Source organism: Oncorhynchus kisutch, linkage group LG16 (genome assembly GCF_002021735.2).
Source record: "Oncorhynchus kisutch isolate 150728-3 linkage group LG16, Okis_V2, whole genome shotgun sequence".
Lineage (NCBI taxonomy): Eukaryota > Metazoa > Chordata > Actinopteri > Salmoniformes > Salmonidae > Oncorhynchus > Oncorhynchus kisutch.
The window spans coordinates 14,371,131-14,515,309 of record NC_034189.2 but is presented as its reverse complement, the minus strand read 5'-3'; the positions used below and the strand labels follow the sequence as shown (position 1 = coordinate 14,515,309).

At 43.0% G+C, this 144,179-nt stretch overlaps 7 protein-coding genes and 1 pseudogene across 10 annotated transcripts; 4 read left to right on the top strand and 4 right to left on the bottom strand.

Annotated features, from left to right (window-relative positions):
• Positions 1-11,632: 11,632 nt before the first annotated feature.
• LOC109906351 (macrophage mannose receptor 1) lies at positions 11,633-16,776 on the bottom strand. 2 transcript variants are annotated; one of them, XM_020504015.2, is made up of 6 exons: positions 16,593-16,776; positions 16,389-16,446; positions 15,532-15,900; positions 13,080-13,421; positions 12,259-12,359; positions 11,633-11,955 (listed from the first exon to the last, which is right to left on the bottom strand). In XM_020504015.2, the coding sequence occupies exons 2-6, from the start codon at positions 16,420-16,422 to the stop codon at positions 11,851-11,853; spliced, it is 951 nt and encodes a 316-aa protein (XP_020359604.1). In that variant the 5' UTR covers positions 16,423-16,446; positions 16,593-16,776; the 3' UTR covers positions 11,633-11,850. The 2 variants fall into 2 exon arrangements, with proteins under 2 accessions (XP_020359604.1, XP_020359606.1); XM_020504017.2 differs by having other exon boundaries at positions 11,633-11,943; positions 16,593-16,761.
• A 20,516-nt stretch (positions 16,777-37,292) lies between these two features.
• LOC109906360 (fucolectin) lies at positions 37,293-44,675 on the top strand. Its single transcript, XM_031793032.1, has 8 exons — positions 37,293-37,914; positions 38,210-38,247; positions 38,659-38,697; positions 39,834-40,104; positions 41,913-42,079; positions 42,549-42,640; positions 42,959-43,079; positions 43,608-44,675. Exons 2-8 carry the CDS (start codon positions 38,214-38,216, stop codon positions 43,631-43,633), a joined length of 750 nt encoding a protein of 249 aa, XP_031648892.1. The 5' UTR covers positions 37,293-37,914; positions 38,210-38,213; the 3' UTR covers positions 43,634-44,675.
• A 12,414-nt stretch (positions 44,676-57,089) lies between these two features.
• Positions 57,090-62,990, top strand: LOC109906192 (pentraxin fusion protein-like; annotated as a pseudogene).
• Position 62,991: 1 nt separating this feature from the next.
• Positions 62,992-65,167, top strand: LOC116354040 (proteoglycan 3-like). Its single transcript, XM_031793041.1, has 2 exons — positions 62,992-63,719; positions 64,814-65,167. The coding sequence occupies exons 1-2, from the start codon at positions 63,362-63,364 to the stop codon at positions 64,870-64,872; spliced, it is 417 nt and encodes a 138-aa protein (XP_031648901.1). The 5' UTR covers positions 62,992-63,361; the 3' UTR covers positions 64,873-65,167.
• A 3,429-nt stretch (positions 65,168-68,596) lies between these two features.
• Positions 68,597-93,928, bottom strand: khnyn (KH and NYN domain containing). Its single transcript, XM_020503978.2, has 9 exons — positions 93,816-93,928; positions 80,980-81,271; positions 80,575-80,709; positions 77,921-80,097; positions 76,704-76,834; positions 76,366-76,462; positions 75,818-75,925; positions 75,420-75,521; positions 68,597-72,475 (listed from the first exon to the last, which is right to left on the bottom strand). Exons 2-9 carry the CDS (start codon positions 81,244-81,246, stop codon positions 72,106-72,108), a joined length of 3,387 nt encoding a protein of 1,128 aa, XP_020359567.1. The 5' UTR covers positions 81,247-81,271; positions 93,816-93,928; the 3' UTR covers positions 68,597-72,105.
• Positions 93,890-110,736, top strand: ripk3 (receptor-interacting serine-threonine kinase 3). 2 transcript variants are annotated; one of them, XM_020504007.2, is made up of 14 exons: positions 93,890-93,966; positions 95,973-96,163; positions 96,582-96,717; positions 96,832-97,020; positions 102,910-103,058; positions 105,143-105,192; positions 105,302-105,457; positions 105,603-105,685; positions 105,850-105,913; positions 106,057-106,118; positions 106,988-107,027; positions 107,228-107,397; positions 107,925-107,967; positions 110,162-110,736. In XM_020504007.2, the coding sequence occupies exons 2-14, from the start codon at positions 96,006-96,008 to the stop codon at positions 110,332-110,334; spliced, it is 1,473 nt and encodes a 490-aa protein (XP_020359596.1). In that variant the 5' UTR covers positions 93,890-93,966; positions 95,973-96,005; the 3' UTR covers positions 110,335-110,736. The 2 variants fall into 2 exon arrangements, with proteins under 2 accessions (XP_020359596.1, XP_020359595.1); XM_020504006.2 differs by lacking the exon at positions 93,890-93,966 and adding an exon at positions 95,052-95,260.
• A 3,018-nt stretch (positions 110,737-113,754) lies between these two features.
• Positions 113,755-122,843, bottom strand: LOC109906368 (cerebellin-1-like). Its single transcript, XM_020504047.2, has 4 exons — positions 122,700-122,843; positions 116,544-117,343; positions 115,545-115,664; positions 113,755-115,331 (listed from the first exon to the last, which is right to left on the bottom strand). Exons 2-4 carry the CDS (start codon positions 116,859-116,861, stop codon positions 115,134-115,136), a joined length of 636 nt encoding a protein of 211 aa, XP_020359636.1. The 5' UTR covers positions 116,862-117,343; positions 122,700-122,843; the 3' UTR covers positions 113,755-115,133.
• Positions 122,485-132,291, bottom strand: LOC109906191 (zinc finger protein RFP). 2 transcript variants are annotated; one of them, XM_031792982.1, is made up of 9 exons: positions 132,195-132,291; positions 130,663-130,901; positions 130,190-130,576; positions 126,001-126,096; positions 124,797-125,030; positions 124,502-124,649; positions 124,357-124,383; positions 123,969-124,153; positions 122,485-123,794 (listed from the first exon to the last, which is right to left on the bottom strand). In XM_031792982.1, the coding sequence occupies exons 2-9, from the start codon at positions 130,897-130,899 to the stop codon at positions 123,327-123,329; spliced, it is 1,782 nt and encodes a 593-aa protein (XP_031648842.1). In that variant the 5' UTR covers positions 130,900-130,901; positions 132,195-132,291; the 3' UTR covers positions 122,485-123,326. The 2 variants fall into 2 exon arrangements, with proteins under 2 accessions (XP_031648842.1, XP_031648843.1); XM_031792983.1 differs by having other exon boundaries at positions 122,485-123,850; positions 132,195-132,287.
• Positions 132,292-144,179: the final 11,888 nt, after the last annotated feature.

The following is a 144,179-nucleotide window of genomic DNA, read 5'->3' as shown; positions in this document are numbered from 1 at the left end:
ATGGTGGCGATAGATGGAGGCGATACATGGTGGCGATACATGGTGGCGATACACGGTGACGATAGATGGAGGCGATACATGGTGGCCATACATGGAGGTGATACATGGAGGTGATACATGGTTGCGATACATGGTGGCGATACATGGTGGCGATAGATGGAGGCGATAGATGGAGGCGAAACATGGAGGCGATACATGGAGGCGATAGATGGAGGCGATAGATGGAGGCGATACATGGAGGCGATACATGAGGCGATAGATGGAGGCGATAGATGGAGGCGATACATGGAGGCGATACATGGAGGCGATACATGGAGGCGATACATGGAGGCGATAGATGGAGGCGATAAATGGAGGCGATACATGGAGGCGATACATGGAGGCGATACATGGTGGCGATACATGGAGGCGATACATGGAGGCGATACATGGTGGCGATACATGGTGGCGATAGATGGAGGCGATAGATGGAGGCGATACATGGAGGCGATACATGGAGGCGATACATGGAGGCGATACATGGTGGCGATAGATGGAGGCGATACATGAGGCGATAGATGGAGGCGATACATGGAGGCGATACATGGAGGCGATACATGGAGGCGATAGATGGAGGCGATACATGGAGGCGATAGATGGAGGCGATACACGGTGGCGATACATTGAGGCGATACATGGAGGCGATACATGGAGGCGATACATGGTGGCGATAGATGGAGGCGATACATGGAGGCGATAGATGGAGGCGATACATGGTGGCGATACATTGAGGCGATACATGGTGGCGATACATGGAGGCGATACATGGAGGCGATACATGGTGGCGATAGATGGAGGCGATACATGGTGGCGATACATGGTGGCGATACATGGTGGCGATACATGGTGGCGATACATGGTGGCGATACATGGTGACGATAGATGGAGGCGATAGATGGAGGCGATACATGGAGGCGATAGATGGAGGCGATACATGGAGGCGATACATGGAGGCGATACATGGAGGCGATACATGGAGGCGATACATGGTGGCGATACATGGTGGCGATAGATGGAGGCGATACATGGTGGCGATACATGGTGGCGATACATGGTGGCGATACATGGAAGCGATACATGAGGCGATAGATGGAGGCGATACATGGAGGTGATACATGGAGGCGATACATGGTGGCGATACATGGTGGCGATAGATGGAGGCGATACATGGTGGCGATACATGGTGGCGATACATGGTGACGATAGATGGAGGCGATAGATGGAGGCGATACATGGAGGCGATACATGGAGGCGATACATGGAGGCGATAGATGGAGGCGATACATGGTGGCGATACATGGAGGCGATACATGGAGGCGATACATGGAGGCGATAGATAGAGGCGATACATGGTGGCGATACATGGTGGCGATACATGGAAGCGATACATGAGGCGATAGATGGAGGCGATACATGGAGGCGATACATGGAGGCGATACACGGTGGCGATACATGGTGGCGATAAATGGCGGCGATAGATGGAGGCGATAGATGGAGGCGATACATGGAGACGATACATGGAGGCGATAGATGGAGGCGATACATGGTGGCGATACATGGAGGCGATACATGGAGGCGATACATGGAGGCGATAGATGGAGGCGATACATGGAGGCGATAGATGGAGGCGATACATGGAGGCGATAGATGGAGGCGATACATGGAGGCGATACATGGTGGCGATACATGGTGGCGATACATGGTGGCGATAGATGGAGGCGATAGATGGAGGCGATACATGGAGACGATACATGGAGGCGATAGATGGAGGCGATACATGGTGGCGATACATGGAGGCGATACATGGAGGCGATACATGGAGGCGATAGATGGAGACTATACATGGAGGCGATAGATGGAGGCGATACATGGAGGCGATAGATGGAGGCGATACATGGAGGCGATACATGGAGGCGATAGATGGAGGCGATAGATGGAGGCGATAGATGGAGGCGATAGATGGAGGCGATACATGGAGGCGATACATGGTGGCGATACATGGAGGCGATACATGGAGGCGATAGATGGAGGCGATACATGGAGGCGATACATGGTGGCGATACATGGAGGCGATACATGGTGGCGATACATGGAGGCGATACATGGAGCCGATACATGGTGGCGATACATGGAGGCGATACATGGTGGCGATACATGGAGGCGATACATGGAGGCGATAGCCCTTGAATTGAATTGAGAGAGATAAGGTGGGTGTGAGGTTGGGAGGGAAATAGAGGGCAGGAGGTAAGGAGGACGTGAGGGAGGGAGATAAATAAAGAAAGGGAAGTAGAGAGAGAGAAGAAGGGAGAGGGGGCGGAGAGCGAGAGAGGGAGGGGTGAGAGTGATCCAGAGATTTAGGTAGGGAGGGAGTGAGGGGGAGAAGAGGACGGAAGAGAGAGGGGGACAGAGACTAGGGGAGAGGGGAGAAGGAGGGAAGGTAGAGGGGAGAGAGAGAGAGATAAAGAAAGAGTTAGAGAGTCAGTGATGGAGAGTTTTTACACGGTACCCTCTGAGTAGTATGTGATGATATTTGAGTGAGCGTACGCATCGGGATCTATTCAGCTGTTGTTGAAATGACATGTCACCTTGGCAATGTCATCCAACCTGCTGAAGAGTTTGTTGAGGACTCCCACCAGCTCCTCTGGAGAACAGGTGGCCAGCTTAGTAAACCCCACGATGTCAGAATACAGAATACTACACCGAGCCAAGAAGATACAGTAGGGGAATCAATGCGACTCTGCTCGGTCCTCTGATAGTATGTAGTGCTGGCCAAAGTAACAGATCATTAGGAAGATGAGAGCAACTTCCCCAAAAAAGCAGGTTGAAGTTTATTGGGATGAATCTTTCCGCTAAATCTCCAAGCTGCGAAGTCAGAATTGGCTATATCGTAAATAGTTTTTAAAAAATCGATTTTTGGTCTTAATTTAAGGTTAGGATTAGGTATAAGGTTAGCAGTGTGGTTGAGGTTAGGGTTAATGCTAGGGTTACTGTAGGTTTAAAATCAGATTTTATGACTTTGTGGCTAAACAAGATAGTGACCACTCTGCAGAGCTGCCTCCAGGACAAGACTGACCTGACGTCTTTATGTTGATGATGTACAGACACATTTCCTGACCTGACGTCTTTGTGTTGACGGATATACAGACACATTTCCTGACCTGACGTCTTTGTGTTGACGGTTGTACAGACACATTTCCTGACCTGACGTCTTTGTGTTGACGGATATACAGACACATTTCCTGACCTGACGTCTTTGTGTTGACGGATATACAGACACATTTCCTGACCTGACGTCTTTGTGTTGACGGATATACAGACACATTTCCTGAGCTGACGTCTTTGTGTTGACGGATATACAGACACATTTCCTGACCTGACGTCTTTGTGTTGACGGATATACAGACACATTTCCTGACCTGACGGCTCTGTGTTGACGGATGTACAGACATATTTCCTGACCTGACGTCTTTGTGTTGACGGATATACAGACACATTTCCTGACCTGACGGCTTTGTGTTGACGGATGTACAGACATATTTCCTGACCTGACGTCTTTGTGTTGGCGGATATACTAACACATTTCCTGACCTTTAGCTCAGTGCGGATGCTGCCTGTAATCCAAGGCTTCTGGTTGGGGTATATACGTACGGTCACTGTGGGGACGATGTCATCGATGTGGTGTACTCCTCAATGTCATTGGAGGAATCCCGGAACATATTCCAGTCTGTGATAGCAAAACAGTCCTGTAGCTTAGCATCTTCTTCATCTGACCACTTCCGTATTGAGCGAGTCACTGGTACCTCCTGCTTTAATTTTTGCTTGTAAACAGGAATCAGGATGTTGGAATTATGGTCAGATTTGCCAAATGGAGGGCGAGGTAGAGCTTTGTATGCGTCTCTGTGTGTGGAGTTTAGGTGGTCCAGAGTTCTTTCCCTCTGGTTGCACATTTAACATGCTGATAGAAATTTGGTAAAACTGATTTAAGTCTCCCTTAATTAAAGTCCCCGGCTACTAGGAGTGCTGCCTCTGGGTGAGCATTTTCTTGTTTGCTTATGGCGGGAATACATCTCAATCAATGCTATCTTAGTGCCAGCCTTGGACTGTGGTGGTATGCAAACACCTACAAAGAATATAGATAAAAACTCTCTCGGTACGTAGTGTGGCCTGCAGTTTATCATGAGAAACTCTACCTCAGGCGAGCAATAGCTCGAGACTTCCTTAGATATCATGCACCAGCTGTTGTTTACAAAAATGCATAGACCGCCGCCCCTTGTCTTACCAGACACCGCTGTTCTATCCTGCCGGTACATTGTATAGCCAGCCAGCTGTATGTTGATATTGTCGTCGTTCAGCCACGACTCTGTGAAGCACAAGATGTTACAGTTTCTAATGTCCCGTTGGTAGTTTATTCTTCCCAATAACTTGTCCATTTTATTGTCCAAAGATTTAATGTTTGCTAGCAGAATTGAGGGGAGTGGGGTTTATTCGATCTCTTTCGACTTGTTCGGAAGGCAGCCCACTAATGGTGGTCATCTATGATGATAATGTGTGACACGCTGGTCTCTATGCCCACCATGAAGGCCCAGGCTAGGGACAGGGGCTGCACCATGTACACACACAGAGACATAAACTGGAAGAATGCTACCTGTAGAGGGAGAGAGAAAGGGACAGAGGGGGAGGGGGAGTGAGGGAAAGAGAGAGAAAGATTTAGATAAAACCATATGAACTGAAATATAATTCATATAAAGATACATTTAATACACAACCCTTCAAGCAAGAGAGCTCCTCCATGTTGTAGATCAATTTAAAATTGTCCTAAATATGACAAATAAACACACACTAGCTCCTCCATGTTGTAGATCAATTTAAAATTGTCCTAAATATGACAAATAAACACACACTAGCTCCTCCACATTGTAGATCAATTTAAAATTGTCATAAATATGAAAAATAAACACACACTAGCGTAATCCAACGACACTATACACACTATACACATTTGAAATAGATATTTAGTGCAGAGTTTATTTTTCATATTTATGACCATTTTAAATTGCTGCAAATAATTGTATCAAACCACCTAAACACCTAATATGTCCTTTATTGAAATAAAGTAAGAAAATCAAGTGGGGAGACTGGCTAGTGGGAGAAACAGTGGGAAGGGTGGACACACTGATTGAACCCTAGTCTCCATTGGGAAGATTTAAATGGTAATTGTTGGACATTTCTATTGTTTGTTTATTCTTCCTATTTATGGAAATCGTCAATTGTATCAAATTAACTCAGCCTTCGCTGTTATTGACACCAAGGTAATGTTTCCATTATTTTCTCTCATGAGATGTCTGGAGGAGACACCAGCTTGGACTGATGCTGACCATAGGCTTCTGTGTGGCTATAATCATCCTCCTCCCACCTACAGAGAGCTGTGGTTGAGGGCTAACAGGCTACTGCTTCCCCCCACCGGAGACCAGGGTTTCATCCCTGGATTTAAAATGTCCAAATCATACACACCTTATGAATGCCTTGTGTACGCCTCTGTAGCAGCAGCACACCCCCTCTGCTACACTCTTCTGTGAGGACCGTCCACCCTCTCTGAGGTGCGGAGTGTTGTCTCATGTGATGTCGGGTGCAGGGTCTGATTGGTTCACAGGGATGGAATTATCTGATCTGGAAGTGTCGTCAGGGGTTGTGTTGTTATGGTTATGTGGTTATGGCTGCAGAGGGTTGTTGTGGAGTCCATCATGGCCAGATTAAAGTTGTGATTGTAGGGATTTGTTTTTCATTTCAAGGCGCCATTGTTAAAGTCTGTGATGAATTCATCATCGTCAGGACTGGCAGTGCATTTACAGTGCCTTGCAAAAGTATTCATCCCCCTTGGCATTTATCCTATTTTGTTGCATTACAACCTGTAATTTAAATTGATTTTTATTTGGATTTCATGTAATGGACAGACACCTGAAAAAAATAACATGTTTCAAAAAATGTCAAAAAATTCAAAACAGAAAAGTGGTGTGTGCATATGTATTCACCCCCTTTGCTATGAAGCCTCTAAATAAGATCAGGTGCAACCAATTACCTTCAGAAGTCACACAATTTGTTAAATAAAGTTCACCTGTGTGCAATCTAAGTGTCACATGATCTGTCACATGATCTCAGGATATATACACCTGTTCTGAAAGGCAACACCACTAAGCAAGGGGCACCACGAAGACCAAGGAGCTCTCCAAAGTTGTGGAGAAGTACAGATCAGGGTTGGGTTACAAAAAAATATCCCAAACTTTGAACATCACTTGGAGCACCATTCAATCAATTTTTTTTAAAATTGAAAGAATATGACACCCCAACAAACCTGCCAAGAGAGGGCCGCCCTCCAAAACTCATGGACCAGGCAAGGAGGGCATGAATCAGAGAGGCAACAAAGAGACCAAAGATAGCCCTGGTGGAGATGCAAAGCTCCATTGCAGAGATTGGAGTGTCTTTCCATAGGACCACTTTAAGCCGTACACTCCACAGAGTTGGGATTTATGGAAGTGTGGCCAGAAAAATGCCAAATGCTTAAATAAAAAAATAAGAAAAACACGTTTGGTGTTCACCAAAAGCCATGTGGGAGACTCCCAAAACATATGGAAGAAGGTACTCTGGTCAGATGAGACTAAAATTGAGCTTTTTGGCAGTCAAGGAAAACGCGATGTCTGGCGCAAACCCAGCACCTCTCATCACCACGAGAACATCATCCCCACAGTGAAATATAGTGGTGGTAGCATCATGCTGTGGGGATTTTTTTTAATCAGCAGGGAATGGGAAACTAGTCAGAATTGAAAGAGTGATGGATGGCCATAAATACAGGGAAATTCATGGGGGAAACCTGTTTCAGTCTTCCAGAGATATGAGACTGGGACGGAGGTTCTGCTAAAGCAACACTCAAGTGGTTTAAGGGGAAATATTTAAATGTCTTGGAATGGCCTAGTCAAAGCCCAGACCTCAATCCAATTGAGAATATGTGGTATGACTTAAAGATTGCAGTACACCAGCGGAACCCATCCAACTTGATGGAGCTGGAGCAGTTTTGCCTTGAAGAATTGGCAAAAATCCCAGTGGCTAGATGTGCCAAGCTTATAGAGACATAACCCAAGATACTTTTTGCTGTAATTGCTGCAAAAGGTGGCTCTACAAAGTATTGACTTTGGGGGGAGGGGGGTGAATAGTAATGCACGCTCAAGTTTGTTTCACAATAAAAAGTATTTTGCATCTTCAAAGTGGTAGGCATGTTGTGTAAATCAAATGATACAAACTCCCAAAAAATGAATTTTAATTCCAGGTTGTAAGGCAACAAAATAGGAAAAAATGCCAAGGGGGGTGAATACGTTCACAAGCAACTGCATCCACATTGAATTTTCACAGTGTCTGGTTTGAATTCAGTGCCATAGTTATCACCAGGAGGTGGGGCTCCAGAGATTCTTTGAAAGGCAATTGGGCCTTGAGTGGTTCTGGGGCTAGCTCCACCCTAGCCACGCCCAACTCTATAGACACGAGGCTCACCGTGTACTGATTGGCTCTTGGAATCTCCACTCACCTCATCTCTGATGTCCTTACTGTGAGTCCTGATACCAAATGTTTTCACTGTGATGTCCTTCCTTTTCTTGCTGTCACCATCCTCTTCTTCCTCTGTAATCAGACATTCTCTAGAGTCAGCATTGTCTGTTGTGCTACTGGACAAATCTGTCAGCTCCAGGCTTGTCTCTCTCGTCTCTTCCCTTGTCTCCGTCTTCCCTGTCTCCACCACAAGCGAACCCACTACCAGTCCTGTTCATGTCTCCAGTCCTGTTTCCCCCAACCACCAAGTATCCTTAATGGTTGTCTTGCATAGTGGTTCAATCCTGCATCCCTGTCCTTGTTTCCAGGGATACTGAAGGACAAAGGAGGGACAGAGTCAGGGCATAGTCCATTCAGGTTCTCTGAGTAACTTTGATATTTTACAATGATGATGTTGTCTTCCTTGGATGACTGACTGTAAATCCATGCAATCCATGTAATCCTCAGTGCTAAATCATGCTAACCATAACTACTAATGCTAACCGGGCCCAAATGCTATAACCACGTCTAATATGCCAACCAGTGCTAACCAGACCATAATGCTATAACATTAACCACTTCTGCTATGCTATATGTAACGACATTCAGAGGTAGTGACACTATAACTGATTTAAGTATTTTTAGCCAGATCCTAAATCTAATTGTATGTTCCTTTTGATGGCATAGAAGGCCCTTCTTGCCTTGCCTCTCAGATTGTTCACAGCTTTGTGGAAGTTACCTGTGGTGCTGATGTTTAGGCCGAGGTCTCTCTCTCTCTCTCTCTCTCTCTCTCTCTCTCTCTCTCTCTCTCTCTCTCTCTCTCTCTCTCTCTCTCTCTCACTCTCTCTTATTCTCTTTCTCTCTCTCTGTCAAAGACCAATATGTGGATGAGGAGAATTGTAAACAAATGAACAAAAACTACAGTTCAAATAATATGTTACACAAATGACAAAAAAACGAATGACACGAAAAGCCGTTTCCACATTTCAAATAATATTTTAGGCCTAAATAAACGTTTACATCTGGGTATCTTACCTTGTCTATGTTCCCGCAGTGACACCAGGCTACACTGGGAAGAGAGCATGAACAGATGACTTCCTTTGATACAAAGATCACGGCTATCAGTTATAAAATATCAACAACTGTTAAAACTGTAAAGTTTTTTTTTTAAAGTAGCTTACCTGTCTTTCAAGTTGTTTTATGTTAGTCTGGCTGACTGCGTCTCTCCCTCCCCCTCTTTCTCTCTCTTTGGCCCTTCTTCTTCCACTTTGCTGCTCTATATGTCGCTCACACATCCATCCCTCATTTGCCTGTCCTCCTTTTTATGACATTTATCTATTTTCCTCCTCTATCTCCTCTACCCTATTGTTCTTTTCCTTTTAAACATCTTTCTTTCTTTCTGTTCAATTGAAACCCAACAAATCTGAACGGAAACCATGAACCCTTAAATTCAATCATAATCTAAAAATCTATTTATTCCATAGCTGTGCGTTTGATATCGCATTCATGATTTAAATCCCCACTCTGTAATTCAAACAGCAACAAAATGGCAGCCCTGCCTCTTGGTTTCCTAAAAAGCTGAGGGATGACACTAGGGAAATGTAACCACCCTCAAATTGAATTGAACTGTAATTTATAATTAATTCAATTAGTATTTATCATTCATTTAAATGGCTTAAAAATCGCTGTGAAAATCTAGAGTGCGCCTTTAAGCAAATAATTGCGAGTGTGTATGGCTGCCTCTCAAATGGCATCTTAATCCCTGTTTTAGTGCACTACTTTTGACCAGAGCCCATAGGGTTCCGTTTGAATGTAGTGCACTATACAGGGAATATGGTGTTATTGGGACACAGACAGACTCACCTGGCTGGAACTGAAAGATGATCACACCGCTCGCTGAAGAATTCAAGGACATATCCGACGACATATACATTTTCCCCATTTCAGTCATAAAGATAATATCAATGGGTTTATACATTGAATATCAGGTCCATTAGTGTTTTTTTTGTTGCTTTGTAATAGCTATAATGATGAACAATTTATGAACGATTTACAAACTATTCATAAATATGGCAGTTATAAAGTGTTACTTCTATATCTTAATCTCACCATTCATCTGGTCCAGCAGACAATCCTTATCTGACCTCTTCTTGAACACAGAAATAATAGTAAGTATAACTCAAGTTTTAAAGTAAGTTTAACTCTTCAAATAATCCAGTGTTATAAATATTTCTACAGTTTGTCAACCTCGGTATTAAAAGCAGAAACCATGATCTCCTCACCTCTTTCTTCCTCTCTCTATATCTCTCTCTTTCTCTGTCTCTCTATCGAGAGTCTCTCTCTCTCTCTCTGTGTGTGTGTTGCCTATTCTTCAGGAAGGTTCCTGAAATAGTTCTCTTTTTCCTTACCCAAACTTGACTAACCGGTCCTAGATCATCACAATGAATAGAATGCCTACCAGATCATGGGTGCCAAACTCAATCCATGGAGGGCCGAATGTCTGCTGGTTTTTTGTTTTTTTCCTTTCAATGTGTGTCCAATTACAACCTAGACAACCAGGTGAGGGGAGATCCTAATTAATCAGTGACATTAATTGATGAATCAATTACAAGGGAAGAGTGAAAACTCTCCATGGAATGAATTTCACAACAGTGTCCTACATCATCAGGAGCTAGGTAATGAAATGTCTTGAATAGAATATAATTTATTCTGTTTTCTTGCATGTCAGAATCAATTGTATTATCAGGTCAATTATCCTTAAATGTTACATTTTCTAAATATAGCCAGTCATTGAATGTGTAACAAGGGCAACAGATGCACAAGGTAAACTGTAGATTATATGACTTCACATGTGTATCCTAGGAAGAAAAGCATACACAGTAAAACCTTATCAATTAAATAATCTTTAATGCTGTAAAACATATTAAAATCCCATAATTATTCAATACACAATCAATCACATAATAAAGCAATCAATCAATCAACTGATCAACAAATTAGATTTAAAATCAACCATTTATATATTCTCCCTGTGGGGACTGTTATGTTAAACCTACCTGAAAAAAAACGACAGAATAAACACAGAGATGCAACTATTTCCCCTTTAACTGACAATGTAAATTCAAACTCACTCTTTCATGTTAAGGTACAGTAGTTGTTTACAGTTAGAAACAACAAGAAAAAGAAATAGATTGAATCAATAACAAGAAAGCTGAAACTTTTAGATATTTCTTGGAATTATAGTTTGAACAATAAGTGTGAAAACAATCCAGATGCAATTTGACATTATAATGTATCAGTAATATTTAACTGTTGTTGGCTACTGAGTATAAAGAACAGGATTCGAAGAATATACGTTTTTATTTGAATATATAAAAGTTGGGAGAAATGAGGTTAAGGTTAGGGTTAAGGGATTGGTTAAGGTTAGGGTTAAGGAGTTGGATAAGGTTAGGGTTAGGGGTTTGGTTAAGGTCAGGGTTAGAGGGTTGGTTAGGGTTAAGGTCAGGGTTAGGGGGTTAGTTAAGGTTAGGGTTAGGGGGTTGGTTAAGGTTAGGGGTTTGGTTAAGGTCAGGGTTAGAGGGTTGGTTAGGGTTAAGGTCAGGGTTAGGGGGTTACTTAAGGTTAGGGTTAGGGGGTTGGTTAAGGTCAGGGTTAGAGGGTTGGTTAGGGTTAAGGTCAGGGTTAGGGGGTTACTTAAGGTTAGGGTTAGGGGGTTGGTTAAGGTTAGGGTTAGGGGTTTGGTTAAGGTCAGGGTTAGAGGGTTGGTTAGGGTTAAGGTCAGGGTTAGGGGGTTACTTAAGGTTAGGGTTAGGGGGTTGGTTAGGATTAAGGTCAGGGTTAGGGGGTTGGTTAGGGTTAAGGTCAGGGTTAGAGGGTTAGTTAAGGTTAGGGTTAGGGGGTTGGTTAAGGTCAGGGTTAGAGGGTTGGTTAGGGTTAAGGTCAGGGTTAGGGGGTTACTTAAGGTTAGGGTTAGGGGGTTGGTTAAGGTTAGGGTTAGGGGTTTGGTTAAGGTCAGGGTTAGGGGGTTGGTTAAGGTTAGGGTTAGAGGGTTGGTTAGGGTTAGGGGTTACTTAAGGTTAGGGTTAGGGGGTTGGTTAACGTTAGGGACACGGTAAGGGTTAGTTTTCAGGGTTTTGATTAGTCGGGCTGTCAGTGGGACGTTGGTCAGAAAAGTCCCCATAGTCTCTACTGTAATGGTATTTACAGTTCCAGCTTAATACTCGGTTGAGTTTCTCCTCTTTAATTCTTCTTTTCTTCCTTGTGGAAGGTCTGCTCCTTCCATCTCAGTTTGACGTCATCAGAAATCCCCTTCTCCCTCAGCTCTTTCCTTATCTGGAACACAAACTAGTCTGACTAGTCTACCAACTATGCAGCCAGTACTGGCTAACACTTTACTGTATTCCTCATTCATAAAGCCTTTATAACAGCTACATAAGAAATTATAGCATCAGTCATAGGCGGTAATAAACATTATGAACAATAGCATAATACGTTTTAAATGTACTGTACTTGTAATGGTCGTTATAAATGACAGGTACCACATCTGTAGTCAATGGTATATATTATGGCCAGATACTGCAGTAACCCTTTATCACTTGTACTAAACTGGCTCTAATTTTTCAACGAGGAAGAGAAGGTGAAATTCACCTGCTGCAAGATGGCCTCCTGAATGGCAGGATTAGTCAGGTCCATGTTCTGGTCCTTTTGGGTCAGCTTCACTCTCACCACCTGCTGTGTCTTCACTGGAGCTAACAGAGACAGACGGAGACAAAGAGACAGCCACATGTACCTATACAAGACGCAGGCCTCCTCATTGTCCCTAGAATTTCAAAGCAAAGAGCAGAAGGCAGGGCTTTCTCTTATAAAGCAACATTTTTATGGAATGGCCTGCCGATCCATGTGAGAGACGCAGACTCGGTCTAAACCTTTAAGTCTATACTTGACTTGAGTGGGTTGAGTCACTGACATGACCGTCCTGTCAGACCACCAACCTACTACCCTGAGACAAGGCCGAGTATAGCCAACAAAGATCTCCCCACCGCACAAGACCGAGGGGGAGATCTTTGTGGGCTATACTCGGCCTTGTCTCAGGGTAGTAGGTTGGTGGTCTGTTGATATCCCTCTGGTGGTGGTGGTGGGGGGGGGCTGTGCTTTGGTAAAGTAGGTGGGGTTATATCCTGCCTAGTTGGTCCTATCTCAGTAACCAGTATCTATCCTGCAATAATCTATGTGCTGGGGGGGCTAGGGTCAGTCTGTCCTATCTGGCGAAATTCTCCTGTCTTATCTGGTGTCCTGGATGAATTTAAGTATGCTCCCACTGATTTCCTCCCCCTTTCTCTCCATTTCCCTCTCATCTCCCAGAGGATCTGAGCCCTAGGACCACACATGGACAGAGACACAGACACAGATCCTTCTCAGCAGTGTTTGTGTACTGAGGATGAATGTGATAAAAAAGGAGCATAACTCACCACCGTAGCAAATGAAGGGACTGTTTATGTAACACTGCATATCCTCCCATCTTCCCAAGTTATTCAACCTTGTCGAGGCACAGTCCTGATTTCCTTTGGAATTGTTGGGCTTTTCCTTTATCCAGTATGTGAATGAGGAGTTACTTCCGGCCGACCACTTCCAGGAGTCTCTGAACAGGCCGATCCACCCTTCATTGGCAGCAGCCACTGTCACTACCTCATGGTTCTGAGTCTGGTTCCTCACACTGGCCAGGTCTGTGTAGTACTTCCTGCAGTAACTCTGCGCCTCGTGCCACGTTTTAGCCTCATTAATGAAATGGAAAGACTCCTTAGAATTTTTCACTGTAATGTAAGTATGACAGTAAGTCAGATTGTGTGTTATTCTGATGGAACTACTACAGTATCGTATTTCCCTGATCAACAGATATTTGCTGAATATTTTGATATACATGTATTACACACTGCTCCAAAAAATAAAGGGAACACTAAAATAACACATCCTAGATCTGAATGAATGAAATATTCTTATTAAATACTTTTTTCTTTACATAGTTGAATGTGCTGACAACAAAATCACACAAAAATGATCAATGGAAATCAAATTTATCAACCCATGGAGGTCTGGATTTGGAGTCGCACTCAAAATTAAAGTGGAAAACCACACTACTGATCCAACTTTGATGTAATGTCCTTAAAAACAAGTCAAAATGAGGCTCAGTAGTGTGTGTGGCCTCCACGTGCCTGTATGACCTCCCTACAAAGCCTGGGCATGCTCCTGAAGAGGTGGCGGATGGTCTCCTGAGGGATCTCCTCCCAGACCTGGACTAGGCATCCGCCAAGTCCTGGACAGTCTGTGGTGCAACGTGGCGTTGGTGGATGGAGCGAGATATGATGTCCCAGATGTGCTCAATTGGATTCAGGTCTGGGGAACGGGCGGGCCAGTCCATAGCATCAATGCCTTCCTCTTGCAGGAACTGCTGACACACTCCAGCCACATGAGGTCTAGCATTGTCTTGCATTAGGAGGAACCCAGGGCCAACTGCACCAGCATATGGTCTCACAAGGGGTCTGAGGATCTCATCTCGGTACCTAATGGCAGTCAGGCTACCTCTGGCGAGCACATGGAGGGCTGTGCGGCCCCCCAAAGAAATGCCACCCCACACCATCACTGACCCACTGCCAAACTGGTCATGCTGGAGGATGTTGCAGGCAGCAGAACGTTCTCCACGGCGTCTAAAGACTGTCACGTCTGTCACATGTGCTCAGTGTGAACCTGCTTTCATCTGTGAAGAGCACAGGGCGCCAGTGGCGAATTTGCCAATCTTGGTGTTCTCTGGCAAATGCCAAACGTCCTGCACGGTGTTGGGCTGTAAGCACAACCCCCACCTGTGGATGTCGGGCCCTCATACCACCCTCATGGAGTCTGTTTCTGACCGTTTGAGCAGACACATGCACATTTGTGGCCTGCTGGAGGTCATTTTGCAGGGCTTTGGCAGTGCTCCTCCTGCTCCTCCTTGCACAAAGGCAGAGGTAGCGGTCCTGCTGCTGGGTTGTTGCCCTCCTACGGCCTCCTCCATGTCTCCTGATGTACTGGCCTGTCTCCTGGTAGCGCCTCCATGCTCTGGACACTACGCTGACAGACACAGCAAACCTTCTTGCCACAGCTCGCATTGACGTGCCATCCTGGATGAGCTGCACTACCTGAGCCACTTGTGTGGGTTGTAGACTCCGTCTCATGCTACCACTAGAGTGAAAGCACCGCCAGCATTCAAAAGTGACCAAAACCACAGCCAGGAAGCATAGGAACTGAGAAGTGGTCTGGTCACCACCTGCAGAACCACTCCTTTATTGGGGGTGTCTTGTTAATTGCCTATAGTTTCCACCTGTTGTCTATTCCATTCGCACAATAGGATGTGATATTTATTGTCAATCAGTGTTGCTTCCTAAGTGGACAGTTTGATTTCACTGAAGTGTGATTGACTTGGAGTTACATTGTGTTGTTTAAGTGTTCCCTTTATTTTTTGAGCAGTGTACATTGATTCAGGTGTCGAAAGCATTCAACAGGGATTCCAATGCATCCCACAGTTGTGTCAAGTTGGCTGGATGTCCTTTGGGCGGTGGACCATTCTTGATACACATGGGAAACGGTTGAGCAATAATAACCCAGCAGCGTCACAGTTCTTGACACCTGGTACCTACTACCATACCCCGTTCAAAGGCACTTAAATGTTTTGTCTTTCCCGTTCACCCTGTGAATGGCACACATACACAATCCCTGCCTCAACTGTCTCAAGGCTTTAAACATCCTTCTTTATCCTGTCTCCTCCCCTTCAGCTACAACGATTGATGTGGATTTTTACCATTGACATCAATAAGGGATCATAGCTTTCACCTGGATTCACCTGGTCAGTCTGTCATGGAAAGAGCCAGTGTTCCTAATAGGGTTACTTACTGCCTTTGCATATGAAGAAATGTTGAAAGTTACACGGGGCATCATTCCATTGACCACTGCGTCTCATAAATACACAGTCCTCCTTCCCTCCGGCATTATTGGGTTCGGTCTCTTCCCAGTTGACATATCCCTGACTGTAATCTCTGTCTGCCAGAGACCACTGCCACTCTCCCTTCTGCAGCCCTATCCAGGCTGATCCATTATAACCACTGTCTACAGTGTTGATCAGCCTCTTCATATCCTCCATGTTTTCTATGGTGGCCAGGTCAGTGTACTTCTCTCTGCAGTATCTCTGTGCTTCAGTCCAGGTCTTATTCATGTTCACAAAGTGATACTCATGAGCAAGGCATGAGGAGAGAGTGTAGAGCCCTGTGGAGAAGTCCATTATCTCATTCATATTTTCACTGTAGTGTCTATGTGAGAAACATTATCTACATGTTGGAAGTACTGGTTCAATAACGACCTTTACGAGAGGAGTGGGCTGTTTTTTCTATCGGACCCAAAGCCCCGATGCAAATTCAATACATTTAATAAATACATTCTACGTGACATCTTGAGACTTTGGTATCAAACTTGACTGTCTTGCAATGTTAGAAGAATAAACAGGCTTGCAATTGAGCTTTGTGCCACGGTGTGCTCTCCATGCAGTGTGACGCTGACAAAAAACAGCTCACTTTTCAACCAGCATACCTCTCCATATAAATGTTTCTACCAAACAAATGATATTTTCTAAAACTACTGTAGCCTATAGATATCCATTCCAGCTCAATATGTGAAAATACTTGTAAATGGAAAATTCTTCCAGATAAATGTTGTAAATCTGGATTTAAAAACAAAACCTTATTAAAGACACTGACCAGAGAGAAACAGGACCAGCACCTTCTTGTCCATGACATAATAACAGACCTATTGTACCTACAGACCAAAGGTGAATACATTTAAAACATGATTGTTGTCATCCTCATCACCCTTAAAATATGATACATTTTATGAATTATGTGGTTATCACTTTTGTAAAGAAAACCTGCTAGCTTTCCTCTGTACTGGTGAAATGTCCTTACCTGATGTAGTTCTGTGGAGTCTCTGTTCATCCAAATCTCTCTCTGAATGGAGCACTGTCTAGAATCCCTGTCAGAATAAAGTTGTTGACAGTACACCTATTCATCTCTGTGTTCATCACGTTTTAGTGTGTTAAAGAACACGTCACCATTCTCTGTACCACCAGTTCACAACAGAGATAGTGAAAGGAGTAGTGTTAGCCTTTTGCATGTTAGCCTTTTGCATGTTAGCCTTTTGCATGTTAGCCTTTTGCATGTTAGCCTTTTGCATTTTTTTGACTGTTCATGTCCCTTCTGAAAAACAGCTTCTATCTCAAGGCCAGACTGTTTAACAGCCATCACTAACATTTAGTGGCTGCTGCCAACATACTGAATCATCTCTAGCCACTTTAATAATGAAAAATGGATGTAATAAATGTATCACCAGCCACTTTAAACAATGCCCCTTTATATAATGTTTACATACCCTACATTACTCATCTCATATGTAAATGCTGTACTCTGTACCATCTACTGCATCTTGCCATCTTGTGGTAATAAATGTATCACTAGCCACTTTAAACAATGCCACTTTATATAATGTTTACATGCCCTACATTACTCATCTCATATGTATATGCTGTACTCTATACCTTCTACTGCATCTTGCCTATGCCGTTCGGCCATTGCTCATTCATATATTTTTATGTACATATTCTTATTCATTCCTGGCTCTCGACCGTCGCCTCTCCCAAGTCCGTACAGGAGTTCCAGCGATGGGACAAGACTGTAACTACCAATTGGGAGGAAAGGGGTAAAAATGTTTTTAAAAAGGCAGGATGTCAATTGTGGCTTACGATTAAGGTTTCCAGTCTAATCCAACCCAAACTCTAAACTTAACCTAACCCTGACCTTAAACTTATTGCCTAAACTTAACCCATAAAATTAGTTGAAGTTGGGTTTTGCCCTAGGCACTGATCGTGAGTAATGGTTAAGGTCACGATTGAGGGAGAGGAAGCTGATCCAAGATCTTTATTGCACCTGGGGGAAACTTCACCCCAGAGTGTCTTTTAGTCCTATGTAAAACATGGCAGCCACAGTCAAATGAGCGGACTGGCGTCAAACATTCCAACAGCCATTTGCATCAGAGGCTAATTTAACAGTTCCATGGTATTGTCTGTCAATATTTAGAGAAACTATTCTTGCATTAAAAAAAAACAAATCTATCTGACATTTTCTTCTTAACTGTGGTGTCACCAGGCTCTACAGTTCTCCATTACGACGGCAAACTACACCTTTTATCTGTTACGCAGTTTAGTTGTGCAAAATAAGCTCACCCCTTTTCTGTGTAGGTCCGGGTGACGTTTCCCCTAGGTACAGATCTAAAGGTTCTACAGCTGCAAAATCCAGAGCATCCGATCTGGTTGCATTACTGCCTGGTACGGCAATTGCTTGGCCTCTGACCGCAAGGCACTACAGAGGGTAGGTAGTGCATACGGCCCAGTACATCACTGGGGTTAAGCTGCCTGCCATCCAGGACCTCTACACCAGGCGGTGTCAGAGGAAGGCCCTAAAAATGTTCAAAGACCCCATCCACCCCAGTCATTAAATCAAATGTATTTATATAGCCCTTCTTACATCAGCTGATATATCAAAGTGCTGTACAGAAACCCAGCCTAAAAACCCCAAACAGCAAGCAATGCAGTCATAGACTGTTCTCTCTACAGTGGCACCAGAGTGCCAAGTCTAGGACAAAAAGGCTTCTCAACAGTTTTTACCCCCAAGCAATAAGACTACCGAACAGGTAATCAAATGGCTACCCGGACTATTTGCATTATGTGCCCCCCAACCCCTCTTTTTCACACTGCTGCTACTCTCCGTGTATCCAGACAGTTTTGCATGGATAGCATGAACATCATAAACAGAACTGGGTTCAAGAGGAGAAGAGAGAGATGAGGTGTTGAGAGAAGTGAGAAGAGAGAGATGAGGTGTTGGGAGAAGAGAGAGAGATGAGGTGTTGGGAGAAGAGAGGAAGAGAGAGATGAGGTGTTGGGAGAAGAGAGAAGAGAGAGATGAGGTGTTGGGAGAAGAGAGAAGAGAGAGATGAGGTGTTGGGAGAAGAGAGAGAGATGAGGTGTTGAGAGAATAGAGAGATGAGGTGTTGGGAGAAGAGAGTAGAGAGAGATGAGGTGATGAGAGAAGAGAGAGATGAGGTGTTGAGAGATGAGGTGTTGGGAAAAGAGAGAAGAGAGAGATGAGGTGTTGGGAAAAAAGAGAAGAGAGAGATGAGGTGTTGGGAGAAGAGAGAGGTGAGGTGTTGAGAGAATAGAGAGATGAGGTGTTGGGAGAAGAGAGAGAGATGAGGTGTTGGTAGAAGAGAGAAGAGAGAGATGAGGTGTTGAGAGAAGAGAGAGAGATGAGGTGTTGAGAGAAGAGAAGAGAGAGATGAGGTGTTGGGAGAAGAGAGAAGAGAGAGATGAGGTGTTGGGAGAAGAGAGATGAGGTGTTGAGAGACTAGAGATGAGGTGTTGAGAGAAGAGAGAGATGAGGTGTTGGGAGAAGAGAGAAGAGAGAGATGAGGTGTTGGGAGAAGAGAGAAGAGAGAGATGAGGTGTTGGGAGAAGAGAGAGATGAGGTGTTGAGAGAATATAGAGATGAGGTGTTGGGAGAAGAGAGAAGAGAGAGATGAGTTGTTGGGAGAAGAGAGAAGAGAGAATGAGGTGTTGGGAGAAGAGAGAGAGATGAGGTGTTGAGAGAAGAGAGAGATGAGATGGTGGGAGAAGAGAGAGATGAGGTTTTGAGAGAATAGAGAGATTAGGTGTTGGGAGAAGAGAGAAGAGAGAAGAGAGAGATGAGGTGTTGGGAGAAGAGAGGAAGAGACAACAACACAGTAATACAATAAGAACACAAGTCTGAACTACAATAATTGTTTGTCCTCTTTGTACACAGGTAAGATTAGCTGTTTCAGGAAAATAAGATACACATTGACATAGTGCATAGAACTATGCTGCCCTACCAAGCAAAAAGGCAGTAACTGCTCATTACGTGGAACTGAGAAAAATTGCTTGTATTTACCCTGGTTTCACAGTAACTTTATGCAGTTACTGCTAACATGACCCCCGTTTTCTCCAAAACACAATACAATAGAGGCAGGATACTTGTAGAGGCAGGATACTTGCCCCCCATTCCCTATATAGTGCACTACTTTTGGACAGAGCCCTATGGGCCCCATGTAATTGTTCAATTTTGTTGATGATGATGATGATTCTACTGCTGGTAGTGATGGTGATGATTCCACTGCTGGTGATGATGATTCTACTGTTGGTGGTGATGATGATGATTCTACTGCTGGTGGTGATGATGATGATGATTCCACTGCTGGTGATGATGGTGATGATTCCACTGCTGGTGATGATGATTCTACTGTTGGTGGTGATGATGATGATTCTACTGCTGGTGGTGATGCTGATGATGATTCTACTGCTGGTGATGTTGATGATTCTACTGCTGGTGATGTTGATGATTCCACTGCTGGTGGTGATGATTCTACTGTTGGTGGTGGTGATGATGATTCCACTGCTGGTGGTGATGGTGATGACGATTCCACTGCTGGTGGTGATGGGGATGATTCCACTGCTGGTGGTGATGGTGATGATGATTCCACTGCTGGTGGTGATGGTGTTGATTCCACTGCTGGTGGTGATGGTGATGATTCCACTGCTGGTGGTGATGGTGATGATTCCACTGCTGGTGGTGATGGTGATGATTCCACTGCTGGTGGTGATGATTCTACTGTTGGTGGTGATGGTGATGATTCTACTGATGGTGGTGATGATTCTACTGCTGGTGGTGATGATTCTCCTGCTGGTGGTGATGATTCTACTGCTGGTGGTGATGATGATGATGATGATGATTCTACTGCTGGTGATGATGATTCCACTGCTGGTGGTGATGGTGATGACGATTCCACTGCTGGTGGTGATGGGGATGATTCCACTGCTGGTGGTGATGGTGATGATGATTCCACTGCTGGTGGTGATGGTGTTGATTCCACTGCTGGTGATGATGGTGATGATTCCACTGCTGGTGATGATGGTGATGATTCCACTGCTGGTGATGATGGTGATGATTCCACTGCTGGTGATGATGATTCTACTGTTGGTGGTGATGATGATGATTCTACTGCTGGTGGTGGTGATGATGATGATTCCACTGCTGGTGATGATGGTGATGATTCCACTGCTGGTGATGATGATTCTACTGTTGGTGGTGATGATGATGATTCTACTGCTGGTGGTGATGCTGATGATGATTCTACTGCTGGTGATGTTGATGATTCCACTGCTGGTGGTGATGATTCTACTGTTGGTGGTGGTGATGATGATTCCACTGCTGGTGGTGATGGTGATGACGATTCCACTGCTGGTGGTGATGGGGATGATTCCACTGCTGGTGGTGATGGTGATGATGATTCCACTGCTGGTGGTGATGGTGTTGATTCCACTGCTGGTGGTGATTGTGATGATTCCACTGCTGGTGGTGATGGTGATGATTCCACTGCTGGTGGTGATGGTGATGATTCCACTGCTGGTGGTGATGATTCTACTGTTGGTGGTGATGGTGATGATTCTACTGATGGTGGTGATGATTCTACTGCTGGTGGTGATGATTCTCCTGCTGGTGGTGATGATTCTACTGCTGGTGGTGATGATGATGATGATGATGATGATTCTACTGCTGGTGGTGATGATTCTACTGTAGGTGGTGATGGTGATGATTCTACTGCTGGTGGTGATGATTCTACTGCTGGTGGTGATGATTCTACTGCTGGTGGTGATGGCTCTACTGCTGGTGGTGATGATGATTCTACTACTGGTGGTGATGGCTCTACTGCTGGTGGTGATGGCTCTACTGCTGGTGGTGATGATGATAATGATTCCACTGCTGGTAATGATGATGATTACACTTCTGGTGGTGATGATGATTACACTTCTGGTGGTAATGATGATTCTACTGCTGGTGGTGATGTTGATGAATCTACTGCTGGTGGTGATGATTCTACTGCTGGTGGTGATGATGATTCTACTGATGGTGGTGATGATTCTACTGCTGGTGGTGATGATTCTACTACTGGTGATGTTGATGATTCTACTGCTGGTGGCGATGTTGATGATTCTACTGCTGATGTTGATGGTGATGATTCTGTTGGTGGTGATGGTTCTACTGCTGGTGGGGATGGTGATGATTCCACTGCTGATGGTGAGGATTCCACTGCTGGTGGTGATTCTACTGCTGGTGGTGATGATTCTACTGCTGGTGGGGGTGGTGATGATTCTTTTGCTGGTGTTGATGGTGATGATTCTGTTGGTGGTGATTGTTCTACTGCTGGTGGAGATGGTGATGATTCTACTGCTGGTGGTGATGTTGATGATTCTACTGCTGGTGGTGATGGTGTCGATTCCACTGCTGTTGATGATTCTACTGCTGCTGGTGATGGTGATGATTCTACTGCTGTTGATGATTCTACTGCTGGTGGTGATGATTCTACTGCTGATGGTGATGATTCTACTGTTGGTGGTGATGATTCTACTGTTGGTGGTGATGGTGATGATTCTACTGTTGATGGTGATGATTCTACTGTTGGTGGTGATGGTGATGATTTTACTGTTGATGGTGATGATTCTACTGCTGGTGGTGATGATGATGATTCTACTGCTCTTGGTGATGGTGATGATTCTACTGTTGGTGGTGATGGTGATGATTCTACTGCTGGTGGTGATGATGATGATTCTACTGTTGGTGGTGATAGTGATGATAGTACTGATGGTGGTGATGATGATGATGATTCTACTGTTGGTGGTGATGGTGATGATGATTCTACTGCTGGTGGTGATGATTCTACTGCTGGTGGTGATGATGATGATTCTACTGTTGGCGGTGATGGTGATGATGATTCTACTGCTGGTGGTGATGAACACCTCCAAAGTACATCCAAACACCAAAGTACATCAAAAGTACATCCCAAACATGAAGCACGGGGGTGGTAGCATCATGCTGTGGGGGTGCTTTGCTGCAGGAGGGATTGGTGCACTTCACAAAATAGATGGCATAATGAGAAGTATGTGGAAACATTGAAGCAACATCTCAAGACATCAGTCAAGAAGTTAAAGCTTGGTTGTAATTGGGACTTCCAAATGGACAATGACTCCAAGCATACTTCCAAAGTTGTGGCAAAATGGCTTAAGAACAACAAAGTCAAGGTATTGGAGTGGCCATCACAAAGCCCTGACATCAATCCCATTGTAAATTTGTTGGCAGAACTGAAAACGTGTGTGCGATCAAGGAGGCCTACAAACCTGACTCAGTTACACCAGCTCTGTCAGGAGGAATGGGCCAAAAGGCTACCCGAAACATTTGCCCCAAGTTAAACAATTTAAAGGCAATGCTACCAAATACTAATTGAGTTCATGTACACTTTTGACCCACTGGGAATGTGATAAAAGAAATAAAAGCTGAAATAAATAATTATCTCTACTATTATTCTGACATTTCACATTCTTAACATAAAGTGGTGATCCTAACTGAACTAAAACAGGGAATTTTTACTCAGATTAAATGTCAGGAATTGTGAAAAACTGAGTTCAAATGTATTTGGCTAAGGTGTATGTAAACTTCCCACTTCCACTGTAAATAGAAGCATGTATTTAATATGTGGCTGTTGTGTTCAGTGATATAAGCAAATAAATGCCGGGGCGATAAATGGAAGTTTTCATGTATTTAAATGTTTGTATCAACAACATTATTCCTTTCAACATGTATAAGTTAATATGCAGTTTTATTCCTTTCAACATGTATTTGTTTCAAATAATGAACATGGTTTAGTCAAGTATATTATTTCAAGCCTGCATTCTATTGACTTACAAAAGAAGCACCAATGAGTTAGCCAGCCAACTTTGATAAACAACCAAAATAAAGACTGATTTTCAGGTACATTATGTTTTTGGTTTAGACCATGCCCATTTCAAGCTTATCTGTCTACAATATATAGTTATTTTTAGAATATTTAGGCATGTTTGTTGCTAACGCATTGATTCTGCTTGGCAGTATACCCAATCTGGTCTTTTCTAAATAGAAGTTTAGCTTTAGGTGTTTTAATTTAATTGTGCAGAAACCATACAAATGTGTGACAGAAATGCTCTACAAATTGATGTACTCCCCTGTTAAAACATTGAGACCGAGTTGGGAAATAATGTAATTAATGTATGAACATTATATAGAATATGAATAAATGAAATAACCTGAGAAATATCAGTATTCATAAGACCATGATAGACCATAACTACTGTGATTCTGCAGTGTTCTTTCTCACACGGTGTCCAAGAAAACTAAAATGTACATCTGCCCCCAAATGATAACTTGAACTAGATAATCTCACCCCTAGCGTGGTAACCTGACTCAGTTAGTCAGCTAACATTGACAAAACACCAGATATAACTATTGATTTTCTGGTTCATTAAGAAATCTCAACTTAGATCTGTGTTTAAGGTTGTTGAGTTAATTACACCATGCCATATTTTGAAAATATTTCAGCAAGTTCTCCATCTCTTACTATTGTTGTCAACATGGCAGAGGAATTTGTTTATTTGAATCTATTTTAGTCCCCAATGGGGCATAATCTTCCAAGAGTCCATGAAAAACAGAAATTGATTAGAGGACCATATTTTGTCCCCTTGACATGGCTGGGGAGGAGGCATAACCTCTTTGTAATGGCTAGCCTAAATAAGTTCACAAGTAAAATTGTGCTTAACAGATTCAACCACCAAGACCAGGGAGTTTTTCTAATGCCAAGCAAAAATGGGTTAACATTGTTTTAAATGCAGACTGTCGTGGTAATTTCCTGTATTACTAAGTGAAAGGAGAGTTTACAAACCACACACAAGTCAGAGTTATACTTTAAACGTAATCTTTTAATAATATGAGCTTCACCATAGCCCTTTGACTCTCAGATCAATTCAGTGTCTATAAATGAATTCTGAGAGTGTCAACATAATGGCAACTGAGATCTTTTATAGCAAAGATCCACCCCCTAGTCGACATGACAAACCACAGATCTCAGGAACTGTTCACAAAGAAAGACTTTTACATGAGAGAGAGGAGTATCCCATAGCCAGACAGCATTAGCTATAAATTATTGTTCAGTTTGCTCTCTAAGACGAGGTTCTACTACTCGTTCTTGGTACTTCATATTACCAAACAATTATCTCATCCAATGGCATATATCAATTGTAAATTCTAGATATTCCCATCTTAAATACAACTCCTCCTGGACAAACTCAAGGAGAGTAGTGAGCCTCTAGGTCATATACTATATCAAGATAAGTTTCGACATCAGAGGGGACATACAATGGTTCCAGACACTGCCATACTCCTCCCCCCAATGGGAAAAGTAGGGAGTGACTGGTGTACAGACATTGTGGAGCCAACTAACTGGTTCCCCATTAATCACGCCATTCCTTCACATGGTTTAACAGATACCCTCACATATGAAGACAATCCTGAACTCTTCCCTCTCTGGGCCCCAAGTGACTCCTCCCACATAAGCATATTTATGAAAGTAGATAAAACATCTTATTTATCAATGGTACCTAACTAATTCTGATTCTGCTACGACAAGACATTGAATATCCCTTTGAGTATGGTTATTAATTACACTTTGAATGGTGTATCAATACACCCAATCACTACAAAGATGCAGGCATCCTTGCTAACTAACTCAGATGCCGGAGAGGAAGGAAACCACTCAGGGATTTTATCATGAGGCCAATGGCGACTTTAAAACAGTTACAGAGTTTAATGGCTGTGATAGGAGAAATTTGAGGACGGCTCAACAACATTGTAGTTACTCCACAATATTAACCTAAATGCAGAGTGAAAAGAAGGAAGCCAGTACAGAACATTAATATTCCAGAACATACATCACATTTGCAGGATGGCACTAAAGTAAAACAGCAAAAAATGTGGCAAAGAAATTCACTTTATGTCCTGAATACAAGAGTTATGTTTGGGGCAAATCGAACACAACACATGACTGAGTACCATATTATCAAGCATAGTGGTGGCTAAATCATGTTATGGGTATGCTTGTCATTGGCAAAGGGGGGGGGGGGGGTAGTGCTAAGCACAGGCAAAATCCTAGAGGAAAACCTGGTTCAGTCTTCTTTCCAACAGATACTAGGAGACAAATTCACCTTTCGGCAGGACGATAACCTTAAACACAAGGCCAAAAATTAACTGGAGTTGCTTACTAATTCAACATTGAATGTTCCTAATTGGCCTAGTTACACTTTTGACTTTAAGGGAAATTTCAATCTGGGGGAATTGAAGAAGAGGATTCGAAACAAAGAGTTGGCTTTAGCTAACGTTAGATGCTCAGCTACAGCCGATGCCAGCACCAAGAGGGCAGACAAAAACGGTGCCTAGCTAAGTAAGTTATTTTCCCTGCAAGCCACCTAGCTAACTCTAGTTTATCTACTGAAACCCATACTGTGGATTGCTGGCTAACATGTTACAGTGGTGGGAAATCAAAATATGTTTCTGTTTGTTATCTTAGCTAGCTAGCTAAACAACTAATGTAAACTCAAATTTGAATCAGGTTTTTAGTGCGGTGCTAAAGTGATCTTCAGAAGTTAACAGCGGCATTGATAGTCATGATGCTTGCAGTGATAATGCAAAAAATTACTAGGTATCCCCCCTTACCCCATCACTGTCCATTTCTTGATTTTAAACGATGAGAGAAGTGCTACACCTGGTGGAGAGAGATTGTAAGACAGAAATAGTTGCTTTATGCGTGCTGCACGTTACAGCATGACACGTCACGATGTAACGAAGGGTCCGTTTTTTCACCTTTTCTCCAATATTATAGAGCTATTACCATGTCGATCAACTCTTGAATAGAAACATAGTTCACACCCCAGATTTTGAAGTAAACACAGTCGCTACAGTCCCATTAGTTTTCTTTGCAGCCTTGTTTGAATGTCGCGGTTGCGCACATTTGTACGGAATGGAGTGAGTTTACGTTGCCGGTAGCCATATCTATGACTAAAAATAGAAGATATTTTGTGTTTTGATTGTAAAACCTCTATTTTTAATTTTCGATATGGATAGCTACTAAACAGCAAGCTACAACGTTACAACCAGCCACCTAAAGCTAGGTTTATTGCCTGCTAACTTGTTATGTGCCACGTCTAGCATTTTAACTTGTTAGCAAAGCGTTTTACTAGCTACCTATGTAACATAATTGACGAGGGTTGACATTGGATATGTTTATGACTTTGGATGCATTTCAATCACAAAATTATAGGCATGTGTCAGGCATATGTGTATAGGTGGCAGGGAAGTCAGGCGCAGGAGAGTCAAATGGAGTGTAAAATGGAGTCTTTTAATAATGTCATAGTAACATGCTCCATAACACTAAACAGGAAAAAGAACATAAACAAATATGGGTACGAAGACCTGTCGTGCACCTATACAACAAAAACACTACACTGACAATAAACAATCTCTGACAAAGACATGAGGGGAAACAGAGGGTTAAATACACAACAGGTAATGAATGGGATTGAAAACAGGTGTGTGGGAAGACAAGACAAAACCAATGGAAAATGAAAAATGGATCAATGATGGCTAGAAGACCGGTGACGTCGAACGCCGAGCACCGCCCGAACAAGGAGAGGCAACGACTTCGGTAGAAGTCGTGACAGTACCCCCCCCCCCCCTGACGCGCGGCACCAGCCGCGCGTCGACACCGGCCTCGGGGACGACCCGGAGGGCGAGGTGCAGGGCGATCCGGATGGAGACGGTGGAATTCTGATAACATGGAAGGATCTAACACGTCCTCCACCGGAACCCAGCATCTCTCCTCCGGCCCGTACCCCTCCCAGTCCACGAGGTACTGAAGGCCCCTCGCCCGACGTCTCGAATCCAAAATGGATCAAACAGAGTACGCCGGAACCCCCTCGATGTCTAGAGGAGGCGGAGGAACATCACGCACTTCAGCCTCCTGATGGGAGCTGCCACCATCGGCCTGAGGAGAGACACATGGAACGAGGGGTTAATACGGTAATTAGTGGGCAGTTGTAACCTATAACATACCTCGTTCACTCTCCTCAGGACTTTAAACGGCCCCACAAACCGCGGACACAGCTTCCGGCAGAGCAGGCGGAGGGGCAGGTTTCGGGTCGAGAGCCAGACCCTGTCCCCTGGTGCGAACACTGGGGCCTCACTGCGGCGACAGTCTGCGCCAATTTTCTGGCGCCTTATGGCACGCTGAAGGTGGACATTGGCTGCCTCTCAGGTTTCCTCAGCGTGCCGAAACCAATTGTCCACCGCAGGGGCCTCGGTCTGGCTCTGATGCCAAGGAGCCAGAACCGGCTGATACCCTAATACACATTGAAAAGGAGTAAGGTTAGTGGAGGAGTGACGTAGCGAGTTCTGAGCCATCTCTGCCCAGGGCACAAACTTCGCCCACTCCCCCGGCCGATCCTGGCAATAAGACCGCAGAAACCTACCCACATCCTGGTTAACTCTCTCCACCTGCCCATTACTCTCGGGGTGAAAACCTGAGGTAAGACTAACCGAGATCCCCAGACGCTCCACGAACGCCTTCCAGACCCTTGATGTGAACTGGGGACCCCGATCAGACACTATATCCTCAGGCACCCCATAGTGCCGGAAAACGTGTGTAAATAGGGCCTCTGCAGTTTGTAAGGCCGTAGGGAGACCGGGCAAAGGGAGGAGACGACAGGACTTTGAAAACCGAACCACAACGACCAGGATCGTGGTGTAACCCTGTGAAGGTGGAAGATCAGTCAAAAAATCCACCGACAGGTGCGACCACGGCCGTTGAGGAACGGGTAGAGGTTATAGCTTACCTCTCGGCAGGTGTCTAGGAGCCTTGCACTGGGCGCACACCGAGCAGGAAGAAACATAAATCCTCACGTCCTTAGCTAAAGTGGGCCACCAGTAGCTCCCTTCAAGACAGCGCATCGTCCGACCTATCCCAGGATGACCAGAGGAGGGTGACGTGTGAGCCCAATAGATCAATCGGTCGCGGACAGCAGACGGAACGTACAGACGACCAGCTGGACACTCAGGGGGAGAGGGCTCTGCACGTGACGCCCGCTCAATGTCCGCGTCCAGCTCCCACACTACAGGCGCCACCAGACACGAAGCTGGGAGTATGGGAGTGGGATCCATGGATCGCTCCTCTGTGTCATACAGCCGAGACAATGCGTCTGCCTTAACGTTCTGGGAGCCTGGTCTGTAAGAAAGAGTAAACACAAAACGAGTGAAAAAGCCGGGCTGAGCTTCATCGAAAAGAAAGCACAGGGGCGAAGCTTCAGTGGCGTACCCGAACGCTGAGAGAGCACTGCTCCTATCCCAGCTTCGGATGCATCCACCTCCACTATGAATGGCAAAGAGGGATCCGGATGAGCCAGCACAGGCACCGAGGTAAACAGAGTCTTCAGGTGCTCAAAAGCCCTGTTCGCCTCAGTCGACCACCGCAAGCGCACCGGGCCCCCCTTTAGCAGTGAGGTAATGGGAGCTGCCACCTGACCAAAACCCCGGATAAACCTCCGGTAGTAATTGGCAAACCCCAAAAAACGCTGCAACTCCTTTACCGTGGTTGGAGTCGGCCAATTACGCACGGCTGTAATGCGGTCGCTCTCCATCTCCACTCCTGAAGTGGAAATCCGATGCCCTAGGAAGGAGATGGATTGTTGGAAGAACAAGCATTTCTCAGCCTTGACATATAGATCATGCTCCAACAGGCGACCAAGCACCCTGCGCACCAGGGACACATGCTCGGCACGTGCAGCAGAGTATATCAGAATATCATCTATATACACCACTATACCCTGCCCGTGCAGGTCCCTGAAGATCTCATCTACAAATTATTGGAAAACTGATGGAGCATTCATCAACCCATATGGCATGACAAGGTACTCATAATGACCTGAGGTGGTGCTAAATGCCGTCTTCCACTCATCACCCTTCCGAATACGCACCAGATTGTACGCACTCCTGCGATCCAATTTTGTGAAAAAACGTGCCCCGTGCATTAACTCAATAACCGTATTAATCAGAGGTAGCGGGTAACTGTATTTCACTGTGATTTTATTCAGACCTCGATAATCAATGCACGGGCGTAAACCGCCATCCTTTTTTTTTCACAAAAAAGAAACTCGAAGAGACGGGTGAAATGGATGGCTGAATGAACCCCTGATGCAGGGATTCAGAGATATATGTCTCCATAGCCTCCGTCTCCGCTTGCGACAGGGGATACGCGTGACTCTTGGGATATGCAGCGTCTACCAGGAGATCTATCGCACAATCCCCCCGTCGATGGGGTGGTAATTGAGTCGCCTTCTTTTTACAGAAGGCGAGAGCCAAATCGGCATATTCGGGGGGAATGCGCACGGTGGAGACCTGGTCTGGACTTTCCACCGTAGTAGCACCAACGGAAACCCCTAAACACCTACCTGAGCATTCTCGCGACCACCCCGTGAGAGCCCTCTGTGGCCAAGAAACAGTGGGGTTATGGCAAGCTAACCAGGGTAGGCCTAGCACCACAGAATACGCAGGAGAATCAATAAGGAAAAGACTAATCTTCTCCTTGTGACCCTCCTGCGTTATCATACACAAAGGTGCGGTTACCTCCCTGATAAACCCTGACCCTAATGGTCGACTATCTAAGGCATGAATAGGGAAAGGCATATCCACAGGAACAATAGGGATCCCTAAACTATGAGCTAGACTTTTATTAATGAAATTCCCAGCCGCACCTGAATCTACTAGCGCCTTATACTGGGAATGCAGTGAAAAATCAGGAAAAGAGACCGAGACAAACATTAGTGCAGCAGAGGGCTCTGGATGAGAATGGTGCCTACTCACCTGGGGTGATGCCAGAATGCCCTGACTGCCTTCTCTATTTCCAGAGGAACCAACCCGGCACCGACCAGCAGTGTGCCCTCTGTGACCATGAATGGTGCTCGAGCGGGAACGCCCTCCGGTCTCCCTGCGCACCATCCCTCCCAATTCCATAGGTTCGGGAGAGAGGGTGCGAGAGGATGGAACAACCAGACCCCGATCTAGACGTCCACGAGTAGCCAGCATGTTGTCCAGCTTGATGGACATGTCCACCAGCTGGTCGAAGATGAGGGTGGTGTCTCTACAGGCCAGCTCCCGACGGACGTCCTCGCGTAGACTACAACGGTAATGGTCGATCAGGGCCCAGTCGCTCCATCCAGCGCCGGCAGCCAAGGTCCTAAACTCCAAAGCAAACTCCTGTGCACTCCTCGTCTCCTGCCTCAGATGATAGAGGAGCTCCCCCGCTGCTTTGCCTTCAGGTGGATGATCGAATACTATCCGGAATTGGCGGGTGAACTCCTCAAAATGGTCCAACGCCGCATCCTCCCTTCTACACACAGCGCTGGCCCATTCCAGGGCTTTCCCGGTGAGGCATGAGACGAGGGCGTAACTCTTCTCACGGTCAGATGGTACTGGGGAGGCCGTGGCTAGATATAAGTTCAGCTTAAGGAGAAAACCCTGGCAGCCGGCAGTATCTCCGTTGTATCCCGTGGGTAGGGATAAATGGATCTTCGATTCCGGAGAGGAAAAAACGTTCAAGGGAGATTCCGGTTGTGGTGGTGGTGGCGCTGGAGAAACTCCCTGTCTCTCCCAGCGATCCATATTCTGGACAATTTGATCCATGACGGAGCTTATACAGTCAAGCTCCCTCGCTTGTTCCTGAACGCGTCCCTCCTCTCCTGCTGACTTCATATTGTTGGTCAGAGATTCTGTCAGGCATATGTGTATAGGTGGCAGGGAAGTCAGGCGCAGGAGAGTCAAACGGAGTGTAAAATGGAGTCTTTTAATAATGTCATAGTAACATGCTCCATAACACTAAACAGGAAAAAGAACATAAACAAATATGGGTACGAAGACCCGTCGCGCACCTATACAACAAAAACACTACACTGACAATAAACTATCTCTGACAAAGACACGAGGGGAAACAGAGGGTTAAATACACAACAGGTAATGAATGGGATTGAAAACAGGTGTGTGGGAAGACAATAGAAAACCAATGGAAAATGAAAAATGGATCAATGATGGCTAGAAGACCGGTGACGTCGAACGCCGAGCACCGCACCGAACAAGGAGAGGCAACGACTTCCGAAGTCGTGACAGCATGACGCAAGACAGGATTCCAAACAGATCCAAACAGATGTAAATCTGTATTGTATTGGATATCCAGCAAGCAGGCTAGCTAAGTTTACTAGCAAATAGTGAGGAGAATCAATAGTACAACAATTTACTGTTGTAAATCTATAAAACTGAAGCTAATGGTACTATAAAACATATTTGCCTAGGCATGCTTGATAGACATGGATATACGTACAGTAGATACTGTCTGCCTACCTATCTAGGCTCATTTGTATTGTCTGGTCACTGCAAAGGGTGAGGGTTATGCCCCATTTCTTTCTATTAGGCTACATATTGTTCTAAATGTATTCTCTGTGCCTATGCACATGCATGTATGTTCAACTAGTCTACCCTAATGTTGAAGTTATGCTGGCACGGTTCAACTGTTGTTCAAACTGCACAATAGAGTATAATTTTGTTTGTTTTTTGTCTTCCAGACGATATCGTGTGGTTCCTGGGCATCATCCTGAATTGTATTCTAGATACAGAAACAGAAGGCCTTTACATGCGTCATTGTAGCAGAACTGTATCCCGTGAACTGTATCCCTCTCGAGGGATTAGACATTATGCTCGATTTCAAGCAGATGACTCATCAGGAACTGAATGGCAGTTTGAGCATTACACTCCTCCCACAACATTACAAGTATTCCCTGAACTTACTGCATGTTCCTTTGGAATTACAATTTCATAATGACCACCTCTCCCATCATCTGCTGATCACCAGTTCTTTTAGCTACAGATTGTTACACCAGGTTACTGGAAGATACAGTATAGGTACTGTTTGGTGTAGCACAGAATGTTCTACCAACCTTAGCGATGCGGTCTTCATCCTTGATTTGGAGAAACAGGAGTCTCATAAAAGGTCTGTGTCCAGTTGCAAGGGGTCAGTTTGATTTTAGAAAATGCTCCTTTATGAAATTAAACACTTTTTTTGCTCCATAAAGTAATCCAACAATACGTGCGCCACCACCGTGATCGAGACAGGTCTCAGTCATCATGACATGCAGCACTTTGGGGTGGACACCCACCTGTCTCGATCAATGAGAGAAGACTTGAAAAAGACAAGATGTCAGCAAAAACCTTTGGGTAAATCACATTAGATACAGTTCTCTGCACTTGTCTGTCTCGGACACACTCGGACAGGAATGTACTACACTGTACATAAATGTTTTTTGTATGTTACTTTTACCATATAACATTGTTGTTCATTTCCCAGTTCTCCTGAGCATTAAATAATGTACATTCTCCTGTATTTTAGTTTGTTTATTTGTCAATCTGAATGTTTAGTATCTGTTTGATTCTACAGAGCTCTGTACTGCTTACATACATATATTATGTGAATCCATAAGGGCTGACACATTTCTAAGAGTGATAGAACATATCCAAACATATTTCATATTGGTTCTACATCAAGGCTCTCCAACACTGTTCCTGGAGCTCTACCATCCTGAATGTTTTCACTTCAACCCTAATCTAGCACATTTGATTCTAATAATTATCTGGTTGATAAACTGAACCTGGTTAGTTACAACTGGGGTTGGAGCGAAAACCTACAGGAGGGTAGCTCTCCAGGAACAGGGTTGGAGACCCCTGTCCTACATGTTCTTATGCCAGGATTTCCCAAACTCGGCCCTGGGGACCCCAAGGGGTGCAGGTTTAGGTTTTTGCCAAAAACCAAAACCTGCAGCCCTTGGGGTCCCCAGGGTCAAGTTTGTGAAACACTGTCTTATGCTGTGCCACACTGGCTGCAATTACACAGGCATCCCAATTCTGATATTTTTTCCACTAAGTGGTCTTAATCACATCAGATCTTTATCGGAACTAATTGGTCAAAAGACCAATTAGTGAAAGCATGATCATAATTGAGCTAAATATGTAAACGTTACAATAGTCCTTTGTCCGGCTTCGGTACACTGGCAATGGTTAGCTAGGGAAGCTGAGACTGTAAAACACTGATCTGTTTCATCTGTCTTTGTGCTTGTCTCCAACCCCCTCCAGGTGTCGCCCATCTTCCCCATTATCCCTGGTATATTTATACCTGTGTTCTCTGTTTGTCTGTTGCCAGTGTGTTTTGTTTCGTGAAACCTACCAGCGTTTGTTCCCCTGATCCTGTCTGTTCTTGCTCCTATTTTCTAGTTCTTCTCCGGTTTTGACCGTTCTGCCTGCCATGACCTTGAGCCTGCCTGCCGTTCTATACCTTGTCCCACATCAATGTATTATTGACCCCTGCCTGCCCTGACCATGAGACCGCCTGCCATTCTGGACCTTTTGCACCCTCTCGTTTGCCTGCTCCTGTACTAGAAATAAACGTTTGTTTCTTCGACACTGTCTGCATTTGGGCCATATCTGAAACCTGATAGTGCGAACTGGCCATGACTGACCCAGCAGACTCAGACCAGCTCCACAATGCTGTCTCCCTGCAAGGAGCCACCCTTGGAAGACACAAGGAGTTACTTCAAGGTCTTATGGAGGGACTTCATACCCTGACAAAACAAGGCGTTCGATACCTTGTTGGAGCAATTCTGCGGATTCCCCACTGGGCATCGAGTCACACCTATAATCTCCCAGCCTACCCCAGTGTCCCAAGAACCCTACTTACCACCTCCGGAGCGCTACGCTGCAGATTCCATAACCTGCCGGGCTTTTCTATCTCAGGGCTCCCCCATTTTCGAGTAAAGGATGAGATTGCAGCCCGGGAACTACCGACGGATATCGACTCACTCATCGCCTTGACCATTTGGATCAATGGATAACTATGGGAACGAAGGAAGGAGAGGAGAGGAGATTTCACTCGCCAGTCCAAGGATTCCACCTCGCCTCCGAGGTATCCCGGAAGTCTCCGAAGGCTCCTTTGCCGAGAGAACACAAGGCTACCGGAGTTCCCCCGAGGGCCTCCGAAGACTGACGATTCACCTCTTCCCGAGCCCATGCAACTAGGCAGAGCGAGGCTGTCTCCAGCTGAACGGTTTTACAGGCTGTCCACTAAAAGACCAGGCTCACCGGTAGGAGCGAGTACTCTCGTGGGCAATATGGATAACTTTCCTCTCCCCTTACTCGCATCCATTTTCATGCCATGTTGCTGTGGGGAACCAGTCGAAATCTCTCGTGTACTCATCGACTCTGGGGCCGGTGAGAGCTTTATGGATGCAAACCTTGCCACTCAGCCGCTATTCATTCCCATGGACGTTAGAGTACTAGACGGGTGCTCTATAGGCCGGGTCACCCACAATACTATCCATATCAACCTACGTGTGTCAGGGAACCACAGCGAGACGATCCAGTTCCTGCTCATTAAGTCTCCTCAGGTTCCTGTGGTATTGGGGTCCCCCCAGCTCCTCCGACACAATCCCCTCATTGACTGGTCTGTCGGTGCCATCATGGGCTGGAGCCCGTTCTACCACACCCATTGCCTGTAGTCAGTGCAGCCTGCCCCGAGACATCTTCCTGGAGGCTCGGAAGTTGTCCAGGATCCTCGTCTTCTCCCGCTCCACCTAAGAACACGTGCTCCATGTTCGACAGGTTCTCCAATGCCTCGTGGAGAACCATCTTTTGTAAAAGCAAAGAAATGCAAATTCCATCTATCCACCATCCACTTTTCTGGGTTACATCATCTCTGCAGGGGGTGTACAGATGGATCCCGGGAAGGTGAGAGCGGTGGTGAATTGGCCCCATCCTATGTCCAGAGTACAGCTCCAATGTTTCCTGGGAATCGCCAAATTTTATCGCCGCTATATCCTGGGCTACAGAACCCTGGCTTCCCCCCACCTCTCCCAAGGTTCCGTTCAAATGGTCCCCAGCTGCTAACCAGGTGTTCCGGGATCTCAAACACCGCTTCACCACAGCTCCCATCTTGATTAATCCTGACCTATCCCACCAGTTCATGGTGGAGGCTGATGATTCGGATGTCGGAGTGGGGGCTGTCCTGATCCAGCTGTCTGCCCTGGACCTCAAGTTACATCCCTACGCATTCTTTTCCAACTGCCTCAATGCCACAGAGAGGAATTACGATGTGGAGAATCTTGAGCTTCTCGCGGTGAAGATGGCATTGGAGGAGTAGAGGCACTGGCTGGAGGGGGTGGAACATCCTTTCAATGTGTGGACTGACCACAAGAACCTGGAATATCTCTGCACCGCCAAGCACCTTGATTCCAGGCAAGCTAGGTGTGCCCTACTGTTCACCCGGTTCAACTTCTCCATCTCATACCAGCCTGGATCCAAGAATGTCAAACTGGATGCGCTGTCACGCCGCTACAGCCCCATGGATACTACCCCAGAACCTGAGACCATCTTTCTCACTTCGTGCCTGGCGACGGGAATCAGATGGGGAATAGGGAATCATGTTCGTGAGGTGCAGCATTCACAGCCAAACCCCAGGTGGGACCTAGATATCCAAATGTTCATTCCTGGCATGGTCCACTCCTAGGTCCTGGAGTGGGTCCACGCCTCCAGGCTTGCCTGCCACCCAGGCTCCTGTCGGACCCGGGTTTTTGTTGCCTACTATGGTTCAGAACAAGACTCCGTGACAAACTCTGGTCTCCTCCAACCTCTGCCTGTCCCTCACCGTCCCTGTTCTCACATCTCCCTGGACTTTGTCACAGGTCTCCCCCTGTCTGATGGCAACACCGCCATCCTGACCGTGGCATATCAGATTTCCAAAGCCTCCCACTTCATTCCTCTCCCCAAGCTACCCTCTGCCAAAGAGACATGCTGTACCAGCTCATGGTCCAGCACGTGTTCCGGATCCATGGACTAACAGTAGACATACACACACACACGCACGCACACACACACACACACACATACAAACACACACAGGATGGTGTGCTATGGACCACTGCTAACCAAATAAACCTCACCTTACCTTCCCATTGATTGACTAATACAGGGTTGTATTCATAAGGCAACAATGGAAAGAAAACAGATTGAAACTGTGAGTGAAGGACTACCTGATCTTATGCCTTTTCCAGCATGATGGAGCACCTTGCCATAAGGCAAAAGTGATAACTAAGTGGCTAGGGAAACATAAAAATCCATATTTTGGGTCCATTGCCAGGAAACTCCCCAGACCTTAACCCCATTGAGAATTTGTGGTCAATACTCAAGAGGCAGGTGGACAAACAAAAACCCACATATTCTGACAAACTCCAAGCATTGATTATGCAAGAATGGCCTGCCAACAGTCAGGATGTGGCCGAGAAGTTAATTGACAGCATGCCAGGGCGGATTGCAGAGGTCTTGAAAAAGAATGGTCAACACTGCAAATATTGACTCATTGCATCAATTTCATGTAATTGTCAATAAAAGCCTTTGACACTTATGAAATGCTTGTAATTATACTTCGGTATTCCATAGTAACATCTAACAAAAATATCTAAAAACACTGAAGCAGCAAACTTTGTGAAAATTAATATTTGTTTCATTTTCAAAACTTTTGGCCACCACTGTAGACCTTCTTCGAAAACTAGTGTGTTTTAATCAACTGTTTGGTGACGTGATTATATTTAATATAGTTGTATCTAAAAAATATAACTTTTAAAATGTTTAACCATTTACATTTGTATGAAATTCACCGAGGAGGATGGTCCTCCCCTTCCTCCTCTGAGGAGCATTCACTGTTTCCATCATATTCAAACTGTTTCCACCAGGGATGGAAAAGGCTGAAGTTGTGTAACTATTGACACCACAGGGAGAGGATGAGATTATATGGATGACAGCTAAACAAATCCCCCGGGCAACAACACCACACAGACACACACACACACATGCAAATACACCCCGCAACACGGGGTGATGGGCTACAGCTCACCTTAACCTCTCCATCTTTGGCTAAATGAGGGTTGTGTTCATAAGGCACCAAATGGAAGAAAACAGATTGAAACAGGAAGTGATCGACTAGCTGTTCTTATCCAATCACAAACACACATTTTTGTTTTCAGTTGCAAAAAGTCGCAATTTTTTTCTGTTGTGTTCCCTAATGAACATGACCCAGGTTTGCATGTTTGCCAGACACAGAGAGAGAGAGAAAAGAGAGTAAGGAGCAAGGGATTCAGCAAAGGACAAGATAGCCCTGTCAATACAGGTATGTTAATCTTATATTTGGATATACTGTTTTATTATTGAAAACCTTGGCGAATACTATAAAAAGAATGATGATATAAGTAAAGAAATGGGTTATTGTCACATTATTTAAAGGTTATTGTTGTTGTGGTATGTGTGACATGGAAATTCTGAATGGACAAGAATAGTACATCCACATCCTATACATGGCAGGTGTTGGATGTCCAGAAATAGATCATATTAAATGATAATTAAAAGGGGGAAATGTTTAATGTTATTAATTCATATTGACTGATGAATATGTTGCTACATCCCAGATCCATGGAGTGGAGTAGGAGAGCTATCCCTGTCTCTGGTGAGAACTAAATCCCTACAAGGGTTAGGGTCAATTCTATTTCAGTTCCTGTCAAATCAGAACATAAACCACATTCCAATTAACCTCTGAGAGATTCTTATGACATTGTCAGCAGTAAGATTTTAGTTCCATTTCCAAAAAGACAATGCCTGTAGCTTTCAAACGATTTTTCACTTTCTATTTTAATGTACAGAGCCCAAAACAACCACTCAGAGTTTAACAATTAATTTGAATTTCAGTGTACTTCCTGAATTTACAGAAATTGAATCGACCCCAACCCTTCCATCTAAAAGTCAAAGATCTTTAATGATCAGCATTACCCTATAGCACGTTATAGCATGTCATATAGTGCATTCACATTAATATGATGAATTATTACTAATCATTCATATGCTTATTGTGGCTTTACAGGGATTTTCCTACTCTTTCTGAGGGTCACGGTGCAAATAGGTAAATGCATTTTTAATAAAGCAGACAGACAGACAGAGAGACAAAACAAACAATCTAAATCAATGAATCAATGAACGAAGTATCAGTATTGGCCACTGTGACAGAAGCAATACATTAAAAAAAGAATAAATAAAAACATGAATGAATAAGTAAAAAAATCAACTAATCAATGCATGAAGTACAAGCATTGGCCGCTGTGACAGAAGCTAGGCCTAGTAATAACTTTCATTCAGTTAATGTCACTAAACCCTAAAACCTCAACTAAGTATTGTAATAAATATTGTGGAAATTGAGCAAGTTGAGCAAGCTGCTTGGAGTAACACTAGATTGTAAACTGTCATGGTCAAAACAAGTTGATGCAGTAGTAGCTAAGATGCGGAGAAGTCTGTCTATAATAAAGCGATGCTCTGCCTTCTTAACAACACTATCAACAAGGCAGGTCCTACAGGCCCTAGTTTAGTCACACCTGGACTACTGTTCAGTCGTGTGGTCAGGTGCCACAAAATGACTTAGGGAAATTGCAATTGGCTCAGAACAGGGCACCACGGCTGGCCCTTGGATGTACACAGAGAGCTAACATTAATAATATGTATGTCAAAAAAACAGATTAAAAAAACACCTTATGGAACAGCGGGGACTGTGAAGCAACACAAACATTGGCACAGACATGCATCCACACACACATACAAACGATAACATATGCACAAAACATACATGGATTTAGTACTGTAGATATGTGGTAGTGGTGGAGTAGGGGCCTGAGGGCACACAGTGTGTTGAGAAATCTGTGAATGTATTGTAAGGTTTTAAAATGGTATAAACTGCCTTAATTTTGCTGGACCCCAGGAAGAGTAGCTGCTGTTTTGGCAGCAGCTAATGGGGATCCATAATAAATTACAAATACAAAGTGCCCAATTAAAGGTAACTATCTACATTTAATACAAGTTGGTGCAGGTGTGTGTGTACAGGGGGATGTGGATGTGTATATCTGAGGTGTATTCACTAAGAACCAAACTGGACAAAATGGAGACTGACTAAACTGAACTAACCTGCAAAACGTTTTCAGTTGCAAAACGTATTGCTACGGTGTGCACTAAGGAATAAACCTGTGTATTATATCTGTCTCTGTCACTCAGACAACGTGGCATTGAGAGGAGTGGCTGCTCAGTCATCACAGTTTTCGGATCGCAATGCTCACTATGCAATTGATGGGAACAGCAACACAAACTATGGATCCTGCACCCACACTGCACAGGACACCAACCCCTGGTGGAGAGTGGACCTGCTGGATGTGTACAAAGTGACAGCTGTCAACATCACCAACAGAGATGACGTTCCTGAGAGACTTGATGGTGCTGAGATCCGTATCGGTAACTCACTGGAGAACAATGGCATCAACAACCCCAGGTGAGTAGTGAAATAGAATAAATAACATTGTACTCAAATCAAATCGTATTTGTCACATACGATGAACACAACATGTGTAGACCAGACAGAGAAATGCTTACTTACAAGCCCTTAACCAACAGTGCGGATCAAGAAATAGTTATGAAAATACTTACTAAATATAATAAAGTCAAAAACAAAAAGCAACACAGTAGAAATACACAACAATAACGATGCTACATACAGGGGGCCCAGGTTACTCAAGGGGCACAGGTTAGTCGAGGTAATTTATACATGTAAGTAAGGGTAAAGTGACTATGCATAGATGATAAGATGATAAACAGAGTGTAGCAGCGGGGGGTCAATGTAAATAGTCAGGGTGTCCATTTGATTAATTGTTCAGCTGTCTTATAGCTTGGGGTAGAAGCTGTTAAGGAGCCTTTTGGACCTAGACTTGGCTCTCCAGTACTGCTTGTCGTGCGGTAGCAGAGAGAACAGTCTATGACTTGGGTGACTGGAGTCTGACAATTCTTTGGGGCCTTCCTTCCCCTGACACCTGACACCTGATATATAGGTCTTGGATGGCAGGAAGCTTGGCTCCAGTGATGTATTGGGCTGTATACCTTTGGGCCCCCAGATCATAACAATCTAAATAGTTGCAGTCTCCTGAGGGGGGAAAGGTGTTGTCGTAGCCCCTTCACAACTGTCTTGGCGTGTTTCGACCATGATAGTTTATTGGGGATGTGGACACCAAGGAACTTGAAACTCTTGACCCGCTCCAATTCAGCCCTGTCGATTTAAATGGAGTCCTGTTTGGCCCTACTTCTCCTGTGGTCCACGATCATCTCCTTTGTCTTGCTTACATTGAGGGAGAGGGTGTTGGCCTGGCTACCCTTACTACCTGAGGGCGGCCTGTCAGGAAGTCCAGGATCCAGTTGCAGAGGGAGGTGTTTGGTCCCAGGGTCCTTAGCTTAGTGATGAGCTTTGCGGGCACTACGGTGCTGTAGTCAATGACTAGCATTCTCACATAGGTGTTCCTTTTGTCCAGATAGGAAAGGGCAGTATAATGTTCGATTGAGATTGCGTCATCTGTGGATCTGTTGGGGCGGTATACGAATTGCAGTGGGTCTAGGGTTTCCGGGATGATGGTGTTGATGTGAGACTTGACCAGTCTTTAAAATCACTTCATGGCTACCAACGTGAGTGCTACGGGGCGGTAGTCATTTAGGCAGGTTACCTTCGCATTCTTGGGCACAGGGACTATGGTGGTCTACTTGAAACATGTGGGTGTTACAGACTCGGTCAGGGAGAGGTTGAAAATGTTAGTGAAGACACTTGCCAATTTGTCCTCGCATGCTCTGAGTACACACCCTGGTAATCTGTCTGGTCCAGGGGCCTTGTGAAAGTTGACCTTTTTAAAGTTATTGCTTACATCGGCTATGGAGAGCGTGATCACACAGTCGTCCAGAACAGCTGCTGCTCTCATGAATGCTTCAGTGTTGCTTGCCTCGAAGCGAGCATGAAAGGCATTTAGCTCGAGCATGAAAGGCATTTAGATCGTCTGGTAGGCTCCCGTCAATGGCAGCTCGCAGCTGCGTTTCACTTTGTAGTCCGTAACAGTTTGCAAGCACCGCCACATCTGAAGAACATCAGAGCCGGTAGTTCTGATTGATTGTAAAGTTTATGGGATTCATTAAAAAGAACAGTTATTCATTAAATGTGTATATATTTTCAGTAATACTTTTGTGAAGAAGCATTTGAACTACAGCACCGCACTGTACAATAATCATGTATCTCTCTCTCTCCCCAACCCTCTGTCTATCTTTCAGATGTGATGTCATCTCCAACATCCCAGCAGGAAAGACCTACACCTTCCAGTGTAATGCGATGGAGGGTCGCTATGTTGTTGTGGTCATCCCTGACAGGTCGGAATGGCTCACACTTTGTGAGGTGGAAGTATTTGCCACTGTCAAAACTCCAGAGTCTTCCACAGAAGGTACTTCTTTCCTGGTACATTTATTTATTCTGTCAGAGAAGGTACGTCGAATAATAACTTTAATGAACATACTTATTTTCGTATCGGACTTCGGTTTAGTGGAGATGATACTTTTTCACCCCACAATTCATGTCTTGTTATATTGAATGTTATTTTGTGACAATGTGGGAGACAGTTTTACAATGCAAATTAGTACAAATCGGTGTAAAAAATACCATAAAACCCATTATAATCTGGCAGTATGACATTTTCTTTCTTCAACAATGTGCTTTAAAAAAATAACACTATTTACGCATTGCTCAGCTTACTAAACTTTAGTAAAACAATCACCTTTTTGTACAGCGCATTGTTAAAGAAATATATTAAATAAAATCATACTGTGAAGCCCTAATAAATTGTGGTATTCCTGGTATTTTGCACAGATTTGAACTATTCTGCACCATAAAAAATATCAGCAAATGTATTTCAGCCCCCAAGTCAAAGAGAACGGTGGTGAGGATGAAGATCCAATCAGATGCTGATCTGAAGAACCAGGCAGTCAGTGACCAGCTCCTACAGCAGGTAAGAGAGTTGGGAGAGGGAAAGGGGGAAGAAGAGGGAAGGGGCAGGAAGAGGGAAAGGGGGAGGAAGAGGGAAAGGGAAAGGGGGAGGGAGGGAGACAGAGAGACAGACAGAGCAAGAGACAGAGCGAGAGAGAGCGAGAGACAGAGCGAGACAGAGCGAGACAGAGAGCGAAAGACAGAGAGCAAGAGACAGAGAGCCAGACAGAGCGACAGACACAGAGACACAGACAGAGAGTGACAGAGAGACAGAAAGAGAGAGTGAGCGAGAGAGAAAATAATCTAACAATTTAACCTAAAAGCTTGATCTTTCATCTAGCTGCATGTAGAGCTCGTGAAGCAGGGGGTGTCTGACTTTCAACTGCGCTGGAGGACTCAGCCAGATGGACAGATTTTCCACCGTGAGGAAGAAGCGAAGGAGGGTGGACCCACACAGACAGGTAACAACAAGGAGCATATTACAGACTGTTTTCCTTATTGCAACAGACATGCAATAAAGACATTGTGCTTTTATCAGAGTTGGGGTTTATTCCATTTCAGGAAATAAACTTTTATTTATTTATTGTAATTTCAGTTTTCCTTAATGAGTTTCAATTATGAAAATGCAGAAGTGGAATTTCAGTTTACTTCCTGAATTGAAATGTAATCAAGCCTAACTCTGGGTTTAATTATCTTATTGGCAAGTTGTTATTGTAAGTAGAGAACGTGTTTGTGAGTCATAACATAATTTTTTTTTAACCTTTATTTAACTAGGCAAGTCAGCTAAGAACAAATTCTTATTTTCAATGATGGCCTAGGAACAGTGGTTTAACTGCCTGTTCAGGGGCAGAACAACAGATTTGTACCTTTTCAGCTCTGGGATTTGAACTTGCAACCTTCTGGTTACTAGTCCAATGCTTTAACCACTAGGCTACCCTGCTGCCCCAATTAGTACATGAAAGAGTTTCTGTATGTCATTTCTCTACCAGGTGTCTGTGGAACTGAAGGGGGCTAGCCTGGTGAGAGACTCTAAGGAGACGTAAAACTTTAATTAAACCCAGTCTCAAATAGCCGCCTGTCCTATTTAATAGCTAGGCAACAACACATTTCAGCAACCAAATGCCTGTTTCAAATAAACTCAGGGTCTAAATCAAATCAAATCTAATGTTATTTGTCACATACACATGGTTAGCAGATGTTAATGCGAGTATAGCGAAAGGCTTGTGCTTCTAGTTCTGACAGTGCAGTAATATCTAACAAGAAATCTAACAATTCCCCAACAACTACCGAATACACACAAATCTAAAGGAGTGAATGAGAATATGTACAGTACATGTAAGTATATGGATGAGCGATGGCCGAGCGCCATAGGCAAGATGTAATACATTATATAAAATACAGTATATACATGTGATATGAGTAATGTAAGACATGTAAACATTATTAAAGTGGCATTATTTAGAGTGCATTGTATAAAGTGACTAGTGATAAATGAATTGTTTACCAGGTTACCATTAATTGTTTACCAGGTTTAATGTTTGATTTGTCACATTTAAATAATTCAGTAATGACTAAAAAAATATGTCAATCTTCAGCCATTGGCTGCTAACAATTGAGAACTGCTATGTATAAACTGGCAAGCCCAAAAACACTCAACAACTTCGGGAGTACAAACCCCAAGAAATGGGAAAGAACTGACAAACACATGTACTCACTGTTTGTTTGTTACCTATTCATAGTCACTTTGGGCTTGCCAGTTTATACCTAGCAGCCCCACCTACATGTACAGATTACCTCAACTAGCCTATACCCCTGCACACTGACTCGGTACCGGTTCCCTGACACCTAAAAGTACTCGTTACATTTTGAATGCTTAGCAGGACAGGAAAATGGTACAATTCACGCACTTATCAAGAGAACATCCCTGGTCATCTACTGCCTCTAATCTGGCAGACTCACTAAACACAAATGCTTTGTTTGTAAATTATGTCTGAGTGTTGGAGTGTGCCCCAGGCTATCTGTACATAAAAAAAAACGGTGCTATCTGGTTTGCTTAATATAAGGAATTTGAAATTATTTATACTTTTACTTTTGATACTAAAGTACATTTTATCAATTACATTTACTTTTGATACGTAAGTATAATTAAAACCAAATACTTTTAGACTTTTACTCAAGTAGTATTTTACTGGGCGACTTTCACTTTTACATGAGTAATTTTCTACGTATGTTTACATTTACTCAAGTATGACAACTGGGTACTTTTTCCACCACTGCAATTGAGTGCAGGAAATGCAGAAATCATAAAAGTGCTGAAATTTGTTTTGGTTGAAGTTGACTTGAACAGTATAAAACAATCAGAGTGGAGAAAGACAAATTGAAATCACTTAGAATATATGTGTTGCCACCCTGGGATCACTCACTACTTATAAAGCACCCTGGGATCACTCACTACTCATAAAGCACGCTGGGATCACTCACTACTCATAAAGCACGCTGGGATCACTCACTACTCATAAAGCACCCTGGGATCACTCACTACTCATAAAGCACGCTGGGATCACTCACTACTCATAAAGCACGCTGGGATCACTCACTACTCATAAAGCACCCTGGGATCACTCACTACTCATAAAGCACCCTGGGATCACTCACTACTCATAAAGCACGCTGGGATCACTCACTACTCATAAAGCACCCTGGGATCACTCACTACTCATAAAGCACCCTGGGATCACTCACTACTCATAAAGCACCCTGGGATCACTCCCTACTCATAAAGCACCCTGGGATCACTCCCTACTCATAAAGCACCCTGGGATCACTCACTACTCATAAAGCACCCTGGGATCACTCACTACTCATAAAGCACCCTGGGATCACTCACTACTCATAAAGCACCCTGGGATCACTCACTACTCATAAAGCACCCTGGGATCACTCACTACTCATAAAGCACCCTGGGATCGCTCACTACTCATAAAGCACCCTGGGATCACTCACTACTCATAAAGCACCCTGGGATCGCTCACTACTCATAAAGCACCCTGGGATCACTCACTACTCATAAAGCACCCTGGGATCACTCACTACTCATAAAGCACCCTGGGATCACTCACTACTCATAAAGCACCCTGGGATCGCTCACTACTCATAAAGCACCCTGGGATCACTCACTACTCATAAAGCACCCTGGGATCGCTCACTACTCATAAAGCAAATGTAGAACTTGTATTATTCAAAAACTAAAAATACCGTCATACTGTCCTGTGATATAATATTTTGTCCATATCGCCCATCTAATTTAAATGTCTGTATAAACATAATTCCTTTCAACATGAGTTAATATGCAGTTTGGTTCCTATTTGTTTAAAGTAATGAACATGGTTTAGTCAAGTATATTATTGCAAGCCTGCAATCTTTTGACTGATCAAAAGTCACATAAGGGGTATACTATAAAGCATCACCAATGAGTTAGCCTGCCAACTTTGATAAACGAAATAAAGACTGATTTTCAGGTGCACTAAGAAAGCTAAACATCAATATGTTTTGAGTTGTTGAGTCAATTAGACCATACCCGTTCCATTTTTACCTTTCAAAAAATAAAAAGTGATTTCTGAATATTTAGGCTTGTCAGTGGCTAACTCTGCTTGGCAGTATACCCAATCTGGCTGTTTCTAAATAGAAGCTCAGCTTTAGGTGTTTTCATTTAATTTTGTAGTAACCATACAAATGTGACATAAATTCTCTAGAACTGGATGTACTCCCCTGTTAAAACATTGAGAAAGAGTTGGCAAAGAACGTAAGTTAATGTATTAACAGTTTATAGAATATGAATAAACGCAATAACCTTAGAAACATCAGTGTTTTGACTGCTCTTTGAATGCACCTCCGACTACAATGGATATTCTCTCACTCATAAGGGCCCGGGTAGACCATAACTACTGTATTACAACGGATATTCTCTCACTCATAAGGGCCCGGGTAGACCATAACTACTGTATTACAACGGATATTCTCTCACTCATAAGGGCCCGGGTAGACCATAACTACTGTATTACAACGGATATTCTCTCACTCATAAGGGCCCGGGTAGACCATAACTACTGTATTACAACGGATATTAACTCACTCATAAGGGCCCTGGTAGACCATAACTACTGTATTACAACGGATATTAACTCACTCATAAGGGCCCGGGTAGACCATAACTACTGTATTACAACGGATATTAACTCACTCATAAGGGCCCGGGTAGACCATAACTACTGTATTACAACGGATATTCTCTCACTCATAAGGGCCCGGGTAGACCATAACTACTGTATTACAACGGATATTCTCTCACTCATAAGGGCCCGGGTAGACCATAACTACTGTATTACAACGGATATTAACTCACTCATAAGGGCCCGGGTAGACCATAACTACTGTATTACAACGGATATTAACTCACTCATAAGGGCCCGGGTAGACCATAACTACTGTATTACAACGGATATTAACTCACTCATAAGGGCCCGGGTAGACCATAACTACTGTATTACAACGGATATTAACTCACTCATAAGGGCCCGGGTAGACCATAACTACTGTATTACAACGGATATTAACTCACTCATAAGGGCCCGGGTAGACCATAACTACTGTATTACAACGGATATTAACTCACTCATAAGGGCCCGGGTAGACCATAACTACTGTATTACAACGGATATTAACTCACTCATAAGGGCCCGGGTAGACCATAACTACTGTATTACAACGGATATTAACTCACTCATAAGGGCCCGGGTAGACCATAACTACTGTATTACAACGGATATTAACTCACTCATAAGGGCCCGGGTAGACCATAACTACTGTATTACAACGGATATTAACTCACTCATAAGGGCCCGGGTAGACCATAACTACTGTATTACAACGGATATTAACTCACTCATAAGGGCCCGGGTAGACCATAACTACTGTATTACAACGGATATTAACTCACTCATAAGGGCCCGGGTAGACCATAACTACTGTATTACAACGGATATTAACTCACTCATAAGGGCCCGGGTAGACCATAACTACTGTATTACAACGGATATTAACTCACTCATAAGGGCCCGGGTAGACCATAACTACTGTATTACAACGGATATTAACTCACTCATAAGGGCCCGGGTAGACCATAACTACTGTATTACAACGGATATTAACTCACTCATAAGGGCCCGGGTAGACCATAACTACTGTATTACACTGGATATTAACTCACTCATAAGGGCCCGGGTAGACCATAACTACTGTATTACAACGGATATTAACTCACTCATAAGGACCGGGTAGACCATAACTACTGTATTACAACGGATATTAACTCACTCATAAGGGCCCGGGTAGACCATAACTACTGTATTACAATGGATATTAACTCACTCATAAGGGCCCGGGTAGACCATAACTACTGTATTACAACGGATATTAACTCACTCATAAGGACCGGGTAGACCATAACTACTGTATTACAACGGATATTAACTCACTCATAAGGGCCCGGGTAGACCATAACTACCTTATTACAACGGATATTAACTCACTCATAAGGGCCCGGGTAGACCATAACTACTGTATTACAATGGATATTAACTCACTCATAAGGGCCCGGGTAGACCATAACTACTGTATTACAATGGATATTAACTCACTCATAAGGGCCCGGGTAGACCATAACTACTGTATTACAATGGATATTAACTCACTCATAAGGGCCCGGGTAGACCATAACTACTGTATTACAACGGATATTAACTCACTCATAAGGGCCCGGGTAGACCATAACTACTGTATTACAATGGATATTAACTCACTCATAAGGACCCGGGTAGACTATAACTACTGTATTACAACGGATATTAACTCACTCATAAGGGCCCGGGTAGACCATAACTACTGTATTACAACGGATATTAACTCACTCATAAGGGCCCGGGTAGACCATAACTACTGTATTACAACGGATATTAACTCACTCATAAGGACCCGGGTAGACCATAACTACTGTATTACAACGGATATTAACTCACTCATAAGGGCCCGGGTAGACTATAACTACTGTATTACAACGGATATTAACTCACTCATAAGGGCCCGGGTAGACCATAACTACTGTATTACAATGGATATTAACTCACTCATAAGGGCCCGGGTAGACCATAACTACTGTATTACAATGGATATTAACTCACTCATAAGGGCCCGGGTAGACCATAACTACTGTATTACAACGGATATTAACTCACTCATAAGGGCCCGGGTAGACCATAACTACTGTATTACAACTGATATTCATTCATTCATTCATTCATTCATAAGGGCCAGGGGAGACCTTCTGTTTTACGATGGATATTCACTCATTGATAAGGGCCAGGTTAGGCAATAACTTTTTTAATACTGCAGTGTTCTTTCTGTCACACCATTTCCTGGAAAACTAAAATGTACAACTGCCACTAAATAATGAGTGTAACTAAATAATCTCACCACTACTGTTTTTATCCTGACGCAATCAGTTAGCAAGCTAACTTTGATAAAACACCAGAAATAACTATTGATTTTCTGCTTCATTAGATCTGGCTATGTCATTTTAGGTGAACATTGAAAAAAGGGGCAGATTCTTAATTAAGAAATCGAAAAATTAAATTCACTTTTTTTGCTTTTTTGTGCGTTAATTACAACATGCCTATTGCAAGCTTAACTTACAAACAAAATATATAGGCAAGTTATCCAACATTGCAGAGGAGTTAGTTTGTTTGTATATTTCTCTTTTAGTCCCCAAGAATAATCTTCCAAGAGTCCATGACATAGAAAATATAGTATTATGAGAAATTGATCAGGGTACCATCTTTTGTCCACTTGATATGGCTGGGGAGGAGGCGGGTAAGCTAGACAGTCAGGAACTATCATCTTTTCGTTAGACATACACTACCGTTCAAAAGTTTGGGGTCACTTAGAAATGTCATTGTTTTTGTAAGAAAAGCAACAACAAAAAATTCATTAAAATAACATCAAATTGATCAGAAATACAGTGTAGACATTGTTAATGTTGTAAATGACTATTGTAGCTGGAATTATCAGATTTTTATGGAATATCTACATAGGCGTACAGAGGCCCATTATCTGCAACCATCACTCCTGTGTTCCAATGGCACGTTGTGTTAGCTAATCCAAGTTGATAATTTTAAAAGGCTAATTGATCATTTAGAAAAGCCTTTTGCAATTATGTTAGCACAGCTGAAAACTGTTGTTCTGGTTAAAGAAGCAATAAAAATGGCCTTCTTTAGACTAGTTGAGTATCTGGAGCGTCAGCATTTGTGGGTTCGATTACAGGCTCAAAATGGCCAGAAACAAAGAACTTTCTTCTGAAACTCATCAGCCTATTCTTGTTCTGAGAAATTAAGGCTATTCCATGGGAGAAATTACCAAGAAACTGAAGATCTGGTTCAACACTGTGTACTACTCCCTTCACAGAACAGCGCAAACTGTCTCTAACCAGAATAGAAAGAGGGGTGGGAGACCCCGGTGCACAACTGAGCAGGAGGACAAGTACATTAGTGTCTAGTTGGAGAAACAGATGTCTCACAAGTCCTCAACGGGCAGCTCCATTTAATAGCACCCGCAAAACACCAGTCTCAACATCAACAGTGAAGAGGTGACTCCGGGATGCTGGCCTTCTAGGAAGAGTTCCTCTGTCCAGTGTCTGTGTTCTTTTGCCCATCTTAATCTTTCATTTTATTGTCCAGTGAGATATGGTTTTTTCTTTTCAACTCTGCCTAGAAGGCCAGCATCCCGGAGTCGCCTCTTCACTGTTGATGATGAGACTCGTGTTTTTGTTAAACACTTTTGAAATGTACAGCGACAGAATTCAGAACATGGGCCGTTCATACAGTATTCTCCCTGTATACCAAGTTAGAACAGTAAGATAAGTAAAGGGGAAATATAAGCAGACAATGAAAGCTCTAAAATAGGCTAGAGGCTACATGTGCACCACCAAGTCAGAACAGTAGGCGAACTTATGAGGGGAAAAGGGACCAAATTATTAGGGTAGGGCATATTAGTAGCCCATACAAAAGGGACCAAATTATTAGGGTAGGGCACATTAGTAGCCCTTACAAAAGGGACCAAATTATTAGGGTAGGGCACATTAGTAGCCCATACAAAAGGGACCAAATTATTAGGGTAGGGAACATTAGTAGCCCTTACAAAAGGGAACAAATTATTAGGGTAGGGCACATTAGTAGCCCTTACAAAAGGGACCAAATTATTAGGGTAGGGCACATTAGTAGCCCTTACAAAAGGGACCAAATTATTAAGGTAGGGCACATTAGTAGCCCTTACAAAAGGGACCAAATTATTAGGGTAGGGCACATTAGTAGCCCTTACAAAAGGGACCAAATTATTAGGGTAGGGCACATTAGTAGCCCTTACAAAAGGGACCAAATTATTAGGGTAGGGCACATTAGTAGCCCTTACAAAAGGGACCAAATTATTAAGGTAGGGCACATTAGTAGCCCTTACAAAAGGGACCAAATTATTAGGGTAGGGCACATTAGTAGCCCTTACAAAAGGGACCAAATTATCAGGGTAGGGCACATTAGTAGCCCTTACCCTTAATAGGGTAATGGCTACTAACAGCTTACGATACCCTGGGTTTATATGCACGGATATCGACTATGCCGCTTGAAGCATGCTTTTGCGGCACAGTTGATACCGCGCTGGACTTTGGGCTAAAAGGTTGAGGGTTCGAGACCTGCTCCCTGCTGTTTCATTACATTGGTGTCAGAAGTGGGAAGTCTACTTAATTCATGATGATGACTACAAGCTAAGATTTTGAAAGTAAGATGTTGACATAATCAGTCCAATCGAAGCTACTGTAGATATGTGATTTGACGTAATGTTTTCTGTGGCAAATGACCTTGAGTCTTCTTGGAAGGGCACTTCTAACCTAAGTCTATGGCAGGAACCAAAGGGCTCGCATTCTTATTATCTACCCTTACTAAAGGCAGAACACAGAGCCAATCACAGTGCATTTTGGTGCTGCCTGTTCATATGTGGCTTTATTAACTCAATTACATATATATACATATGTTTAACATTGTTTGCAAGCTGATAAGTGACACATATTAATGCCAAAATAAAATGCAAAACAGGCAAGCCCCCCCCCCCCCCCCAATATAAAAAACAAGAAAACATTCAGGGCACAAGACAGGTGTCCTGAATGACGAGTCACCACTGCTCTCCCATCGTCTCCTGATCTCTAGTTCTCTTAGCTACAGAATGTTACACCAGATATCCATTACTGGGAGTTACTGGAGCGGTGTTGTTATGTGTAGAACAGAATGTTCTACCAACCTTAGCGATGCGGTCTTCATCCTCGATTTGGAGAAACAGTAGTCTCATAAAAGGTCTGTGTCTAGTTGCAGGGGGTCCGTTTGAATTTAGAAAATGTTCCATTATGAAAATTAATACTTATTTTGCTCAATGAGGTAATCCAACAATATGTGCGCCGTTATCGTGTCTCTTTCAAGTCTTCACTCATTGATGGAGACAGGTCTCTGTCATCATGACATTCATCACTTTGGAGTGGACATCAATGAGAGAAGTCTTGAAATTGACAAGATGTCGGCAAAAATCTTTGGGTAAATCACATTATCTGGTGTAACAATCTTTAGCTACAGTTCTCTGCACTAGTCTGTTTCTACATCTGAGATACACTTGGACACACTGAAATAGTACTACTGTTTTTTGTATGTGTAACGGCTGTCGTGGGTTGAAGAAGGTGAGGACCAAGGTGCAGAGTGGTACGTGTTCATCTTTTATTATCAATTGAACACTGAATGGAAAAAACAACAAAAGAGAATGAACGAAACAGTTCTGTCTGGTACAGAATACAGAATACAAAAACAGAAAACAACTACCCACACACACAGGTGGGAACAGGCTACCTAAGTATGGTTCTCAATCAGAGACAACGATTGACAGCTGCCTCTGATTAGGAACCATACCAGGCCAAACACATAGAAATACAACACATAGAACAAAACACAGAATGAAAAACCTAGAATGCCCACCCCAACTCACGCCCTGACCAAACCGAAATAGAGACAAAGAAAAGGAAAAGGAACCCAAAGGTGCGGACTCCAGCCGCAAAACCTGAAACTATAGGGGAGGGTCTGTGTGGGCATTTCACCGCGGTGGCGGCTCTGGTGCGGGACGTAGACCCCACTCCACCTTCGTCTTGGCACACTTATGTGGTGCCTCTGGAGTGGCGACCCTCGCCGCCAACCTTGGACTGGGGGACCCTCACCGCGGGCCCCGAATAAGAGGGAGACTCTGGCAGCATTGGACAGGCGGGAGACTCTGGACAGGAGTGGAACTTGGTTCTAGGAGCAGGCACGGCACTCACCAGGCTGGGGAGACATACAGGCGGCCTCCTCCTTGGCCGAGGCACCGGATGCACTGGGCCGTAGAGGCACACTGGAGGTCTCGAGCAACGAGCCTGCACAACCTGTCCTGGCTGGATACCCCCTGTAGCCCGGCAAGTGTGGAGAGTTGGAACAGGCCGCACTGGGCTGTGCTGGCGAACCGGGGACACCGTCCGTAGGGCCGGTGCCATATAACCCTGGACGAGGAGATGCACTGGAGATCAGATGCGCTGAGCCTGCTTCATCCCTCCTGGCTCGATGCCCACTCTAGCCAGGCCGATTCGAGGAGCTGCGATGTAGCGCACCGGGTTATGCGTGTGCACTGGGGACACCTTGCGCTTCACAGCATAACACGGTGCCTGCCCGGTCAACCTCTCGCCACAGTAAGCAGTGGGAGTTGGCTCAGGTCTCCTACCGGACTCCGCCAATCTCCCCGTGTGCCTCCCCCAATAAATGTTTGGGGCTGCCTCTCGGGCTTTCTTGCCAGCAGTATTCCCTTGTATTGCTGGTTCCCTTTTCCTCCTGCCACCGTTGGTGGTGGGTAGTTCTGTAACGGCTGTCGTGAGTTGACGAAGGTGAGGACCAAGGTGCAGCGTGGTACGTGGGAACCATACCAGGCCAAACACATAGAAATACAACACACAGAACAAAACAGAATGAAAAACCTAGAATGCCCACCCCAACTCACGCCCTGACCAAACCAAAATAGAGACATAAAAAAGGAACTAAGGTCAGAACGTGACAGTATGTTACTTTAAGCATGTAGCATTGTTGTTGAATACCCAGTTCTCTTGAGTTAGCATTAAATAGTGTACATTCTCCTGTATTTATATCTCCAAATAATGTTTGTTTATTTGTCACTCTGAATGTCGAGCATCTATTTGATGCTACAAAGCCCTGTACAGATAATATACATATATTCTTTGAATCCAAGTGTCACTAATTTCAAAGAGTGATAGAAAATATCCAAATGTATTTTATGGTTGTTCTACATCAGGGCTCTCCAACCCTGTTTCTGGAGAACTACAGTCTTGTAGGTTTTCACTTCCACCCTAATCTAGCACACCTGACTCTAATAATTATCTGGTTGAAAAGCTGAAACAGGTGAGTTACAACTGGGGTTGTAGTTAAAACCTTCAAGAGGGTAGCTCTCTAGGTACATGTTCTACATGGTCTAATGCAAGGCTTTCCCAAACTCGATCCTGGGGACTACACAGCTGATTAAAAAACAAACATTAAATCATCCAGCTCGTGGTGCGAGGGCAAAAACCCAAACCTGCACCCCTTGGGGTCCCCAGGACCAAGTTTGGAAAATGCTGCCTTGTGCTGTGCCACACTGGCTGTGATTACACAGGCATCCCAATTCTGATATTTTTTTTCAGCTAAGTGGTCTTAATCAAATCAGATCTTTTTCGGAAGTGATTGGCCAAAAGAACTAGTGAAAAATAGCTAAGAATTTATCTGCCTGTGTAAACACAGCCATAGTCCTTTGTCCAGCTTCAGTACACTGGCAAACGTGGGCTGGGGAAGCTGAGACTCTGCGCTTATAGCGATGGTCTTGTACTTTCCGCGGTGAACGGCCAGCTGGATAGGACTCTGCCGAAAGGGTTGTAGGGCTTCTTAACCACCAAATGTTTGGTCCTCTTGCAGAAGATTTGCTGGTACTGTCTCCTGGAAAGACATGGTTGGGGTCTTATCATTTTACACTTTTTGTGGAAGGGACGTAGGGCAACACACACTTGTTGGTCAAGGTGTCAACCGAATGGGACTGGGTACCGTATTGTTTAGTGTAGGGTTAAAGTTGATTTTGGGGGTCTTCTAAAGAAGGTGTGAAACGTCTTATTGAATGCAGTTCTTACACAGTATGAGTTGTTGTGTTGAAATGGCACCTCAATCATTCCCATACACAACAATAGATCTACTGTCTGATCACATCCCTCATCTCTAAGTACTGTCTAAACCTGCCCCAGCTCATTGACTTCAGCAGATAATTCTTGTCAATAGTAGGCCTTTGCAAGGGGATTTTGTATTGTGTTTTGAGAATCTGCAGAGAGAAGAATGAGTTGGCTGTGTCATTATTGTTGTAGTCTTGACTTTATACCTTTTTTTTACCTTTATTTTACTAGGCAAGTCAGTTAAGAACAAATTCTTATTTTCAATGACGGCCTAGGAACAGTGGGTTAATGAACTACCTTGTTCAGGGGCAGAACGATGGATTTTTACCTCGTGAGCTCAGGTATTCAATCTTGCAACCTTTCGGTTACTAGTCCAACGCTCTAACCACTAGGCTACCTGCCACCCCTTGCTGGTTTCTGTCCTGCTATCTTATTGTCCTCCATAACCGGAAGGAGCCTCTTCCCCCAAAATTCTCTTCTGACTTCTAAAACTCAGGTTATCTGGAGTCATTCCACTGTGCCCTGCTGAAAAATACCCCAAAGCAGGGCACAGTGGAATGACTCCAGATAACCTGAGTTTTAGAAGTCAGAAGAGAATAGATTAAGTTGATTACATGGTCTGGAAGGTACTCACTCTGTGGTCCTCAGGCTACTTTTAACCACCTGTAACCTCATAACACAAACCATACCCTATTCATGTTTATACTATGCTTACTGTAAATGTATCTATGCTTACTGTAAATTTAACTACCTCAGCCGTCAGCTTGTAAATATTTCAGCCGACTTACCTTCACTTTGTGCATGTTGGGTTGGAAGTGCATGTTGGTGGAATCAGATTCTGTACCACCTACAACAATACACAGTTTAACCATCAGTGTATATATACTTTTCTTTGTTCTGCTGTATTATTGACTGTATGTTTGTTTACTCCATGTGTAACTCTGTTGTATGTGTTGAACTGCTGTGCTTTATCTTGGTCAGGTCGCAGTTGTAAATGAGAACTTGTTCTCAACTAGCCTACCTGGTTCAATGACATATTGATTTATATTACATTGGCTAGCTAAGCATTCCATAAATCAGATATGATTGGCTGAGCCGTTTTACTGTGTTCGTCCAGCAGAATGTTGTCAGGTTTGATGTCTCTGGAAAAGGACACTCTCTCACACACACACTCTTGAGGTGGTGGGTTATGGACATGTGAGACCCCAGCACTAAAACACTCCAGGGAGACAAAATAGTTTTAGATTGAACTGAATTTATAATAAATGTAGTTCATTATATCTATTTTGAATTTCTGTTTATATAAATGTTTTTCTTTCTTGCTGGGAGAAAGCATATATAACTTCATAAATTATTATGGATGTTTCTGTTTATCTGTCTGGTTCTGTCTTCAAGTGTATATCACCTCTAAGGTACAGTGCATGTTTGAAAGTAGAAGCTTTAATACAAATAAATACACTTAAAAGTTTAATATGCATTATACATTTGAATAATAGATTAATTGATTGTAATGATTTAAAGTGAGATGTATTTTGAGTAAAAGCACTGTTGTTAAATAAACCACAGTTGACATATTTCACCTCAGGTAGTAGATGAGGTTCTATGGATGACTACTAACCAAATCCCCCCGGGAAACTACACACACACACATACAAACACACATACACACGGGATGGTGTGCTACAGACCACTGCTAACCAAATCCCCCCAGGAAACACCACACATGCACACACACACATAAGCACGCACGCACACACACACACACACACATACAAACACACACTGGATGGTGGGCTATGGACCACTGCTAACCAAATAAACCTTACCTTACCTTCCCATTGATTGGCTAATACAGGGTTGTATTCATAAGGCACCAACTGAAAGAAACCAGATTGAAACAGTGAGTGAGTTACTACCTGATCTTATCCAATAACAAACACTTTTTTTGAATCACCTTTGCATAAAGTTGCTACATTTTTTCAGCTGTTTTTCCTAATGAACATGACCCAGGTTTGAATGTTGTCCGGACATAGGGAATAATAAGAGAACGAGAAGAAGATCCATCACACACACTGTGTCACGACTTCCGCTGAAGTCGGCTCCTCTCCTTGTTCGGGCGGCGTTCGGAGATCGACGTCACCGGCTTTCTAGCCATCCCCGCTCCATTTTTCATATATCCATTTGTGTGTAATTGTTTCATGTTCTGCGCTTTACTTTTATGTAAAATTTTATGAGCATGTTTGATTTATGGAGTGCTCTCGTTTTTGGAACTATAATAAAAGTGCGCCTGTTCATTGTACTTTGCTCTCCTGCACCTGACTTCGCCTCCAATACACCATTGACACACTGAGAGGAGCGAAGAATTCACTGGAGGACAAGATAGCCCTGTCAATACAGGTATGTTAATCTTATATTTGGATATACTGTTTTATTATTGAAAACCTTGGCTAATACTATAAAAAGAATGATGATATAAGTAAATAAATAGATTATTATCACATTATTTAAAGGTTATTGTTGTTGTGGTATGTGTGACATGGAAATGCTGAAAGGACAAGAATAGTACATCCACACCCTATACATGGCAGGTGTTGGATGTCCAGAAATAGATCATATTAAAAGATAATTAAAAGGGGGAAATGTTTAATGTTATTAATTCATATTGACTGATGAATATGTTGCTACATCCCAGATCCATGGAGTGGAGTAGGAGAGCTATCCCTGTCTCTGGTGAGAACTAAATCCCTACAAGGGTTAGGGTCAATTCTATTTCAGTTCCTGTCAAATCAGAGCATAAACCACATTCCAATTAACCTGTTAAACTCTAAGAGATTCTTATGACATTGTCAGCAGGAAGATTTTAGTTCCATTTGCAAAAAGACAAGTCCTGTAGCTTTCAAATGAACCAATCAGAATTGAAAAGATCATTCAAATTTAAGTGTACTTCCTGAATTGACTGAAATGGAAATTGAGTTGACCCCAACCCTTCCATCTAAAAGTCAGAGATCTCTAATGATCAGCATTACCCTATAGCATGTTACACAATTTGTCATGTAATGTTAAAGTATATTCACAATATTATTCTCTATGACAAATTCCTAATATTATTCATTCATAATATTGTTGTTTTACAGGGATCTTCCTACTCTTTTGGAGGGTCACCATGCAGATAGGTAAATGCATTTTTAATAAAGCAGACAAACAGACAAAAACAAACAAACCAAATCAACTAATCAATTAATTAACTGGCCACTGACAGAACCTAGGCCTAATAATACATTTTGTTCAGTTACTAATTACATTTGATAATGTTGGAGCAGGTGTGTGTGCAGGGGGTATTTCTATATATTTGAGGTGTATTCACTAGGAACCAAACGGAACAAAATGGCCGAAACAGGGAGGGACAAATCTGAACTGACCTGTCAAACGTTTTCAGTTGCAAAATGTATGGCTACGGTTTGCATGAATAAACCTGTGTATTATATCTGTCTCTGTCACTCAAACAGACAACGTGGCATTGAGAGGAGTAGCTGCTCAGTCTTCCCTTTTTAATTGGGAAAATAGTCCAAGTAAACTCATCGATGGAAACCACAACTTTAACTATAACTATGGTGGATCCTGCAGCAGCACTGCATTTAACACCAACCCTTGGTGGAGAGTGGACCTGCTGGATGTGTACAGAGTGACAGCTGTCAACATCACCAACAGAGGAGATGTTGTTCCTGAGAGGCTTGATGGTGCTGAGATCCATATCGGTAACTCACTGGAGAACAACAGCATCAACAACCCCAGGTGACACATACTGTAGACATTTGTACATATTTATTTATTCTCTTGTCGGTGTTCAGATATGATCTTCATTCTTCATTCTTCTGGAGCTGTTCTGTGTCTGTATTACAACGGCATCAACAACTCCAGGTGACAAATAGACATCAGTACATTTTTATGTCCAGTCTTGAAGGAGATTGGATACATTGGTCTTGATCCATGCTTCTGTAGCTATTCAGCGGTTATATATTTAACAGAATGACTGTATTCTCTATGGTACATTGTACAGTCCTCATTCCCCCTCTCTCCCTCTCTCTCTCTTTCAGATGTGATGTCATCTCCAACATCCCAGCAGGAGAGACCTACACCTTCCAGTGTAATGAGATGGACGGTCACTATGTTGTTGTGGTCATCCCTGGAACAGAACAAGATTCTCACTCTGTGTGAGGTGGAAGTATATGGCACTCCTGCAGGTAATCATCTGTAACTGTCATCACTCTTCACATTCATCCTCAAGTAACATTTACGTTACGCTTATATATCAGAACATCAATGTTCTGGAAGTATAAGTAATGTGCTTGCTAACAGGAACATCACTCTAGATTTCTGTCATATTCTTATTAGTGTGACTTGCTTCTGCAGTCACACTTTTAATGTTGTATTTATACCTTGTATAGAGATTGTAATAATAACTGAATTCTTGAACTCTTATTTCAGACCCTACTCCCCCATCTTCTAAACATGTCAAATGTAATTTCTGTATTAAAACATTTTTCTCTGTCCCTGTAGTTAATGTCGCTTTGAAAGGAGTGGCCAGCCGGTCATCACTGAATTGGGATGGCCAGGCTCACAATGCCATTGATGAGAACAGAATCAAACTATCACCTAGGATCCTGCACCCACACTGAACAGGAGACCAACCCCTGGTGGAGAGTGGACCTGCTGGATCTGTACAGAGTGACAGCTGTCAACATCACCAACAGAGGAGATGTTGTTCCTGAGAGGCTTGATGGTGCTGAGATTCGTATCGGTAACTCACTGGAGAACAACAGCATCAGCAACCCCAGGTGAGTAGTGAAATAGAATAAATAACATTGTACTGTAATACAATAGTCATGTATGTTGCTCTCTGTAAAATAGTAATGTCTCTTGCTCTCTTCCCCACCCCCACCCCCTCTCTCTCCCCAACCCCCTCTCCATCTCTCTCACCCCTCCACTCTGTCCCCCCACCCAACCTCTGTAAAATAATGTAATTTGCTCTCTCCACCACCCCCTTCTCTCTCTCCCCCTCTTCCCCTTACCCCCCTTCTCTCTATCCCCACACCCCCCTTCTCTCACCCCTCCTTCACTCTCTGTTCACCCATCCTCCCCATCCCTTATCTCACCCCTCCTTCACTCACCCCCCACCCCCCTTCTCTCATCCCCCGCAACTCTCTCAACTCTCTCTAATTATTCTGTTAAGGATTGTTTTTAATAGAGGCATTCTGATACAAAAGAAATGTGACAGTGTGTAAATGATAACACATTAGTGCAGGAAATTTATTAAAATACTGGAATTAAACAATTAACTATGCAAATGTGTGCATTAAGGAAATAGATGCCTGGGTTGCAGTTCAAGTCGGAAGTTTACATACACTTAGGTTGGAGTCATTAACTTGCTATTCAACCACTCAACAAGTGTCTTGTTAACAAACTATAGTTTTGGCAAGTTGGTTAGGACATCAACTTTGTACATGACACAAGTAATTTTTTCAACAAATGTTTACAGACAGATTATTTCACTTATAATTCACTGTATCACAATTCCAGTGGGTCAGAAGTTTACATACACTAAGTTGACAGCTTGGAAAATTCCAGAAAATGATGTCATGGCTTTAGAAGCTTCTGATAGGCTAATTGACATCATTTGAGTCAATTGGAGCTGTACCTGTGGATGTATTTCAAGGCCAACCCTCAAACTCAGTGCCTCTTTGCTTGACATCATGGGAAAATCCAAAGAAATCAGCCAAGACCTCATAAAGAAAATTATAGACCTCCACAAGTCTGGTTCATCCTTGGGAGCCATTTCCAAATGCCTGAAGGTACCACATTCATCTGTACAAACAATAGTACGCAAGAATAAACACAATGGGACCATGCAGCTGTCATACCGCTCAGGAAGGAAACGCTTTCTGTCTCCTAGAGAAATGTACTTTGGTGCGAAAAGTGCGAATCAATCCCAGAACAACAGCAAAGGACCTTGTGAAGATGCTGGAGGTACAAAAGTATCTATGTCCACATTAAATGAGTCCTATATCGACATAACCTGAAAGGCCGCTCAGCAAGGAAGAAGCCACTGCTCCAAAACCGCCATAAAAAAAGCCAGACTACTTTTTGCAACTGCACATGGGGACAAAGATCCTACTTTTTGGAGAAATGTCCCCTGGTCTGATGAAACAAAAATGGAACTGTTTGGCCATAATGACCATCACTATGTTTGGTGGGAAAAGGGGGAGGCTTGCAAGCTGAAGAATGCCAACACCACCGTCTCCCGACCCCTCCTGTCTCAGCCTCCAGTGTTTATGCTGCAGTAGTGATTCTAGTGAATCACCAGATGATTCTACTGGTGATGGTGATTCTACTGTTGGTGGTGATGGTGGTGATGGTGGTGATTCTACTGCTGGTGATGACGATTAGTGATGGGCACTGGTATGGAATATCCTTGTCAGTTGTTGTCAGTTGTATGAATTAATTACATTGCAACTGTGTGGACTTCACTTTCACGGCTTTGTGAAGCTCAGAAAACTGCTTTCTGATTGCCTGATGGACCAGTTGTGAATGTTCTAAGCTTCCCAACCAGTTAGAATATGATGGGAAGCCAGATGAAGGCCCATCAGAATGCAGTTATCTTTGTTAAGTGGAGTCACTGTGAGGGTTCTGTGCCAGTGGGAACAGTCATGTATGCTATTTTACATAATAGTGTAGCTCAACAGCAAGGATAAACCGATATCACAATATAACTTTCTCATATCGATGTCAAACCATATCATTATCGATATTGGTACTAAGCCACTAATGATGAGGATGACTACAATGACAATTCGAGTATCATGTATTCACCTTTGGTCTGTAGGTACAAGAGGTCTGTCATATTCATTACTCATTTGATTATCTCTATTGTAAACTGGTGGTACAGTGACGTGTTCTTTAAGCACTATAAAATAGAATAAACAAAGTGATGAATAGGTGTACTGTCAACAACTTTATTCTGACAGGGATTCTAGACAGTGCTCCATTCAGAGAGAGGTTCAGATGAACAGACTCCACAGAACTACATCAGGTAAGGACATTTCACCAGTACAGAGGAAAGCTAGCAGGTTTTCTTTACAAAAGTGATAACCACATAATTCATAAAATGTATCATATTTTAAGGGTGATGAGGATGAAAACAATCATGTTTTAAATGTATTCACCTTTGGTCTGTAGGTACAATAGGTCTGTTATTATGTCATGGACAAGAAGGTGCTGGTCCTGTTTCTCTCTGGTCAGTGTCTTTATTAAGGTTTTGTTTTTAAATCCAGATTTACAACATTTATCTGGCAGAATTTTCCATTTACAAGTATTTTCACATATTGCGCTGGAACGGATATCTATAGGCTACAGTAGTTTTAGAAAATATCATCATTTGTTTGGTAGAAACATTTATATGGAGAGGTATGCTGGTTGAAAAGTTACCAGCTTTTTATGCTTGCGTCACACTGCATGGAGAGCACCGTGGCAGAAAGCACAATTGCAAGCTTCATTTTCATTGAACATTGTAAGATCATCAAGTGAGTTCAAAGATGCGAGGCGTAGTCTTCGAGTATTTATCAAATTCGCATCGGGGACAGGGCTGTGCACAGACGTATGCGCAGCGTTAAAGTGTGCGACTGAACAACCCGGGTCACTCCCAAAGCTAACTGTTAAACCACTGCTACTGCAGGTTTAATTGTCCTCACTGGGTGAACCAATATGTCGATAACGTTCTTCACATAGACACTACAGTGAAAATATGAATGAGATAATAGACTTCTCTACAGGGCTCTACACTCTCTCCTCATGCCTTGCTCATGAGTATCACTTTGTGAACATGGGCAAGAACTGGACTGAAGCACAAGCCTACTGCAGAGATAAGTACACTGACCTGGCCACCATAGACAACATGGAGGATATGAACAGACTGATCAACACTGTAGACAGTGGTTCTAATGGATCAGCCTGGATAGGGTTGTATAATGGTGTAAACAGCTGGAGGTGGTCTCTAGAAGATATGGACTACTATGGAGAGGCTGAGTTTAAGAACTGGGACAGTTCAGATGGTAAATTGCCTGATCACCACTGTGTAGTGACAGGAGAGTATGGGACGTGGTGGGATGACCGTTGCATCATAAAATACTACTCGGTCTGCTACAACGGTGAGAAAATGTTACTCTTTGTGTTTACAGCTCTGTTTTGTACAATCAGAACATTTAAAAAATAGGAAATGACATCATAACTTAACAAATACTCTAACATGCATATGCAGTGACACCATATAAACATTATTGAAAACAAGTATAGATTTCTTGTGAAATATTTACCTTGACATCAAGAATGCATTCAATAATTGCAGGAAAGACAACCAACATTTCTGAGAGGTTCATCTTGTCAAATGAAAGTATGACGTGGGATGAAGGGCAGAGCTACTGCAGACAGCACTACACAGACATGGCCAGTGTGAGGAACCTGGCTGAGAGCAGGAAGATAGGGAACATGGTACCGAAGGGAAACTGGGTGTGGATCGGCCTGTTCAGAGACTGGAGCTGGTCGGACCAGAATAACTCTTCATTCAGATACTGGCGTTCTAGAGCACCCAATAATCGCTACGGGAACTGTGTGTCGGTGATTGGTAAATCAGGCACATGGGCAGACTACACATGTGGAACAAAACTTCCCTTTTGCTGCTACAGTGGTGAGTTACATGACACAGTGTGTGTGTCACTGGCATAGCGCTGTTTCTCTGAACCCCCCCTACTGATGGCCTACTGATCGCTGTCCATGGTTCTGAAATTGTGACGCCTACACGGCTGCCTATCGATAGGCTATTAAATTATGTGGTGCTAGTGCTAGTAGTTGGTGTGGATGGGTGGGCGTATAATACTAATGTCAAGCAAATCAGATTGAGTGTTCGAATCTCATCAGACAACTTTAGCATTTAATTTAATTTAGCGACATACTACTTTTTAACTACTCTGCAACAACTTAGCATGTTAGCTAACCCTCTAACCTTTTAACCTAACCCTAACTTCAACCCTTAGCCTAGCTAACGTTAGCAACCAAGCTAATGTTAGGCACAACAAATTGTAATTCGTAACATATCATATGGAATGGATGATCCACAAATTAATACATACCATACGAAATGTAACATATCACACTAATTAATGTCCCAGATTTACATTTACTATGTTACGTTTACCCCTGAGTCCAGGTTGGTATTAGCCTATAGCTTTGCTTTAATGGATACATGTTTATTTTTATTTAATTTTCTCATGTTAAGACTAATTTTCTCATGTTAAGACTGTTTGTTTCACAAAGCTATAGCTCTACGGTGTCGCAATATTGCTATTTAGAATGTTGGTTGGCAGCAATTACATATTGGAAAATTCAAGCATTGCAGATTGTAAAATACATTTTCAATGAAACAGTATACCAATCATTAACCAATCTACTTTTTTAATAAACATCCTACAGCCATCCTTAGCTCTCTTCTCGCTCTCTCGCAGCTTGGATAGAAAGTTTGTGCTGCATAAAACTAAATAATACAATCAGTCCACCATCAAAACAATAGTTTACTACGGATTGTTTCATCATGCAGATAGGTTAGACAGCATTATCTATAGCTACTGTAATTTCCCCTTTGACTTTACAAAAAATGTATCAACCCCTACAAAATGTAAATGAATTATAATCCAGATAATAATTCACATTTCCTGTTGCTGCAAGATTATTTTCCTGCTGTAGCAAACTAGCTCAAATTTAAGATCCTACATCTGTCTCTGTTAGTCTTAGTGAAGAAGACACAGCAGGTGGTGAGCGTGAAGCTGACCAGAACATGGACCTGACTGATCCTGACGTACAGGAAGCCATCTTGCAGCAGGTGAGTCTCACCTTCTCTTCCTCTTTTGAGAGATTAGAGCCACTTTAGTACAAGTGATAAAGGGTTACTGCAGTACCTGGCCATATATATATATACAATTAACTACACATTTACCTGTCATCTATAACGACCATCACAACTACATCTTGGCGCTCCGGAACCGCTTGCCGTGTGGTTGCAGAGAGTTCAAGTAACACACATATCTCAACATCAACTGTTCATAGGAGACTGTGTGAATCAGGCCTTCATGGTTGAATTGCTGCAAAGAAACCACTACTAGAGGACACCAATAATAAGAAGACTTGCTTGGGCCAAGAAACACGGCCAGTGGACATTAGACCAGTGGAAATCTGTTCTTTGGTCTGATGAGTCCAAATGAGAGATTTTGGGTTCCAACCACCGTGGCTTTGTTTACACGCAGAACAGGTAAACGGATGATCTCCGTATGTTTGGTTCTGACCGTGAAGCATGACGGAAGGAGGTGTGATGGTCCTTTGCTGGTGACCCAGTCTGTGATTTATTTAGGAATCAAGGCCGACTTGACAAGCATGGCTACCACATTATTCTGCAGCGATACACTATTGCATCTGGTTTGTGCATAGTGGGACCAAAAACACACCTCCAGGCTATGTAAGGGCTATTTGACCAAGAAGGAGAGTGATGGTGCTATATCAGATGACCTGGCCTCCACAATCAGCCGACCTCAACCCAATTGAGATGGTTTGGGATGAGATGGAGCGCGGAGTGAATGAAAAGCAGCCAACAAATGCTCAGCATATGTGGGAACTACTTCAAGACTGTTGTAAAAAGATTCTTCATGAAACTGGTTGAGAGAATGCCAAGAGTGTGCAAAGCTGTCATTAAGGCATAGGGTGTCTACTTAAATAATAAAATATATTTTGATTTGTTTAACATTTTTTTGGTTACTACATGATTCCATATGTGTTATTTCATAGTTTTCATGTCTTCACTATTATTCTGCAATGTAGAAAATAGTAAAAATAAAGAAATCCTTGAATGAGTAGGTGTGTAAACTTTTGACTGGTACTGTATATATTCTGTTCTTTATACGCAGTAGCCAACAACAGTTAAATATTACCGATACATTATAATGTCAAATTCCATCTGGATTGTTTTCACACTTGTTGTTCAAACAATAATTCCAAGATATGTCTAAATGTTTCAGCTTTCTTGTTATTGGTTCAATGTTTTTTTTTTTCAGTTTCTAAGTGTAAACTATCATAACATGAAAAGTGTGTGTTTCTATTTACATTCTGGGTTAAAGGGGAAATGGATGCATCTCTGTGTTTACTCAAGTAGGTTTAATGGGCACAGTCGCCATAGGGAGAAAATGAGTAACTTCATGATTTATGTAATTACCAACAACGACGAGACGGCCTACAGGGAGGAGGTGAGGGCCCTCGGAGTGTGGTGTCAGGAAAATAACCTCACACTCAACGTCAACAAAACTAAGGAGATGATTGTGGACTTCAGGAAACAGCAGAGGGAACACCCCCCTATCCACATCGATGGAACAGTAGTGGAGAGGGTAGCAAGTTTTAAGTTCCTCGGCATACACATCACAGACAAACTGAATTGGTCCACTCACACAGACAGCATCGTGAAGAAGGCGCAGCAGCGCCTCTTCAACCTCAGGAGGCTGAAGAAATTCGGCTTGTCACCAAAAGCACTCACAAACTTCTACAGATGCACAATCGAGAGCATCCTGGCGGGCTGCATCACCGCCTGGTACGGCAACTGCTCCGCCCACAACCGTAAGGCTCTCCAGAGGGTAGTGAGGTCTGCACAACGCATCACCGGGGGCAAACTACCTGCCCTCCAGGACACCTACACCACCCGATGTTACAGGAAGGCCATAAAGATCATCAAGGACAACAACCACCCGAGCCACTGCCTGTTCACCCCGCTATCATCCAGAAGGCGAGGTCAGTACAGGTGCATCAAAGCTGGGACCGAGAGACTGAAAAACAGCTTCTATCTCAAGGCCATCAGACTGTTAAACAGCCACCACTAACATTGAGTGGCTGCTGCCAACACACTGACACTGACACTGACTCAACTCCAGCCACTTTAATAATGGGAATTGATGGGAAATGATGTAAAATATATCACTAGCCACTTTAAACAATGCTACCTAATATAATGTTACATACCCTACATTACTCATCTCATATGCATACGTATATACTGTACTCTATATCATCTACTGCATCCTTATGTAATACATGTATCACTAGCCACTTTAACTATGCCACTTTGTTTACATACTCATCTCATATGTATATACTGTACTCGATACCATCTACTGTATCTTGCCTATGCTGCTCTGTACCATCACTCATTCATATATCTTTATGTACATATTCTTTATCCCCTTACACTGTGTATAAGACAGTAGTTTTAAAATTGTTAGTTAGGATTACTTCTTAGATATTACTGCATTGTCGGAACTAGAAGCACAAGCATTTCGCTACACTCGCATTAACATCTGCTAACCATGTGTGTATGTGTGACAAATAAAATTTGATTTGATTTAATTTATCGATTAATTATGTAATTGATTGGTTTATTGTAATAATATTCATAATGTAGTAATCCGCCACAAGAGCATTAGTGATGTCAGACACTGATATTGGGCGTTTAGGCCTGGCTTGCAGTCGGCGTTCCAATTCATCCCAAAGGTGTTCGATAGGGTTGAGGTCAGGGCCCTGTGCAGGCCAGTCAAGTTCTTAAACACCGATCTTGACAAACCATTTCTATATGGACCTCGCTTTGTGCACGGGGGTCATTCTGAAACCGAAATGGGCCTTCCCCAAACTGTTGCCACAAAGTTGGAAGCACAGAATCGTCTAGAATGTCATTGTATGCTGTAGCGTTAAGATTTCCCTTCACTGGAACTAAGGGGCCCGAACCATGAAAAACAGCCCCAGACCATTATTCCTCCTCCACCAAACGTTACAGTTGGCACTATGCATTGGGGCAGGTAGCGTTCTCCTGGCATCCGCCAAACCCAGATTCGTCCGCTTGTGTGGCCTACCACTTCACAGCTGTTGCTCCTAGATGTTTCTACTTCACAATAACAGCACTTACAGTTGACTGGGGCAAAGGGCAGAAATTTGACAAACTGACTTGTTGGAAAGGTGGCATCTTATGTCGGTGCCACGTTGAAAGTCACTGAGCTCTTCAGTAAGGCCATTCTACTGCCAATGTTTGTCTGGAGATTGCATGGATGTGTGCTTGATTTTATACACCCGTCAGCAAACGGAGTGCTTGAAATAGCCAAATCCACTCATTTGAAGAGGTGTCCACATAACTTTTCAGGACCGTCTTTCAAATATAATTCATAAAAATCCACAACTTCACAGATCTTCATTGTAAACGGTTTGAACACTGTTTCTCATGCTTGTTCAATGAGCCATGAACAATTTATGAACATGCACCTGTGGAACGGTCGTTAAGACACTAACAGCTTACAGACGGTAGGCAATTAAGGTCACAGTTATGAAAACTGTTCCTTCAATAATTTTTTTTTATCACTGGGCAAATTTCAGATCTGCTGAGCGCAGACTTGAGCATTGTGAAAATTCTGTGCAACTTTCGGCGCGCGTTTACTGTGAATGTCGTGGAGAATTGTCTCAGAAATATAATACTCTTTACAAGAACTTGTGAATTCAATATACACTTTAATACAAAGTAGCAAAACTGAGCCCTTCCATGGAAGGACCCTATCACAAACATAACACGGCCGAGCCCCTCCATGGAAAGAGACTACATTCTCATATTACAGAGTCCTGCCTTTATAGGATTCTGTCTTTGCATAACGAATAGGGTCCCCTCCCTCTATATGAAAATAGCTTCCCTTGACCTTTCTCCATTATTTTCGTCTCATCTCAGAGCTTGTTCACGCCCACTAACGCTCATACCTGCTTTTGGTTAGGTTATAACAATGGTAGAACCCTTTTCACGTCCTAAAAATAATGTATGCATTGCATGCTTGTTTCACGTGTTAGTCATCAGTTATCTTGCTTCCATGTTTCTTCCTGTATCCTGCTGACCATAGTACGTCCAAAACATGCAGGGCTTGAAATTAACCAGTTTATCCACTTGTCCTTCAGACAAGGTGACTGATGCAAGACACCACTTTACAAAAGAAAATGCATTATTATTTCCATACCATTATTACCAAAATCTCTTGCATAGTTTATGTTTTGTTATTTTGCATTGAAAGTGTCTAATATTGCATTGATTTGATCACAATCCCCACGGTAAAGGGAAACGTTGATAGTGTTCACTAACTGGGAAAACTCTAGAAAGTTGAGAGGTTAAATTTTCAGTCTGAAATGTTTGATTTGAAGTTGAGCATCAGCAACTTTATATTACCATACTGTAATATTATGTTTAATAAATAAAAGCAAAGTACATTGAATTTAGCAACACTAGTCATCACATCCACAAAATACAACAGTGGCCTAAAGCATTAAAATAATAGGGTCCAAACTATTTCTGCAGTAATATCCTTAGGCAGGGGCATAACTTGGTGGTGGGTGGGGGGGGTCCTCTCATTTTTGGGGGCATCTAAAGCTAAGGCACTGCATCTCAGTGCAAGAGGTGTCACTGGTTCAAATCCAGGTTATATCACATCTGGCTGTGATTGGGAGTCCCATAGGGTGTAGTCCGGGTTTGGCTGGAGTTTGCCGTCATTGTAAATATTAATTTGTTCTTAACAGACTTGCCTAGTAAAAAAAAAAAAAAAAAGGTCTAATAGTGATGTAGAGCTCTCTTTACTTGCACACAATATAGCTGGGTCACCCGGTCCTGCCCCTAGGGGTCCACCATCCGGCTGCGCCCCAAACCAACACACTCCACTCAGCTTTAGGAAACATTCATTATAGGTTTCAGCTATGTTAGCCCAAGGCCAGAGTGACAACCAACATTACGGCAGACCCCCAGCGCCAGGACTGAGCAGCCTAGCAGCTAGGGTTGACTTAAGTAGGTATCTCCCCTGACGTGGGCATGCTTTCAATACAGACTCCTTTTGTCAGTATTCCATATAAGGAATCCAGACCGTGTGAAAGTTGCACAGTATACCCTTAATCTTTTAATAAATCCAATCTAGTGAAACATAACTTGACATGTCTTCGATCCATTTCGGGAGGATAACCAACCTTCGAATGAATGGCAAAGCATTTCTTAGCCACTATAAATACTAGGTTACACAGTTTCTTCTGACAATAGTCTCCAGTATCAACATTTCCAAGCAAACAAAAACAAGTGAGAATCTGTAGACATCCTGAGATAAAAGAACATAGTCATTGCCAGAATTCAGTAAGCCTTCACAAGACTACAACATAAGCAAATATGTCCCCTTTTGTGTTTTACACCTCCAGCAGAATAATGACATTTCTGAGTGCATGATATTCAGTTTCATTGGCATATAGTACGTTCCACGGATGGTCTTAAAGTGCAGTAATTTCTGTCTGAAATGAAATGAACGTGACGGAGCATTCTAACATATCTGTATCCAGTCATCATCATCAATAGCGTCTCTAAGGTCTCCTCACATTTTTGTTTTACATGTTTTGTCATTGGGAAAAGCCTCTATCAACACTTGATACAGTTTGGAAATCAACTTTAAAGGCTTGTCAGACTGTCTTAGAATAGTTATAATCTTTGAAGCGTCTTGCTTGTCCAGTGTTTGCTGCACAGAGAAAATGAAGTCATGTATCTGCAATAAATCACCTAGCTCCGTCACAGACTGGTCTTCCCTGGCTACCTGACCCTGATGAGACCCTTGTCACCATCTGATCCCGCTCAGATGAGGCATGACAAAGAATTACATTGGGGTACATTTATACATGATATATATACCAGGAATAGAATCAATGGTTAAACAATTGAAATTACCATTATTCCCAGATCCCAGACTAGCCTACTCATCAACTCAAGATGGAACTGTATTTATTCACTGATTGTTAAAATATACTGCAAAATTCACCTGAGATCTCTAGACTAGTCTTCCATGGCTGTCTAACGCTGCAGGGACACCTGTCACCATCTGATCCTGCCAAGACATGATGAGCATAGTATTGTGTATTAACTGTGCACCATGACAGTGCAGCCTGTAGAGCTGTTTATACTGTGTCAGTGTGAAAAGTAGGGAATTAGCTAGGGAAACTGACAGATCAATAACGTTACATTGCTGTACTGACTAATAAAAACATACAATGTGCTGAAAAAACATCACAATATCTGTCGTCAATCATTTGCCCGCTGATTTCATCGGTTGGTTCAAGACTACTGTGATTTAGGCAAAAAAAAGCTAGCTAGCTAACATTAGCCAACTTTTGGCTAGCTCTGCTAACTAATGGTAGAATAGTACATAGTTTAATGTACTTCTGTTGAAACGGGACATAACAAAAGCTACAAAACATTTCGAAACAAACAACAGCTGTTAGATACTGCTACCTGACAGATAGTTAGAGGCTAGCTAGAGCTGAACTGGCTGTGGGAGATACTAGCGAGCTAACAAGCCGCTAGCAGTTCATTCACTTCAGTCAAGAGGTGATGAAACATTAGCTAACGTAACATGCCAGTTACACTACTAGCTGCACTGAGAATATTATTATTTCTGTCAAACAGCAGTTACCTTCACAGCTAGATCAGTCAACTAAGGAGTAGCCAGTTTCTGTTCTGCTTGTTTTTACAACTCTTAGAAAAAGTGCAACACAGACAGAAGCTGCCTCTGTTCATCTCTCCTGTGCTGGTCCTATATGCCAGCCTTTCAGAAGATTTGCCTTCATACATGCTGTCTGCATGCTCTGTGTTGTCTGTGCAGACCGAAATCCAGCTAGCTGAAACCAGAAAACAGCCTAGCCGACAGCTGTGAGGCTTTTGCATGACCGTAAAGCATACTGGAACCACGTTTTGTATCACACTACAATGATAAAACAGTGCAATTATTTAAAAAAAAACGGTGAAAGTTGCGCCCCTGTCCATTAAAATGGTTCGATTTTTGGTCCTGTTTTCAAACTTAATTCGATATAAATAGATTAAGAAACAATGTTTAGCCCCGTCGGTCTATGAACTGAGACTTATCAATCAAACATTGAAATAAAATACATTAATACATCTTCTTCTCTGGAACACACACACACATACACACACAAAAACACTACTCTCAGTCTACACTCTCCTGCTCCAGTATAAAGTGTGACAATGAATTGATGTCAGTCACTGTAGGATTACACTGCAGCACCAGAGTAACCATGCTATCCTGTCCTGGGAACACCTGGGATAGGCTCTCCCTAAGCCTGGAGGTCTCTTCTGCACTCCTCTTCACTCCCAGCCCCAGACCAAGGCCCATGCCTGGGCCACCGCGTCCAGCCCTAGCCTGCCCATTCCCCCTGGCCTGGCTGGGATCTGGCTCCACAACGACCCCTGGTGTCCGGTCACGGAACTGAAGGACCTCTGTCTGGGCCCTTGGCGCTCGGGGAGAGTGGAAGGAGGATGCCACACCTGCAAATGAGTGACTGCCTGAGACAGGAGACCTGAGAGAAGAAAAGAGAGAGATAGAGAGGGATGCATACCTGTTAAAGGGTGATCATGTTTCCTGATTTGACATTGTTTTAGATGTGGTTTATAAAGAAATTCTAGCGGCCATGACTTAAACTTCTTCGGGATCGTAACGGAACAGTTGAGCTAGCGTATTCTTTCCCAGGACATAGACCTATCTGATAATGCCAGAAAGCTTAAATTCTTGTTAATCTAATCTAATCTAATTTACAGTAGCTATTACAGTGAAAGAATACCATGCTATTGTTTGAGGAGAGTGCAGTCTTGAACATGAAAAGTTATTAATAAACAAATTAGGCACATTTGGGCAGTTTTGATACAAAACATAAATGCAATGGTTCGTTGGATCAGTATAAACCTTTGCACATACCCTTCTGCCATCTAGTGGCGAAAATATAAATTGCAACTGGGCTGGAATAATACACTAAAGCCTTCTCTTGCATTTAAAAGATGATGGTACAAAAAATACAAAATAATGTTTTTTTTGTTTTTTGTATTATCTTTAACCTGATCTATTGTGTTATATTCTCCTACATTCCTTTCAAATTTCCACAACCTTCAAAGGTGTTTCCTTTCAAATGTTACCAAGAAAATGCAGATCCTTGCTTCAGGGCCTGAGTTACAGGTAGTTAGATTTGGGTATGTCATTTTAGGTGAACGTTTAAAAAAAAGGGGCGGATCCTTATTAATTAAAATGTGAGTTAGTTTTGGGGTGTGGTTTGATGTGGGTGTCTCTTGTGTGTATTTGCAGGTGGGAAGAGTTTGCAAAATTGTTCAGCCAATTCAGCCAGCTGGTGTGTGACTGTGGAAAAGTTGGTTTGACCTTCAAATAACACAATGTGAATGGGACAATATTTTCATGATACACATGTTTTAGTTGCCTCAGTAAATGCCTTCAATATTTGTAAATGAATTTCTCCAACAGTGACCCGTTTCAGGAAGCTAGGTGTATGTTGCACATCACTACTTCACAGGAGAGGCATTTGAACCTTTTATTTATATTTTTGATCAAAATACATTTTCTGTCAGAAATGCCTTCTGGAACAGGTGAACTTTAAAGTGCCTTAATAACAAACTTGTATGGCATCTGCAAATACAATTGTTAAATTACGAGCCTAGTTGGTTTAGCCACAGAAGAATACAGGAATTCTCCCGCTAGCCATGATTGGCTGAGATAATGGATGGGCTGGACATGTCAAGAGAAGATTTTGGATTGGTCTGCCATGTAGCATGATTCTGTCTATAACATGCACTGCTCAGTATGTGTGGATAATCCTTTCTACCACAGATTTTTTTGAAAGATATCATGAAGAACTGAAAAAGTGTTGCATTGCTGCCCTGAAGTTAATAGTGCCATCGGAAAAGATCAGTGGGAAAAAGTAGTGGTGGACTATAATCTGGAGAATTATGCCATGTTGACTCTGAAAATTAATCAGACGATAATGGAATTCCTGATTTAGGTAAAAACATTTGAATTGAACCAGACATTGTAGACTTCTCCCATCACTGTCAACAGAAGAAACGGTGATCAATAGTGTTGTTGAAATGGAATAATTTGACCGAGTTTAGAAATCATTGGAATGCCCGGTGGAAGCCAAGAGATGATTGCCAAATACGAAAAGAGTCAAAAAGAGAACACATGAGGCTGTTGTATAAAACACCTGTCTCTGGATTACATCTTCTAACTAAGGGCAACCATGGCATCCATGACAGAGGGAGAAACGTTCATTCATGTATACAGGTAAGAGTCTAGCTACATTTTCAGATATTATGTTTCTAATTTAGTCAGAAAGTCCTTTTAATTTAAAGCGTACTATTAGCTAGCTAATGTTAGTTGGTTGTCTCGCTCGCTAACATTATGTGTATGATCTGTGTAGTAATATTTTTTTGTATTTCTGAAATCAATTTGCATTGCTAGTTATAGCCTAATGTCAGGAGGCTATCATTGAACATAATTGGTTAGCTTTAGCTAGCTGCCAGCAGATTCATGCATAGATCATGGTAATACGAGTTGGGATTATGGTTCATTATTTAGCTAGCTACATGTCTAAACAAAAGACTCCACAATGCAAGTAACCATCTCACAGTACCGTTTACACCTTCTGTATCCTGCGCATTTGACTAATAAACTCAGATTTGATCTGATATAGTGTATGTTTACCATAGAGGGTAATGTGAAGAACAACATGACCTGCACCAAAATCAGATTAGGAAATAGGCCAAGGACTAGATAAAGCGTATTTTTTGCTACCACTTTCACCACTTTTAGTCTTGATCTTTGGTTGTTTACTACACAGTAAATCCTTAAAGATGGGTGGGGCTAAGGCTTAAGAGGATGTGAATGATGCTGAATGGGTGTAGACAAAGAAGAGCTCTCCAGTAGGTGTACCAAAAACATTTACAGGCCATTTTCTCAAAAGTGGTAGGGATATGGAATGTCAAACCAAATTGACCACGGGCATTACGATCAAGTCGCATGCAGCTTTGCTCCGAACTGATGATTACTTGGATGCTGCAAGCTGTGGGCAGGATTGAAATAAACCCAACCCATGGAAAACTGTTACGGTACCTTTCATTCTGTTAAGGTACCCTTCATTCTGTTACGGTACCCTTCATTCTGTGACATACCATTTTTTCCTCTCATCTCGCAAATCTACATTTTGGTCAAGACTGACTTTATGACCAAAATGATTCTATTTACACATTGTAGTACATTTTAATACTAGAATGTTTCTGACTCATATAGATGTCAAATACACACATTTCAAAACGAGAAGTTGCTTTTTAGGAGCAGTTGCTCTTTAATATGGGAGAAATGAAGAGAGTAAGAAAGTATCATGAAGGGTGTGTGTGTGTGTGTGTGTGTGCATGTATGGGTTTGTGTGTGTATGAGTGTATGGCTCTATGTGTGTTTGTTACCTGTGCTGGGAGTGTAGGAAGTCATCTAGGTGGGGTCCTCCTCGGCCCAGCGGATCATCCGGTACCATAAAGTGATCCCCCACAAACGTGTATTGGAGGAGTCTGGGTAATGAACAGAAACTGAGGTTACGGACTTGACTGGATACATTTCAAATCAAAGGGGTGTTGGTTCATACACAAGGTTTACCTTAGTGGTCAAATCCACTAAGATAGTGACAATGATATTGTTGCACTCTAACGTTAGGCAAAAATCTATCCAAAATCTATTTATGAAAATGTTTCTGATTCCTAACATACTAAATTACAAATCATATTCCGTGCCCATTGTATCTTCTCCATCTCATTATTTCTTTCTTTCTCTCTCTCTCTCTCTCTCTCTCTTTCTTTCTTTCTTTCACCTTTTCTTGATGATTTCGCACCATACTTGAGACTCATCCAGCAGGTCCCTGAGGTTGTCGTTTGTCACAATCACTCCATCGGTCTTCTGGGCCAGCTGCAGCATGAACCTGCGGATAAGAGAGGGATGAAGGAAAAGAGGGATAAAGGAAACGAGGGATGAAGGAAAAGAGGGATGAAGGAAGAGGGATGAAGGAAGAGTGTAAAGGGGAGGTCACTTCATCCGTTTAGAGAATATTAACAAGCCTTCTACTGTAAATGTATAATTGTAACAAACGTAAATAACGTTCATTAATCCCTTACTGCAGCTGTCTGTTGAATGTGAATGTTTTCATTTTTTTAATAAGTTGTTTATACACTGTTTTTGGCTGTTTATAAGTAGACCTTAAAGTTAATAAGCAGTTTATAAGCAGATAACGTTTATAAGCTTTTCAAAGGTAGATATTTTCTGATAAAGTTTGTAAGCGGTTTACAAACAATATATATATTTAGTATGAGAGCAGTTTACAAGCAGATCTATTGTATGACAGAGGAGAGCGACTAGAACAACCTGTCGTCGTATGAGTTGATCCTCTTCCCTTGGACTTCTCTGGAGGGGGTGTAGGAGAGCAGACCCAGGTTCTGGAGCTCACTAAGGTAGTGCTGCTCTGAAAATAACACAGACACACCAACCTCTCCTTTATGAATGTAGTACACACAGTCACACACATTTACCACCATTAATCAATGACTTAGGGGGCTAAACAGGGTTGGGGGTCTATTCTAAAGAAAAATACATATACATTCTTCCTGAAGTAACTTAATTGAAAACTGAATTGATACAACTGATGACATGAAAGAGCTAGGTGGATGTGAAGCCTGGATTTCCAGACAGATGTATAGTGTTACCTTTGCCCCGGTGGTCTCTCTTCTGCCTCCACTGGGGCAGGAAGGTACTGATTCTGCGATGCCCGCGGTTCCAGAAGTGTTGCACCGCCAGGGCGATGCCTCGGCACGAAAAGAAATGTCCCAGCCCGTGACTATAGAGAAGGAGTGGGATAAAACCTAATTAAATGGCCCAGCCCGTGACTATAGAGAAGGAGTGGGATAAAACCTAATTAAATGGCCCAGCCCGTGACTATAGAGAAGGAGTGGGATAAAACCTAATTAAATGGCCCAGCCCGTGACTATAGAGAAGGAGTGGGATAAAACCTAATTAAATGGCCCAGCCCGTGACTATAGAGAAGGAGTGGGATAAAACCTAATTAAATGGCCCAGCCCGTGACTATAGAGAAGGAGTGGGATAAAACCGAATTAAATGGCCCAGCCCGTGACTATAGAGAAGGAGTGGGATAAAACCTAATTAAATGGCCCAGCCCGTGACTATAGAGAAGGAGTGGGATAAAACCTAATTAAATGGCCCAGCCCGTGACTATAGAGAAGGAGTGGGATAAAACCTAATTAAATGGCCCAGCCCGTGACTATAGAGAAGGAGTGGGATAAAACCTAATTAAATGGCCCAGCCCGTGACTATAGAGAAGGAGTGGGATAAAACCTAAATAAATACTGTATAATACTGATACTTTGTATAGTTAAGTATGTGCTTTGAATCATGTAAACTATAGCTAGCTGTCAGGTAGAGCATAGCATTACCACTAAAACAGCTGTGGATTCAAGTACTGCAGGGGCCACACAGGTATGTATGTATGTATGCTGCTGTTCTTTCTACACTGCTTTCAATGAAAGCGTTAACATAAATAACTACATTAATGATCGAATGAATAACCGCAACATTTTGCCTGCTATTCTTGTCTGTGGTTACATTTTCTACATATTTCTTTTATCCCTTCATCCGCTCTCACATTCCCTCGTACTCACCTCTCTTGTTCTCACATTCCTTCGTACTCACCTCTCTTGTTCTCACATTCCCTCGCACTCACCTCTCTTGTTCTCACATTCCCTCGTACTCACCTCTCTTGTTCTCACATTCCCTCGTACTCACCTCTCTTGTTCTTACATTCCCCCGTACTCACCTCTCTTGTTCTCACATTCCCTAGTACTCACTTCTCTTGTTCTCACATTCCCTCATACTCACTTCTCTTGTTCTCACATTCCCTCATACTCACCTCATCGCAACATTGCTCCCGTCGATAATGACCATCCTGAGTCCCGGGTCTCCTGGTTGGTCGGTCAGCTTGAGGTCAAATGGAGTCTGGAGGCCTTCCATGAAGCGCTGTTGCCCTGTCACCACAGCCCCTGCTGCCATGGTCGGGAGACCTTGTCTATCAACAGCCACCGCTGTTAGGGCTGGGAGATCCCTTCCCTCTACTGCTAGGGGAAAGAGACCACGTTTCTCCTTCGCTCTGGTTGTTGAGGAGTTATTCATGGTAAGGGTGGGGGGTAAGGGTGGCTGGGTGGGAGGGTAAACGAGTTGATGGGGAAATAAGAGAGGGTAAGTGGGTTGTACGAGTAATGTGTTGGGGTAGGTGGGTTGTGGGAGTAATGTGTTGGGGTAGGTGGGTTGTGGGAGTAATGTGTTGGGGTAGGTGGGTTGTGGGGATAGTGTGTTGGGGTAGGTGGGTTGTGGGGGTAGTGTGTTGGGGTAGGTGGGCTGAGGCGGCCCTGTGACTAAAGGGGGGCTGGCTCGATGGGGGGTGTGTGTCTGTGTGGGATTCTTCTGGTGACTGTGAATCGGGAATGGAATCTGGTTTGTTATGGCATTCCATTGAGCCAGATCTGGTTCAACCTTAACTGTACCATCGCCGATTCGGTTCGGCGCGGTCACTCCTACCTCATTGGTCTTCCTTTCACTCTTTCCTTTCACACTCTTTCTTTCTTCTCCTCTCTTCTCAGTAGCAGTGGACTGCGGTGCTGGTGCCTCCATCTCTCTACCTCTCTCCTCCTTCCTGTCTCCTGCTCTGTCCTTTCTATGTAGCTCTGAGACAGCCTCATCCACCTCTCTTGGTTCGTCTCGTACCTGGTCCTGGGATGCAGCTTCTGTCTCTCTGGCTCCCTCCCTCTGTAGCTCCAGGAGTAGCTGGCGTGTGGACAGTTCAGGTAACATACTGTACACTTCTGCTACCTTCTCCTCTGTGTATCCACAACTGGCTGCGGCCCTCTTCACAACTCCCAGGACAAAATCCTCCTCGTTCCCCCCTTCGCCTCCCTCCATGCCGCCCTCGACGCTCTCCCTGCCTTCCTTCAGTGAATCCTCAGACAGGTTAGCGGTAGACCCTCCACTCTCCCTGCCTTTTCTCCCCTCCTCTCTACTCCCCGCCCCTTCTTCTACACCTCCCTCCAGCTCCACTCCCATCCCTCCATCCATACCGCTTCTCTTTCCTCTCACTCCTTTACCTTCCCTCTCCTCTACCTCTGTGTGCTCCATCTCCACTGGGCGGTTCATGGCCAGACCGGTCCGGTCATGTTCTTGCTGGACCAGGTCCAGAATCTGGGAGACTTCTCTGGGTCCGGTCTGGGCCAGGACCCTCATTACCACATCTTCTGCATAGCCCATAGCCGTGAAGAACTTCAGCAAGAGCCCAAACTCCTCCCTACTCCCTACTGACAACATCTCCCCCTCTCCTTCCTCCCCCTGTTCTTCATCCTCTACCTCCTGTTGGGAACATCCTTGCCCCTCCTCCTCGGTTTGAAGGAAAGAGTGGAAGATGGGAAGTCGAGGTGCTGCGTCTTTCTCTATCGCTCTCTGTGACCCATCTTTGCCCATCTCTCGTTCTTGTACATGTAAGCTAGTGAACGTCTTTTGTTGAGAAAGCTGCCCAATATTCCGTAGACCAGGGTCTTGGTTGTGGGTGGAATTTACAGGAGGTTTTCTCCTTGATGTGGAAATCTCCTGCATTCCCTCTATGTCCCTAGCCTCTCCAGCTCTGGTCCCTACTCTGGTATCCATAAGTTTTAGTATGTCCAAGCCTGACTGGTTGTCCCATCGTCTCTGGCTATCAGTGTCCATTAGACCCGCTCTGTCTCTAGACCCCCCAAGACTGAGGTTCGAGCCCCCAGGGCCGGGGTTGGATCCCAGCCCAGACTCCCTCACCAGATCCAGTAGAGTCTCCTTTACCACCCCTGGTAGCACCAGCAGATCCAGAGTGTGCCTGTCCTCCCATCTCTCCACCAGGGATTTGAAGGCCCGACGGGAATCCAGGGTCTCGCCTGATCCTCTGTCGCCAGGCTCGGTTCTTCGTCCCTGGGTGACCTCGTAGTTCTTCACCAGGTCTGTGATGAGGGAATAGGCCCTGACCACTGGTTCTGCCAGTCCTGAGATGAGTAGGAAGCCTGGGGAACCCACCTGGAGGAAAGGAAATGGGAAGAAATTGAGATAATCTTAACTTTAGCCTTATTCTTGCCATCTCTCTAAAGAGACTTAGGGGCTCCCGAGTTGCGCAGAGGTCCAAGGCACTGCATCTCAGTGCTAGAGGCGCCAATACAGACCCTGGTTAGATTCCAGGCTGTTTCACAACCGGCCGTGATTGGGAGTCCCATAGGGAGGCGCACAATTGGCCCAGCATTGTCCTGGTTAAGGTTTGGTCGGGGTAGGCCGTCTTTGTAAATAAGAATAGGTTCTTAACTGACTTGCCTAGCTAAATAAAATAAAATAAAAATAAAGACTCAAACCCACAACCTCCATCTCCTCTAATGTGCATTTCCTTCCTTTACATCATCCATCTGATCAACTTTGTGTGTGTGTTCCTGCGTGCCTATGTGTGTGTGTGTGTGTGTGTGTGCAGCCTGTATGTGTGTGTGTTGTCTATTTGTCTATTCTTACCAGTATGTAAGCAGAGGTGTTTCTGATCAGGCACTCCATGAACAGCCCTCGGGCTCCACAGAACACACAGTGAAGGACACCTGGATATGGAACCTCCTGCTGGGCCTCCTGGTTCACAACTCCCTTCACAAACAACTGGAGGAGAGAGAATGAGAGAGAGGAGGAAGTGGGGAGAGAGAGAAAGATTTAATACTATATTATGTTACAACATAGAGTAAGTTTTGGAGTTTTCCCTGGTCAGATGACATGATCAGAAAAACCGCATGGCCCAAGTTGAGACACATATAAGAAATGACCACCTTGCATTAATGCAAAAGACATAAGGTTAACCTCAACCTCAAAACAAGTTAACATATCATTAAAAACATGGAGTTAAAAACAACAACAATAAGCGCCATTTCTTACTTTGGCAGCCACTGCGTCCTTCCTCACTCCTTTTAGTTTGAGCCAGATCTGTCCATCATGGGGTAACACAGCATCCTCCTCTCTACCGATCGTAAAGGACACCCCAAATATCCTCTCCACTGAGGGATGGAAGGACCACAGGGCACCGCGTAGCACTCCGGAACACGCAAATTCATCCTCCACCTGCTCCTCTCCTCTTCCATTATCACTCCATCCTTCTCTCACTCTTACAGACATTGGAGAGAGATGGCTTAGGGCAGACGCCATGGGACTGGGTAGATGTCAAAACTCACTGAGATGGTGGGAGACAGAGAAAGAAAGAGAGGGGGAGGGAGAGAGAGAATGAGAGACAATACACATGGAATTTTTGACATGCAAATAAAGCATTTTGATACTGAATTTGAAAATTGAGAGAGAAGACACCGAGAGTGTGAACCATGTCTGTTTATTTAATATAAAATATGAATAACTTAATATATTTATTATTATTATTTTCTAGATTATGTGTGTAATTAGAAACACAAGCATTTCGCTGTGAAAACATCTACAAATCTGTGTACCCGAACAATAATCTTTGATTTGCCCATGTCAGCCAATGACAACCATATCAGCATAGATCTATAGGTCAACGAGATGAGATTTGGAAGGATGGCCTCGCAAGACTCATCTAGGTAATTAAGCAGTATTCATAACCCAAGTGGGACTTTGGTATTTACCGCATACAACTAGGAAAACCCCACTCGAACGCCCCTCCAACTGGTAATTACCAGTGATGTTACGTTATTCAGGGCAGGTGGCCCCACCTGTTTAGCTAAAAAAAAAAAATATATATATATATATATATATTTACATATATGCACAATATATCGGGGAACATATCGGAATCGGCTGATATTAGCTAACAATGCCAACATCGGCACCGACCCGATGTCTAATTTAACGCCGATGTGTAAAACCGATGTCAAAGTTGACGTGCATACCTATATAACGTAGGTACATGAAGTAATGACGCCACGTAAAATGTTTCTCTGCACGTAGAACACAGCATTCCTAACCTAGCCCACAATGTCTACTGTGTGGCTCGAGCAGTCAACTTGTCGAGCAGTCAACATTGTCGAGCAGTCAACATTGTCGAGCAGTCAACTTGTCGAGCAGTCAACTTGTCGAGCAGTCAACTTTGTCGAGCAGTCAACTTGTCGAGCAGTCAACATTGTCGAGCAGTCAACATTGTCGAGCAGTCAACTTGTCGAGCAGTCAACATTGTCAAGCAGTCAACATTGTCGAGCAGTCAACATTGTCGAGCAGTCAACTTGTCGAGCAGTCAACATTGTTGAGCAGTCAACATCGTCGAGCAGTCAACATCGTCGAGCAGTCAACATCGTCGAGCAGTCAACTTGTCGAGCAGTCAACTTTGTCGAGCAGTCAACTTTGTCGAGCAGTCAACTTGTCGAGCAGTCAACATTGTCGAGCAGTCAACATTGTCGAGCAGTCAACTTGTCGAGCAGTCAACATTGTCGAGCAGTCAACATTGTCGAGCAGTCAACATTGTCGAGCAGTCAACTTGTCGAGCAGTCAACATTGTTGAGCAGTCAACATCGTCGAGCAGTCAACATTGTCGAGCAGTCAACATCGTCGAGCAGTCAACATTGTCGAGCAGTCAACTTGTCGAGCAGTCAACATTGTCGAGCAGTCAACTTGTCGAGCAGTCAACTTGTCGAGCAGTCATTTGAAAGAGTAAGAAAATTCAAAGGCGAAATACATTAACGCCAAGATAATGAAATTCATTGCCCTTGACAATCAACCGTTCTCTGTCGTGGGTGATGTTGGCTTTTGCAGACTGGTTGAGCAGCATGTGCGCTATTTTTCAGATGTTGCCCTACCGGAGTTACACAGTAATAGTGTCACTGCTATTAGCTTCACGACTGACATTTGGACCAGCGATATCAGCCCCATGAGCATGCTGAGTCCGACAGCACAGTGGGTCGTCGAGGATTTCGTACTGAGGAAAGTCATATTGTATGCTCATGAATGTGCTGGTTGTCATACCACTGCTGCCATTTCAATCGCATTTGAGAACATGTTTGAAACTCGGAAACATGAACACACTAGCTGACAAACAACTGACTTGAGAAATAAGCTCATCAACTGTGCCTGCAGCAGATGTGATACCCTCTGTCATGGCATTGAAAAGCCTGCTCAACAAAACTGCTGACACAGGCTGTGAACAAGCGATTTGGTGGCATTCTTTCTTTACTGTGTCGCCACCATGCTCGATGCTATGTACAAGGACTGCTACTTTGAAAAAGACAAGAAACCGAGTTAAAGTGAAATGTTACATACACAGCTGGACAAGATGGAAACATACACAGTGACAGTGGGCACCGAGGAAGAGGCCACGGACAGACAGAGCTGGACAAGATGGAAACAGACACAGTGACAGTGGGCACCGAGGAAGAGGCCACGGACAGACAGAGCTGGACAAGATGGAAACAGACACAGTGACAGTGGGCACCGAGGAAGAGGCCACGGACAGACAGAGCTGGACAAGATGGAAACAGACACAGTGACAGTGGGCACCGAGGAAGAGGCCACGGACAGACAGAGCTGGACAAGATGGAAACAGACACAGTGACAGTGGGCACCGAGGAAGAGGCCACGGACAGACAGAGCTGGACAAGATGGAAACAGACACAGTGACAGTGGGCACCGAGGAAGAGGACACGGACAGACAGAGCTGGACAAGATGGAAACAGACACAGTGACAGTGGGCACCGAGGAAGAGGCCACGGACAGACTGAGCTGGACAAGATGGAAACAGACACAGTGACAGTGGGCACCGAGGAAGAGGCCACGGACAGACAGAGCTGGACAAGATGGAAACAGACACAGTGACAGTGGGCACCGAGGAAGAGGCCACGGACAGACTGAGCTGGACAAGATGGAAACAGACACAGTGACAGTGGGCACCGAGGAAGAGGACACGGACAGACAGAGCTGGACAAGATGGAAACAGACACAGTGACAGTGGGCACCGAGGAAGAGGCCACGGACAGACAGAGCTGGACAAGATGGAAACAGACACAGTGACAGTGGGCACCGAGGAAGAGGCCACGGACAGACTGAGCTGGACAAGATGGAAACAGACACAGTGACAGTGGGCACCGAGGAAGAGGCCACGGACAGACTGAGCTGGACAAGATGGAAACAGACACAGTGACAGTGGGCACCGAGGAAGAGGCCACGGACAGACTGAGCTGGACAAGATGGAAACAGACACAGTGACAGTGGGCACCGAGGAAGAGGCCACGGACAGACAGAGCTGGACAAGATGGAAACAGACACAGTGACAGTGGGCACCGAGGAAGAGGCCACGGACAGACAGAGCTGGACAAGATGGAAACAGACACAGTGACAGTGGGCACCGAGGAAGAAAGGCCACGGACAGACAGAGCTGGACAAGATGGAAACAGACACAGTGACAGTGGGCACCGAGGAAGAGGCCACGGACAGACAGAGCTGGACAAGATGGAAACAGACACAGTGACAGTGGGCACCGAGGAAGAGGACACGGACAGACAGAGCTGGACAAGATGGAAACAGACACAGTGACAGTGGGCACCGAGGAAGAGGACACGGACAGACAGAGCTGGACAAGATGGAAACAGACACAGTGACAGTGGGCACCGAGGAAGAGGACACGGACAGACAGAGCTGAAACTGCACTGCTTGACATGTATGATGAAATCCTGGTTGAGAAAGAAACGACTGAACAAATTAACAATAAAATAGCACAGCAAGTAAGTGAAAGAAATAGGTTTTGATTATGTTTTACTGGTAATGGGGACCTATATAAATGCCAACAAAATAACATTTTGGTCAATGTGGTGTGTGTGTAACCTTTATTTAACTAGGCAAGTCAGTTAAGAACAAATTATTATTTACAATGATGACCTACCCCGTCCAACACAATTGTGCGCTGCCCTATGGGACTCCCAATGACGGCCGGATGTGATAAAGCCTGGATTTGAACCAGGGACTGTAGTGACACCTCTTGCACTGAGATGCAGTGCCTTAGACCGCTGCGTCCACGTGTGTGTGTTAACTATTTAACCAGAATGCTTAAAAGGCCGCTAAAATTGTTTATATATCGGTTATCGCTATCGGTATCGTTTTTTGGCAAGGAAAATATCACATATCAGTATCGGCCAAAAACATCATATCGGTGCATCACTAATATATATATATATATACAGTAACAGTCAAAAGTTTAGACACACCTACTCATTCCAGAGTTTCTTTATTTTTTGTATTTTCTACATTGTAGAATTATAGTGAAGACACCAAAACTACGAAATAATGCATGTAGTAAGCAAAAAAAGGGTTAAACAAATCAAAATATATTTTATATTTGAGAATCTTCAAAGTAGCCACCCTTTACCTTGATGACAGCTTTGCACACTCTTGGCATTTTCTCAACCAGCTTCATGAGGTAGTCACCTGAAATGCATTTCAATTAACAGGTCTGCCTTGTTAAAAGTTCATTTGTGGAATTTCTTCTCTTAATGTGTTTGAGCATCAGGTAAGGTAGGGGTGGTATACAGAAGATAGCCCCTATTTGGTAAAAGACCAAGTCCATATTATGGCAAGAACAGCTCAAATAAGCAGAGAAACTACAGTCAAATGGCTACCCGGACTACAGAAACTACAGTCCATGATTACTTTAAGACAGTCAATTTCAAAAACTTCAAGAACTTTGAAAGTTTCTTCAAGTGCAGTCGCAAAAACCATCAAGCATGGAGGAGGAGGTGTGATGGTGCTTTGCTGGTGACACTGTCAGTGATTTATTTTTAATTCAGGCACACTTAGCCAGCATGGCTACTACAGCATTCTGTAGCGATACGCCATCCCATCTGGTTTGTGCTTAGTGGGGCTATCATTTGTTTTTCAACAGGACAATGACCCAACACACCTCCAGGCTGTGTAAGGGCTAATTTACCAAGAAGGAGAGTGATGCATCAGAGAGTGGAGTGCTGCATGAAGTGCTGCATCAAATGACCTGGCCTCCACAATCACCCAACCTCAACCAAATTCAGATGGTTTGAAATGAGTTGGACCGCAGAGTGAAGGAAAAGCAGGCAACAAGTGCTCAGCATATGTAGGAACTCCTTCAAGACAGTTGGAAAAGCATTGCAGGTGAAACTAGTTGAGAGAATGCCAAGAGTGTGCAAAGCTGTCATCAAGGAAAAGGGTTGAAGAATCTAAAATTTGAAGAATCTAAAATCTGAAATATATTTGATTTATTTAACACTTTTTTTGTGTGCCTATTTTGCATGTTATTTTCACATTAATACATGTCACATATCAGTTTGCAAACAGGTTAATAAAGCTGCATACAAACATGGTCTCTTTTTCGCTTTCTTGTGTAAGGCAGCTCCAAAATGTAGGTGTTTCAGCCTAGCTCAGCGATTTCTGTGGTGGTAGGGCAGCCAGCGGAATATACAAAGCATAGAGGTTGGTAATGTTCTCTAGTTGCGCCATGATTGGCTCAGTGTTCTGTCACTCATGGGGACATTACATCACCATAAAATCTATGAGGAGAGCTTGAAAATTCAAGCCCCTTGGGTGCTGCCATAGAGTTACATTAGATGTGCCCATCCAAGAAGGCTCAAGGTCATTGGCCACAGGTAAACTAACGTCAAATCATGTTATATCTACCGTAGCTTTGATTGAACTGATCATGTCAACATCATACTTTCAATATCTTAGTTAGCAAGCTAGCAGTCATCATCATGAATCAAGTCGACAATCTACCGGCAAATCCTTTTCAATCCTTGACATATGAAGATAAATTATGATGAGATATTATAGATAAAACGTATCGTTGCTCATCGTGCCATTGGAAATAAACATTACACAAGTTGGAAATCGCAAATTCAACAATGAGCGGTTTGGAAGGAATCAGTGGCTAACTGCCAAAGCAATCACTAGCCTGCTATTCAGTGGAGTTGGTGTGTGGTCCGTGTCTGGGCTTAATGGTATATTTTCAAAACTTCAAAGGATTAACATTCAACATTGGCCATGCTGTCAATCCAGCATGACTTCTGCCGCGTTCAAAACAAATGGAAACTCAGAACTGGGAAATTTCAGACTTCAGTGAGTTCTAGGAACTCAGAAAACTAGGAACTCAGAAAAAAACTAGCTCAGACTGGGAAAATACATTTTGAATGGTCATCCAACTCAGAATTCCAGGTCGGGAACTCTAGCCCCACTCTAGAGCTCCGAGCTGAAGCTCACTGGCGGCATGATTACCCTATCACTTCATCTTCCATAACAGATACCAGGATTGGAGAGAAGGAGGTCTACCTAAATTGGAGTATATATACTTGTGGTGGAGTATATATACTTCTAATCCAAGATGGCAGCGCAGTAGGTCGTGTATATCTGCCTTTGTCTTATCCCGTGTCTTATCCCTTGTAAATAGCCAGTCTTTTTCGTATTTATCTTAATCTCACTTTCTATCTACGAACTAAATATACTTTCCTGCAACCCGCCTCACACAATGTGGTATGGATCTGCTATTTTTATTGCTCATAACTGGAACTTCCATCAGGAGCTAGCCAGCTAACTAGCTACTAGTCTTTGTTAGCCACAGCTAGCGGTCATCGCCTTTTTCCCCGGCATCAGCCAGCCTTAGCTTGGACAACGCCTGCCAGTCTTGCACAGCACGATATCAACCCAGAGCATATCGAACAGCTTCTCTCTACCATATCACTGGATTCCTGCCGCTCTGGATCATTACACCAAATCATTATTCTGGATCAGCGCAGCTAAGTAGCTGCAAACGAGTGACTACTGTTAGCTAACGCCTTTGTCCCAAAGCAGGCACCAGTTAGCCTCGAGCTAGGCCCATATACAAGCTAATTCCAGGGCTACTATACCTCGCCAATTGGCCTGTATCCTTTATTGTCGACACGGAGCCCTGCCGATCCACCATGACTGGACTGTCGACGTGATCGCCCGATGTGGTCTCAAGAGGCTATTCTGTTACGATATTGCCGCAGAACAATCTATTAGCCCCGGCCCGCTAGCTTTTCTGAATGCTGTGTCCCCTGCTTGCCCGTAGTAGTGACTACCGAACAACACCCGGACATACCTATTGCTGCTCTTTTGACACTATGATCAATCGGCTACATAGCTGATACCCCCTCGAATGTTTCAATAACACAGTACCCCAATTAGTTTACCTGTCGGCCCCAGCCTCAAACTTGTACCTAACTGACCCGCTCTGCCCATTCATCGCCATTTACCCGTTGTTGTCTTAGCTCTCCTGATCAACACCTGTGATTGCTTTATGCCTCTCTCTAACGTCAATATGCCTTGACTACTGCTGTCCTGGATAGTTTTTATTGTTTTATTTCACTGTAGAGCACTCAGTCCTGCTCAAAATGAATTAGATAGATATTTTGTCCCACCCCACACACATGCAGAGACCTCACCTACGTTAATTGATGCCTCCAGAAACAAAACCTCTCTCATCATCACGCAACGCATAGGTTTACCTCCACAGTACTCACATCCTACCATACCCTTGTCTGTAAATTATGTCTTGAATCTATTCTACCACGCCCATAAATCTGCTCCTTTTATTCTCTGTCCCCAACACACTACACGACCAGTTCTTATAGCCTTAGCCCTACCCTTATCCTGTTCATCTGGTGATGTAGAGGTTAACCCAGGCCCTGTAGCCCCCAGTTCCACTCCTATTCCCCAGGCGCTATCATTTGTTGATTTCTGTAACCGTAAAAGCCTTGGTTTCATGCATGTTAACATCAGAAGCCTCGTCCCTAAGTTTGTTTTATTCACTGCTTTAGCACACTCCACCAACCCTGATGTCCTAGCTGTGTCTGAATCCTGGCTTAGGAAGGCCACCAAAAATTCGGAAATTTCCATCCCCAACAACAACATTTTCCACCAAGATAGAACTGCCAAAGGGGGTGGAGTTGCAATCTACTGCAGAGACAGCCTGCAGAGTTCTGTCATGCTATCCAGGTCTGTGCACAAACAGTTCGAGCTTCTACTTTTAAAAATCCACCTTTCCAGAAATAGGTCTCTCACTGTTGCCGCTTGTTACAGACCACCCTCAGCCCCCAGCTGTTCCCTGGACACCATATGTGAATTAATTGCCCCCCATTTAACTTCAGAGTTTGTACTGTTAGGTGACCTAAACTGGTATATGCTTAACACCACAATCTAAACTAGATGCCCTCAATCTCACACAAATTATCATGGAACCTACCAGGTACAATCCCAAATCCGTAAACACGAGTACCTTCATTGATATCATCCTGACCAACCTGCCCTCTAAATACACCTCTGCTGTCTTCAACCAGGATCTCAGCAATCACTGCCTCATTGCCTGCGTCTGTAATGGGTCCACGGTCAAACGACCACCCCTCATCTCTGTCAAACGCTCCCTAAAACACTTCAGCGAGCAGGCCTTTCTAATCGACCTGTTCAAAAAATGTAGAACCAGGAACCAGGAGGACCGAGCACACCCCCATTCTCATTGACGGGGCTGTAGTGGAGCAGGTTGAGAGCTTCAAGATCCTCGGTGTCCACATCAACAACAAACTAGAATGGTCCAAACACACCAAGACAGTTGGCATGGGTCCTGAGATCCTCAAAAGGTTCTACAGCTGCAACATCGAGAGCATCACTGGTTGCATCACTGCCTGGTATGGCAATTGCTAGGTAGTGTAAAAGAGGGTTGGCGGGTGGTGGGACAGAATGCAGATAGCCCGGTTAGCCAATGTGCGGGAGCACTGGTTGGTTGGCCCAATTGAGGTAGTATGTACATGAATGCATAGTTAAAGTGACTATGCATATATGATAAACAGAGAGTAGCAGCAGCGTAAAAAGAGGGGTTGGGGGGGGGGCACACAATGCAAATAGTCCGGGTAGCCATTTGATTACCTGTTCAGGAGTCTTATGGCTTAAGGGTAGAAGCTGTTGAGGAGCCTTTTAGTCCTAGACTTGGCGCTCCGGTACCGCTTGCCATGCGGTAGAGGAGAAAACAGTCTATAACTTAGGTGACTTATGGGCTTTCCTCTGACACCGGCTATTAAATAGGTCCTGGATGGCAAGAAGCTTGGCTCCAGTGATGTACTGGGCCATTCACCAAGCAGGTGCCATACCAGGCGGTGATGCAACCGGTCAGGATGCTCTCGATGGTGCAGCTGTAGAACCTTTTAAGGATCTGGGGACCCATGCCAAATCTTTTTAGTCTGCTGAGGGGGAAAATGTTTTGTCGTGCCCTCTTCACGACGGTCTTGGTATGTTTGGACCATTACAGTTCATTGGTGATGTGCACACCAAGGATCTTGAAACTCTCGACCCGCTCCACTACAGCCCCATCAATGTTAATGGGGTCCTGTTCGGCCCGCCTTTTCCCTTAGTACACAATCAGCTCCTTTATCTTGCTCACATTGAGGGAGATGTTGTTGTCCTGGCACCACACTGCCAGTTCTCTGACCTCCTCCCTATAGGCTGTATCATCGTTGTCGGTGACCAGCCCTACCACTGTTGTGTTGTCGGCAAACTTAATGATGGTGTTGGAGTTGTGTTTGGCCACACAGTTGTGGGTGAACAGGGAGCACAGGAGGGGACTAAGTACACAACCCTGAGGAGCCCCAGTGTTAAAGATTAGCATGGCAGACATGTTACTGCCTACTCTTACTACCTGTGTGCAGCCCGTCAGGAAGTCCATGATCCATTTGCAGAGGGAGGTGTTTAGTCCCAGAGTCCTTAGCTTAGTGATGAGCTTTGTGGGTACTATGATGTTGAACGCTGAGCTGTAGTCAATGAACAGCATTAGGTTCATTACCTTCATTACCTCACATAGGTGTTCCTTTTGTCCAGGTGTGAAAGGGCAGTGTGGAGTGTGATTGAGATTGCATCATCTGCGGATCTGTTGGGGCGTTTAATGTGAATTTGAGTGTGTCTATGGTGTCCTGGAGGATGCTGTTGTGAGCCATGACCAGCCTTTCAAAGCACTTCATGGCTGCAGAAGTGAATGCTACGGGGCGGTAATCATATAGGCAGTTTACCTTCGCATTCTTGGGCACAGGGACCATGGTGGTCTGCTTGAAACATGTAGGTATTACAGACTCGGTCAGGGAGAGGTTGACAATGTCAGTGAAGACACTTGACAATTGTTCCACGCATGCTTTGAGTGCACGCCCTGGTAATCCGTCTGGCCCAGCGGCTTTGTGAATGTTGACCTGTTTAAAGGTTTTGTTCACATCGGCTACCGAGAGGGTTATCACACGGTCTTCCAGAACAGTGCATGCTTCAGTGCATGCTTTAGTATTGCTTGCCTTGAAGCGGGCATAAAAGGCATTTAGCTCGTCTGGAAGGCTTGCGTCACAGGGCAGCTCGCGTCTGGGTTTCCCTTCGTAGTCCGTAATAGTTTTCAATCCCTGCCACATCTGACGAGCGTCAGAGCCGGTGTAGTAGGATTCAGTCGTCATCCTGCATTGACACGTTGCTTGTTTGATGGTTCGTCTGAGGGCTTAGCGGTATTTCTTATAAGCGTCCGGATTTGTCTCCCACTCCTTGAAAGCGGCAGCTGTAGCTTTTAGCTCGATGCGGATGTTGCCTGTAATCGATGGCTTCTGGTTGGGATATGTACATAGTCACAGTGGGGACATCGTCGTCAATGCACTTAGTGATGTAGCCGATGACTGAGGTGGTGTACTCCTAAATGCCATTGGATGAATCCCGGAACATATTCCATATTCCAGTCTGTGCTAGCAAAACAGTCCTGTAGTGTAGCATCCGCGTCATCTGACCACTTCCGTATTGAGTGAGTCACTGCTCTACTTCCTGCTTTAGTTTTTGCTTATAAGCAGGAATCAGGAGGATAGAATTATGGTCAGATTTGCCAAATGGAGGGCCGGGCAAAGCTTTGTATGCATCTCTGTGTGTGGAGTAAAGGTGGTCTAGAATTTCTTTCCCTCTGGTTGCACATATGACATGCCGTTAAAATTTGGTAAAACTGATTTAAGTTTGCCTGCATTAAAGTCCCCAGACAATAGGAGCGCTGCTTCTAGGTGAGCATTTTCTTATTCTCTACCAGATGTTACGTCTCTGTTCTGCCGGTGCATGAAAAATCCCACCAGCTCTATATTATCCGTATCTTCATTCAGCCACGTCTCGGCGAAACATAAGATATTACAGTTTTTAATGTCCCGTTGGTAAGATCATCTTAATCGTAGGTCGTCAATTTTATTTTCCAATGTTTGCACATTAACAAGAAGAACGGATGGTAGTGGGAGTTTACCCGCTCGCCTACGGATTCTCAGAAGGCTGCCTGATCTGCGGCTCCTTTTCATGTGTCGTTTCTTCAAGCAAATGACGGGGATCAGTGTCTTTTCCAGTGAAAGCAGTATATCCTTTTCGTCTGACTCATTAAAGAAAAAAAGTTTAATTTAGTCTGCAGTGAATAATCGCTGTTCTGATGTCCAGAAGTTATTTTCGGTCATAAGAGACAGTAGCAGCAACATTATGTACAAAAGAAGTTTAAAAAGAAGTTACACAAAACGCAAAAAAATACTAACAGAATAGCACAATTGGTTGGGAGAATGTAAAACTTCAACCATGTTCTTCGGTGCCATCTATAACTCTAAGTGTAATTCAAAGTGTATGTTGTGTAGTAAGCTGTTAGTAGCCCATGTGCCTCACCCTAATAATTTGGTCAATTTTTGTTTGCCCCACAAAGATTTACATGCTAACATCGCCACTGGTAATTACAAGTGGGAAAGTCGTCTATCATTTCTGAGCTTGTGGAAGCAGGAGGATAGAATTATGGTCATATTTGCCAAATGGAGGGAGGGGGAGAGCTTTGTATGCATCTCTGTGTGTGGAGTAAAGGTGGTCTAGGATTTTTTCCCTCTGGTTGCACATGTGACATGCTGGTAAAAATTTGGTAAAACTGATTTAAGTTTGCCTGCATTAAAGTCCCCTGCATTAATCACAAATTGGAAAGTCGTTTACCATACCTGAGCTCCTGTTGGTTTCACCTTCATGAGAAAAATGGGCATGATCGTGTGCGACATGATTGTCCAACATGATTGTATTCAAGTGCTTTTGAAGTCGGAACAATTCCTCAACCAATAAGATTTTATTTTATTTATTTACGTTGCTAATAATACACTTTGCTAGCTTGCTTAACATTAACAATATGGTCTAGCTAAATTATCCATATTGATTATCCATATTGTAGTTGTCAAAAACGAATTTGTTGTCATCTTTTGGTTGTAAAGGTCAAAGGTCTGTGGTGATACGTCACAACTCGGGCAAAACAATTTTGTTTCCCACATGTAACTCTGACTTGGAGGATCTTTGACTTGAAACTTTTTTGAAGTCACTTACTAAGGAAATTACCTCGATAACAGCATTTCGGCAGTTAAATACAACAACAAAACATTATTTATAAACAGCAATCTATTAACACTTTATGAGAAATATAATTTGTTTACATCCATGAAAATGTAATTTTAGTTTATCTTTGACCCAGCTTGTTGTTGGCCATTAGCCAGTCGCCGTTTCTCAACGAGTTTAAACTACGTGAATGCATCCAATTGTTATTTACACCTTAAATAATAAGGCCTACCACCACTTGGTTATGAACACAGAATTATAACAGGTACTAACACACTCTCTAAACACAGCATCGTCCACAACAACAGCTATAATAGTTTAATTAATTTACAAAGTTAATTGTAGGCTATATTTAAATAATATTATGAACACACTCAACAAAATAATTCTCTAACCTCATTCATCCTTTTCCCGAAGTTGCTTCTCTCAGTTTCGATTTCTAGTATTTGAATAACTTGGTTTTGCCTTCTGCAATCATAGAACAATGCAGTCCAAAGTTCACAAGTACCGTGACACAAAAAACGACGTGAACGAGCGACAGCAAAGGTTGGTAATATTATACAAGAAAGTTTGTGAATTGAGCGATAGAGTTAGGCTACTGTAGAAAGTACTGTCTGAAGTTATGTGGGCTTTAAAACAGACACTATACAGACACAACAACATAAAGGCTGGAGTATTTGCGACATACGTAATCATGTAGGCAGATTAACACGCACGATTTAAATAGGTTATTATCGGTAATATCACCGACAGTTGCCTTTTAATACTTTATTAAATATCTTTGGTGCTTTCGAATAATGTGTTATAGACCTACATAAATATCAGATTCGAAGTGACTGAACACACTTGTACATAACAACAACATGCTATCGTAAAATCCCTAGCTCTGTGAAAGAACATAAATGCGCAGATACACCAGGCTGTACGATAAAAAGAAACAAGAATTAACGGTCGTCACTAGTTACCACATCCACAAAGTCACAGACCCTGCCTATTTCTACAAATTATCTCCTTACATTTTTACTTAAAAAACCGTACCTTTACTCTAACCGTAACCACACTGGTAACCGAATGCCTAACCATAACGTCAAATTAAGACCAAAAAGCAGATTTTAGTTTTCATTGATTTTTACGATATAGTCCATTTTGACTTTGAAGCTGTGCTATCTAGCGGAAACCAAAATAAACCGAGCGATCAGGGAAATTCCATTTACGTCACGTGCAACATAAAAACTTCCCTTTCTATAGATAGGTGGTACAGCTGTAAACTAAAATTAACATCGTCTTGTAATTAATTGCAACAATCTAGTATTCAGTCAATAATAATGGTTGTCAGCTGAAGTAGCCTAAGTCCATATCAATAGACAATTGGGACATAATCATAATATGCCTAAAATAGGTTATGTAGTGGAATTTAAAACAATTATTCAAAAAAATTTACGATATTTTCAAAACACACCGCATTAGGAAATTTTTCTAAAATTGCTCGTTATAATAAAAACATGTCATTGTCAATGATTCGAAGATACGGCTATTTAGCTTACGAAAACATTTTACAACTGTCACCAATCAGGTTATTTTCACCATCACTCTATTTCGCAGCCAGGTGAGGCGCCCCTGCTCTGTCACTCAATCGGTGCGTCATCCCTCTGATTCTGCCAATTCTTGATGGGAAGTGAAAGAAGTTTATGAGAAGTACACCGCCATTAGAAAAGATATCTCGCAGTAAATGAATTGACATATTTTTAACACAACGGGTTTGATCATTTTCGCTGCCATTTCATTGCAAAATAGTGTTTTAATAACACCTGTTGTTATAAAGAGCATGAAAACCACAAAGGTAAGCATGGTTCTGTTTGGTTCTGTGATTTTTTTCTTATTTTTATTGAATGGTAAATTACAATTGAGGAAGTTAAAAGAGTACGAAGGAAAATACCAATATAGTTGAGAGATTGAGTCTTTACTCTCTCTCTCTCTCTCTTTCAATTAAATTCATTTCAAAGGCTTCATCGGCATGGGAAACATAATGTTTACATTGCCACAGCAAGTTAAATAGATAATAAACAAAGTGAAATAAACAATCCAAAATTAACAGTAAACATTACACTCACAAAAGTTTCAAAGTAATAAAGACATTTCCAATGTCATATTAGTGTTATAACGATGTGCAAATAGTTAAAGTACGAAAGGGAAAATAAATAAACATAAATATGGGTTGTATTTACAATAGTGTTTGTTCTTCACTGGTTGCCCATTTCTTGTGGCAACAGGTCACAAATCTTGCTGCTGTGATGGCACACTGTGGTTTTTCACCCAGTAGATATGGGAGTTGATCGGAATTGGATTGTTTTTTTTCTCTCTCGCTCTCCCTCCTTTGTCTTTTTTCTATTTCTGTCTTGAGGGTATTCTTTATAATGGTCTGTTCTTCTCACTTTGGCACAGTAGCTACAGTAAATCAGTTACTTTGTGCAGTATTGTAGCCTACATTCTGTACATTCTTTTGTAAATCATCACACATGCTGTAACAATCCATTGTTTCATTTGTGGTTTAGTTGCAGTATTTCTCCTTGGCCTCCTGGTGAAAGATGGAACTGTCCAGTTGTCCGGCTCCGTTGCTGATTGGTGATGACAGCCTGCAGAAATGGTGTGTGATTGGCTCAGGAGGGTTTGGACAGATCCACAAGGCCAGACATGTAGAGTGGGGGTTGGATGTGGCCATCAAGTTGTTGCATTATGATGACGGGTAAGTATGGTCTATTTCACAACTTTGCTTAAAAGTACTTTCTTGAGTTGAGTGCATATTCATATTGTCGCGACCATTGTTAACCCAACACCTATTGATCTCATCAAGGGGTTCGGATCTCTTGGGGTAACGACAGTCGTTTGACCCGGGTTCGAGTACTGACCCAGGCAAACTCCACATTTTCCTCAATAACATGTTGCCTAATCTCTGTCAATTATTTTGTCCCTCCACTCACAAACCTCTACCCACCTACAAATCACACACATACACACACACACACACACACACACACACACACACACACACACACACACACACACACACACACACACACACACACACACACACACACACACACACACACACACACACACACCTACCTCTACCTACCCATCACACACACACACATACATACCAGCTCCAGCTCATCTCTGCTCAGAGAGGCAGACCTCATGCGCCAGGGGGGGAGCTCATATGTCCTCAGGATCCTAGGGGTGTACCAGGGACGGCCCCCAAGCTCTGGCCCCTCCACCCACCTGGGGCTGGTCATGGAGGTAAATAATACCTACTGTGAATAAGTCTGACTTAGTGCCTCATGCACGGGTGGTAATTAGTAGCATATACAATGTGTGGGTATTTATTCTCCATTATTTGTAATATTTCTACAGTTTATGGAGAGGGGGTCCCTGGAGACCCTCCAGGAACGTCTCTCCGGCCCCCCACCCTGGCCCCTGTCCTTCCGCCTGGCCCACCAGGTGGCTCTGGGCATGAACTTTCTCCACCACCTCGATCCGCCCCTGCTGCACCTGGATCTCAAGCCCAGTAACGTGCTGCTGGATGACAGCCTCCATGCCAAGGCAAGTCCCAGGCTTCTTGGTTTGATACAGTACCAGGCAAAAGTTTGGACACACCTATACATTCAAGGGTTTATCTTTATTTTTGACTATTTTCTACATTGTAGAATAGTAGTGAAGACATCAAAACTATGAAATAACACATATGGAATCATGTAATAACCAAAATCTAATCTAAATAAACAAATCTAAATATATTTTATATTTGAGGTTCTTCAAAGTAGCCACCCTTTGCCTTGATGACAGCTTTGCACACTTTTGGCATTCTCTCAACCAGCTTCATGAGGTCATCATCTGGAATGCTTTTACAACAGCATTGAAGGTGTTTCCACATATGCTGAGCATTTGTTGGCTGCTTTTGCTTTACTCTGCGGTCCAAGTCATCCCAAACCATCTTGTAACGGCTCTCTTCGAAAGGAGTGGACCAAAGCGCAGCATGGAAAGTGTTCATGATTTTTATTATTTTATTTCTTATTTTTATTACTCAAACAAAATAACAAAGCGAAAACGAAAGCGCACAGTTCTGTCAGATATAGACACTAAACAGAAAACAAGACCGCACAAAACCCAAAAGGAAAATGACAGCTTATATATGATCCCCAATCAGAGACGATGGTAAACAGCTGCCTCTGATTGGGAACCACACTCGGCCAAAAACGAAGAAATAGAAAACATAGATTTTCCCACCCGAGTCACACCCTGACCTAACCAAACATAGAGAATAATAAGGATCTCTAAGGTCACGGTGTGACATATCTCAATTTGGTTGAGGTCGGGTGATTGTGGGGGCCAGGTCATCTGATGCAGCACTCCATCACTCTCTTTCTTGGTCAAATAACCCTTCCAAACCGGTCTGTAGACCTTACAGTGAAATGCTTACTTACAAGTCCTTAACTAACAATGCAGTTTTAAGAAAAATAAGGGTTTGAAAAGTATTTCCTAAAATAAACTGAAGTAAAAAATTAAGAGATAGAAAAACAACAAACATTATGTACCAAATAAGTTTCAAATAACACAAAAAAACACACACACTAGCACAATTGGTGCCATTATTTGTATTATTATTTAACCTTTATTTAACTAGGCAAGTCAGTTAAGAATACATTCTTATGTACAATGACTGCCTACCAAAAGGCCTCCTGCAGGGATGGGTGCTGGGATTAAAAATACAAATAAATACAAATATAGGACAAAACACCCATCACGATAAGCGAGACAACACAACACTATATAAAGAGAGACCTAAGACAACAACATAGCATGGCAGCATCACATGACAACTCAGCATGGTAGCAACACAACATGACAACAACATGGTAGCAACACAACATGGCAGCAGCACAAAACAGGGTACGAACATTACTGGGCACAGACAACAGCACAAAGGGCAAGAAGGTAGAGACAACAATACATCATGCAAAGCAGTCACAACTGTCAGTAAGAGTGTCCATGATTGAGTCATTGAATGAAGAGATTGAGATTAAACTGTCCAGTTTGAATGTTTGTTGTAGCTCATTCCAGTTGCTAGCTGCAGCGAACTGAAAAGACGAGCGACCCAGGGATGTGTGTGTTTTGGGGACCTTTAGCAGAATGTGACTGGCAGAATGGGTGTTGTATGTGGAGGATGAGGGCTGCAGTAGATATCTCAGATAGGGGGGAGTGAGACCTAAGAGGGTTTTATAAATAAGCATCAACCAGTGGGGTCTTGCAACGGGTATACAGAGATGACCAGTTTACAGAGGAGTATAGAGTGCAGTGATGTGTCCTATATGGAGCATTGGAGGCAAAACTGATGGCCGAATGGTAAAGAACATCTAGCCGCTCAAGAGCACCCTTACCTGCCGATCTATAAATTACGTCCCAGTAATCTAGCATGGGTAGGATGGTCATCTGAATCAGGGTTAGTTTGGCAGCTGGGTTGAAAGAGGAGCAATTACGATAGAGGAAACCAAGTCTAGATTTAACTTTAGTCTGCAGCTTTGATATGTGCTGAGAGAAGGACAGCGCACCATCTAGCCATACTCCTAAGTACTTGTATTCCTTAAGCTCTAAACCCTCAGAGGTAGTAATCACACCTGTAGGAAGAGGTGCATTCTTCTTACCAAACCACATGAACTTTGTTTTGGAGGTGTTCAGAACAAGGTTAAGGGTAGAAAAAGCTTGTTGGACACTAAGAAAGCCTTGTTGTAGAGCATTTAACACAAAATCCAGGGAGGGGCCAGCTGAGTATAAGACTGTATCATCTGCATATAAATGGATGAGAGACCTTCCTACTGCCTGAACTATGTTGTTGATGTAAATTGAGAAGAGCGTGGGGCCTAGGATTGAGCCTAGGCAGTGGCTGAGACAGTATATTTTCTGACTTTATACACTACACTCTTTGAGAGAGGTAGTTAGCAAACCAGGCCAAAGACCCCTCAGAAACACCAATACTCCTTAGCTAGCCTACAAGAATGGAAGGGTCTACCGTATCAAAAGCTTTGGCCAAGTCAATAAAAATAGCAGCACAATATTACTTAGAATCAAGGACAATGGTGACGTCATTGAGGACCTTTAAGGTTGCAGTGACACATCCATAATCTAAGCGGAAACCAGATTGCATACCCAAGAGAATACTATAGACATCAAGAAAGCTAGCCAGTTAATTTTTGACAAGTTTTTCCAACACTTTTGATAAACAGGGCAAAATAGAAATAGGCCTGTAACAGTTAGGATCAGCTTGATCTCTCCCTTTAAAAAAGGACGAACTGTGGCTGCCTTCCAAGCAATGGGAACCTCCCCAGAGAGGAGAGACAGGTTAAAAAGGTCAGAGAGAGGCTTGGTGTCATGGACGTTGTCGTGGAAATGACCGGACCAAGGTGCAGCGTGGTAAGCGTACATTTTCCTTTATTTATATCAATGTTGCCAACAAAACAAGAAACAAAGAAACGACAGAAAAGCTTACTAGGGCTATAGTGCCACTAACAAAGTAAATTACCCACAAAGTACAAAGGAAAAAAGGCTGCCTAAGTATGATTCCCAATCAGAGACAACGATAGACCGCTGTCGCTTATTGAGAACCATACCCGGCCAAAACATAGAAACAGAAAACATAGAAATAAAGAAACTAGAATGCCCACCCTAGTCACACCCTGGCCTACCCAAAATAGAGAATAAAAGCCTCTCTATGGCCAGGGCGTGACACTTGGCGGTTATAGGGGCAGCAACCTTAAAGAAGAAAGGGTCTAAACCATCTGATCCAGATGTTTTTTGGGGGGTCAAGTTTAAGTAGGAATTCAGTGAGTATGCGTGTGCCGCGCCTTCCGCCAAATGCAATTCTTTACTTTTTATTTATGTATTTTACATTTTTGTATAATTTTTCATTTTAATTTAATTTAAATGTTTTACTTTTTACCCCTTTTTCTCCACAATTTTGTGATATCCAATTGGTAGTTACAGTCTTGTCTCATCGCTGCAACTCCCGTACGGACTCGGGAGTTGCAGAGACAAGGTCGAGAGCCATGCTTCCTCCGAAACACGACCCAGCCAAGCCACTGTGCTTCTTGACGCAATCCCAACTTAACCCGAAAGCCAGCCGAAAGCCATACCAATGTGTTGGAGGAAACACCATACACCTGGCGACCATGTCAGCGTGTATGCGCCCGGTCCGCCACAGGAGTCCAAATGCAATTCTTGAGGTGGAGTAACTCAGCAAGATCACGATCGAACCAGGGGCTGAACCTGTTTTTAATTCAAATTTTCATTATGGGGACGTGTTTGTTAATAATATCACAGAAAATATCAAAAAGAAGGTCCAAGCCTCTTCAACAGAGGGGATCAAGCTGATTCCAATTTACAGAGGCCAGGTCATAAAGGAAGTTTTTTAGCAAGCGTCTATGACAAATCAGGACAAGCTGTTTCACTGAGCAGCCATTACGAACACAGGCTGTAAAACAGTGATCACTAAGGTCATTACGGAAAACATCAGACTGATACCTGTAAGGATTATTTGTGAGGATAACATCGAGGAGAGTAGCCTTTTCTTGGTGTTTGGAGTCATACTTTGTGGGATTGGTAATAATCTGAGAAAGAGTTAGGGAGTCCTATTGCTTTAGGACTTGGTCAGGTGGTTTAAGCATGTCCCAGTTTAGGTCACCTAGCAGGACAAATTCAGACTTAGTGTAAGGAGCCAGGAGAGCGTTTTGGGCAGATAGGGTACAGGCCGGTGCTGATGGAGGATGATAGCACCCAGTCAACGAAAAGCTATTTGAAAGTTGAATGATTAAAACCAGCAAATAAAATTGTTTGCGGACAGACTTGGTGGAGACAACAGAGCACTGAAGGTGATCCTTGGCAAAGATTGCCACTCCCCCACCTTTGGAAGATCTGTCTTGCCGAAAAGGTTATAACCAGAAAGGTTAACATCAGTATTCAAAACACTCTTCCTTAATTAACCACGTCTTAGTAATGACCAACACATCTGGATTGGAGCTGTGAACCCACACTTTCAATTAATACATTTTAGGAAATTAGCTTCTAGTGTTACATGCACATTTCCTGATTTCATCAACAGTAATACAATCAAGGTACAACAGAGGACAGGGAGAGCTCTGCAGTGCTGATTTATGACATCTGAATGTGCATTAGATGGTAACAAAATCATATTATACAGCCAGTGACAGCCATGCTGGTTAAGTGTGCCTTGAATTCTAAATAAATCACTGACAGTGTCACCAGCAAGCACCCCCACACCATCACACCTCCTCCATGATTCACGGTGGGAACCACACATGTGGAGATCTTCCGTTTACCTACTCTGCATCTCAAAAAGACAGCGGTTGGAACCAAAAATCTCAAATTTGGACTCGTCAGACCAAAAGACAGATTTCCACCGTCTCATGCGTCTCATGTCCATTGCTCGTGTTTCTTGGTCCAAGCAAGTCTCTTCTTCTTATTGGTGTCCTTTAGTAGTGGTTTCTTCACAGCAACCATGAAGGCTTGATTCACGCAGTCTAGACCTGGCCCAGCATCGCCCGGGTTAGGTTTTGGCCGGGGTAGACCGTCATTGTAAATAAGAATTTGTTCTTAACTGACTTGACTAGTTAAATGAATAGGGCTATCTTCTATATACTAACCCTACCTTGTCGCAACACAACTGATTGGCTCAAATAAAATTCCACAAATGAACTTTAACAAGGCACACCTACCAAATAGGGGCTATCTTCTGTATACCACCCCTACCTTGTTACAACACAACTGATGCTCAAACACATTAAGAGAAGAAATTCCACAAATGAACCTTTAACAAGGCAGACCTGTTAATTGCAATGCATTCCAGATGACAACCTCATGAAGCTGGTTGAGAGAATGCCAAGAGTGTGCAAAGCTGGTTTCAAGGCAAAGGGTGGCTACTTTGAAGAATCTCAAATATAAAATATATTTTGATTTAATTAACACTTTTTTGATTTCTACATGATTCCATATGTTTTATTTAATAGTTGTCATGTATAATACATACTTGTACATCTGTGAAATAGGACAAATATAAGCACACACCAAAGAGTAATTATTACACTTGTGTTGTTGAATGTTGATCCCAACTCCCGAGTCTGTCTCCTGATTCTATTCTGTCAGCATTCACTTGGTCATTCTGAAAGTTTTTCTCGTAATGCCTGAAATGCAGACGACGATGTGGTCGTCGATGGAGCTGCCCCAAAAAAAATTCTCAGCCAACGGGAAAACCAGAACCTCTTCAATTTGAGCCAGATTGACAGCGCTCTGACCCAATGAGAATGGGGGGCACCAAGAGAGGCCAATCATATTCAGGGACGGCTGGTGCAGAGATATGTGCCCCCCATGCTCCTCCCTTGGCAATTTCACCAATGATTGTGACATTATTCTCTCTCTCTCCAGCTGACAGATTTCGGCCTAGCCAGGGTTTACCACAGCATTTCTAAAGCGAACAGGAAGGACACGGGAGAGGATGGCGGTACATTAAGTTACATGCCACCAGAGGCTTTTGACATGACATACAAGCCCACCCACGCCTCGGATATCTACAGGTAAGTATACACCATTGATACAATTGACATTTCACTCTTTCTCAAGGCATCATTCAGAATAATAAAAGAGTTTACAGCAGGTATAAAACGTGCAGCGAAATGCTTGTGAACTGAATGGATACATATAGTGCCTACAGAATGTTTTCACACTCAGATTTTTTTCCACATTGTGTTGTGTTACAGCCTTAAAATGGACTACATTGAGATTTTGTGTCACTGGCCTACACACAATGTGGAATTCAAAATGTTTACAAATTCATAAAAAATGAAACGCTGAAGTGTCTTAAGTCAAGAAGTATTCAAACCCTTTGTTATGGCAAGCCTAAATAAGTTCAGGAGTAAAAATGTTCTTACATAGTCATATAAGTCATACACTGTGAGTGAGTGTTTTAAAATCATTTTTGAATGACTACCTCATCTGTTAATTCCACTTTGGATGGTGTATGAACACACCCAGTCACTACAAAGTTACAGGCATCCTTCCTAACTCGGAGAGGAAGGAAACCGCTCAGGGATTTCACCATGATTTATTAAACAGGTGCAGAGTTTAATGGGAAAGGGGGATACCTAGTCAGTTGCACAACTGAAAGCATTCAACCAGAGAGTCAGAGAATCAGAGAGGTGCGGGGGGCTGCCTTAATCAACATCCATGTTATAGGTGCACAGGGAGCAGTTGTTGTAGTTAACAGCATTGTTCAAGGGCAGAACGACAGTATTTTCCACCTTGCCAGCTCTGAATTCAAACAAGCAACCACTATGCTACCTGCCGCTCTTCAATGGCTGTGATAAGAGAACTGAGGAGGGGTCAAAAACATTGTAGTTACTCCACAATACTAACCTAACTGACCATGTGAAAAGAAGGAAGCCTAGTAATACTGCAATAAATGTGGAAAAGCAATTTACTTTTTGCCCTGAATACAAGTGTTATGTTTGTGGTATTAGGTTCTAAATAAACAGATTAAAACTCACAGATTCTTAATAAAGCTCAAACCAAGTTTATCCACGCACTGGGTCAGTCTTATACAGCTGCATAAGACAAAGACATATTTCCACCAGTGGTATTATGTATACCCCAATTTGGTTGGAGTCTCCTCCTGCAAGGCAGGAAGTTAAGTAATGCGGGCAATAAACTGTTCATTCTCCCTTAATATGACCTCTCCATGCTCTCCATGCTTATCAGTGCCTGTAAACATGTGATTGCCTTTTTTTAACTCAGTACATTCCAAGCTGAATTGCATCCACTATATACATTCCGCCTACATATAACCATTAACTTCTGGTGTAGAAACCAGACTATGGCATTCAATATTCCAATAAGATACCTGATAATTAACAATATTTCAAGTTTAGAGTCAGAACTCATCAGGGGCAAATACAATACAACACATTACTGAATACCACTTTCCATATTTTCAAGCATAGTGGTGGCTGCAACATGTTATGGGTATGCTTGTAATCGTTAAGGACTGGCGAGTTTCAGGAATTAAAAAATCTGAAATTGAGCTAAGCACAGGCAAAATCCTATAGGAAAACCTGTTTCAGCCTGCTTCCACCACACACTGGGAGATTAATTCATCTCTCAGCAGGACAATAACCTAAAACACAAGGCCAAATATACACTGGAGTTGCTTACCAAGAAGACATTGAATGTTCCTGAGTGGCCGAGTTACAGTTTTGACTTAAATCTGCTTGAAAATCTATGGCAAGACCTGAAAATAGCTGTCTCGCAATGATCAACATCCAATTTGACACAGCTTGAAGAATTTGGAAATTAATAATGGGCAAATGTTACACAGTCCAAATGTGTGGAAAGCTCTTAGAGACTTACCCAGAAATACTCACAGTTATAATCGCTGCCAAAGGTGATTCTAAAATGTATTAACCTTTACAAAGGTTAAGAATGTTTCTTCCAAGTTGACATTACAGAGTATTTTGTGTAGATCGTTGACAAGAAATGACAATTGAATAATTTTAATCCCACTTTGTAACTCAACAAGATGCGGAAAAGACTTTCTGATGGCACTGTAGTAAGAGAAACATACGCTACATGGCTATCATGATGATTATTGTTCTCTTTCTAACAGCTATGGCATACTACTGTGGTCCATTATCACGGGAAAAGAGCCATATCCTAGTGAGTGACTAGTCCTAACACACAAACCTAAATACATTTGTCCATCAAAGATATACCCACTTCCCTCTAATTCACAACCCTCCTTCTCCTCCCCCTCCCGTCCCCCTAGACGCCCGGTCCAGTTTGGTGCGGTTCCGGATCCCCGAGGGGGATAGACCCTCTCTGGATGCGTTGGACAGGGACCAGGTCGAAGGGCTGGGGGAACTGGTGGACCTCATGGAGAGATGCTGGGATACAAAGCCCACCCTGAGACCCACATTCCTGGGTAAGACAAGAGTCTGGAGGGGAGTGGATATGTTACAAATCAAATTTGTGCAATATGTTATGATTTTTTTTGTGCTCATGATCCCGAAGTACATCTTTAACCCATATTTTCTTGTGACCCATGGCTCTATTTTTTTGGTGTTCAGACTGCCTTGCTGTGACAGAGAAGATGTACGAGAAACACAAACAAGGGATAAATGATGCCGTCCATCAAGTGCAGAAAAAACTGGTACTGAAGATGACCCTGTCATTCAAAGCTTTCAGTACCGTAGCAGTACTAGTCAACTTTATTAAACAACTATGTCTACCTCGCATTCTAACGCCGACCTCTGTTTGTTTGTCTGTCTGTCCGGCTGTCTCTCACTCTCTCTCTCTCTCTCTCTCTCTCCCCAGGACTCAGAGAGTGAGCAGAGTATTACATCCTCTGTTGCTGCCCTTCATATCTCACAGCCATCAGGTACAACCCTTTATAACTCAATACATTTTCCAAACATCTTAAATTACCACTGCAGTTATCATTCATTCATTCATTTGTTTGTGCGTTCATCTGTTCATTCATCCATTAATCCACCCATTCATTTATTTATTCACCTTTAACAGGAATTCAAAAACACAAAGTGAAAATCTCTGATCGTGTGAAGAGTGAACCTCCCCCAACACAGGTATGCGATGTATGGTAAAGTTGGCGTTTAACACTGGTCGGTTTTGAATTTTCCTCAGTAATGGTTATGGTTAGGATTGTGGGAGGGGACGCTGTTCCATAATCAGTACCTAAGGGAAACTTCCCCCGTGGAACCAGGTATGGGTCTAAAGTTAATAATTGTATATATTTTGCACCAGATCCTCAAATAGGAAAATGGAAAATTGGAAAATTTCTGATAAATATAAATAAATAAAATATTATACAACATTATTCAGGACCTATTTTCTTTTTCCTAAATTCAAGGAAAAACATCTTGTGTATGAGAAAACAGAGTGGCCTACACAGAGTAACATGAGTCTGCATTCTTGTGTAACATGTAAAATAACAGTTGTGACATGGTGGTGTTATGGGTATTGTTAGATTCTAAATAGAGTAGTAAACACATGGACACTTAGTAAAGCTCAAACCAAGTTTATTCACCCACTGGGTCACACAGCTGCATTAGACCAAGACATATTCACACAAGCACTGGTATTTAAACCTCCTAACATCACTGAACAGCCAATACATCTCTGTTGCTAGACAGAACTTTAGTGATATCTGTTCTTCCTCACTTTATCTGACCTGACCTCAGCCCAAATTCCTCACTCCTCCCCAACTCATGGCTGTCCTGTTGACTTGTACCAGACTGTGGCCATTTTCCTTTCCATAGGATCCCTGATGTCAAACAATAACATATTCTGACAGAATGTAAACGTTCTACATTCTCCTCTCTCCCTCAGTGACATGAATACAGATACTTCATATTTTCAAGTTTCGAAGTCAGAACACATCAGTATAATCGACCAAGGTAAAAAACTTGACTTCCTGTTCTTGTGTTTGCTACAGGAAACGGCTGGGAGATTGACCTCGAAACAGAAATATAAAGGTATACGCAAGGAAGTTGTCACGGGTAACCAACAAGAGGTTGTCATGGGAGGGTTTCTGGTAACCAATGAGGGATTGTCGTGGGTGGTTGCTTAGTAACCAATGAGGTTGAAATGAGAAACATTACTGGCCCCTAATGTTTGAATCCAAAATGTATTATCCTTTCACAAGATTCTTTGTTAATGTCTTTCTCCCTCATAGAGTATCCATCCCTTCAGCACACAACCCAGCCAATGAGATGGCCAGATGCAGATCAGGTTACTTCTTCAACCAATCACGAACCAAATATGTTCCCCCCTGTATTCAATCATGACTGCAAAACAACAGCTTCCCGCTCTGCATCTAATCAAAGTTCAGTGGTCAATTTTCAGGTACAGAATCATGTTTCTGTATGGAAACGTGTTCCCAAAATAACCGTTATATAATAATAGAACAGTGAAGTGAGTACTCTGCTGAATCATTGAAACCAAAGAAACCAATGTCATGTCTAAAGCTCAGGTCATAGGCTACAATGTGACCAAGTTCTAAACTTTAGACATAGGAGTTAGTTACCACACCCATTCTCAGAGATACCTAACTCTACTGAGCTAGGCAAATCAGCTTTTATATTTCTTGCACCTCCTTTGTGGAACAATCTTCTAAATGTTCTTCCATCTGATGTTTTGGTGCCTCTGGGATATTCAGGAAGCTGATTGAGGACATTATTACTGATGAATGTGTTTGTTTTTTATGACCCTGTTTTTCTTTCTGCTTACATTTTGTATTTACATTTTGATGTGTGTATTTTCTATACTTGATGTAATTCAGGGCTCATCTGTAAAGAGACCTTGGTCTCAGTATGACTCCCTGATAAAATAAATAAAAATTATAATATTTACTCTCTAATTTCTCCTTTCAGCGCCTGTGTTCCACTCCAGTTACCACATCCAGTTATCCCACAGGTATTACTTTCAGTCTATTTACTTGCTATGTGTCTATTGGTTAAAGGTATAGTCCACCCAAGTTACATATCGGTCTCCTTACCCTGGAAGCAGTGACTTCAGTACCTCCAGAAAGTATTCAGACCCCTTGACTTTTTCCACATTTTGTTACGTTACAGCCTTATTCTAAAATGGATTAAATAATTAAACAATCCTCAACAATCTACAAACAATACCCCATAATAACAAAGCAAAAACTGTTTTTTAGAAATTTTAGCAAATGTATTAAAAGTAATAAACAGAGATACCTTATTTACATAAGTATTCAGACCTTTTGCTATGAGACTCGAAATTGAACTCCGGTGCATCCTGTTTCCTTTGATTATCCTTGAGATGTTTCTAAAACTTGATTGGAGTCCACCTGTGGTCATTTAAATTGATTGGTCATTATTTGGAAAGGCACACACCTGTCTATATAAAGTCCCACAGTTAACAGTGCATGTCAGAGCAAAAACCAAGCCACGAGGTCGAAGGAATTGTCTGTAGAGCTCCAAGACAGGAAGGTGACCAAGAACCCTTTTGGCCATTCTGACAGAGCTCTAGAGTTCCTCTGTGGAAACTTCCAGAAGGACAACCATCTCTGCAGCACTCCACCAATAAAGCCTTTATGGTAGAGTGGCCAGACGGAAGCCACTCCTCAGTAAAAGGCACATGACAGCCCACTTTGAGTTTGCCAAAAGACTCTCAGACTATGAGAAACAAGATTCTCTGGTTTGATGAAACCAAGATTGAACTCTGGTCTGAATGCCACGTGTCATACCTGGAGGAAACCTGGCCCCATCCCTACGGTGAAGCATGGTGGTGGTAGCATCATGCTGTGGGGATGTTTTTCAGCGGCGGGGACTGGGATGCTAGTCAGAATTGAGGGAAAGATGAATGAAGCAAAGTACAGAGATCCTTGATGACAACCTGCTCCAGAGCGCTCAGGATCTCAGACTGGGGTGAAGGTTCACCTTCCAACAGGACAACGATCCTAAGCACACAGTCAAGAAAATTCAGAAGTGGTTTTGAGACAAGTCTCTGAATGTCCTTGAGTGGCCCAACCAGAGCCCGGACTTGAACCCGGTCAAACATTTCTGGAGATACCTTAAAATTAATGTGCAGCAACGCTCCCCATACAACCTGACAGAGCTTGGGAGGATCTCCAGATAGGAATGGGAGAAACTCCCCAAATACAGGTGTGCAAAGCTTGTAGCAGCATACCCAAGAAAACTTGATGCTGTAATCGCTGCCAAAGGTGCTTCAACAAAGTACTGAGTAAAGGGTCTGAATATTTATGTAAATGTGATATTTCAGTTTTTTATTTGTAATAAAAATGCAAACATTTCTAAAAACCTGTTTTTGCTTTGTCATTATGGGGTATTGTGTGTAGATTGAGGAGGGGAAAAAACTATTGAATACATTTTTGAATAAGGCTGTAACGCAACGAAATGCACAAAAAGTCAAGGGGTCTGAATTCTTTCTGAAGGCACTGCATGGACAACGTATGACAGGAATCCATGCTTTGGTTTAGTTTCCACGTGGTAACATTTTAGCATTTGTGGCACAAATACCATTCAAGTCATGGGACTGATATTAGCATTTTCCGCGCATCATGTTCAAATCATCAATAAGTTACTTTTTTGAGCTTCACTATCAATTTAGAATCTGTCAAATGATTTGGACATGATGCCAGAAAAATGCTAATATCAGTACCATGACTTGAATTGGATTTGTGACAAAAATGCTAAAACGTTAGCATGTGGAAACAGTGCCAGGGAAACTAAACCAAAGCATCGATTGCTGTCATATCTTGTCCATAGCCTGCTTGCAAGGTAAGGAAATCAATACGCCATTTTGTAATTTGGGTGAACCATCCCTTTAAGAGGTGTTTAAAAATATCTGTGGCTTTTTCCCAAGTCTTTCCATGCTGCTAAGTGTCAGAAGGAAGAATTTCCTCTTCTTGAAGACATTTTGAAAAGGAAGAAATGAGTGACAATTGAGATAGAGCTGGGTGAATATCAAAAGTATTTCCTTTATTGCCTCCTAAGCACGCATTGGAGGAGAAGGTCTGAGGGGAGGGACATGGGACCTTCTTCTCCAATGCTTGTTGTGGATGACGTGAGGAACCAAGGACAGACTATTAATATACACCCATAACCCCTTTCTCATCCAGGAGGATTCTCCATCAACATGAGCAATGTGGAAGGACTGCAGTTTGGTGACAATAACACCATGTTCATCAGGTCGCCACATCTCAGTAAACGCCACAGAAACCCCACAGCCCCATCTAGAGTTAACTTCACACCAGTGAAGCCAAGGAACCCTAAAGCTCCAGAACCATGGTGAAGTCGCCAACACTCCCAGCCCTATGCCCGTGTACGAATCCCTGCCAGAGACCGAGGTTCACTCTTTGTCTCTCATCTTAACCTGTCAGCCCCTCTGTTTATAGTCTGTCTGTAATAAAAACACAAAATATTGAGATTCACTCTCCTTAAAAAAAAAAGAAACCATAAATGATAATTATCTTTTTTTATTACTTTTTGTAACATTTTGAATGATGAAATCCTGTGCAGCTAGAAAGCATGGATTGATCCATCTTTGTCCTTTTTACTCTGTTAAATGTGCCCATGAGGGACTGGTCTGCACTGACATCCTAAAGAGACTATCTTTAATATCTTTGCATTAAAAAAGTGCTCAATTTGTTGAGCTTCAGGAAAGTCAATAAAAAGCTCAGATTTACAGAATGACCATCAGTGTTTTCATCTGTCTTACCACTAGAACAAGTCTATTTTCCCCTTTTATAATCTTTATTGTGTTTTTGTAACCCTTATCCAGTGACAATATAATCTATGAATATATTGGCATTCCAATTACATTGATATGAAGTATGTATGGTTCATACAGTTGAAGTCAGAAGTTTACATACATTTTGGTTGTAGTCATTAAAACTTGTTTTTCAACCACTCCACAAATTTCTTGTTAACAAACTATAGTTTTGGCAAGTTGGTTAGGGCATCTACTTTGTGCATGTCACAAGTAATTTTTCCAACAATTGTTTACAGACAGATTATTTCACATATAATTCACTGTATCACAATTCCAGTGGGTCAGAAGTTTACATACACTAAGTTGACTGTGCCTTTAAACAGCTTGGAAAATTCCCAAAATGATGTCATGGTTTTAGAAGCTTCTGATAGGCTAATTGACATCATTTGAGTGAATTAGAGTTGTACCTGTGGATGTATTTCAAGGCCTACCTTCAAACTCAGTGTCTCTTTGCTTGACAGAAAAGTATCTATATCCACAGTAAAACAAGTCCTATATCGACATAACCTGAAAGACCGCTCAGCAAGGAAGAAGCCACTGCTCCAAAACCGCCATAAAAAAGCCAGACTACGGTTTGCATCTGCACATGGGGACAAATATCATACTTTTTGGAGATATACAGTGCCTTGCGAAAGTATTTGGCCCCCTTGAACTTTGCGACCTTTTGCCACATTTCAGGCTTCAAACATAAAGATATAAAACTGTATTTTTTTGTGAAGAATCAACAACAAGTGGGACACAATCATGAAGTGGAACGACATTTATTGGATATTTCAAACCTTTTTAACAAATCAAAAACTGAAAAATTGGGCGTGCAAAATTATTCAGCCCCTTTACTTTCAGTGCAGCAAACTCTCTCCAGAAGTTCAGTGAGGATCTCTGAATGATCCAATGTTGACCTAAATGACTAATGATGATAAATACAATCCACCTGTATGTAATCAAGTCTCCGTATAAATGCACCTGCACTGTGATAGTCTCAGAGGTCCGTTAAAAGCGCAGAGAGCATCATGAAGAACAAGGAACACACCAGGCAGGTCCGAGATACTGTTGTGAAGAAGTTTAAAGCCGGATTTGGATACAAAAAGATTTCCCAAGCTTTAAACATCCCAAGGAGCACTGTGCAAGCGATAATATTGAAATGGAAGGAGTATCAGACCACTGCAAATCTACCAAGACCTGGCCGTCCCTCTAAACTTTCAGCTCATACAAGGAGAAGACTGATCAGAGATGCAGCCAAGAGGCCCATGATCACTCTGGATGAACTGCAGAGATCTACAGCTGAGGTGGGAGACTCTGTCCATAGGACAACAATCAGTCGTATATTGCACACATCTGGCCTTTATGGAAGAGTGGCAAGAAGAAAGCCATTTCTTAAAGATATCCATAAAAAGTGTTGTTTAAAGTTTGCCACAAGCCACCTGGGAGACACACCAAACATGTGGAAGAAGGTGCTCTGGTCAGATGAATCCAAAATGGAACTTTTTGGCAACAATGCAAAATGTTATGTTTGGCGTAAAAGCAACACAGCTCATCACCCTGAACACACCATCCCCACTGTCAAACATGGTGGTGGCAGCATCATGGTTTGGGCCTGCTTTTCTTCAGCAGGGACAGGGAAGATGGTTAAAATTGATGGGAAGATGGATGGAGCCAAATACAGGACCATTCTGGAAGAAAACTTGATGGAGTCTGCAAAAGACCTGAGACTGGGACGGAGATTTGTCTTCCAACAAGACAATGATCCAAAACATAAAGCAAAATCTACAATGGAATGGTTCAAAAATAAACATATCCAGGTGTTAGAATAGCCAAGTCAAAGTCCAGACCTGAATCCAATCGAGAATCTGTGGAAAGAACTGAAAACTGCTGTTCACAAATGCTCTCCATCCAACCTCACTGAGCTCGAGCTGTTTTGCAAGGAGGAATGGGAAAAAAATTAAGTCTCTCGATGTGCAAAACTGATAGAGACATACCCCAAGCGACTTACAGCTGTAATCGCAGCAAAAGGTGGCGCTACAAAGTATTAACTTAAGGGGGCTGAATAATATTGCACGGCCAATTTTTCAGTTTTTGATTTGCTAAAAAAGTTTGAAATATCCAATAAATGTCGTTCCACTTCATGATTGTGTCCCACTTGTTGTTGATTCTTCACAAAAAAATACAGTTTTATATCTTTATGTTTGAAGCCTGAAATGTGGCAAAAGGTCGAAAAGTTCAAGGAGGCCGAATACTTTCGCAAGGCACTGTATCCTCTGGTCTGATGAAACAAAAATAGAACTGTTTGGCCATAATGACCATTGTGATGTTTGGAGGAAAAAGGGGGAGGCTTGCAAGCCAAAGAACACCATCCCAACTGTGAAGCACGGGGTTGGCAGCATCATGTTGTGGGGGTGCTTTGCTGCAGGAGGGCCTGGTGCACTTCACAAAATGGATGGTATCATGAGGTAGGAAAATTATGATGATATATTGAAGCAACATCTCAAGACATCAGTGAAAGCTTGGTTACAAATGTGTCTTCCAAATGGACAATGACCCCAAGCATACATCCAAAGTTGTGACAAAATGGCTTAAGGACAACAAGTCAAGGTATTGGAGTGGCCATCACAAAGCCCTGACCTCTATGCTATAGAACATTTGTGGGCAGAACTGAAAAAGCGTGTGCGAGCCAAGGAGGTCTACAAACCTGACTCAGTTACAGCAGCTCTGTCAGGAGGAATGGGCCAAAATTCACACAACTTATTGTGGGAAGCTTGTGGAAGGCTACCCAAAACATTTAATGGCAATGCTACCAAATACTAATTGAGTGTATGTGAACTGCTGACCCACTGGGAATGTGATGAAAGAAATAAAAGCTGAAATAAATCATTCTCTCTGCTATTATTCTGACATTTCACATTCTTAAAATAAAGTGGTGATCCTAACTGACCTAAGACAGGGAATGTTTACTAGGATTAAATTTCAGGAATTGTGAAAAACTGAGTTTAAATGTAGTTGGCTAAGGTGTATGTAAACTTCCGACTTCAACTGTATATCAGTACATATTAAGCTTATAATCTTATATTAACACTTCTATAAACACACACATCTTTAAAGAATAAACCAACACCCCCTCCTAAATATTCTTACATGCCTCCTCTCGGTATTCAAGCAGCGAGAGAAATTGGTTGTGACAGTGTACGGTATGAAACCCATAGGCAACACACGCACACACACGCACACACACACACACACACACACACACACACACACACACACACACACACACACACACACACACACACACCTCGCCAAAAATACCATCTGCCGCAGGATCCACCAGGGTGAACTGCAGGAGTCCCAGACTCCTCCACTCGAAGCGTTGAAGGTGTCCGCACTATTTACAGCACAAACACATGCACAGCTTTGGAGAAGGTGGAAGTAATCCCTTTCAATACTGATTCAGGGTTAGATTTTATGTCATCTCCCAAACAGTTGAGGTTATCATAGGGAGCATAGAATCATAGAATCTGATCCTAGATCTGTGGTAAGGTCAACTTCTATTATACAGTTACAGTGTCACCCTTATGATTACATTTCTGATCTGGGCCTGCATTCATAAAGTATATCAGAGTAGGGGGGTGGGGTGGTTCGATGCCAGCTGCCCATCATAGGGCTACCTGTCATCATCATCTTGCTCCAAGTAGCATTCCTCAGCGACGAGGCCATACCCCAAAACTATACAATAAAATGCCAGATTACATTCTGTCTCTGTTGTTCATTCAGTTAAGCCTGTCCTTGATTGATCTTTACCTACAAAGATTCCATTGTCTTTTATTACCTTTAGAACAATTATTATTTCTATGTAATTATTATTATTATTATGTCATTATTAGCATTTCATGCATCAAAGGAAGTTGAATACGATCCACAATACACAAGCATGACACCTACTGTACGATCTACAGTATCATTCATATGCTGGAGCAGTGTATAGAAAAAAGTCTATTGCAAAATGGTACCATTCAGGATTTTGTGATTAAAAACTCCTCCTCCTTTGTGATACAAACTCCTCCTTTGTAATACAAAACCCCTCCCCCTTTGTGATACAAACTCCTCCTTTGTAATACAAACTCCTCCTCCTTTGTTATACAAACTCCTCCTCAGTCTGTCTTGTCCTCTATCTCTTTCACATCCTATCCTCTCTCCCTCCCTCTCTCTATCTCTCACGTCCTCTCGATTTATCCCATCACTCACTTGCTTACCCATCTCTTATTCTCTCACTCCTATCTCACCACATTCCTCCCCCTCGTCTCTCCCTCCCCTTCCCCCATCCATTCTTACAAAGGAAACACCAGAAACCCAGAGAAGGTGGAGTATTTCCATCCCCCCATCAGGTTCCCTCTCTCCAGTTTGAGATAAGCCTTATCTCCTCTCTCCATGGTGACCAAGCCAGCGTTGGTGGCTGCTTCCCTGGTCACGTCTTGGTCCCCGGCAAAGGCTGAGATGATCGGATGTCCATTTAAAACCAGACTCACCTGAAAGAAAGGGATAGAGGGAGGGGGAGGGGAACGGGAGGTGGAGGGGTAGAGGGAGAGAGAGCGATATAGAATAGAGAGAGATAGACGGGGCAGGAGACAAGGAACAAGATTAATCATGGTCTTTCGAATTACCTTACCTTCCTATGCACACCCTGACATTGTTTTGTGTAGGGCATCAACTTTGTATTTGTGTCCTTGTGTTTGTCTCACCTGAATGGTCTGTCGGTTATAGACCTTGACCACGTTGAAACAGAAACTATAGACTCCTGTTCTAGGCGCCACGAAGATGCTCCGTGCTGGATCAAAATGGCTGCCCACATTCACAAGGATCTGAGAGAGAGAAAGGGAAAGAGAGAGACGGAGAGGGGTGGGGGAGAAGAAGAAAAGGAGAGAAAGAGAGAGACGGAGAGGGGTGGGGGGAGAAGAAGTAAAGGAGAGAAATAGAGAGACGGAGAGGGGTGGGGGAGAATAAGTAAATAAGAGAGAGACGGAGAGGGGCGGGGGGAGAAGAAGTAAAGGAGAGAAAGAGAGAGACGGAGAGGGGTGGGGGAGAAGAAGTACAGGAGAGAAAGACGGAGAGGGGTGGGGGAGAAGATGTAAAGAAGAGAGAGACGGAGAGGGGCGGGGGGAGAAGATGTAAAGGAGAGAAGGAGAGGGGCGGGGGGAGAAGATGTAAAGGAGAGAAAGAGAGAGACGGAGAGGGGTGGGGGAGATGAAGTAAAGGTGAGAAAGAGAGAGACGGAGAGGGGCGGGGGGAGAAGAAGTAAAGGAGAGAGAGTCGGAGAGGGGTGGGGGAGAAGAAGTAAAGGAGAGAGAGCCGGAGAGGGGCGGGGGGAGAAGAAGCAAAGGAGAGAAAGAGAGAGACGGAGAGGGGCGGGGGGAGAAGATGTAAAGAAGAGAGAGACGGAGAGGGGTGGGGGAGAAGAAGTAAAGGAGAGAGAGACAGAGAGAAAGAGAGAGCGGGGGGAGAAGATGTAAAGAAGAGAGAGACAGAGAGGGGTGGGGGAGAAAAAGTAAAGGAGAGAGAGACAGAGAAAAAGAGAGCGGGCAGAGGCAGAGAGAAAGAGCGAGATGGTGAATTTGTTGGTGTAGCAGTTTACCTTAAGCTCTCATTGAGGTACAGTTGGTGGTGAAATTTGTCGCTCACTTTTGGCCAGTATAGGTATTCTGTATCCTGGATGTTAATGTTTTATTGTCACACTCACTAACCTGGTCAAAATATATGGTCATAGTACGGTTGCTCATCTCTGAGGGTTCGTGGTTGGTGTTCCTGACAGCGGAGAATGCCACTCGACCAGTCCCCGACCGCACCGACATCCCCAGAGCGTTACCCGAAGGTTCCGATGAGGGGGTGGAGTCACAAACCACCAGGCACTTCCCCTCCAACACGATTGGCTCAGTGTCATTCTGAGCCCTGGCCCTCGGGGGACCACATTGGAGGAACAGAATTAGTCCAAGGAACAAGGTGGGGCTTACGGACATTATGGGGCGTGGCAAAGATGAACAAGGAAGAGGAAGGCAGTGCATATTGTCTGAAATGGTTGTGAACTCTTGGGTGTCCTGGGGATGTTAGTTTATCTGTTTTGACAATTGAAAATGTCAGTTTCCACACACAGTTTCAGTAAAAAAATCTATCCTTTGTGAAGATATGACAAATTCCAGTAAACCAATGTCTGTCTTTGCAGTCTTCTTGTCTCAACCATGCTAAATCATAGTTTAAATCCTTCCAGAATCTGTGAGAAGGTTGAAACTCAGAGGGTCAATTGATCCAAACCCACTGAATCTGAATAGTGGATGGTAGATGCCCGATCCCTTGGAACCCACCTTTGGGCTGTGGCTTTGATCCAACCCCTCTTGCAGCCAAACTTGTCCAGGTCCCCAACCTGTGTTACCAGATTAGTAACACATGTCTGAGTGTTCCAAATGAACAGGTGTGCATCTCTCTCTGTCCCTCTGTCAGTTGGGAGCTGTGGAGTCAGGTGGTCAGGTGGTCCTCCCCAACCTTGACCCTGTAGTAGATAAATACAGTGGGGAGAACAAGTATTTGATACACTGCCGATTTTGCATGTTTTCCTAGCATGTAGAGGTCTGTCATTTTTATCATAGGTACACTTCAACTGTGAGAGACGGAATCTAAAACAAAAATCCAGAAAATCACATTGTATGATTTCTAAGTAATTCATTTGCATTTTATTGCATGACATAAGTATTTGATCACCTAACAACCAGTAAGAATGCCAGCTCTCACAGACCTGTTAGTTTTTCTTTAAGAAGCCCTCATGTTCTCCACTCATTACCTGTATTAACTGCACTTGTTTGAACTCGTTACCTGTATAAAAGACACCTGTCCACACACTCAATCAAACAGACTCCAACCTCTCCACAATGGCCAAGACCAGAGAGCTGAGTAAGGACATCAGAGAAAAAATTGTATACCTGCACAAGGCTGGGATGGGCTACAGGACAATAGGCAAGCAGCTTGGTGAGAAGGTAACAACTGTTTGCGCAATTATTAGAAAATGGAAGAAGTTCAAGATGAAGGTCCCCCTGCTCAAGCCAGCGCATGTCCAGGCCCGTCTGAAGTTTGCCAATGACCATCTGGATGATCCAGAGGAGGAATGGGAGAAGGTCATGTGGTCTGATGAGACAAAAATAGAGCTTTTTGGTCTAAACTCCACTCACTGTGTTTGGAGGAAGAAGAAGGATGAGTACAACCCCAAGAACACTATACCAACCGTGAAGCATGGAGGTGGAAACATCATTCTTTGGGGATGCTTTTCTGCAAAGGGGACAGGATGACTGTGTAACAGTGTAACTTTAGACCGTCCCCTTGCACATACCTGGGCGCGAACCAGGGACCCTCTGCAAACATCAACAACAGTCACCCCTCGAAGCATCGTTACCCATCGCTCCACAAAAGCCGCGGCCCTTGCAGAGCAAGGGGAACTACTACTTCAAGGTCTCAGAGCAAGTGACGTCACCGATTGAAACGCTATTTAGTGCGAACACCGCTAACTAGCTAGCCATTTCACATCCGTTACACTCACCCCCCTTTTGACCTCCTCCTTTTCCGCAGCAACCAGTGATCCGGGTCAACAGCATCAAAGTAACAGTATAACTTTAGACCGTATCCTCGCCCATACCCGGGCGCGAACCAGGGACCCTCTACAAACATCAACAACAGTCACCCCTCGAAGCATCGTTACCCACTGCTCCACAAAAGCTGCGGCCCTTGCAGAGCAAGGGGAACTACTACTTCAAGGTCTCAGAGCAAGTGACGCTATTTAGCGCGAACACCGCTAACAAGCTAGCCATTTCACATCCGTTACAACTGCACCGTATTGAGGGGAGGATGGATGGGGCCATGTATCGCGAAATCTTTTCCAACAACCTCCTTCCCTCAGTATGAGCATTGAAGATGGGTCGTGGCTGGGTCTTCCAGCATGACAATGACCCAAAACACACAGCCAGGGCAACTAAGGAGTGGCTCTGTAAGAAGCATCTCAAGGTCCTGGAGTGGCCTAGCCAGTCTCCAGACCTGAACCCAAATAGAAAATCCTTGGAGGGAGCTGAAAGTCCTATTGCCCAGCGACAGCCCCAAAACCTGAAGGATCTGGAAAAGGTCTGTATGGAGGAGAGGGCCAAAATCCCTTCTGCAGTGTGTGCAAACCTGGTCAAGAACTACAGCAAACGTATGATCTCTGTAATTGCAAACAAAGGTTTCTGTGCCAAATATTAAGTTCTGCTTTTCTGATGTATCAAATACTTATGTCATGCAATAAAATGCAAATTAATTTCTTAAAAATCATACACTATGATTTTCTGGATTTAGATTCCGCCTCTCACAGTTTAAGTGTACCTATGATACAAATTACAGACCTCTACATGCTTTGTAAGTAGGAAAACCTGCAAAATCGGCAGTGTATCAAATACTTCTCCCCACTGTATATGCACTTGTTGTAGTCATCTAATACATCATGACCAAGAGTATCCTAGATTATACAACAGCTGGGTTTAATCCTTGATGCTGATTGGTTAATCCACATTCTAGCCACATTCTAGCCACAAGCTACCACAGTCTAAATCTATGATGTTAAAATGCCTATTTACTCTGTTCCATCTCACAGCACAATCCATCAGCCCAGTCAGAGAAGTAATAAACTTGATCTCCCCTATGATAAGCATCTAGACATTATCTCCCATTTCTGTTAGACTAACATTTAGTTTTCAACAGTGCAGATTTGTGTAAACCTTGCTTTCTGTCTCTCCGATGTATGTAAAAAAAAAAATATATTTTAAACTTCAATCTCCAGCTGTCCCATAGTAATGAACGTGTCGGGAGTTGGGATGAGACAGACAGGCAGGCAGCTTTTCTCAGCCTGTCGAAATCATGAATAAGATGGCATCATTTTTATGGATACAGTGCATTCGGAAAGTATTCAGACCCCTTGACCACATTTTGTTTTACGTTACAGCCTTATTCTAAAATGGATTAAATTATTCCCCCCCCCCCATCAATCTACACACACTACCCAGTAATGACAAAGCAAAAACAGTTTTGTTTTTTTTGCAAAAAAAAATTATAAACGGAAATATCAAATTTACATAAGTATTCAGACCCTTTACTCAGTACTTTGTTTAAGCATCTTTGGCAGTGAATACAGCCTCAAGTCTTCTTGTGTATGACGCTACAAGCTTGGTACACCTGTATTTGCTGAGATTCTTCCATTCTTCTCTGCAGATCCTCTCAAGCTCTGTCAGGTTGGATTGGGAGCATCGCTGCAGAGCTATTTTCAGGTCTCTCCAGAGATGTTTGATCGGGTTCAAATCCGGGCTCTGGCTGGGCCACTCAAAAACATTCAGAGACTTGTCCCGAAGCCACTCCTGCATTGTCTTGGCTGTGAAAGGAATCTTCGCCCCAGTTTGAGGTCCTGAGAACTCTAGAGTAGGTATTCATCAAGGATCTCTCTGTACTTTGCTCCATTCATCTGTCCCTCGATCCTGACTAGTCTCCCAGTTCCTGCCACTGAAAATCATCCCCAAAGCATGATGCTACCACCATGCTTTACCATAGAAATGATATTGGCCAGGTGATGAGCAGTGCCTGGTTTCCTCCAGACGTGACACTTGGCATTCAGGCCAAAGAGTTCAATCTTGGTTTCATCAGACCAGAGAATCTTGTTTCACATGGTCTGAGCATCCTTTAGCTACCATTTGGCAAACTTTTACTGAGGAGTGGCTTCTGTCTGGCCACTCTACCATAAAGGCCTGATTGGTGGAGTGCTGCAGAGATGGCTGTCCTTCTGAAATGTTCTCCCATTTCCACAGAGGAACTCTGGAGCTATGTCAGAGTGATCAATGGGTTCTTGGTCACCTCCCGGACCAAGGCCCTTCTCCACCGATTGCTCAGTTTGGCTGGGTGGCCAGCTCTAGGAAGAGTCTTGGTGGTTCCAATCTTCTTCCATTTAAGAATGATGGAGGCAACTGTGTTCTTGGGGACTTTCAATGCGAAATACAGGTCTTTGTACCCAGATCTGTGCCAGAACACAATCCTGTTTCGGGAGCTCTACAGATCAATTCCATCAACCTCATGGCTTGGTTTTTGCTCTCACATGCACTGTCAACTGTGGGACCTTATATAGACAGGTGTGTGCCTTTCCAAATCATGTCCAATCAATTGCACTTCCCACAGGTAGACTACAATCAAGTTTTATAAACATCTCATGGATGATCTTTGGAATCGGGAAGCACCTGAGCTCAATTTTGAGTCTTATAGCAAAGGGTCCTAATTCTTATGTTAACCTTTTTGGGATAGGGGGCAGCATTTTCACTTTTGGATGAATAGTGTGCCCAGAGTGAACTGCCTCCTACTCTGTCCCAGATGCTAATATATGCATATTATTATTAGTATTGGATAGAAACTCTGAAGTTTCTAAAACTGTTTGAATGATGTCTGTGGGTTTAACAGATCTAATATGTCAGGCGAAAACCGGAGAAAAATCCAACCAGGAAGTGGGAAATCTGAGTTTTGTAGTTTTTCAACTCAGCCCCCATTGAAGACACAGGTCTTTGGATTCAATACATTTTTTTCCTCATCAATCTACACACAATACCCCATAATGACGAAGCAAAAACGTTTTTTCTGTTATTAGGTATTTCTGTTTTCTTTTTTATTATACATTTCCAAAATGAAAAAAATAACTGTTTTTTGCTTCGTCATTATGGGGTATTGTGTGTAGATTGATGAGGATTTTTTTTTACTGAATCCGTTTTAGAATAAGGCTATAACTTATCAAAACGTGGAAAAAGTGAAGCCGGTGTTTGGACGATGCAGAGTATTGGCATGGTTTGCCGACCCTCGACTCGTCCCGGGCCTAATCCATGCCAACATATCCTCCAAACACCGGCTTCTCTGGCGTTATCACTTAAATAACCCTTCAGAAGAGAGATTGACAATGAACTCTGATTCACAGAGGAAGATAGTCTATAGTCTTAGAATCATAGTATTCTAAACTGACCCTGGAAGCAGGCCGAAATTAAATGCATTGATGGAATTTATAGTTTGATGTCAGGGTTAAGTAATGATATTAAAGCAGCTTCTAATGAGTAGCGTCTACTGTACAGGTTGTATAGATTGAGATATAAGTGAGGGATGTAGAGGAGAGAAGGAGGAGGTTGAAGAAGAAATGAGCTAATGGATTGGCTTGAAGAGAGAGGGAGGGAGGGGGGAGGTGGCTGATGCTATCGAAGCCATCTGGACACAGGAAGAGAGGAGGCAAGGAGGAGGAGAGGGAAGAAGAGGAGGAGAGAGGGAGGAGAGGAGGGGGGAGGAAAGGAATGCATCATCACTACTGAGCAACCATCTGTGGGATACACACTCCCGTCACATACACACATGTGCTCACACACACACACACACACACAGTATAGTGCCGCACACACTATTGTGCGTGTATTCAAGCATGTAGGCAATTCTATATATTCATGTATATATGAAATTGCACCAAACTGCATCCACTGGTCTATATTACTAATGTCCTTGGAACTTAATGGATTGTAAAGATAATATCTGGGTGACTTTATCTGACTCCACCATAGAAGTACATTGTTTAAAAACGTACAAATGTAGAATCCTAGAGAAGGCTACTTGCACCTTGGGGAAAAGTCTCTTTATTCACAAAGTGAGTTTATTACAGAAAGATGTTAATCAAACAGAGCAGTAAAGTGACATAAATATGCTATTATGATCATAACAATAATGTCTTCAAAAACATTTCCCCCACATTACCAATTTTGATCAAATTAAGGATACATCATTGGGATTTAAAACTTTACAACAGTTCAAATCTAAATCTTAAATCTTACCTTTGCAATAAATTGTATTACTATGTTTTCATGTAGCAACGAGGAAGTTACTCCTTTTTCTGTTTCTTTTCTCTCACTTTTCCCTCCCTGTCTAGCATTCTCTCACTCTCACATGCTCTCTACACCCCACCCTCTCGCTCTCTCACACCTCTCTGTCTCTCTCCCTCCTTTCCTCACTCTCGTTTCCCTCTCTCTAACCCTGCCCTCTTTCTCTCATTCACATCTCTCTCTCCCTCCTTTCCCTCTTTCTAACCCTGCTCTCTTTCTCTCTCAGGGAACCCCTGTGTTCAAACAGACATTTAATCATATCACATACACGAGCATCACATACAACGTCTGTTTTGTTTTGCCCGCAACCGCCTACCTGTTCTACACTCCTCCCTTTTCTCTCTATCCTCTCATTTCTTTCTTTCTCCTCAAAATGTAGAAAGCTAGTAAGAAAACAATCTCAAGGTGATTTTTAGTTACACCTGTTTTGCATTAAGCTATGATATATAAGAATCAATTCTACCAAATCTGGATACAAAATCTTAATTGAACTTTTATGCTTATGTCATTGGTTCTGTCCATCAACACAGGTAGTTTTTTTCAGAAGTATCTCTCAAAGTCCCTTGTCAGATAACAGCCTCAGAAGTGTTGCGAAACAGAGCCAACAGATGATTGACGGCTCCTCCCAGCCAACGCCAGAGCCGCGGGCGGGATCTTAGACCTCACAACTTCCTGTATAGGCCCCGCCTCCCCTTCCACAGAACAGATAACCAATGGGGCTGTGTTCTTCCCGTCGTCATGGAGACAGGGGTTAAAATACGGATACAGTGTCTCAGTGAAGCCGCATCCCCTGTAACTATAAATATGAGCCTTCGCCTCCATATTGTAAAAGGAGACCAATCCCTCCTCGAAATCCACAAACACCCCAACCTTCCGCGGCTTCTTTCTCAGGTGAAGGGGGACAGATGGCCCGGCACATGCGCTAAGATGGCTGCCTTTCCTCCGGCACACAGCCCAGTAGCCTTGGTCCGGCCTCACCGTGACACTCCCCTTCCTGTTGACAGACTCTTTAGCCACGCCCACATCCCAGTCTGTCTTGTCGCCCACCTGAAGCGCAGGGTAGACAGACAGCAGTTCAATTTAAAATGTTTCTTCTCCCTGCACTGTAATGTTGAGAGGGAGAGTCATGCCTATTCTCATATAATTTTCATAGTATTTTTGGTTCCGCCAAAGCTCACGTTGGTTAGTTTAGATTAGTTTGCTTTCTAAATCATCACCTACCTGGACTACCCAGTAGTGCCTCCCGGTGGCAAAGCCTTGTTTTCCCAGCACACAGACGCAGGAGTCAAACCTCCGAGGGTCAGCAGGAAGGGAGTGGTTCTGCTGGTATCCCAGACTCACCTGCTTCCCATCGGAGGACAGAACGAGCCACGAGGCGGCTGTGACTGGATCCAGAGTGATGTCCACTGTGGAAGGTCAAAGTTATTATTCGTAAGTTATGTAAGTTAAATGTAAGATATGTATGTTTTGAAATATGATATTTCAATGGTATGTACTTGAGTCATAATCTTATTTACACAATAATGTATCAATTGATTAATTGATTGGTTAATTTATTGACTGATTAAATGATTCATTCATTCATTTACACACACAAGCATTGACTCACTTGCATATTGCTGGGTTCTCCTCAGCTCTGGAATAAGAATGAATAAGTGTTAACAATAAAAATGCAATAAAAACCTTGTTGCAACATGAGTGAATATAGCATATAATATATGCTTAATATATTTTACAGCAGTAAAAATACTAACCCGCTTCACATAATCTCTTTTCGAAGTCTCTGCAGGTGTCCACAAGCTGAGACATAGCAGCCCTCACAGTGTCCACACATAGATCGGAGTGTACACTGATCTCAGACCAGTCCTTGGTGGGTGGAGGAGTGGAGAGAGAGGGAAAACTCTACAAAAAGTATAACATTCAATTAAAATAAATTAAATTAGATTCAAATGTATTTATCCCCTCAGAGTGGAAATTAAGAAAGGCAGGGTCATTGTACAACATCACATGTTATATAAATTTGTCAGTATTAAGATAAATGACATTGACCTGTAGGAAGTGGAGATGGTCCTCTGTGTGTGAGAGCTGCTCCAGCTCAGTGCTTCTTCTCTGTAGTTCAATGATTTCCCGCTCCAGCTCATTGATGAGCCCTTCAGCGCGCCTCTCTGCTGCTTTCTGCTTCTCCTCAATCACCTCGATGAGCTCAGCCTGGCTTCTCTCGATGGAGCACACCAGTTTGCTAAAGACTAGTACACTGCCCTCAATCTCTTTTTCAGCACTTATCTACAAGACCAAACAAAGGAAAAAATAATGTAATATTAAAGGCAATGGTTGTGAATGAATTGTCTTGGTAATGTATATTCATAAAAAAAAAAACATATTGATTAAATAAAACTGCAGAGGACCCAGAGTTGACCCCTGGAGTACACCACATAGATGAAAACAATAACAGTCAGGATGCTTATCATAAGAACTCTACCGTCCCCAGAACTCTACTGACAAAGTGTCTGATCCTTAAGAGGTTTTAAAGGTGCTACATGTAGAATGTTTCACCCATGTGGAAGCTAGGTGACTTGCAACAACTCTTCAGCTGGATATAAACAAATCTTCCACCTCCCCTGCATTCAATTTCCCCGCAACAAAGTGGAGAGGTTAGTGCAATCCGATGTCCCAAGGATCCCGGATAGCATGAACCATGGTAAACAAACAAGCATAAAAACAATATTTTTGGTTATGGAAAATATATTTCACAGTGATTTAGATACTATAATGATTGCCTTAATATTTAGTTCTTGTGTTCTCACCTAAACTGAAATTGAGTGAAGAGTGCCAAATTCTAGCAACCAGGAAATGACAGAGTGATTTCTACATTGGCGGCTTGCCCCAGTCTTCCATTGTTCATTGTACTTGTGGCGGAGATGACTACACCTTTTAGTGATGCCGATGTAAGAGAGGGAGGGTGACATTTTCCCATCTTGAGAACAGAAGCATGTCTGGCATTTGTTGTCGAATAGAGAGTGTATATTTTTGAATTTTGTGTTGGCCCAAAAGCATTTTTGGTTGAAAAAATATTGTGAAACACTATAATTCCACTATTACTGCAGATGTATTATTGGCATTTTCTTAAATTACAATGCAAATATTCTACATGTAGCTCCTTTAAAAACAGTTTGAAATATTACAAATTCAGAGGACCCAGAGTTGAGCCTTGGGGTACCCCACAACAGTCAGGATGCTTAACCTAAGAACTCACTTTGCTGAGCTCCACTGAGTGTTTGATTTCATCCATCTTCCTCAGTCTGTCCTGAACCATCTTCAATAGATCTCCTTCAGTCTTCTTCATCTGAGTCTGTGGAGAAAAAACTGTAGGACTGGTCTGCTAAACTTTGATACAAGACACAATTTGGTAACATTACATCTAAAGCCTGCAGGCATTATGTTTTATTATGAACTACGTGGTTCAAACCCTGAATGCTGATTGGCTGACCAAGGGTATGACAAAATATTTATTTTTACTGCTCTAATTACATCGTTAAGCAATTTATAATCGCAATAAGGCACCTCAGGGGGTTGTGGTATATGGCCAATATACCACGACTAAGGGCTGTATCCAGGCACTCTGAGTTGCGTCTTGCCAAAGAATGGCCTTAGCCGTGGTATTTTGGCCATACACCATACCCCCACAGGCGTTTTTGATTAATTATAATATGTAAGGCTTATTTTACAGTACTAGTCAAAAGTTTGGACACACCTACTCATTCAAGGGTTTTTCTTTATTTATACTATGTTCTACATTGTAGAATAATAGCGAAGACATGTCGTGGAAATTTCCTCTATTTACCTAATCATGGGAGCAAACCACACACACGTCAGAGTTAGTTATAAAAGTCCATCTTTAATTATATGAGCTCTTATCACAATCCTGTGACTCTCAGATAATTTTCTGAGAGTCCCCTTACAATGCAACTGAGTTCCTTTAATAGCAAAGACACACATAGTCAGACCGCATAGACATAACTCATCGTTCAGCTTTGTCTCCTTTCCCAAACCTCAGAACCATAAACCAAATCCTCGATATCAACAGGCATATATCAAATTGTCATTTAGATACAACCACTCTTAAATACAAACTCCTGGACAAACTCACAGATAGGAGAGTGACCCTACAGGTCAACAAAGAGGGAGCATAGGAATGATTCCACACTCCTTTCCCCCCCATGAGAAAAGTAGGGAGTAAAAGATATGTTTACACATGATGACACTTTGACCTCTCCCCTCTCTCAGCGGCCATGCAACTTAGTTTTGACATAGAACAGATAACTGCAACCTCACCACAGAATTACACAAAAATACCATTCTGATGGGAAGTAACTTACACACATTTAATGAATATTAAACATCTTACAAATGTTACCAACATATTCTGATAATTCCACGACAGACATCAGAGCTATGAAATGACACATATGGAACTATGTAGTCACTAAAAAAGTGTTAAACAAATCAAAATCAATTTTATATTTGAGATTCTTCAAAGTAGCCACCCTTTGCCTTGATGACAGCTTTGCACACTCTTGGCATTCTCTCAACCAGCATCATGAGGTATGGAATGCATTTCAATTAACAGGTGTGCCTTACTAAAGTGACAAGGTAGGGGGTATACAGAATATAGCTGTATTTGGTAAAAGACTAAGTCTATATTACGGCAATAAAAGCTCAAACAAGCAAAGAGAAATGACAGTACATCATGACTTTAAGACATGAAGGTCAATCAATCCGGAATATTTCAGGAACTTTGAAAGTTTCTTCAAGTAGAGTCGCAAAAACCATCAAGTGCTATGATGAAACTGGCTCTCATGAGGAGCACCACAGGAAAGGAAGACCCAGAGTTACCTCTGCCTCAGAGGATAATCAACAAGCTATGGACCCTGGGACTTAAAACCTCCCTCTGCAACTGGATCGTGGACTTCCTGACGGGCCGTCCCCAGGTGGTAAGGGTAGGTAACAACACATCCGCCATGCTGATCCTCAACACAGGGGCCCCTCAGGGGTGCGTGCTCAGTCCCCTCTTATACTCCCTGTTCACTCATGACTGCACAGCTGGGCATGACTCCAACACCATCATTAGGTTTGCAGATGACACAACAGTGATCACTGACAATGATGAGACAGCCTATAGGGAGGAGGTCAGAGACCTGACCGTGTAGTGCCAGGACAACAACCACTCCCTCAACGTAATCAAGACAAAGGAGATGATTGAGGACAACAGGAAAAGGAGGCCCGAGCACGCCCCCATTCTCATCGATGGGGTTTTAGTGGATTAGGTTGAGAACTTCAAGTTCCTTGGTGTCCACATCAAAAACAAACTAACATTGTCCAAGCACACCAAGACAGTCGTGAAGAGGGCACGACAAAACCTATTCCCCTTCAGGAGACTGAAAAGATTTGGCATGGATCCTCAGATCCTCAAAAGGTTCTACAGCTGCACCATCGAGAGCATCCTGACAAGTTGCATCACTGCCTGGTATGGCAACTGCTCAGCCTCCGACCGCCAGGCACTACAGAGGGTAGTGCACACGGCCCAATACATCACTGGGGCAAAGATTCCTGCCATCCAGGACCTCTATACCAGGCGGTGTCAGAGGAAGGCCTTGAAAATTGTCAAAGACTCCAGCTACCCTAGTCATAGACTGTTCTCTCTGCTACCGCTCAGCAAGCAATACCGGAGCACCAAGTCTAGGTCCAAGAGGATTCTAAACAACTTCTACACATTTACTCTGTACCGGTACCCCCTGTATATAGTCTCCACATTGACTCTCTACTGGTACCCCCTGTATATAGTCTATTGTTCTTTTACTGCTGCTCTTTAATTACTTGTTCCTTTTATTTCTTATTCTTATCCATATTTTTTAAACTGCATTGTTTGTTAGGGACTTGTAAGTAATCATTTCACTTGTTGTATCTGGCACATGTGACTAATACAATTTGATTTCATTCGATAAGTTCAGTAGAGTTACCAGCCTCATAAATTGCAGCCTAAATAAATGCTTCACATAGTTCACACATCTCAGCATCAACTGTTCAGAGGACACTGTGAATTAGGCCTTCATGGTCGAATTGCTGCAAAGTGTTAGATTCTGGGTTAAACTTGGAACATTGTTATACTCGGAAGTATAGTGTCTAAGGAAGTGAAAGAGACTGGTTTTTACATCAGAAGTTAATGGTTATCTGTAGGAGCCAGATGGCTTTGGAATGTGTTGGGTGGACAGGAGGAAGTCACAGGATTGCTATAGGGGATATGGGTGGAGATCTTTGGTTGAGGTCAGGTCAGATTCCCTTAAGGGAGAAACCATGGTTTATTATCCTATCACTTCATCCTCCTGTGGGACCATAACAGATGTAAGGATTGGAGAGAAGGATGAGTGACTAAATTGGAATATATATATACTTGTGGTGGTGGAAACATGTGTTGTCTGAATGCAGCTGTATTGACCCTCTGGGCAGAATAAACTTGGTTAAGCTTTCATAAATGTCCGTTCAGGTTTTACTCTGAGAATTGAACCTAACAAAAGAAACAAGTACTAAAGTACATCAATAAGAAGAAGAGATTTGCTTGGGCCAAGAAACACGAGCAACGGACATTAGACCTGTGTAAATCTGTCCTTTGGTCTGATGAGTCCAAATTTGCGATTTTTGGTTCCAACCACCATGTGACTGTGAGACACAGAGTAGGTGAATGGATGATCTCCGCGTGTGTGGCTTCCACCGTGAGGCATAGAGGAGGAGGTGTGATGGAGTGGTGGTGCTTTCCCAGTGACACTGTCAGTGATTTATTTAGAATTCAAGGCACACTTAAACAGTATGGCTACCACAGCCTTCTTCAGTGATAGGCCATCCCATCTGGTTTGCGTTTAGTGGGACTATCATTTGCTTTTCAACAGGACAATGAACCAACACACCTCCAGGCTGTGTCAGGACTATTTTACCAAGAAGGAAAGTGATGGAGTGCTGCATCAGATGACCTGGTCTCCACAATTAGACAACCTCAACCCAATTGAGATGGTTTGGGATGAGTTGGACCGCAAAGTGAAGGAAAACCTGCCAACAAGTGCTCAGCATATGTGGGAACTCCTTCAAGACTGTTGGAAAAGCATTCCAGGTGAAGCTGGTTGAGAGAATGCCAAGAGTGTGCAAAGCTGTCATCAAGGTAAAGGGTGGCCACTTTGAAGAATCTCAAATATAAAATATATTTGGATTTGTTTAACACTTTTTTGGTTACCATGATTCCATATGTGTTATTTCATAGTTTTGATGTCTTCACTATTATTCTACAATGTAGAAAATAGTAAAAATAAAGAAAAACCCTTGAATGAGTAGGCGTGTCCAAACTTATGACTGGTACTTTGTGTTATGCTTCCCTATGTAGGACATGTTCAACTTACCCTCATCTTCTTGCTCTCTCTCTCCATAGGGATAGTGTTGTGGCCCTTGTGGTCAGTATCATTGCATCTCAAACACACCGGTGTCTGGTCCATCCTACAGAACAGCTCCAGGGGCCTCTCGTGCTTCCGGCACAGGCCTCGCGTGGCGAAGGTTGCTGGGTCCGTCAGCCTGTGCCTCTGGAGGGCCGGCTCTCTCTGGTGAGGCCCCAGGTGGTTCTCGCAGTACGATCCCTGACACACCAGACAGGACTTAACAGCACTCTGCTTCGTCCCGGTACAGACATCACAGGAAACTGCATCTGGCTCAGGACCGAGCGCTGGTGAACACTGTGACGCTAATACTCCTATGCCTTGATAATCACCTTCATCTGCCTGCTGGGCTTTGACCTTTATAATATATATCATATAAATAATAATGTAAATATTATATTATAATAGTATAATATATACACCTAATATATGCCATACATCACCTTTAGGGACCTCTGGAAGTGCTCAGTGATGTCCTTAAAACCGCGATTGATGCGTAGCTCTGGCCGACGGCGGAAGCTCTCCTTGCAGAGGGGGCACTCGAAGCGCTCGCGGGTGTCCCAGTAGCTTTTGATGCAGGTCAGGCAGAAGTTGTGACCACACGGGATGGACACGGGGTTGGTGAAGATGTCCAGGCAGATACAGCACAGAAACTGCTCCTCGGACATGAGGGAAGCCATGCCTTCAACAAGACAGAATTGACTGTTTTTAACAGAGCACTTCACCACTTTTCATCATACATATTTTCACAAATGTAGACACCAGAGGAGGCTGGTGAGGGGAGAAGGGCTCATAATAATTAATGGAATTGAACTAATTGAAGGGTATCAAATACATGGAAACCAGGTGATGTGTTTGAGACCATTCCATTGATTCCTTTGCAGCCATTACTATGAGCCTATCCTCCCCATTTAAAGTGCCACCACTGGTAGACACTGGTATGGTGCTGGAGAATGAATGTTTAAAAGTAGTGCCGTGTCCCTTTATGTACAGGAATCCTAAAAGCTTGGAATTTAATTTAGTGTGTTTGATTATCCCAAGGACGGAGAGAAAGAAGTCAAGGGAGAGTAATGTCAAACACAGCAGATACTTTTATACAAAGGGAAGCCATGCCCTTGGAGGAAGTTACAGGAATCAGGAACCAAGTAAACAAGATTCTTCACTGTTACATCACCTTTTATGTATCTTTTTGCATATATACAATTATGTTAAATGAACCTGGACCTGAACCAGTTTCTTTATTTGCATAAAATGTGTTCTTCTGGGACTACTAAACAACAACCAAATGAACCTGACAGGAACATTTACTGAAAAGCTGCAGCTGACATTTGTGTCATCATAGTCTCATGTTGCCTCCAAAATCACGTCGTTGTCACGCCTGTTTAGGGAAGCCTGCTTCTCCGCGAGGTTAGTGTCAAACCATAAACGGGTTTGGTAGCACACACTCTCTAACCTCAGAAAAACAAAACAAACCAGTTGCTCATGACGGGAATGTACTTGTCTCTAGTTTTCTCCTACAGTGACTCGGGTGTTTGGATCACGCCCTATGAAATTGCTCAATAATTCTTCTATTCTTGTGTTAATTATTATTATAATTGTTTTTTTTTTTACATGTTACCGACAATGAAATGCTGCTGAGCAGGTGCAGGAAATACAAACAGTCTAATGTAGGAGTTTTGTATAATTTCAGCGAGTGTAGCATGCTTCATAAAAAGTCAATCTCTTTCAAGAATGAGTATATACATATTTCTATACCACATCTGTTTTAGAGGATTGGATTGCACAAAGAATATATGATTTATTATATCATGTTCAAGGAGGTGATATAATTGTGCAATGAATAAAATTGCTTAAAAGTTATCAGCTTCAAGCTTCAAGACTTGGTAAAATGAAGGCTACACAATTAAAGTTATTTACATAATGGTCATTATCCTATAATATATAGAATAATAATATCTTCATTGATGTGACTCACCTGTGAGTAATCAGAACCAGGTAAGCAGAAAAAAAGTGTTTAGTCCGGTCCTATTCAACACAGGTGTGTTCAGTGTGTTGAGATACAGGTGAGCTCTTCCTGTCATAGGTGGAGACATGGTGATATTCAACCACACCTATCCAATCAGAGAATAGAAAGTCACCCCACCCACATCTGCACATTTCTTAACTGTGTTTTGTATGTTTCCTGCATATGTACGAAGATGTTCAAACATACCTAAACCCTCACTGCTCTGGTAGGAGCTGTCCTTAATGTATATATTGCTATAGAAGCAACAAAAAAACTATCACAATTGAAAGAGTCATCCTTTATTAGAATGAAAAACTGTGACCTTCTAAACCCCACCCACCTTTGTCCTCTCTGTTCTGGGTGAGAGTTAACGTTAAAGTATGTGTTGATATAGAAACAAAGTGAAGTTGTCATCCTTATTAGAATTAGCTTCTAAATTACAATGATCAACACCAATTCCAGCATTTAAAAAAATGTGTAATTACATTTTCTTAATGAATGTACTTTAAATCATTATAATTCTTTAAAAACCAAGAGGGACAAAATGTAAATACAAGTGATACTTTTTGGACCACAATGAAAATAACAATAATACCTTTTTTTAAAACGTTTGTGTGTTATCCTTAATGATTTTAATCACATTGTGTCCACATGTGTGGTTGTATTGTGTTTTTAAATTGTCAAATAAATCTTAGCAAATCATTAATTTACCTTAACACACATTAATAACAGACTAAAATGACACAGTTCACACAAGATGTCAGAATATATCTAAAGTTAGTATAAAAAAGCCAAAGGTTTATAAGTCACATACAGTGTATTCGGGACAAACATACGTATTCAGAACCTTTACTCAGGACTTTGTTGAAGCACCTTTGGCAGCGATTACAGCCTCAAGTCTTCTTGGGTATGATGCTACAAGCTTGGCACACCTGCTTTTGGGGTGTTTCTGCCATTCTTCTTTGCAGATCCTCTCAGGCTCTGTCGGGTTCTTTGGGGAGTGTCGCTGCACAGTTATTTTTAGTTCTCTCCAGAGATGCTAGATCGGGATCAAGTCCGGGCTCTGGCTGGGAAACTCAAGGACATTCAGAGACTTGTCCTGAAGCCACTCCTGCGTTGTCTTGGCTGTGTGCTTAGGGTCGTTGTCCTGTTGGAAGGTGAATCTTCACCCAAGTCTGAGTTCCTGCTCTGGAGCAGGCTTTCATCAAGGAACTCTCTGTACTTTGCTCCGTTCATCTTTCCCTCCATTCTGACTAGTCTCCCAGTACCTGCCGCTGAACAACATCCCCACAGCATGATGCTGCCACCACCATGCTTCACCATAGGAATGGTGCCAGGTTTGCTCCAGAGATGATGCTTGGCATTCAGGCCAAAGAGTTACATTTTTGTTACATCAGACCAGGGATTCTTGTTTCCCATGTTCAGAGTCCTTTAGGTGCCTTTTGGCAAACTCAAAGTGGGATGTAATGTGCCTTTTACTGAGGAGTGGTTTCCATCTGCCCACTCTACCATAAAGGTCTGATTGGTGGAGTGCTGCAGAAATGGTTGTCCTTCTGGAATGTGCTCCCATCTCCACAGAGGAACTCTGGAGCTATGTCAGAGTAATCATTGGGTTCTTGGTCACCTCCCTGACCAAGGCCCTTCTCCACAGATTGCTCAGTTTGGCTGGAAGGCCAGCTCTAGGAAGAGTCTTGGTTGTTCCAGTCTTCTTCCATTTAAGAATGATGGAGGCCACTGCGTTCTTTGGGGCCTTCTATGCTCTCAAGGATGATCAATGGAAACTGGACCTGAGCTCAATTTCAAGTCTCATAGCAAAGGGTTTGAATACTTTTGTAAATAAGGTATATCTGTATTTAAAAAAATATATAAATTAGCAAACAATTCTAAAAACCTGTTTTTGCTTTGTCATTATGGGGTATTGTGTGTAGATTGATGAGGATTTTTTCCAAACAATGCTAGAATAAGGCTGTAATGTAACAAAATGTGGAAAAAGTCAAGGGGTCTGAATACGTTCAGAATGCACTGTATGTGATCAGCCATCATTTTACAGTGTTGGAGCTGTCTTTTCTCCACCTCCTTTCCTATCCACCTGTTAATTCTCAATGAGTACAAGGGCGTATAATATATCATGCATGAAATGTAATACATAATACATAGATGTTCACAAAATATATTTTTTAAATCATTGGATTCATTTTGATTTATTTAACTTGGCAAGTCAGTTAAGAACAAATTTGTATCTACAATGACGTCCTACCCCAGCCAAACCCTCCCCTAACCTGGACAACACTGGGCCAATTTTGCGCCGGCCATTTGAACCCGGGACTGTAGTGACGCCTCTAGCACTGCGATCCAGTGTCTTAGACCACTGCGGGTGGCATCTCATCTCAGTTTGACGTCATCAGATATCCCCTTCTCCCTCATCTCCTTATTTATCTCAGGAACAGAAAGAGTCTGACATAGGCACTGGAGTGGTGGTGATGGGAGAGGGAACAGACAGAACCACGGGTGGCCAGCAGGTTATCCAGCCGAATGGACAGGTCCACCAGCTGGTCAAAGGTGATGGTGGCATCCCTGCAGGCCAACTCCCGACGGACATCCTCACGCAGGCTGCAGCGATAGTGGTCAATAAGGGCCCTGTCATCCATCCCGCTCCGGAGGCCAGGGTCTGAAAGTCCAGGGTGAACTCCTGGGTGCTCCTCGTCCCCTGCCTCAGGTGGAAGAGATGTTCACCTGTTTTGTAAGTCTAGGTATATGTATGTCTATGGTGGCCTGAATTGGTTCCCAATCAGAGGCAGCTGTTTATCGTTGTCTCTGATTGGGGACCATATTTAGGTAGCCATTTCTCCTTGGGTATTTGTGGGTTCTTTTTCTATGCTTAGTTGCCTGTCTGCACTATTCCTATTAGCTTCACGGTTAATTTTGTTGTTTTGTTAGTGTGTTCAGTGTTGCATTTCTTTAATAAATTAAGAATGTACGCTTACCACCCTGCACCTTGGTCTCATTACAATGAACGTGACAGGTATTCTGTCAGAGTGTGCACAACTGGTCGAAGGAAGTCAGGTGCAGGAGAGCAGAGATGAGTGAACAGGCACACTTTAATCAGGCAGAGGAAAACAGCCGGACGCAACTGCGTCACAACACTCCGGCCCAAGGAAAAAGAGAGCGCACAAAATCACACAAAATGGTACAAAATAACAAAACCACGGGTTACAACAATACCCGGCGCAAAACCAGCCTGTAGCGTCACACACGTAACGAACAAACAATACCACACATAGACATGGGGGGAACAGAGGATAATATTCACATAGTGAGGGGATGTAAACCAGGTGTGCGGGAAAATGCGGGAAAACAAGACAAAATAAATGGAAAATGAAAGGTGGAGCGTCGATGGCTAGAAGACCGGTGACGTCAATCGCCGAACACCACCCGAACAAGGAGAGGGACCACCTTTGGCGGGAGTCGTGACAATACCTCTCGCATGATGCGAGTGCCGCACAGGGAGAGAAATATGCATGCCCAGTCATTCATAATGCAGTCGAAAAAGATACAAATACTGAAAGCAGTTTTGATGGCCACTGTTAAAAGACGAGGATCACAGAGCTTTCTAGTGTCACTAAGCTACACTTTGATAGGTTATGATTATTTTATGGATTAGCGTTACATAGTCAAAAAGCTAATTGTTAATATTTTTCTTTTTTTCTAAGATATCAATGCCAAACTTAACATGGTTCATCATGGTAATGTCTTTGATGACCCTATAAGTTGAAAGGCCGTTGTAAAGTGTTTTTTTACAAAGGATTTAAATGGCCATGTAAAATCTGATTTCCTGGTTGTGGGCTTCAAAAAAGGAAGACACCTGTCAGATGTAGAGTTTGCATCCCAATATTACACATCACAGAAGACTGAAATATAACAAAATCTTTTGACCTAGAAACACCAGATTTATTTTTTCGCTGGGTGCATTCTGCAAGATGCAACGTTTTGGAACATTCAGATAGAAATAGTCTATGTAGAACAAACACCTCTCTGACATGTAGAAAAGGTTCGAAAATGTTGGGCAACTAAACGTGGCCCGATGTTTTATATTGTATTACATCACATTTTGTTTTTATTTTAGTTTCTACATATGTATACTAATGTCATGACTTCTGCCGAAGTCGTTGCCTCTCCTTGTTCGGGCGGTGCTCGGCGTTCGACGTCACTGGTTTTCTAGCCATCATCGATCCATTTTTCATTTTCCATTGGTTTTGTCTTGTCTTCCCACACACCTGTTTTCAATCCCATTCATTACCTGTTGTGTATTTAACCATCTGTTTCCCCTCATGTCTTTGTCAGAGATTGTTTTTATTGTCAGTGTTGTTTATTTGTTGTGTTGGTGCGCGACGGGTCCTCGTACCCATGTTTTTTCATGTCTGTACTTTTTAGTGTTATGGAGCATGTTCCGTGGACATCTATTAAAAGACTCCATTTTGACTCTCCTGCGCCTGACTTCCCTGCCACCTATACCCACGGCGCTGACAACTAATATATTAAAATCAATCTAAACACTCACAGTTCTGGTCAGCTTGGCAAACAAGACGAACTGGCAACAGACAAACAGAGAACACAGGTACAAGTACATCATGGGGAAGATAGGCGACACCTGGAGGGGGTGGAGACGAGCACAAAGACAGGTGAAACATCTGGGCGTGACAAGTGTATATTTTTTTGCCCATTTTATCCCTGAATTAGGTCCCTTGACTTATCTCTGAAACTCCTCAATGGTCTCGGGAGAGGCGATGGTCAAGTCATGCGTCCTCTGAAACACGACCTGCCCGGCCGCCTACTTCTTAACACACTGCTCGCTTAGTCGTCAGTCAAACTAATGTGTCGAAGGAAACACCATTAGACTGAAGATGGGTGTCAGCTTGCAGGTGCCCGGCCCTGTCACAAGGAATAGCTAGAACATGATGAGCCAAGGAAAGCTCCACCGGCCAAAACCTCCCCTACCCTGGACAGAGCTGGGCCAATTTTGCACCCCTGTCCTATAGGGCTCCCGGTCAGTGCTTTTGACCTCTACCCAGGACCAATGTTCCCTCAAAAAAATTCAGGCACTGAGCAAATTTCAGGTCTGCTGAGCGCATACTTCAATGTTGTGAAAATTCTGTGCAACTTCCAGTGCGTGTTTACTGTGAACACTGAGGCTTTAAGTTACAGTTTTAACATTGGTCAAGTAGGCTACTGTGGCTATTTGATCATAATGTAGGCCTACCAGAGTGGCCTACCATAAAAAACAATGGAGAAAATGCATCCAATAACATTTTAACATGGAAATAGCTGCTACCTACAGTAGCAGCCAATGTGTGGTGTTCAATGTAGACCTACATTCCATGAGACTTAAAAAAAACATGTAGGGCTTGAAATGAACCTGTTTATCCACTTGTCCTTCAGACAAGGTGACTGAAAATGTTGTTGTGTTGTTTGATGCAAGAAACCACTTTACAAAGTAAAATGTATTATCACTCCCATACCATTATTACAGAGAATCAGAGAAATTATGCTACCCTCTGCCTATTGGCTACTTAGGTTATTCGAGCTTGTCCCCATATACAAAACTGCCCCTTTAAGACAAAAAAACCCTCATCTAACTTGCTTTTCAAAGATGTCTAGAAATGTACACATTTTGTGCTCTTGTAGAAAGCAATCACTAATCTATTGCTGACTACAAATTATCTATATTTGTGCCAATAACTAACTAACTAGGAAAGGATATGAACAAAATGTGCACATGTGGCTACATGCAGCTCTTGCTTTGATCTGGTTGAGTCTGTGTTTGAAATGCACTGCTAGACCTTAGGGACCTTACAGATAATCGTATGTGTGGGATACAGAGATGTCATTCAAAAATCATTTTAATTATTAATATTATACTATTATTGAGTCCATATAATTTATTATATTTATTTTTTATTTGTTTCACCTTTATTTAACCAGGTAGGCATGTTGAGAACAAGTTCTCATTTACAATTGCGACCAGGCCAAGATAAAGTGTCACGTTTCTTCAAAATCGAACCCAGAAGCAGACCAGGGGCCTGTTGCACAAAAGTAGAATTAAGACATCCGGGATAAATGACTCATCTGAGCTCAATGAAGCCAAAACATGTGCGTCCAGGCTTAATTGGTTGCACAAAGACCAAGCCAGGATGAGCAGACACGGATTCATTAAGCCAGGTGAAACCAATCCTGGATAGGTGCGCGCTCACGGCTCACTCAAATAGACCCCGCCACAGATCACAGATTAACTGATTTACCATGGCAACTAGAGCCGCGTACTTTTCCCCGTCGGAAGCACAAATCCTCATGGAGGCATACGAGGAGGTAAAAGATATAATTAAGAAGAAAGGCAACACCGCCACAGTGATAAAGCAAAGAGAAAAAGCGTGGCAAAGTATTGCAGACCGCCTGAATGCGTAAGTAGTGCACAATTACACACTCACCGCTCCGCTGAAACATCACAATTACAATTCAAATATTTAATTCACATCTCCAAAAATGCAGTTGTACTGTAATTATGAAACGGTAATTTTTTTTTATTGAAATGCACTGCAGATATGAGTGAAATTGTGTAAAGTAACTCCATCACACTGTATAAAGCTATGATACATTTTTTGATATTTTTACTGAAAACAAGACAAAAATACCAAGTAATTTTTTGCAGTGTGACTCCATTAAATGTGTGTGTGTGTGTGTGTGTGTGTGTGTGTGTGTGTGTGTGTGTGTGTGTGTGTGTGTGTGTGTGTAGATTAAACATGAACGGGCCAAAACGGACATGGCAGCAGGTCAAAATCAAATACAAGAACATTCTGCAGAATGGTATGGTCCCTGACTAATATTTAACAAAGCACAAGCATATATTGTACCCAGAAGGTGCCTGCTCACACATTGTCTGTACTGTTTTAGCAGTGAAAAAGAATACCCACAGACAAGGCACGGGTGGTGGGTCACCAAAGGCTGACCTTACCCCAGCAGAGGACATGGCCTTGGAGCTAAATAAAGGCAGGCCCGTCTTAGAGGGGATCCCTGGGGGGAAAGAGACGAGCATAGGTTCCTCCCAAGATGCCACCCGCTTCATTCAAGGTATGTCCTTCCATCTCTACATGGGATACAACCACATTCATATTGAATCAATTTGGACTGTCTGACTTTGGTTTACCTATTGCCTTGCAGTGTCTGGCAGCACTGTGTTCCTGTTAGAGCCACCAGCACAAGCACCAGACGATGCTGATCCAGTGAGTACTCCATCAAAGGCATACTGTAGGCCTGGCATGTCTTGTCTACTAGCTTCAATATGAATCCGATTAAATGTGATAGGGTGAAGGCCCCAGTGCAGCAGCAACAGCACATGATGGAGACGATGATGAGGAGGAGACCATCTCTCTGGATTCCAGAAGGCATGAGGTATCATGTTAAGACTGTGAAAGTACTATTTACTCTACAATGGTGAGGAGTCCTCATCATAATCAAAAAATCTAATTTCTTTTACAGGATCCAGATGCTATACAGTGGGAAAACCAGCCTGGCAACATAGTGCGTATTAATAAAAGGACACCACATCCTGCCAAATTCCAGCTGCGCTAATTGTATTGTGTTCACAGAGCTCACAAGCTATCAGAAAGTTGTATGGCAACCACCTCCGGCGCCAAATAGAACTGGCAGACATAGACATTCAGTACAAGAAGAAAAAGATGGAAAATCTTGCACTGGAGTTCGAAATAAAAAAGAGGACAATTAGGAAACTGGACCTTGAAATAAAAAAACTTGAGAGGGAGGTGAGATATGCCTTCAATGTACACTGTATGCTAACTGTAACACAAATGTATTAATCATTATTTTTCTTTCCTCCCCCAGCTCCAAGAAGATGACACAGCTCAAAATAAAAATTAGGTATATTCTCGTAAAGTCAAGTGAGCCATGACATATGAGCTCTTATTGTGAGCACACAGGACGGTGGCATCTTTCTAAGGTTTTTTTTATTTTCCCAGCAATCAGTACAACCAAGTCATCGTTATAAGGCATCGCCCTCTTTTGCCCACCCCCCCAGCACCAGGTGTGGCCACTAGCCTATATGAAGGCCCAAAATTGTGTGTTCCTTTCTGCTCTGACAATGGCATGCCCATTCGTGCGAGATGTGGTGGATGAAGAAGCACTTGTGCTGAGGAGAGCCTTCAGGCGAGAAAGGGTCTTCAGGGACCGGTTGGACCCACTGGCCTTCCCTGATGACCATCTATATGAAAGATACAGGTTTTCTGCAGATGGCATCAGGTATCTATGCAGACTACTGGGTCCCAGGATTAAGCACCGCACTGCACGGAGCCATGCACTGAGTGTGGAGCAAATGGTTTGTGTGGCCTTGCGCTTTTTTGCTAGTGGAGCCTTCCTGTACTCAGTGGGGGATGCTGAACAAGGCCACAATTTGCCGCACAATAAGGAGTGTGTGTCTGGCTATCAAAGCATTAGCAGATGTCTTCATCTCCTTCCCTGGCCACAGAAGACTCTGTGACATCAAAGAGGAGTTCTATAGGATTGCAGGTAAGAGGATCTACAAATTACAGGACAACTGTTAACACATAGTAGGATACTCATTACTTTGTGTGACAGGTTTCCCCAATGTCATTGGTGCAGTGGACTGCACACACATGGATAAAAGCCCCCTCAGGTGCCCATGAGGCCGATTTTGTGAATAGGAAATCCTTTCACAGCATTAATGTTCAGGTGAACATAACTTTTTGATATTGTCCATTGACGAACACTCTGCATTGCCAGTGATGTGCATTGATTGGTGTAATATTCCTCATCTTATGATTTCAGATGGTCTGCAATGCTGACTGTGTGATCAGCAATGTTGTGGCAAAATGGCCTGGCTCAGTCCATGACTCCAGAATCTTTCGGGCCTCTGAAATCTATCAGTGCCTCTGAAATCTATCAGTGCCTATCACAAGGTAAGCCACACAACCCCTATTTATAACCATCATGGCTGTGTCAAGAATATCACTGTGTTTATGAGGTAGTAATGATGAGATTTTGTGTTGACAGGTGAATTCTCTGGTGTGTTGCTGGGAGACAGGGGGTATGGCTGCCAGCCTTTTCTGCTGACACCTTTCACAGACCCCCAGGAAGCACAGCAGGCCTACAACCATGCCCATGCCAGGACCAGGGCCAGAGTTGAAATGACCTTTGGCCTCCTGAAGGCACGCTTTCACTGCCTTCACAAATTAAGGGTCAGCCCTGTTAGGGCATGTGATATTACTGTGGCTTGTGCTGTCCTCCACAATGTGGCCTGCCTGAGGAAGGAGAGGGCCCCCAGAGTGCCACCAGCCATGGACTGGGACAATCCGGCAATCTTCCCTGATGACGACAGTGGTCGGCTGCTGAGGGACCAATATGTGTTGAATTATTTTAGTTAGTATGTGTGCTTTCAATTTTGGTTAAATATGTCCTGCGGTGGCAGAGGAATTTGGTTTTTTTGGGTTCGTTTTTTGACGAATTTGGCCTCTTATGATGTTTGTGCGGTATACTGTGTGTAATACAAGGCTGCAGGGAGGCTACTGCATCCATTCATTTCTGTTCAGTTGATGTGTATGGATTTGTCCTGCATTTATTTTAGTGTGCAGACATGCAGGGTGTGTTATATACAGACCTTTGAATGTGTATGTATCATTTTGTATTATATGCTTGGATTCTGTGCTTTCCATCTTGTAGAGTCACTGTGACTTCAGTTTCGAAAGGAGCTGATGGTTTACCTGCTTTGTTTTGTCCTTATTCAATAAATGAACATAATGTTACACATTGTGTTTTTATATTCATATGGAATGTGTATTTGTTTATATGACAGAGTACTAGGGCCACACTGAAGAAAAAGGATAAAGTCATAAATTTATGAGGCTGGTTCTTTCTGCAGAAAAGCTACATATTGTTTTTACAGTTTTGATACTTAATATTCTGGCACATCAGCATGTCTTTGTTTATGAAACCATACTGAAGTACAATTTCACGAAATGCCCCACATCTGTCATTTTAACAACTGTCCTCCTTTAAAACAACTGGTTACAATATTATGACTTGTGTTTTTTTCCCCTCTGTGGCCCTAATATTCTATCATTTTATATATAGCCTTATAGTCTATGGGAAACTGTAAATTATCTAATGATAGCAACATCATCTAAAAATCATTTTTTATCCAAAATCATTGAAATTAATGATCACAAACGTTTAAATAAGTGGGTCTAGTTATGTGATAATGTATAGTGAGCAGTGAAATAACTATTGGTTTCCATTTGTGGTGACTGCTGACTGACATTAGGGATGAGATTAAATAGATCCTGGAATTTAGCCTGGTCTGGAGCAGGCTAGCTCCACAGAATAAATCTCCATGGTAATTTATACCATAACATATCCTCCTGCCCCCTATCCATCTTTAGTGCAACCGGATTACGGATCAATTGAGCCAGAATCACCAAGATATCCTGGCTTAATCCCTTATCCTAGTTTTGTGCAACAGGCCCCTGGACAAGGAGAGTAGGAAGAAGGTGAGTATTTATTTACAAGTGAATGTGAGTGGGTAGATACATCCAGGTGGCGTAGCGGGCAGCGGTGGTGAGTTGATGGGAGTAAATAGGTGGATCCAATGGGGAAGCGGAATCCTCCGATGACCAGGCGGGAATGGGGTAAATGATCCGGGTGAGTAACTGAAGACAGAACAAACGGAGGTAAGTTGAAGGCAAGCAAGACGTACAAAACAACAAAACAAATTCTATCCAACTTGAGGCTGATACTATGTCACAACATACTGTTCATGGCTAACGATCCGGCAGGGAATGGATGTCAGGTCAGAGCTTTTGAAGGGGAGAGGTGATGATCAGGACAGGTGTGCAGATTACTGATGGGATACAGGTGCGGGTGAACATCGATCTCCCAACAAGCTAATCTGCCCGGCAACCAGACAGGGTGCGTTCCAGGACACCGGAAACACACTCCAGGACAGAAACACAGGCAAACACAGACTCAGGAAGCGGGGTTCGTGACATAAAGCAAAGCAGTTCGACACATACAACAACACAGAGTTACACATGGAGTAAAACAAACATAATACAGTAGAAAAATAAGTCTATATACAATGTGAGTAAATGAGGTGAGATAAGGGAGGTAAAGGCAAAAAAAAAGGCCATGGTGGCAAAGTAAATACAATATAACAAGTAAAACACTGGAATGGTAGATTTGCAGTGGAACAATGTGCAAAGTAGAGATAGAAATAATGGGGTGCAAAGGAGCAAAATAAATAAATAAATAAATACAGTAGGGGGAGAGGTAGTTGCTTGGGCTATAGATGGGCTATGTACAGGTGCAGTAAACTGTGAGCTGCTCTGACAGCTGATGCTTAAAGCTAGTGAGTGAGATAAGTGTTTCCAGTTTCAGAGATTTTTGTAGTTCGTTCCAGTCATTGGCAGCAGATAACTGGAAGGAGAGGTGGCCAAAGGAAGAATTGGTTTTGAGGGTGACCAGAGAGATATACCTGCTGGAGCGCGTGCTACGGGTGGGTGCTGCTATGGTGACCAGCGAGCTGAGATAAGGGGGGACTTTTATATGACTTGTTACTCCTGAACTTATTTAGGCAATAACAAATTGGTTGAATACTTAAAAATAAATATTAATTAGAAAAAAATGCCAAAAACTTTTTTCCACTTTGACATTATAGGGTATTGAGTGTTGGTCACTGACCAAATAATTAAAATTGAACCCATTTAAAATTCAGTCTGTAACACAACAAAATGTGGAAAAAGTACATATTGAATGTTGGTGTTATTTGGACTTATGGTTCATGAGAAGAAGCTTTTCAAAGGTTTCCCAAAATGCCCGTACAGAAATATAATTTTAAATCACAAAATCAATATGTGCGCGACACATGTTTAATTG

What these genes read in the sequence shown, in the direction of transcription:
- LOC109906351 (XM_020504015.2), bottom strand. Translation starts at nt 16,422, where the DNA reads ATGGACAAGAAGGTGCTGGTCCTGTTTCTCTCTG. An exon ending in GCTGGTCCTGTTTCTCTCTG is followed by an intron (nt 15,901 to 16,388) that starts GTCAGTGTCTTT and finishes ACTTCTCCACAG; the next exon opens with GGCTCTACACTCTCTCCTCA. An exon ending in TTTCTTCATATGCAAAGGCA is followed by an intron (nt 13,422 to 15,531) that starts GTAAGTAACCCT and finishes CTTACATTACAG; the next exon opens with TGAAAAATTCTAAGGAGTCT.
- LOC109906360 (XM_031793032.1), top strand. Translation starts at nt 38,214, where the DNA reads ATGGAGTGGAGTAGGAGAGCTATCCCTGTCTCTG. An exon ending in GAGGGTCACGGTGCAAATAG is followed by an intron (nt 38,698 to 39,833) that starts GTAAATGCATTT and finishes TCTGTCACTCAG; the next exon opens with ACAACGTGGCATTGAGAGGA. An exon ending in GTGACCAGCTCCTACAGCAG is followed by an intron (nt 42,641 to 42,958) that starts GTAAGAGAGTTG and finishes TCTTTCATCTAG; the next exon opens with CTGCATGTAGAGCTCGTGAA.
- LOC116354040 (XM_031793041.1), top strand. Translation starts at nt 63,362, where the DNA reads ATGCATTCAATAATTGCAGGAAAGACAACCAACATTTCTGAGAGGTTC. An exon ending in TCCCTTTTGCTGCTACAGTG is followed by an intron (nt 63,720 to 64,813) that starts GTGAGTTACATG and finishes TGTCTCTGTTAG; the next exon opens with TCTTAGTGAAGAAGACACAG.
- khnyn (XM_020503978.2), bottom strand. Translation starts at nt 81,246, where the DNA reads ATGGCGTCTGCCCTAAGCCATCTCTCTCCAATGTCTGTAAGAGTGAGA. An exon ending in ACACCTCTGCTTACATACTG is followed by an intron (nt 80,098 to 80,574) that starts GTAAGAATAGAC and finishes CCTTTCCTCCAG; the next exon opens with GTGGGTTCCCCAGGCTTCCT. An exon ending in GAGAGACCACCGGGGCAAAG is followed by an intron (nt 76,463 to 76,703) that starts GTAACACTATAC and finishes TGTTATTTTCAG; the next exon opens with AGCAGCACTACCTTAGTGAG.
- ripk3 (XM_020504007.2), top strand. Translation starts at nt 96,006, where the DNA reads ATGGAACTGTCCAGTTGTCCGGCTCCGTTGCTGATTGGTGATGACAGC. An exon ending in ATGACAGCCTCCATGCCAAG is followed by an intron (nt 97,021 to 102,909) that starts GCAAGTCCCAGG and finishes CTCTCTCTCCAG; the next exon opens with CTGACAGATTTCGGCCTAGC. An exon ending in CTCGAAACAGAAATATAAAG is followed by an intron (nt 107,028 to 107,227) that starts GTATACGCAAGG and finishes TCTCCCTCATAG; the next exon opens with AGTATCCATCCCTTCAGCAC.
- LOC109906368 (XM_020504047.2), bottom strand. Translation starts at nt 116,861, where the DNA reads ATGCACTGCCTTCCTCTTCCTTGTTCATCTTTGCCACGCCCCATAATG. An exon ending in TGACCATATATTTTGACCAG is followed by an intron (nt 115,665 to 116,543) that starts GTTAGTGAGTGT and finishes TCTCTCTCTCAG; the next exon opens with ATCCTTGTGAATGTGGGCAG. An exon ending in ATAACCGACAGACCATTCAG is followed by an intron (nt 115,332 to 115,544) that starts GTGAGACAAACA and finishes CCTTTCTTTCAG; the next exon opens with GTGAGTCTGGTTTTAAATGG.
- LOC109906191 (XM_031792982.1), bottom strand. Translation starts at nt 130,899, where the DNA reads ATGGCTTCCCTCATGTCCGAGGAGCAGTTTCTGTGCTGTATCTGCCTG. An exon ending in AAAGAGATTATGTGAAGCGG is followed by an intron (nt 124,384 to 124,501) that starts GTTAGTATTTTT and finishes TTCTTATTCCAG; the next exon opens with AGCTGAGGAGAACCCAGCAA. An exon ending in GGCACTACTGGGTAGTCCAG is followed by an intron (nt 123,795 to 123,968) that starts GTAGGTGATGAT and finishes CCTGCGCTTCAG; the next exon opens with GTGGGCGACAAGACAGACTG.